Source organism: Haliotis asinina, chromosome 12 (genome assembly GCF_037392515.1).
Source record: "Haliotis asinina isolate JCU_RB_2024 chromosome 12, JCU_Hal_asi_v2, whole genome shotgun sequence".
Lineage (NCBI taxonomy): Eukaryota > Metazoa > Mollusca > Gastropoda > Lepetellida > Haliotidae > Haliotis > Haliotis asinina.
In genome coordinates this window covers 11,042,097-11,149,842 of record NC_090291.1, presented here as the reverse complement: position 1 = coordinate 11,149,842, position 107,746 = coordinate 11,042,097, and the positions used below count along the sequence as shown (strand labels likewise).

At 39.7% G+C, this 107,746-nt stretch overlaps 3 protein-coding genes across 4 annotated transcripts; 1 reads left to right on the top strand and 2 right to left on the bottom strand.

Annotated features, from left to right (window-relative positions):
• Positions 1-12,477: 12,477 nt before the first annotated feature.
• On the bottom strand, positions 12,478-52,121 carry LOC137258375 (ranBP-type and C3HC4-type zinc finger-containing protein 1-like). Of its 2 annotated transcripts, none has more exons than XM_067796034.1 (13): positions 51,967-52,121; positions 37,358-37,583; positions 34,062-34,326; positions 30,159-30,252; positions 29,365-29,539; positions 28,523-28,564; positions 27,637-28,124; positions 27,293-27,469; positions 16,762-16,943; positions 15,751-15,862; positions 14,497-14,775; positions 13,524-13,667; positions 12,478-13,173 (listed from the first exon to the last, which is right to left on the bottom strand). In XM_067796034.1, the coding sequence occupies exons 3-13, from the start codon at positions 34,280-34,282 to the stop codon at positions 13,093-13,095; spliced, it is 1,995 nt and encodes a 664-aa protein (XP_067652135.1). In that variant the 5' UTR covers positions 34,283-34,326; positions 37,358-37,583; positions 51,967-52,121; the 3' UTR covers positions 12,478-13,092. The 2 variants fall into 2 exon arrangements, with proteins under 2 accessions (XP_067652135.1, XP_067652134.1); XM_067796033.1 differs by lacking the exon at positions 51,967-52,121 and adding an exon at positions 41,675-42,022.
• A 1,242-nt stretch (positions 52,122-53,363) lies between these two features.
• Positions 53,364-71,775, top strand: LOC137257766 (repressor of RNA polymerase III transcription MAF1 homolog). Its single transcript, XM_067795189.1, has 7 exons — positions 53,364-54,025; positions 62,146-62,292; positions 64,120-64,279; positions 65,806-65,930; positions 66,453-66,572; positions 67,609-67,686; positions 68,888-71,775. The coding sequence occupies exons 1-7, from the start codon at positions 53,943-53,945 to the stop codon at positions 68,904-68,906; spliced, it is 732 nt and encodes a 243-aa protein (XP_067651290.1). The 5' UTR covers positions 53,364-53,942; the 3' UTR covers positions 68,907-71,775.
• A 6,903-nt stretch (positions 71,776-78,678) lies between these two features.
• Positions 78,679-91,511, bottom strand: LOC137257726 (aquaporin AQPAe.a-like). Its single transcript, XM_067795134.1, has 3 exons — positions 90,614-91,511; positions 85,173-85,253; positions 78,679-80,423 (listed from the first exon to the last, which is right to left on the bottom strand). Exons 1-3 carry the CDS (start codon positions 91,166-91,168, stop codon positions 80,136-80,138), a joined length of 924 nt encoding a protein of 307 aa, XP_067651235.1. The 5' UTR covers positions 91,169-91,511; the 3' UTR covers positions 78,679-80,135.
• Between the last annotated feature and the right edge of the window lie 16,235 nt (positions 91,512-107,746).

Genomic DNA, 107,746 nt, shown 5'->3' with positions numbered 1-107,746 from the left:
AGGGGTTTGAAGACCTCATCGTTTAGAGAGCACACGCTGTAGTAGCCGTCAGTTATCTGACTGCGAGCCCCACTGACAAACAGCTTATTGTTGCTGGCGTTGATGTTAAGTCCATTGCGGTAGGTAGGTGATATCGCAGAGTGCGACTTCGAGTTGGCCTGACGTGTTATCGATCGCGTGCGTCAGCTGAACGGCCTCACCACTCGTTATTCCTGGAAGTGTTATGTACATATTATAATATATAATTTATATATTATAATATGGACTTAGCACACTTGAAAATCGTGGTGAATGCAGATGGTACGGGGTTTAAAACAACCTTTATTAATATCTTTGAAAACTATATCGTGACCGTTAATAACGCGCAGGCGGTGGTAAACTGGAATCAAAACCCAATGCAGTTTTGGCAGAACCAACTCAACTTTGCTGTGTGGTGTGCGACGACAGGGTCGGGTGTGACACTAGACTACGGTATAGACGAACTGAGTAAGGCAGTCATTTTGTTTCATATTTATTATCAAACGAGACGAATATTGAAGGAAATAAGTGCTCCTCTTCCCCAAGATAAAGCGTGGAGTATGACGAATAACCCCTATGATAAACGCGCTTATGAACGTGTTTGTGGGGAGTTTGAGATTCCAACGAATAAAGACTTTCGCCTTCCTGGTGTTAACCATGGTCTCGGTATAGTTTACGTGTACTTCTACAGGTCCGGAACATATAGGGCCGGTTCTGCAGATGGTACATACAAACCAAGCCATCATACATTTACAGGTCCCACAACGAATGAAAAGGTCCATGTCAGCTACATAAAGCAAACCAATCCTGATGCAGCCACAGCCTGGACTAAAATGATCTCAAAAACATCGAAAGAATTCACTCGTGCTGGTACAATACGCTTGAACGACTCGATTCGAACGTACGTGTGGGCGCTGTTGGGTGCGCAGTCGATGACGCGTTCCAACATCCTCGGTAAGGGAACTGCTTACGACGCTCAGAAACAGTTCGTTGTCAACGTTGATGATGCTATCAATGCTCCAGCTGATCTCCCGCGGGCCATCGACCGTTACCAAAACGTGTTAGAATACGCCAGATCGAAAGTCAATTACGTGTTCGGCGTGGGGCTGTACATGGCTCCGAGTGATATGCAACTGAGAGTAAAAAAAGTGGTGGGTTATAACAACAAAATAGTCATAGCCACGGCGGATCAAAAGTTGGGTATCAACCCCGATATTAACACCCCCTATATCCCACACATCCCACCACGTGAAACGGGTATAGTGGCGCCACCCCCGGAGTCTAAAGTTCATGTGGAGGTACCCCCCACACACCCCCATATTCAGGCCTCCAATCACATCGATAATAAAACGGCCCTGGTGGTTGGTGGGGTAGCTTTGGGACTTATTTGGTTAAAAATTTCTTAGCCGCTACGTACACCAGACCCGCCACGGCGACGATGGCTGCCCACAGGTTTTGACTGAGCCACGTGGCAGTTTTAGCCAGAGCGCCCAACAACCACGAGACGATGCTACCCAGGATGCCGGGAAGGGCTTCGGCGGCTTTACCAGCCAGTTTAGCTAGGCGTTCCCCGAGTTTTTTTATCCAGTCTTTAACCCCACCGGCAGGTGTGGGAGTTCCCCCGCCGCCGGCAGGCCCCACAGGGGTACCCCCTGTCAGTGACACCACCAAGGTTGATATGATGAAACCCAATGCAGTCAGAATGCTGGCGATGGTGATCCCTTGCTCCCGGAACAATATCCGAATCCTGTCTGCTAACGTGGTGTCTCGGTGGAGGACTTGATTGATGGTTTCCCGCACACGGCTGACCTGGGATCTAAGCTTTTCTTTGTAACCGGACGCTGTCTCCAACCAGGTCTGCCTTTCATCTTCCAAATTACGTATTCGTTCCTCGATGGTGGCTTTCATAGACTCGTCCTCAGTTTCACCGAGTTTTTTCTTTTCATAGGCGATGTGGTCGTCTATCTCACTCATTTTGGCCGTGCTTTTCCAGAGCTGACCACGAATGGTTTGCATCAACAGGTCCAACCCCTTCAGTTCCCGAAAGGTAATTTCGAGACCCGGGAAGGGCTTGTTCTCGTAGTCGGTCAACACTTTTTTAATATCATAAGTCATGTTTTGATCCGATGGGGCGTCCCTGATGCCTTCCAGACTTTGAACTAACTTCGGAGGAAGCTTAGGTCGCGCGCCACCGTAATCTATGAAGCCTAGTTCATCGCGGATAAAGTCCCTCCCATGTTTGCCGTCCAATGTTGATAAGGCAAGCGGTTTTCTCTTGCGTTTTGTCACGAGATCGATCTCCAGGTGAGCCTTCAAACGCAGCGTGCCATTGCTGAGGGTAAACTTGGAATATTCCCTTCCCAACGGCTTGATGTTGTCTCTATTTTCAACTGCTTTGTAATAACCGTCGACGGCGCCCTTAATGAGTTCGGCCCTTTGCTGCGAGAATGAGGTCTCCTGCTTGATGTTGTTTATATCTTCAACTTCGTCGACAGCCGGCTGTAGGCCAGTACTGAATGAGGTCTCCTGGTCATCATTGAATGCCTGGGCACTATCGTCCCACATATCATCCATAGGTATGTCTTCAGCCATTAGTATTAAAAATATATTTCATTTATATAACAATGTACGGCAGAAAATTAGATCCTTTCAGAAGATTGAGAGAGCCATTAGGCGCCAGAGCCGTGCGCCAGTCGGTGACCATCACCAACAATCCCAGCAAGATAGACCAGAATCAAACTCTGCTGGTTAGATTTCCAAACCTTGGTGAGAATGACCTCATTGTACCAGGCACTGTTCGACTGGCGTTCAATATCACGTTGACCTCCGACAACGACAAACGCGAGCTAGTGCGGAACGTGGGTCGAGCTATCATCAAGAAAACGACCGTCAAGATCAGCGGTAACGAGGTGCTGAGCATCGACGACAGCGACGTGTTTCACTGCTACGGGGATCTCTGGAAAAGCGAGGGAGAACGAGTCAATGATGTGTACCAGGGTATCAGCAAATCAACCCGGTCGCGCATAGGGTATGCCTTCACGCCAGACCAGCTAGACAAGCTATCGGACGGTGAAAAGGCCATCGCTCGAGCATACGGGAATCGATTCTGCGTGCCGCTCGACTTCAAGTTGCTCACGGGACACGCGCCGTTTTACCAGGCCGCGCTGGGTGATAGGCTCGAATACGAGCTCACGTTTAACGACTATAGCAAAGTAGTGCGTACGCCGAACGGTGATGAGGCCAGTTATGCCATAGACAACATCTCTCTGGAGTTCGACATGGTCACTAGCCCGGAGCTGGCCAGGCAGGTTCGAAGCCAGTACTCTGGGAAGATGGCTATCCTGTACGATCGCGTACTGAGGCATAGATCAGTCGTGCGAGATAAGAGCGACACTGTGTGGAATATCAACCTGAACGTGCCGGCGCAATCGATGAAAGGTATCCTGGTCGTCCCCGTGGAGGATTACGAGCCATTCCGGAGGGACAGCGAGAAGTTTTTCAACCCCGAGATTGAAAAGGTGGAAGTGACCATCGAGGGCGTGCCCAACCAGCTGTTCAGTCATGGTATGAGACCACACCAGCAGTGGGATGAGATAAAAAAGCTACCAGGGACAGTGGGGGGAGCCCCACATTATATAACAAAGGACCTGGACCTCGGCTCCGTGCAGATCGGTGAATACCTGACCACCAAGTACGCCCTATGGTTGGACATGCGATCCACGGATGATGATAAACTGCACGGTAGCGGGCGCCGTATAGATAACGGCAGCGAAGGGATAACCATCCAGATTACTAAGAAGGCTCAACCCGCTGGTAAGTTGAAATTATATCTGTACGTTATTATGGACGCGCAACTTAATATAGACAATGGGAGATTCGTGCAAGCCATCTACTGATGGGGGGTACCCCCCACTCCCCACTGACCCACACTGCGCCATAGTGTGCGGGCAGACTGGCTGTGGGAAGACCGTTTTCGTGTTGGATATGTTGGAGGGTTACTACAAGGATGTGTTCGATAACATCGTTATCATGTGCCCTACTCTGAGCATGAATAAAACGTACGCGCGACCTTGGGTGATGACGGACCCGGACGTACACAAAATCGACCCTGGAACACGCCTGCAGGACTGGTTGAAAGCTCTTCACGAGAAATTTAAAGGGGAACCGACGCTGTTCATACTGGACGACTGCAGCGCTAATCGTGAGATAACAAAAAAGAGAGACATGCTATCGTACCTGGCCTTCTCCGGCCGGCATGCAAATCACAGCGTCTGGGTGCTAACACAGAAGTTCAACTCGGTGTTGAAAGACCTCAGGGAGCAGACGCGATGGGTGGCCTTATTTCACTGTAAGGACAGGGATTCGTTCGAGGAGTGTTTGAGAGAGAACGATGTGATGAGCAAATTAGAACGGGAACGGGTGAAGAAACAGCTCGCTGAAACTAAACACGCTAAGCTCGTGCTCAAGACCGACCAACCAGTAGCATATAGGGTGTGCTAAAGCTAAGCTAAGCAAAGCTAAGCTAAAGCTAAGCAAATGCTAAGTATAGCTATGATATTTGAAGTGTTTGTCGTGTGCAACTTAACCTTCATTTCTCTGTGTTTTGTCTGCATCGGGTATTATATAGTTAAAACTAAATCTTACTTGTTATATTATAAGATGGAGTGTGAGGAATTGCTCGAACAATTGTTGGTACCTGGGGTAGTGGATGATGACAAGCGAGAGAAACTGGTGGCGTTGGCTGTTGGCGGCAAAGCCAAACATTACTTTGGAGACTACACTCCGGATAAAATTCACAAAATGTCAGTCAAAGAAATCGATAAGCTGTACGCTAGATACGAGTCCCGGCTCGGAGCAGAAATGACAAAGACAATAGGATCGGCTATGACCCAGATATACACCGGTATTGTATCATACTTCCTTCCCATTCCACCAGAGCGCCGACTTTACCTGTGGGAGGACCTCGAGAAAGACCCTTTTATCGAACACGCCGTGAGTTCTATCAGCTGCGGGCTGTACCACAAATATGGTATGTTGTTGGCTCCAGTGACGGCGGCGATTATCACGGCAAAGCATTGTCAATTTGAGAGAAAAAATAATAATAATAGTATAGATGGATGCTGCTCCCGAGGTGACGGTGAGGGAAACCCCAGTGGGGGTACCCCCCACACCCCCAACAGTGAGGGAAACTCCACTGGAGGAAACCCCCACAGTGAGGGAAGTGACCCCAACAGTAACCAGACAGAAGAATCCTAAGAGAGTAGCTGCCGGTAAAAAACGGTGGTGTAACCAACATAAAATTATTACAGTGACCAACCCCCGACTGTTGTTGGTTGTAGGCGTAACTGCTGCCTTGGCTATCTCGTGGTTATATACACGTGAGGGAAACCCTCACCGTGAGGTGGTACCTGAGGTGGTAACCCCCACTGTCGACCCGCATATCATGCTATAATTTAAAATATTTTTATATATACATAATGTCTGAGGGGAAAACGTTCGTCAACGACGCATACCACGCCACAGTGGTCGCCAGTCTAGCAGTAGGGTACGCTCGGTTGACTAAAATGGTGCTTAAACAACCAACTATCAAGCTAGATTTCAACCTGCAGGATATGGGTATGCTCATAATGAACCTTGGTATGGCGATGGCCACAAAAGACATCCTAATAAAACAAGGGATAATACCTGATAATATAATGAAATAAATATAGGATGGCCACGATAGCTATGATGGTCGGTGGGGCGTTAGTGAATGCCCTGGCATTTTCCGGGAGTAATTTCCTCTTCTCGAAACTACGAGATGATCATGCGGCTGAAATACAGGAAGAAAGGAAGCGGCACGATCTCGCTACTGAGAACTTACAAAAGGCACAGGCCGAGTACGCTAAAAAACGCCTCCAGAGGATCGATTTTATTGACGAACAACTCCAGCGTGAAAACCATGCCGTTCAAACATTCAACGATGTCGATGAAGCAATGAAAGAATACTACCTACTAACTGGTAAACGATTGGAACCGCTCAATAAACCCACACTCACTCAGTACTACACACCATCCAAGGGACAAATGAATCGTGAACTGGGCTTCATAGTGTTGGGTATAGCAGCTACTGCGTTGGTTGCGAAGCAATTAAATTAAATACCTATATAAGTAAACATGAGACCCGCTCCATACCAATGCGAATACATACTTATGGGGAAGACCGAGGCCTGTGGTAGGAAATGCAGGAATCAGGGGTTCTGTTGTTTCCATATGGGAAGTCCTAACTACACGTGTTCTGTGTGTGGTATCGGGGTTAAAGGGCACTACTGTCTATGTAAAGCTCACGGAGCGAACGTAGTCAGACATCAACTCATCTACGAGAATAATAAGGGCTACATAAAAGAACGTAGGCGACTGCTCAAGATAGACTCCAATTAGACATTGGTTATGTTAGGTGTAAACACTATGTCTACTGTACGCGAGCTTAAGCGGGTCGCAAAACAGAGAGGTGTGATCGGGTATTCTCGAATGCGGAAGTCAGCATTGTTGAGATTACTAGGTTTAGAAGCCCCTCCTACGGTAAAACAATTAAAAGCTCAAGCAAAACAGCTTGGATACACGGGTTATTCAAACCTGGGGAGAGCCGGGTTAGTCGAATTGTTATCACATACCCCCGTAGCACGTCCCACTGTAAAACAACTGAAAGCCGAGGCACACGATTTGGGTTTAGGCGGGTATTCCCGTATGAGGAAACCACAGCTTGTAGAATTATTACGACAGAATAGAGCTATTGACCTACAGTTCGTGCGCACTGAGCGCGCTGTAGGCAACTATTTGAGAGGTTGGCGCATGCACGTTAATAGAAACATAGACATTACAGATATCAAGCCTCTGATAGCTGATAAGGTCAACCAGGAACTAAATAACCTAGGAAGTATCAAGTTTCAGATCACAGTGAAAATGTCGCTCGATAAGCAGGTTGGGGGCCCCACAGGGGCCACTGAATATGTTCAGCCTTACTTCCGAGGTAAACAAGAGGTTGTCACACATACAGAGACCATTGACGCATCAATCGATACCAGTTTTCAGCAGATACGAGAATACCTAGAACGCTACACACACTTGGGGTCCGGGTGGGCTGTAGATAAAATCGATAATGTCTATCTAGACATAGCTAACTACGTGCCGTTCAGAGGCGGGTCATACCTAGCCTTGCCCCCCTACTATAGGAACAAACATGCCATAGTAAACGTTAAGAATAGAGGAAACGATTGCCTGAGGTTAGCTATCAGGTCAGCCTTATTTCCAGCTGACACTAATCCGAACAGGCCTTCTAATTATCCTCAGGAAGATGGGCTCAACTGGGATGGTATAGATGAACCCACCCCCATATCCCAGATCACTAAAGTAGAAAAACAGAATAATCTGGCTATAAATGTCTTTGGACACGAAGGTAACACAACAATAGTACACAGGGTCAGCCCGGTGAAGGATCGCCAAGTTATCAATATATTCATGATCCAGAAAGGTGACAAGTATCACTACACATGGATAAAACACTTTAGCAGGCTGTTGTATGACCAATCGGCACACAGAGAAAAGACCCACTTCTGTGAACGATGCCTACATGGCTTCACACGAGCTGATTTATTAGAATCCCACCGGGAGGATTGCCAAGGTGTGGGGCAGACGGCCATACGAGTCGACATGCCTAAGGAAGGTGATAATATCCTAAAATTCGGTAACCACAAGAACCAAATGTCTGTGCCTTATATCATATACGCCGACTTCGAAGCCTTGGTGGTGGGGGATACCCCCAGTGGTGCCGCCGGTAGCTTTACCCACAAAACACAAGAGCATAAAGCCTGTGGGTTTGGATACATTGTCGTCCGTTGTGATGGGGAAACGAAAGCTCCGGTAGTGTATAGGGGCCCTGACGAGGCTGAAAGGTTTCTAAAGTGTTTGCAGGAGGAAGAAAAAATTATTAGGAATACATTGTATAGAATCGCTCCCATGCGTATGACCCGAGTCGACAGGCTAGCTCACGTTAGTAGCACTAACTGTCACGTGTGTGACTCACCACTTAACGGTGATTCGGTGAGAGATCACTGCCACATAACTGGTAAGTATAGAGGCGCCGCTCACAGCGCGTGCAACCTCAAGCTTAAAATCAACCCTAAGACAATAAACATCCCCGTTGTCTTTCACAACTTGAGAGGGTACGACTCACACTTGATCATGCAGGCCATCGCGAAAATCGATGGTAATATAACGTGCATCCCCAACAACATGGAGAGATACATCTCCTTCAGCTTAAACGGACTTAGGTTCATTGACTCGTTTCAGTTCCTCCTGTCGTCACTCGACAGTCTGGTCAAGGCCAACAATACCTTCCCTATCACCGATCGATACACAGACGCCGAGACTAGACCCCTGCTTATGAGGAAGGGTGTGTACCCCTATGAGTACATGGATAGTTGGGTCAAGTTCACCGAGACCAGACTACCCCCTATTGACTGCTTTTATAGCAAGCTGAATGAGGCGTCCGTCTCACGAGATGATTACTCGCACGCGACTAACGTATGGAATAAACTGGGTTGTAAGAACCTGGGTGATTATCACGACCTGTACTTGAGGACAGATGTACTGCTGTTAGCCGACGTGTTTGAGACGTTTAGGCGAACGTGTTTCAAGCAGTATAAACTCGACCCCGCATGGTATTACACCAGCCCAGGTCTGTCGTGGGATGCCTTGCTTAAAAAGACCGGACTTAATTTGGAATTGCTCACAGATTACGACATGCACCTATTCATTGAGAAAGGCTTGCGAGGTGGGATTTCCATGGCATCCAAACGATACGCGAAAGCAAATAATCAATACGTGAAAGGTTACGATCCTAACAAGCCAACCAATCACATTCTCTACCTCGACGCAAACAACCTGTACGGCTGGGCCATGAGCCAGTATCTACCTACAGGGGGATTCGAATGGGTACCCCACGTTGATGTTATGGGGGTTGCACCAGATTCGAACAAAGGTTATATCCTCGAGGTTGACTTAGAGTATACCAAGGAATTACACACATCACACAACAGCTACCCCCTGGCCCCCGAACGTATGAGGGTTAACCCAGACTGGATGTCTGAGTACCAACATAACTTGTTAGGTGGGCGTGTGACAGACGTTGAAAAACTCGTTCCTAACTTAATGAATAAGACCAAGTACATCGTTCACTATCGCAACCTACAGCTGTACCTGTCGTTGGGTATGAGGCTGACCAAAATACACAGGGTGCTCATGTTCGACCAGAGCCCATGGATGGAGCCCTACATCAGAATGAACACAGACCTACGAAAAAAAGCCACCAGTGATTTTGAGAAAAATCTCTACAAGCTCATGAACAACTCGGTGTTTGGTAAGACTATGGAGAACCTGAGGAAACGCGTGACCGTGAAGCTGGTTCGGTCGAGTGAGGAAGACAAGCTCAGGAGATTGATAGCCAGTCCGGCATTCAACCGTAGTAAGATATTCACAGACAACCTGGTTGCCCTACACATGAAGAAAAGCCACATAAAATTCAACCGGCCTGTTTACGTGGGGATGAGCATCCTCGATTTATCCAAACACCTGATGTACGACTTTTACTACAACGAGCTCAAGAAACAGTACGGTGACAGGTGTGAAGTGCTGTACACTGACACGGATTCCCTGCTGATGGAGATTCGAACCGAGGACGTGTACGAGGACATGAAAAAACACCTCGATTTATACAACACCAGCGACTACCCTAAGACCCATGCCATACACAGTACGGCAAATAAAAAGGTCCTAGGTAAGATGAAGGACGAGTGTGCTGGCACGCCCATAGCCGAGTACATAGGTTTGAGACCTAAGATGTACTCCATACTGAAAGCCGACAATAGTGAGATCCGGAAGGCTAAGGGGGTTAAGAAGTATGTGGTGAAACAACACATCAAACACGCCAGATTCAAGGAAGCCCTGTTCAAGACCCGTACCTTTAGGCATAAAATGAACACACTTAGAAGTGATGGGCATAAGATATACGGACTGACTATAAACAAGACATCCCTGTCGCCTATGGACACGAAACGTTGGATAGCTATTGATGGGATAAACACATACGCGTATGGACATGAAAAAATTTGAGGCTATTTACTACAGCCCGCGTGGGTACTGGAAAGGAGCTAGCGCAGTAGATAAGCTAGCTAAAATAGCGCGAGTACCCCCGGAGGAAGCCAAAGCGTGGCTTGAAAAACAAGCCCTGTGGCAGATCTATTTGCCGGCACCACGCTACGTGCCTAGAAGGAGGTTCGGTATTAACATACCTAATAGCGTTCACCAGGCAGACCTACTGTTCCTACCCCACGACAAGAGGTACAAGTATGCCTTAACCGTAGTGGACGTAGCCAGTCGTTACAAGGAAGCCGAACCCTTGACCACGAAAGATTTGGCCCAGGTAGCCAGAGGATTCGAACGCATATACAAACGCAGTCCGCTGACGTGGCCAACAGAGCTGCAAGTTGACCCCGGACGGGAGTTCATGGGTGCCGTGTCACAACTGCTAGCCAAACACGATACAAAGGTCAGGCGTGGCACGGCCGGAGCCCATCGCAGCCAAGCCATAGTTGAGAGATTTAATAGGACTTTGGCTGAGCGCTTGTTCGGCCATCAGTATGCTAGGGAGATGGTCACCCCTGGAAAACGATCGACTGAATGGGTCACGAGGTTACCCAAGGTGGTGTCGGCAATCAACCATGAAGTCACCCGTCTCACCGGTAAGAAACCGGCAGACGCTATCAAACTAAAATCAATAGTTGCAGAGTCGGCCGCTCCATTGCGTGGGAAGGAGAAACAGATACCAGATAGGGCCCTAGTGAGGTATCTATACCAGCCGGCGGAACACGAGGGTGATAGCCGTAAGCGGGCCACCGATCCTATATGGTCAGTCAAAACTTACAACATAGATAAAGTGGATATGAAAGCCGACGAACCTAACTTGTACTACTTGAGGGATGGGCCGGGTAGGGGGTTTGTAAGAGAAGAATTATTGATCGTACCGTACGGCACAGTGTTACCTCCAACACACGTTAAGTAGTAGGGGTAATAGTAGCAAGAGCTAAGGGCCCAACCAAAGCCTTATTTAGTAAATAAGGCTTTGTAGAGACTTTTCTTGAAAGTGTTTTAAAACCCCCATTGTATATACTACTTTATGTCTAGAGCTTTCCTATTACAGGCAGGTAGCCCTGGACAAACATCTAGTCTCTGAAATATACATACTTTGCAGAAGAAACAGTTCCTGAATTATATTCATAAACTATGATTATACTTTCTTCTGAACTTGCCACAGATTTAAGACTTGCATGGGCTGCATTCGGTATGTTTGTTTCAGGGTATGTGTGATAGACCTAGTATTTGCAAATGTTGTCATAGTTCATTCAAGTACATGTAATAGAAGCAAGAATTGCTTTCCCTGAAATGATATCAAAAACAGATTCCAACTGTGTGCCTAAAGTGGTAAGCCTCACTATATTTTCGATGTCCAATATTAGAAAAGCTTCTAATTCATTTTGAAGCAATCAGTAGCAAAGGCATATCCAGAAGGTCACATGTGGTTAACGAGATATTTGTCATCACAACACATTTGGGGTGTAATATTTCTTTAAACACTGCAAAAAGTGAAAAACAGTCTGTCACTTGGTACCTCTTGGTTGATGTCATGTGCTCAGATAATATGATATAAAATATGTTCAGTATAGTATGGATGACATCACGTCATAATCACCATGCAAAGATTTGGATTGCTTGATTTATATTTAGATGAGGCTGTTCTGAAAGGGGACACACCCATTTTAATCTTTCAGAAACGTTTTGTTCAGACATTCACGTTGGCACTGTTTACAATACATTGAGAGCGGACACTTGTGTGACCATTCAGTACTTCGACTGAATCCCTGGAATCATGCATGAACAAGTGAAAACATTAAAATAAGTTATGACCTATGGATTACGTCATCTGAAAGTGGGGGTGGGTAGTGTCCCCAAAACAAGCTCTGTCAGTAAACATCATAAGGGGAGCCACTTTAACATGCGACTGTAGTTTCAAATTGCATTTTTATGCACTTTAATATCGATGTTTGATTCTAGAGGACTTCTGCTTATCTCAAACACACAAAATGTTTCTTTCATATTTTGTTTCCTGAAGTGATTGAAGTTAATGCACTTATTACCGATTTTGCGCTTTTTTTAGGGTACCAAGATAAAAAATCAAATAAAACAGGGATCATGAGGCAGCAACATGGCAAAAATAGTTTGCTTGAGCTTGACAGGAAAATAAAAAATGAAAACAGCTGCATTGTTATAACTGTCCAGGTGAGGCCGACCACTTTTCGGACAACCCTCATATTGCCGTGTTTGCCCAGAATACACTTCAACACTCACATATATATGGTCCATACAAACACTGCAACATGTAATGTTTATTATCTCAGTACACCACTCCACTGTTTTCTTGTGTCTCCAATTTTCTTTAATGCTGTTACACAGTCGAGTCACACGACTTGGTACTTGCTGGCTTTATGGAATGGTTGAAGTACTGTTCAAGGTCAAGAGAACAAGAACTCAGGTCAAGGACATGGGGGCAATGACCTTTATTTCAAGCCCTCTGTCAGTTGTGACACTGTGGATCACAAACAGGTCAAGGTCAAGACAAGCAATGGCTGTTATCTCATGGCCCCTGAGTGGCAGTTGATACACATTACGGTCAAGGTCAAGACGAGCCATGGCCATTGTTTGAGGTTCACTTATTGACAGTTGTAGCATTGTGGATCACACTAGGGTGAAGGTCAAGGTGGGTAAATGCTATTGTCTGACGTCTCCTCAGTTTTTGCGCTGGGAATCTCACCTGGGCCACAGTGAACAAAGGACATGTAGACACAGTTGCACCAATGTGGATTACACCAGATCAAGGTGATCAATATTAGTTATTTCACATCCAGTCAGTGACATTTGTTGAAACATGGATCACAGGAGGGTCAAGGTCAAGATGAACAATGACCATTGTCTGACACCCCCTCAATGACAGTTGTTACATTGTGGATCACACTTTGCACCATTGACACGACAACCACATCCACCAGAAATATCCCCTTCACCCTGAAATCATATAAAAACTGAGAGTTGATATGTGACATTCATGTTGCCTGAGCAGTATTAAATCAGTATCTCCAAAGCATATCTATCACTCATACGAGGGATTACCTCTTGCATAAAACCCATCAAAGGACTTATAAGTCGACAGGTCTTTCATACTGTCATAAAAAACACCAACCTTTGACAAAATAAGAGGGCCCAAAATGGTCAGAAAGACCTACAATGGGATCTTTTGTGACCCTACAGACGTCTGGCCTGTTTACGCTTAGAATAACACCCATCTTTAGTTCCCATGGAGATCTTTTGGTGACCCAACAAATCTTTGCCCTACTTATGCTTAGAATTTCACCCACCTTTGGCCCCCACCGAGGTCCTTTGGTGACCCAACAAATCTCTGTTTTGCAGATGGAGCACTTGATCCAGTCACATCCGTCCTTTTTCTGGACAATCACTTTACACTGTGGACAAGGCATAGCCTCTCCTTCCATCACAAGTCTCTGTAAGTAAGTCAGTCAATTTAGTTTCCTTCTAGCAATGCTCCAGCAAGATTACGGCAGGAGATACCACGCTTCACATATTGTACTCAAATCGAACCCAGGTCCTCAGCATGACAAACCACTTGGCTACCCCACTGCCTACTGTAAGGAAGATTATGTGTAAATTGCTTGTAAAACATATATATGGGTCTTACTTTCCTTTCAAGATCAGCCAAAGTCCCAAGTTAGCCATGACAGTTATACATGGTTCTGGGGACTTACGAAGCCTCATTGCCAGTCCAGGCTAGCTATTCTCAAAACATTTGTAGCCTTGCGAACATCTTAAGCCCATTCTCAACACATTGGCCACGATCAAAGTTACGAATTCTTAGGGCTACGAACATTTTGAGAATAAGAGCCCAGATTCTGGTGCAGCTACACAGTTGTGTCAATACAGGCCATTACATTTACTTTCCCTGCTGAATAATTTCCTTTGTTTTTCAAAGTGAATGTCTATTTCATTTCCACTGTAATATAATTGGTTGGTAAGATTTCAAAATAAAAAAAATTGTCAATTCACTTTTAGAAAGAGCCATAAGCCGTTTCAAAATGCCCAATGATGATGCTTCCCAAGGACATACAATAAAAAGAGAAAAAGATAAATTTGGGGCAGTTTGATATTTCAAGATTTTTGCATTGTCTTTTTCACACTGTGATGGTACCAAGAGAGTCGCACATTGGGAAGTAACCTGGCGCTACACTGACACATGATGGCGGCCAGTTTTTCTAACACTGGCATAAAACAAATCCCTCAGACTCTTAAAAAGTAGCATCTGTTATTGACTCTTACCTCAAGCATCTTCTGCGTCTGCTGTGCCGCCTTGTCATTGGACGACCTTCGCTTGAGGTCTTCCTGGTACTCACGACAGTTCATGTTCTCGTGGATGGCCTTGCAGGTTAGACAGTTCTCCTTCCTGCACACAGGACATAAGAAGAAGTTGACGAGGTCCTCGTAGATGCACCATCCATGGCAGTCTGGTGTCTTGCAGTGATAACTGTTGCTAGCCTGGCTCTCCGCCGTGTCCAGACTCCGCTGAAGGTAGCGGGCATAGATCTCGTCACTCACCAGCTGAAAGTCATTGCAGCACATGGTAGAGAGTAGAGTAGAATTGCAATCATATTATCGCTTTTATTCCGAAATGGACCTTTATATCCTTTCAATTTTCTTTGCTGGTATGTTAGCCTGTCTCTTCAAAACAAAAACAAATTGCTAAAGATTCTTCATACTTCATAAAAAATATTTGGTCTACCTTTGGAAAGTATCAGCTATTTTTAAGAGCATCAAATTATCAAAGAGATAAACAAAATTCTAAGAGACCCAACTCATGTTCTATTTTCAGAATATTCCATTCTCCCTTCAGGCCGCAGACTGCATGTGCCGACATTACAAACAAACAGGGCTTGCCGTTCTTTTATACCTTCAAGTATACGTGAAATAAATAGGGAAAGGGATTGCAGGTAATTTTCAAATTTGTTGTTCTTTGATGCTGTTGTTGTGAATAGATACTTTTTATGTTTACTTTAATGTGACTGAGACCTGGAACTGTACAATGAAAATTTCGACTATATGGACAATAAAGTATTCACTTATCTTATCTTATCTGGAAAGATTGATCATTGCTTACTGCAGAGAATGAGTAAGGTCTTACTCTACTTTTAGCAATATTCCAGCAACATTACGGGGAGGACACCAGATATGAGCTTCGCACATTCTACCCAAGTGGGCAATCAAACTTGAGTCTTTGGTGTGACAAGCAAACGCTTTAACCACTAGGCTACCATAATTGCCCTGGTTAATTGTAAAAAGCGTGCTATATTGCAGACCTAAATCATGAGCCAGAAACAAGGGTGTTTGAAGGGTAAAAGACATGCCAACACATGTATTATACATACCAGAAATGTGTCATTTCAAATTAAATTACAACAATTCTCGAAAAGGCTGTGTATTGGGAAGTAATGATTTTTTCCTGGAATGTTTTGTAAATTAACTTTACAGCTGTAGTGAACTGTTCTGACATTTTGACGATATTGATGTACAACTGACCGCTCGGACTTCCCTGTCTTGCAACATGGCCTCACAGGTGTACTGGTCATCCTGGAATGGACACTTCAAGCTCGCCTCCTCCGTCGTCCGTACAGCATTCATCAGGCAGTCTCTGTTTACACAGGAACAACACTAACTCGCTGAATATATACACCCATTTACATGGCAGTATCTAACATATTACAGACAGAACGGTTAAGTAAAGACAGAATCTCCTTGTAGTTTCTGTAAGGGAGAATAAGATGAACTAAAACTTTATTTTCCTGAAGGAAATAGTTTTTGCCCCAAAATAGTCTCAAAATGAATATCTATATATAAACAAAATTCAAAGAACTATACACAATAGACACATGCACAAAATGGATCCATGTAGAGGGATCAAACTTAGTTTACTGTACACTTACTGGCAGATCATTTGCTGTTAGCATTTTGACACAAGTTTCATACTGTTACAGAGGGTTTAATGTTTACTACTACATATATAGTTTACTGTGCAGATATTGACAGATTGTGTACTGTCTACATACTGACTTATGAAGTTTACTGTAAACTTACTGACCGATAATTCACTGTCGACTGACGGATAACTTGCTGTTTACTTACAGACATACATTGTTCACATACAGACACACATTGTTTACATACTGACACACATTTACTATGTACTGACACAGATTGTTTACTGTTTATATGTTGTCAAACATCGTTTACCCTTTGCATGTTGACACACATTGTTCACTGTTTGCATGTTGACACACACTGTTTACTGTTTACATACTTCCACTGCAAGTTTATTGTTAACCAACACAGGATATCTGCTTTTACAATCTTTGCAAGTATACTGTTTAGTTACCAAAAGAGAAAGTTTGCTAGTACCAACAGAAAAAAGTGATGTTAATGTTCACTGACGGAGAAAGTAAACTGTCTACATGCCGACACAACGAGTTCACTACTTACTGACAGAGGAAGTCAAGCATTTACATGTTTACACAGCTAGTTATGACTACTTACTGACAAAACAGGTGTAGGCATTCCCGCAAGACCACACCCTCTCCTGGTGCAATTGTATCAAAGCATATAGGACAGTCAAACACTTCTGTATTAGGGATGAGGTCCCTGTTCTCAAGTTCCAATAACTGGTTAAAGTTTTCAACACTTCTCTGTCTCTCTTGTTGCCTGGTTAATTCTTCAGCCTGAAAAAGAAATAATGGCAACTGTAGTTAGAAGCAGCCCTGCGGAGGAGATGTGAGGACAGCACATCATGATACATCGTGCTGACATTATGCTGATTTCAGACCCTTTGTTTGCCGGATAACAGGGCATGGACCACTGGCATTTCATGGTCCAGAACTCCACTACACAAACCTCTCTTACTTTTAAGACTATTACAAGTCTCATATTTGATACACTGACATTCATCTTAGCAATAAGATTGTGTTATGGAACATGGCACTTGGTGCCTTTGTACAAGACAACCTAAAACTGTTGTAAGTCTTGTAAAGTTCTGGAAGTTACAATTGCCTTTGCGCTGAGATCACTGTGTACAATGGTAACCTAGTCTTGTTAAGGTAATATTTATATCTTAATGCTAAGATCACTGTGTGTAATGTTAATCTGATCAAGTTAAAGTAATGTTTATATCTTAGTGCTAAGGTCACTGTCTACAATGGTTATGTTAAGGTAATGTTTATATCTTAGTGCTAAGATCACTGTGTACAATGGTTATGTTAAGGTAATGTTTATATCTTAGTGCTAAGATCACTGCATACAATGGCATCCTGGACATTTTATGGTAATGTTTATATCTTGGTACTAAGATCACTTTGAACAATGGCATGCCCCACATTTAAATATAAGCTAGTTTTAAAAAAAAAGCGATATAACAATAAGTTTGTCCTTGACTTGTTTATGTAGTATAGTATATATTATTACATGGCCAATATGATCCGAAACATCCAGACTTCGAATTCCACACACGATTTAAAAAATGCTTTTTCTTCAACACAGAGACATTAATAAGCTAATTCAGTGCACTCAATCTGTATATTTTGAAATAATGAATTATGATGTATTCATTCCTTGACATTCTGATGAAATATCAATCATAAAAATACCAGTATCCCTTACTTATCTTGTCCAGTATAAATATCCTTTAATAATAATAAAAAAAAATAGAGGGGTTCACACAAGGCAGTGAACGGAGTTCAAACTCATTTGGCTTCCTTCAGTAGTGTCTCTATTACACCCAGCTGAATACACTTAGGTAGGTGAGTGAGTGAGTGAGTGAGTGAGTGAGTGAGTGAGTGAGTGTTGAGTGAGTGAGTGAGTGAGTGAGTGAGTGTAGTTTTATGCTGCATTCAGCAATATTCTAGCTATATGGCAGTAAAGGAAGAGTGTAGTGAAGCATCACTAATGTGTAAAGTAAAATCCTGTCCTGTCTTTAGCAACTGTGAACTGATTCATCAACAGCTGAAGCTAAATGAGTGAGTTAGACCAACATGTACTTTTTCAAAATGAATTTAAGCAATGTTTTTCATCATATAACAAATACAAGCTGAAATCTGGTAGCAGAGAAAGAAAATATTTTTCAAGTTTCAATATGGTTGAACTTCAATCCAATATAGTAGTCAAATAATTTGGCTTAGTAAAAGCCAGAAATGAGCTTTGCACATTGTATCCATGTGGGGAATCGAACCCGGTCAGCAACATGACCAGCAAACGTTTCAGCCATGAGACAAAGTCACAGATACCGCATGTGTATGTGTCTTATGGAAAAAGCATGTAAATCAGGAGAAACAGGGTCATGTCAATCAATCGGCAGACAAGACAATGAAGATGTGCACAGAGAATTTTTATGCCTTAAACCACATAGCCAGAGCTCCTTAAGTGAGGGAGTACCTCAGTACCTGCCTTTTACAACAAGAAATGTGTGTTGGCAACCATCTTATCATTCTGGAAAAATGGCACTTCATTTAACATGAAATCAAAATTACAATGAAGTAAAAACATTATGTTCCACTTGAGAAAGATTCAAAGAACAACAAAATGAATACGCAAAAGCATTTTATTATGTACACAATCAATTCATGTTAAATATATAAACACAATTACATCTTGTTCAGGGTGTATGAGAAGTCGAATGAATATTAACAGTATGACTATTTCGAAGGTTCATTCTAAAGTTGTTTGGCTTGATGTTGGGCATTAAGGTTACACAAATCATATAAGGTGACCCCTTGTCTTTGTTGTATTTGGATCAAACATCATGAGAGTGTAGGAGACAGTTAAGAGTGAGTGAGTTTAGATTTACGCCTCACTCAGCAATATTCCAGCTATATGGCAGCGGTCTGTAAATAATCAAGTCTGGACCAGACAATCCAGTGACCAACAACATGAGCATCGATCTGAACAATTGGGAACCGATGACATGTGTCAACCAAGTCAGCGAGTCTGACCACCCGATCCCATTAGTTGCCTCTTACAATAAGCATAGTCGCCTTTTATGGCAAGCATGGGTTGCTGAAGGCCTATTCTACCCCGGGACCTTCATGGGTTGAGACAGTAAAGAATCCTTATGGATTTGGAATACTGAACTTATCATGTATTTCATCCCAAATAAAGTGTCTCCATTGACATACCATCCTCGATATCTCCTGGGTATATATTCCGACAAATCTCCACAATACCCTTAATGCATCTACAGCTTTATTACCTCCCTTGGCTGGCTTTATATCCATTCAGCTGGGAGGTTGAGTGTACCAAACGCATTTTAGCTTCTCAAATTATCTAAACAGTTAAAATAGGCATCACAAACCATGAGAGAGAATGTGAAGGCAGCAAAGGGAGGTAATAAAATTATCAGGCCCAGCCATAGGTGCTTCCACGTTACAGTAAATATTTATTGGAAAGTATACCCTGAAGATAACAAGGATGCTGACATGCCTATACTTTGTATAACTATGTAATGACATCTTAGCAACGTCAAAATACTGTATTTAAAGGCAATACAAAAATACTTAACACTTGCTTACTAGTGAGACATACAACAAAATGAAACCTTGAAAAATTCGTGGTTTGGAGTGATATTCCATCATCAGACAGACTGATGAGAAGAACCCATCCCCAAAACAAATATGTAAACACTTTGAGCCAATACAAGTTTTGATACGTCCTGCATATACTGGAAAAAATTTCTTTTCCTGCAGATAATTATCATGCAATAACACAAATGACTTCAAATGATTCCTCCTTCTGGTTAATTTAGTTATTCCCATTAGGGCTGGCTAAAAATATTGATAATCGGAAATATTGTTGAGAGGAATCATTATCAATGACTATCAATATGAAAATTGTGTAATCAATATCGTACATGAACTATTGTGATGAAACAAATTTTAAATTTATTCAGGAAACACACGTTAGGTCATTATTCATGGGTTCCTAAAGTATGTTCAGAACAGCAGGTTGTTAGTAATCCAAACCTACATGTCACTGATCACCACTGATGTGAAACATCTGTCTGTTGATCTATTTCAGATTTATTTTGTCATTTTTGCTAAATGTTACTTCTCCAATATTAATCAATAATCAGTCGATATTCATTTTACAATGATCGATCTCTATGATCTACATCAATAAGCAGCCAATGTTCCCATTGTGGAAGAAAGACTCAGCATCAGGATCAATCAATGAGACGTCTGTAAACAATCACAAAGTAATGTGTTTCCATCACCACATACAAACATCAGGAATTGCCAGAGCATAATATGACCTCCTCGATATCTCCAGGGTATGTTTCAATAAATCTGCACAGTACCATGGCCACATCTACTGCTAATTTTATTACCTCCCTTGGCTGGCTTTTTATCCAATTAGGTGTCTACCCTGGGAAGTTGAGTGCACCAATCACTACACACTTTCGCTTTTTAAATTATCTAACCAATTAAACATGGCAACACAAATCATGCAGAGGAACTCTGAAAGTGAGAAGAGGAGTTCTTGCATATATTTTTTTAAAGTTTCAGACCTCACTTAGTTGGTATAATTTCCCCAAAATCTGAGTCGCATTGCAAACAAACCTTCACAGCTGCGACTGTTGTCTTTGTTGACATTGGCAAAACCGGTTGTAATGGCTGATTGGCTTCTGTGACATTCGTCCACTCGCCCCTTTCTGTAACCTCCAAGAAGACTCATCCCCCACTTGATTCTTGTTATGTGACAAACCAAACAGCTCACACGGAATGGATGCATTGCTTTGATAAAAATAATCCAGACCACTTAATCCCTTATGGCATTATGTTTCGGTTAAAATAACCTGAGAACTATGTATCGTCATATTGAAAGTACAAAGAACGTATCTAACACAATTGTGCTGTATGATGTGAAGTTTTTGATAAAGATCATGCGACTGACAGTGAGAAATTCAAATACACTCGTGACATAACAGCCTTCACTGGTCAAACTGTGTGACGATCTTGCAGGCTTGTTGTGGTGATTGTACATGCGCTTCCAACAGTTTTAGGAAACGTAATTAAGAATTGTTAGGGGTTTTAAAACAACAATATTATATCTGTTTAACAAACCACCATTAATCTTCAACACTGGGCATACATTTCACATTACTGGGAATATGTAAGTCTGATTTTTTTTGGTCATTCATATATTTTTCGGTGACTTCAGTTAAAATTTCCCTTGGGATATGACAGCAAGGTTACACGAATTTTCAGTCTTAGAAATATTTTAATGTCATTTTTGAGTTTCTACTTTGAGTTTTATGTAGCTTTTTTTTAAAAATAAATTTTATTTGCATATTCAATAAAAACAAATTTCATTTGTAAACCCTTTCCGGAAATATAAATGGCAACATAAGGTGAACATGTGGTAATAATAACGTCAGAATATGTCTTTATCAAATATGTTTTTCTCCTTCTTTTAAGTGTATCAAGGTGGTTTAATTAATTAAAATAAATAAGCAAAAACAAAAACAGCAATACAATGTGTAAGTATTTCGGTGATATTAAGTACCACAGGAATCAAACAGGAATAGAGTTATCATTCCTGTTTTAAGTTGTTCTGGTGTTCCTACACCAATATGAAATCCTTCAAGATGGGCACAAGTCACTATTCAGATTGTCTCGGAATAACATGAGTGGGTCACAAATGGCTTCTGTGAGAATGCGGAGCCAGCAAAGGGAGGTAATAAAATTATCGAGCTGAGCCATTGATGCATCCAGATTTATCGGAACATATACCCTGGAGATATCGATATCAAGGATGAATATGACAATGTAGTGAAAACGTAATAAAAGCTGGGGATCTTCTCCAAAATGCATTCAATCAGTGATTAGAAGCAAGGAAAATTGGACTCATCTGCATGTTTTAAAGCCCAAATCAGGTTTGTTTCTACATCACTCTAAGGTCTTTGATTGTCAGATCTCTAAAATCACAACCAAGTCATCAAACTGATCACATGATCCACTGAACTGCAGAACTCGCTGCAGATGCCAACAAGTACAACCAAACCATCACACCTGATCACGTGATCCATCAAGTTGCCTCATTTATTGGCATAACTAACTGCAGAAGAACTAAACTATCAACCTGCTCATGTGATCAATTTACATCTTTCGGTTGGCACAGCTTGCTGCATATGTTCCAATTTACAGCTAAGCCACCATACCTGATCACATGATCTGTTAAGTTAAGGTGTGTCAATGGGGCCCTTACTGGAATGTTGGGGCATAGTAGTCTCAGTAGGCTAGTAATCCAACGAGCTTTGAGGTGCCGTGAACAACCCCACCTTCTTACCAGGGGTAAAAAATCTTGAAGTCAGTTTTGTGTGTCGACTCTTTCAGTGTTGTCACAACCCTTAATGTGCAGTAAACAACACTGTGCATTTGAAAGAACCCACGAATCTGTTGGTAGATGACCAGATTGTGACCCCACAAATACATGCCAACACCTAGTTGCGGGTACAGCAACGAGCAGTGAACATGGACAAAGTACTGTGACTATGTGTCCCAGTCCCCGAGCTGTGAATGGGCACCTCGTAAGGATGGGAAACCTAGTAGGCTGCTGTATGATCCCCAGGGAGTTGAGATTGAAATTATGATGTGCCATATGATGGACATTCTATCATTTGGGGAAAAACATAGTGCCCTTGCTATACAAATGTCTAGTATGATGTGACAATACCCATGGGCACTAATGCTGAAGTGAAGGAGTGAGTGAGTTTAGATTTACGCCTCACTCAGCAATATTCCGGCTATATGGCGGCGGTCTGTAAATAATCAAGTCTGAACCAGACAATCCAGTGACCAACAACATGAGTATCGATCTGAACAATTGGGAACCGATGACGTGTCAACCAAGTCAGCGAGTCTGACCACCCAATCCCATTAGTTGCCTCTTACGATAAGCATAGTCGCCTTTTATGGCAAGCATGAGTTGCTGAAGGCCTATTCAACCCCGGACCTTCACAGGTGACTAATGCTGAAATAAGATGTATGTATGTTACAGATGTAGAGCATGGCCACACATTAAGAGACAATTCCTTTCATAGACATGCCTTATACATGATCAATTATACAGATGTTTATACATCAATTTCCATATCAATCTGAGACACATCAGTTGAACAACGGAGAATTGAGATTATACTCCGAAACTCCACTTTCCTCAAATCACAGAAGTCAATAGCCATCAATCCGGACCTAATTGAGCAAGATTGTCTTTTGTTTAAAAATGCTTTGAAAAGTATGCTTATCATATCATGATGCATATGCTTCATGAGCAAGTATGTTTTTTACGCCATTAGCAATATTCCAGCAATATCACAGCAGGGAGACCATAACTGGTTATCAAACACTTCAGCAAGACTAACAAACACAAGGCTACCCACTGCCAGCTTGATGTGGAAGAAAAGTGAAAAATGAAGTAGATATTGATAACATTGGTATGATGAGACCCAGAAACCATTTTGATTCAAACCTACAGTCACACGTTCTGGCATGTCTAGGGGAGACAACTCCAGGCAGTGAAGTAGACTCTCAAAATCAGAGTTATCTCCAATACAGAGTGAGTGACATTAGTTTTAACTTTGCTTTTAACAATATTCGCACAATATCACAGCGGGATATGTGCCCAGGTGGGGGATCTAATCTTGTGTCTTTAGCGTGATGAATGAACACTTTACCCATTACACTACCCCAATGCCCCTCCAATTCAAAAGTTAAGTACTACTACCTGGCATAAATAATTACAATCTGACAGTAAGAAAGAGCATGTCTCTTTTGCAACATTATACTCTATAAATATGCTACAAGATGCTACATTTGTATTTACACAATTTCAAACTGTAAAGCAAAGGACAGTTTTAAACAAACACAGTGTTTCAAGTGTTTGGGGGTTTCAAAGTAAATTGTAAACCAAAAGTTACTGTGTTCTGCAATCTGATTGGTTGAAAAACATGATTAAATGGTATTAGAGTCCCGGAAACTGCAAGACTATTCACCGCGTATTGACACGTAAACAATTGTTTTGTTGTGTCATCAACAGTGATGACGTCGTTCAAATCATACTGTGACGTAAAGTTAGAATGACGTCACAAATGAGCAGCTCCAGATGCTACCATGAGAACCAGCTGAAACAGCCAGCTGATGACACTTCACTGCTGTATCCGTATTCGATGTAAATGAGTGCAGACACTAAAACCCTTTGGTGTACTTTTGTGTTTACAATGTCGATAAACATCATGTGTTGGCCAATTTCCGGGTGTTATTGAGTATTTGAAGCACGGGAATATTTCATTTGAAACCTCCGGCTGACGCATCCTAAATAAGTCGTCAGGCACAATATTTCAGAAACTTTAACCATTTCCACAGATAACTGTTAATTTGATCCACCAATCCATAAGCACTCAAATCAGTCAAAATTAGTGCCATAAACACTATCATCCATTCCAGTATTGATTACAACATTCCTTCTGTCATGCCCATGAACTGTTGTCTTCATCAGAAGGAGCATGTAAATCTAGATCTGGAACACCTTCCCCTCGAGGAAGTGGTTGAACACTGCCAGCCAGTCTCTGGAGAGGGTTTTGTAAACTGGCTCTGTTGTCCTGGCCGACACCCTGTTGCTGTGGCGCCTGTCTGTGCTGGAGGTCAACTATTGCATCATTGAATCGTAAAATGAGATCGAGCTGTTCCTCGGTGAGTTCCTCGTCATTGCCCATCTCTGTGTTGCCTACCGGGCCACCTCTCTGTCTGTCAGCCTGGAAGAAAAGACAGAGAGGTGGCTCAGCATACACCAATGATCAAAAAGCAAACCATGGAAATAATTTGTTGAAAATATTTATAACCCTCATATATATTATTATATTTATATAATAAATATTTATTATATAATGCCCTAAACCTCGTCCCGTACCGGCCCGTGTGAGGGGGTCCCCCTGCGTTAAGAGCTATGCTAGAACACGAACGTAGAAAAAAGGTTGACGGTTGGTGACCTGTGACCTCTGACCTTTGACCTGGGACACGTGACCCGGTTACCATGGCAACACCATAGCAACCAGTGACGTCATCACATGACGTCATGGAAAATCCGACGTCAACACTCGGCCATTTTGAACGCCATCGCCGTAGTGAAGTAATTACTCATATGGCGTCTCCAAATTGTGACAATCCCTCTATAAAAAGATATCCATGCTGCAGGCATTTTCAGAGAATGACCTTGACATTTGGCAGTTGAATAGAATCAAGGTGAAGGCATTTCTCATCTTGCTGAAGGCCTGAGATGGACACAATGCATGAAGCCCATCTCTGATGTCTCTTGTCTTGATATTGCTGGAATATTGCTAGAATATTGCTGAAAGTGACGTAAACCATACCATCGTACCCTTTGAAATTTAAACCTAACTGAAGACAGTTGTATCAACAAATATCCTTCTAATATGCATTGATCTTGATTCATGACAGGCTAAAATTCCCATTGTTTCTACATGATATGACATGACCCTGAAACCTCACAATTAGAGTTAAATATTGCAACCACAGTTTTTCCACTGAGCCAACACAGTCGTTGTTCTCATACATGTCATGATTTTCCAGTTGTCTGTAAGCTGCAAGTAGTATTTCTCTCTCTGTCATCAAATTCATTACTGTATTGTTTCACTGTAAGGTACTCTGACAGTTCTTACATAAGGCTCCTAAGCTAGCCAAAGTGAGTGAGTGAGTGACCACATTTAGTTGTATGCCGCACACATCAATATTCCAGCTACATGGTCGCGGTCTGTAAATAATCGAGTCTGAACCAGACAATCCAGTGGTCAACAGCATGAGCATCAATATGCACAACTGGGAACCGATAACATGTGTCAACCAAGCCTAAGCTAATGTTTGAATGAACTTCATAAACAAAAATCCACAAGCAGAATTTGGTTGGAAGGGTGTATTCCCCATTTTAGCATGTTTGTGTCAATCTGTCTACACCTCCATCATGTGTTATAGTTTTTGTCCAAATCTCCAAGTCCCTTCTGTTTTAACAAATATGCTCTTAACCTTTAGTCTGCTGAATGCCAAGTAACATGCCATACACTTTAAGAAGTGTTCTTTTGTTTCCTTCACTTGAAGAGTTCTGTCATCATTCTTTAGGTACTCTCCCTTGTGCACTGACTTGTCTATATCTTCTTTCATTCCATTTACCTTATTCTTTCATCAGGATAAGGCCTTCTTCTTTCATTCATGCAACAAATGTCTTTCTTTGGTCACATGATTAGATAAATTACACAGCATAACTAAATTCTCATAGAAACAAGGAAAGAAGTGATTAACACTGTCAATGTCTGTAGGCAGTTTGTTGCAGTGAGTTAATGTAAGACATGATAATATCATCACGAGAACCTTTAGTTCAAGTGATCATGTAAACAGAAAAAGCCTGCAGACATATGTTCAGCATTCATTCAACACCAAACTACCCACTCTCATAACCCTCATACACTCTCCACTTAAACTGTTCAATTCCAACTCTCATTCAATACTCTCCTACTATCTTCTCATGCACCCCTCGCTCCTGTAAGTACTGATCCTTCACTCCTGTAAATACTGATCCCTCACTGCTGTAAATACTGATCCTTCACTCCTGTAAATACTGATCCCTCACTCCTGTAAGTACTGATCCCCCATTCCTGTAAGTACTGACACCTCACTCATGTAAACACTGATCCTTCACTCATGTAAATACTGATCCCCCACTCCTGTAAGTGCTGACACCTCACTCCTGTAAATTCTGATCCCCTACTCCTGTAAATACTGATCCCCTCACTCCTGTAAGTACTGATCCCTCACACATGTAAGTACTGACACCTCACTCCTGGAAATACTGATCTCCCCCTCCTGTAAATACTGACACCTCACTCCTGTAAGTACTGATCCTTCACTCCTGTAAATACTGATCCAACAGTCCTGTAAGTACTGACACCTCACTCCTGTAAGTACTGATCCCCTACTAGTGTAAATACTGATCCCTCACCCCTGCAAGTACTGACCTCCTGCACCAGTCTCTCCTGATCCTCCCTGTCGGCTAACCAGCACAACTCTTCCTTGGTCATGATGTATCCAATAGGAACCTCATAGTCCGGGGGTCGATCCCCTCCGCACACCTCACACCCTGGCCGTGTCGGCTTGTTTATAAATGTACATGCTGGACACTGCCAACCCACCGTCTGAAAACAATCAAGATGCCTTAAGAATATGCATACTGCCAGCTTGATTCAAAATCAATATAGAGTGCCAAAGACCATGGAAGATTAGAAGAGGGACCATATCATACAGTTTGTCTTTTCATATTTATTTAACATAATAATCTGTGTGTGACAGTTTGACATCTTACCTCTGCTGATAATTCTGGGGAACTGGCTGACTGAACCCCTCCACCAGTAGCTCCTGGAGGGCTGGAGCTAGTCAAAATATTATATTCTTCCAAAAATTCTGGTGGGCTATGAACTGTACCATGACCTCTACCCATTCCTGGAAACTGACTTTGACCTCTGCCTCCACCTTGTGCTTGACCTCTGCTACCACCCTGTGCTTGACCTCTGCCAACATTTTGACCTTGACCTCTTCCAGAACTCTGAAACTGAGCTTGACCTCTGCCTACATTTACATTTAGTCCTTTATTTGGTTTTAAAGTGGGCACTGATCCTGATGCTCGTAAGGGGTCAACAAAAGACTCTTGGCTAGCTTCTGACAAATGTGATGGTGTGCTACCAGAGCCAGTGGACGCATTTGACTGTTGTCTGCTCGGAGGCCTACTTGACTTTTGAACTGCACCTCCTTGACCCCTTTGGGACTGTCGGAAATTAGCCATTGTCATGTAATCTGTAACATAATGTAAATACATTAGCAAAATCCTTAGGGACATATTTACATGCCAATAAACAATTTACAAAGATAATCAAATGTCAACAAATAATGTCTCATTTTTTTTCAGGTCTATGCCTCCAAGTGTGAATTCTAAAGAATTCTAGTGTGTTCTTTCTAATCAGTTTGAAAGCATAAATCAATTTAGCTGCATTTGTTATCTATATCACTGAATTGTGTGGTTTTGATTAGTGATTTTATTGCATCAGAAGCTAAGCAGTATTTGTTTTCTTTATACGTATTTTCACTTTACACTGTGTCATACAGACAGATATTCTGCGTCAAGGGAACCCCGTAGAAGCTATCAGTTCCAATACAAAATCAATGTTAATCAATGGATGACACTGAAAACTCACCCCCACTCGTCTCTGGAGGAAGTCTTCCTCCTGATGTGTTCACTGAAATATAAAACATTTCATACAGATGTGTAACTAAGGAAACATAAGGTATCAAACAGACCTCATAGAACATATCCAACAGATCTGTAATACAGAATGTAGATCTGTAACATTAACTTCTCCTGGGAATGTAGCCTACATAAAGTTTCAATAACACACAGAGGTGTAGTCATATCTTCCTTAACGCACACTGACAGAGGTCATGTTCTATCCTTATCAGAAGTCATAGAGACAGAGGCCATATTCTTTTCTTACACAGGGACAGAGATCAGTGTAGTCATATTTTACTTCACGCTCACTAACAAGGTCATATCCTACTTAAACACACTGACAAAGAGGTCAGTTTAGTTGTATTATCTTCTTTTAACACACAGAGAAAGAAGTGATGTCATCACATCTTAGCTTCACATGCAGAGAGAGATCACGCCATACTCTAACCTGACCACTCAAACCTACAGACAGACGTCAGAGTTGTCACATCTTACTCTAACACCCAGAGACAGAGGTCAGAGTAGCCATATCTTACTCTAACATCCAGAGAATGAGGTCAGAGTTCTCAAATCTTACTCTAACATCCAGAGACAGACGTAAAAGTTCTCACATCTTACTCTTAACACTCAGAGACAAAGGTCAGAGTTGTCACATCTTACTCTAACACCCAAAGACTGAGGTCAGAGTTGTCACATCTTACTCTACCACCCAGAGACAGAGTTGTCACATCTTACTCTACCACCCAGAGACAGAGTTGCCACATCTTACTCTACCACCCAGAGACAGATGTCAAAGTAGCCACATCTTACTGATATCCATCTGGTTTTGCTCCAGGTTAACGGATCTGGCAGTGGCCAGGTACAGATACAGGGTGTGGCCCGAGGTGCGGATGTTGCATCGGTGGAGGGTATCTCGGTCTTGGGCAATCTTCTTCCCAATTATCCACCTCTGTACCTCCACCGGGAACTCATACTCCAGACACATCTATAACAGACAGACACAATTAAAGATGAATATATTTTGATTCTGCATACAGTACATCTCATTCCATACAACTCAACTCAGTCTGAGTTTGAATCATCTTGTTGGCTGCTTGTGATAATTTCATGAACAGACACTACAGAACAGCTGAGCAATGAGACACCATTGCTGTGATCAACTACACACTTGTGATTCACACATCAGGGAAGTCTTGAGCGATATCTACTATAAAGTAAAACATCAATGGACGGATGCTTGTGAAAGTGATATGCTCTATTACGGTAAAAAGACCAACATAAACATTAGATTATTCTTTTCTAAAGAAGTACAATATTGAAAATGTCTCATTCAATGGTACGGCTGAAGAATGGGTACATTTACAACATGGTTCTTGATGTCTTGAAATCCCCACTGAATACCTTTTAATGAGGTCTCCTATGGTATGTAAATACCTTTTTCATTAGGTCCCCTACAGTTTGTGAATACCTTTCTCTTGAGGTCCCCTACCACAGGTTAATACCTTTCTCCTGGGGTACCCTTGAGTATGTGAATACCTTTCTCTTAAGGTCCCCTAAAGTATGTCAGCACCTTTCTCTTGAGCTCCCTTACACTATGTGAATACCTTTCTCTTGAGGTCCCCTATTGTATCTGAAGGCTTCACTTTCAGGATGACTGGGCAGCCAGATGTCTCTCGATCCTCCACATGGACCTTGACACTGGAATGAACACAACACCATCAAGACAACACCATTCCAGACAGTGACACAACACCATCAAGACAACACCATTCCAGACAGTGACACAACACCATCAAGACAACACCATCCCAGACAGTGACACAACACCATCAAGACAACACCATTCCAGACAGTGACACAACACCATCAAGACAACACCATTCCAGACAGTGACACAACACCATCAAGACAACACCATTCCAGACAGTGACACAACACCATCAAGACAACACCATTCCAGACAGTGACACAACACCATCAAGACAACACCATTCCAGACAGTGACAGACAACAACTGGCCCACTGTTCAGAGCTGCACATAGGTTCCACTACACTATATCAGAATCACATGCTTCAAGAGTGAGGACCATATGGACACAACTCAAACAGACAGAGGCCTGTGACAGCTGTGATTGGATGAAATAGTGTAAGATGTTTATGAGTCTTAAAAGCACATCCATCCAGTAATTAAACTGACCACAATTTTAAATACAGTCAGGCCACGTTAGTCCGGACCCCGACAATCCAATTCCCGCGATATCCGAACGATAGCTAACTGTAACCAATCTTGTTTACTATGTAAACTCATTACCTGTTGATTCAGTAATCCGGTGCTTCACTCTCCGTATCCGAACGTTAATCAGCGGTAACAGATTAGCTATTTACACATAGTTTTGCTTCATTAATCCGGCGGTACATCAAAAAGGTTGGGATAATCCCTTCACATCATGAGCCCCATTCAGTGGTAATTGTTAAGTGACACTTGCGAGTTGAAGATGTCGTTAGTTTGTGATTTTGATCAATTAGTAGGTCTCACTTTTGGTTAGTTGGAGTAATACCTGTCATGCTTACTTCCTGTATAAAACACTGATCGTGTCAAAATGAGATCACCTGACGCTTGTCAGTCATAATGGAAAAGTCCCTCCCCTAGGCGTAAAAGATGTGAAATTACTGCCGCACAAAGAAAAAAGAGAAAACCCTAAAGCCAACTTTGATCTTATGTGTAAACATTTTGGTCAAGAATTCGGACAGTCTATCGGCAAGAGCACAATTTCGGACATCGGATATGTTTTGTGATTGGTATGATCGTTTGACAGACAGATGCAATCACGTGGTTGACACGTGATCTCACTTCGTAACAATGCTGCTAGTCACAAGTATGCCAATGTCAAACTGACCAACGTGAAAGTTGATTTCTTGCCCCCAAACACCACATCGCACATTCAGCCAACTTGTATACGTTCGTATGTTTTTGTATTGCCATGTCAAAGGGAAGAAACCCTACTGTAGTTGTGTTCATAAAAGTTCGTTTCAGTAGTCCGTACGTTTCACTATCCGAACGTTTTTGATGAAAAACGGACGTGTTCGGATTAACGCAGTCTGACTGTATTTAGTGCTGTCATATTTATCACGATGACTACGGTTACCCCCAGGGACATTTAGGAGGGCGCAGCGCCCTGCCCTTTGATTTTTGTGCCCTGCCCTTTTCACTTCAATCGCAGTCATTTACTACCATGTGTGTGTATTTTCTGGATTTTATCAAGGTCAGAGTTCTTTCCCTTGTGGAGTCGCGATATTGTTTTTACAATGATTAGGAAATTGGACATAACCCATGGCAAAGTCAAAGGAGTTTAATTCACCCTATGAATCACAATGCCTACCAAGGAAAGAATCAAGAGGAAAAGAGAAAGGAAGAGTCGTCGACTGATAGATTTCTTCCCTTTGAACCGGTATGTGCCTCTAAGTTCGTAATTTTCAAGCTGTTGATTTCCAATTCCTTTTCACATGCTTTTCATATAATACCCTTATTTGCTACAGAAAACAATCTGTGGACTACATGGGGTGTATTTTTGTGCGTTTGGGAACCGATATTCATAGGACTGTGCCGTTTAGGTAATAATCTGTAACTCGAAAATGGTGCCCATTTTGAATCCATCAGCAATTTGAAACTCAACTTGTATTTTTTCCTTGTTTGTCCTGGTACATGAAATAGTTGAAACAGCTTACATACTGTTAAAACAATTCTTTCAGTTTTGTATTTAGTGGCGATTTCATTAAGAAGTATGTCTTGAAGGAATAAAACTTATTCGATTTCAAACAACAGGAAGCCATATGCCATGTTGAAGCAGATACAGTAGATACTTACATCCATTACGATAATTAGCCTGAATGCATCCTCAGCTTCAAACACTGACTTGAAGAAAGTTGCGAACAAATAATTGGCAAGGAAGAAAAGAAAATAATTGTTGTTTGTGTGTTTTGTGAAATTGTAAACAAATGTGATAACAGATTAATGTCTTCAAATGTTTTTTTTTCAAGTTCTAATCTTAAAATACAATCTGAGAAGAGTAAAAATGAACTTAAGAATTGAAATTATAAGATGATTTGAACTCATATACATTTTGTTATACTTCCAATAATCATCACCAACATGCCATTTTGGTTTTTTATGAAGTGCCCGATTCCATGAGTTTAGCCTGCCCTTTCTGAACCCTAGGGGGAACACTAATGACTTATGCTTATGTGTGCACACATATTTTCAAGTATGTGACATTTGGTGTGGAATGGCGGGTTGATGAGTTCCGCTTCCTGTTTCGGAGAAATTGCTGGACATGTTGGACAGAATTTGTGTTTCTTTGTAGTTCAAAGGCTAGACTGCACCCTATGTACATGGAATGAATGTTGATAGCCTGGATATGTTTATTTCCAGACAATAATAGATAACAATTGGCCAACTGTTCAGAGCTGTATACAGCACTGTTATTCAATGTGTAGAGTTGCCTCCCTTTGATATGCCAGGAGCCCAAACCAGTGTTATGGGGTTTATGTTTGTGTTTGTCAGCATCATACCCTTGCTCATAATTGTCAGTAAAGTTGCTATCATCTATGACCCTCCACACTTCTGTCTTTCTTCTCATGTCAAGCTGACCTGCTGTGACATTACAGCAACACTGTTCACTTGAGGACAAAGTATCACCCACTAATAGGGCTTCACAATGTAACCAGTTTAACAGTACTTACTGGTTCAGACGTGAAAGTGATACACATTGAGATTCGCTGATCGAAAACCAGTGTTTTGACATGCATTCGGAAAGAACAGTTAAGTGTGGTTTGAAGTTGTGTTCCAGTGTTTTGCAAAGTTTTGGATCTCTGATATGTCCTGACCTGGTCAAGCTGCTATCCAAAGCTTCAGCACCCATGATGGTGGAGGGGATAATAGGCCTTCAGCAACCCATGATTGCCATAGGAGGCGAACCTTGTAAGAAGCGACTGACAGGATTGGGTGGTCAGGCTCGCTGACTTGGTCACAAGTTTTTTTGAGAGGAGAGAAATTAGTTCAAACTGGTAACCACTGTGAACAAACTTGCTTGCTGTTGTTTAATGACCATTTAAGCTTGGGTGAAAATAGAGTGTGCACCACTCCCACCATCCCCACCACCCCTTCCCTCCCTTCCTCAATAGTGTCACACCCCCTTTCTCAAAAAGCTGTATCCAACCCTGCCTAAGGTGAGACCACATGTGTCACATGTACTTTGTTGTAGGGCAGGGCTAAAGTATAGAAACTCTCAAGGTGCAAAACAGACACCCATCCAAGGACTCTACATGACCAACTGATTTGTGAACTGGACTCTATACATATGACCACACACCACCACAGATATGTTTCATAAAGTGGCTTCTGTATCAACGTCTGCATCATATCATGTGACACCTGTATCAAATCAGTTTGACCTAAGAACAATCATCAAACACCAAGAAGTTATGTTCACACAGCAAAGGTTCCTCACCTGATACTTGGTTCATTCCTCCTTCTCTCTATCTCAGTTTCATCCACCTTGATATCCAGTTTCACTTTCTCCACTGCCAGCCGATAGGCAATCTGTTTGGCCCGTTCACCATCACCAGTTAAGATGGCCGCCTGTAGAAGGTCAAGGATCCTCCTCAGGTGTTCAGGTGGGGTCGGCTGCATCCCCCGCGGCAACCCGCTTTGCATCGACGGATCATCCATTCTTTCATGAAAGAACGTACCTGGGATCCTTTCTTTGGCTATCTCTGGAAAAATTTACATAAAATATCAAGTCATTAGGTTTTTTTTCGCTGCGATACTGTCAAATAGTGTGTTCAAATCTACGAATACAAAAACATTTAGAAATGTCAAAATCAATGCTACTTTGCACACAAGGATTTTATGTGATACACAAATGCAGAATAAAATTAACCATGTCCAGAGGAACACACAATATTATTCATCATGCCCACAACACATCTGTGACCTTTGTTCCTTTCAAAGCAATTACTTGCATTTTACCAATCAGTCCCATGATCAATGACTCTCTCAAGAATTTTCAAAACATACAGCTCTCTGTACCATTACTACACAGGACCCTCAAATTGTCTGCATTGACCCTTAAAACGAATAATTATGCGACTCCTAGATCCCCATGTTTGTGAGGCAAGGTAAAACCTTGGCACATCCTTGTGGAAAATGAGATGTTGACTGAAACATGTCACCCAAGCATACTGTCTACGGATGTCACAATACATAACTTTCATGAATCGATACACATCTACCTATGTAATGATTTGATACATATCAAGTTACCCATTTTCGCAGCATTATTACATAAATTCAGTTACATTTTGAACATTAACTTCTCATGCTTTATAATTGTCCATTAAAAGATCAACATTTTTGATTTTCAGAGATTAAAAGTTCTAATTTCCCATCTTTGTGCATGAAAAATAATCATTTATAACTCTCATAACATCAAAAGACCTGATACAACTGCAAGATGTAAACTAAACATTAACACACTTAAACCGATACTTACAATACAAAATATCAATACAGTTTAAATGCACCGATAATTGTATCATCTTAGTAAAAGTGTCGATGCATCAATGTATAGTGGCATCCCACAATTTTTTTTCGTTTGCCCATAAATTAAATTTCTTGTACAAGTGACACAATAAGAATTCTGAAACAACATTCTATGGAACAAATGGGCCTTAAACCTGAGGAGTCAAACCCATTTCAAATGATGAAGGGTGCCTGTATATATAATCGGTTTCATAAATAAAGATTTATTTTGACACTGAATTTAACTTTGTAAGGTAAAAATAAGCACTATAGACTATTCCTCTGTAACGTCCCTGTTTTAAGTGACATGCCAGATTTCAACACTGAATTTTACATGAAAAGGTAAAAATAAGCACTAAAGACTATTCCTCTGTAACGTCCCTGTTTTAAGTGACATGCCAGATTTCGACACTGAATTTTACATGATAAGGTAAAAATAAGCACTAAAGACTATTCCTCTGTAACGTCCCTGTTATAAGTGACATGCCAGCCATGTATATGAAGACCCTAGTCCTTACAACTAAATACAAATTTACTCAATTGGAAAAGAAACACAAATTGCAGGAATAAACATGGGAAGTTTTATTGGTAGGCCAATGCCACACCTGGTTAAACTGGATGGGCCCCCGTGCTTGATAGGAGGGTCCAAATGCCCCACAAGCTTAATTTTAGGAGCCCCTCTTAGATTTGTGTATTTGAAGTTTTCAACTAAATGTATTTACTTAATTGGTATGTTTTAAGAAGCTTGTAATGTTATTCGGAGACGTGATCTTTCATGATTATGAACAAAATCTGAATCTGAAAGTTACCAAATGAAGGATTTGCTTTCTTTGGCTGATTACAACATCTTCGATATCTCCAGGGTATATGTTCCAATAAATCTCCACTACAACCTGGATGCATCTTCGGCTCAGCCCGAAAATGTTTTACCTACCTTTGCTGGCTCGGCAATCTCACAGTAGCCAATCAGCCACTAAAACCATGCTTGCCACTGACAAGATAGACAGTGGTTGCACCTGCGAAGGTTTGTTTGCAGTGCAACTCAGATTATGGGAAATCAAACACACAAACTGACAGGTCTGAGACTTTAAAAAGATACACATGCAAGAATTCCTTCTACCTCTTTCAGGCAACCTCTGCATAATCTGTGTTGCCAGTTTTAATTGTTTATAGAATTTAAGAGGTGAAAGTGAGCTGTGATTGGTACACTCAACTTCCCAGTGTAGACACCTGACTGGATAAAAAGCCAGCCAAGTGAGGTAATAAATTCATTGGGCTGAGCCCTAGATACATCAGGACATAGTGAAAATTTATCAGAACTTACACCATGGAGATATCAAAGATGCTATTATAACAAAAATCAGGGATATTCATTCTCATGGATTAAAACTGGTTCAATCAATAGTCTTTTCCGCAAGTGCAGAGAAGGTTTACAATATTTACAACAATATATTTACTCCGGCTGCACTTAGTATTTTGGGGATGTGAACTTTTCAAATATTTTGTGTCCACAAGGCACAACCCTAATTTCTGTCAGCAACAATCCATATTTTTACACAGAAGTGCTGTAGATGCCAATCCTAGTTTTATTCCAACACAATTCATATAAAACTGTGCTTTTATACAGTGGTAACTAAAGAGATTGATTTTATAAACAACCTCACTCCTTAAAATAAACAAACAAATAATCTATATTCATAGAAAGAAATACTGTGTAACGAAGTTAAGACGTTGTTAAACTTCCCGAGTACAAGGCACTTGCTTTGATTTATGTTAAATTCTTAAAAAAATTCAATCTTATAGTTTCTTTTGGAATTCAGTATACAACAGCATGACCTGAAATTTTTTTACTTTAGCAGGCCTGAGTAAATATGCTTGGTGGTCATGTCAGGATTTGTTGTCACTTCAAATGGTGAAAAGGAATCTACATTTTGTGAAGGTCAACTTGCTGCAAAAGTATCGTAATAGTCTTGTCATATATGAAAATGCAAGAGCATGAAAATAAGATATCAACTCTACAAAGCAATAGGAACCCTACTGAATCCATACTGTCTCAAGAAGATGTGAAATTATTTGAAATCGAAACTAGTGACAAAAAACAAGGTGTATGTACTCCTGATGTTGCAAAATTATCTGGAGAACAGATAGTCAGCAAGAATCCTGCTGTATCACAAAGGTCCGTTAATAAGTTACGAATAAGGGTTCACTCACTCACTCACTCACCTGCTCCTCTATCATGCTGGCGTGTCACATGACCTTGTTCCAATTTATAGAGCACATCCTTGACCTGCTGTGTAAAGATATCTCCTCGTTGACTTTTCTCAAGTTTAAACACAAATTCACGCTCCTTATTGTTTTCAGAGATGCACACGTGATGCCAGTATGGACCCTTAATGTTGTACTTCAAACCACCACTGGCGAATGCCTCAAGGGAAAAGGTCAAAAATATCTGAAACAGGTAGAAAGTAAACATGAATTATGATGGCATGTACATGTTCAGTAAATACATCATACCAGTTTTATCTTGACAAGGAAACTAAAAAGCTATTCATCTGCATTTAATCATGTCAGGATCTGACAGTCCAGTGACTAAATGACAGGCTTGCTGACTTGGTTGACACACGTCATCGTATCCCAATTGTGTAGATAGATGCTCATGCAGTTGATCGCTGGATTGTCTAGCGTGATGAGTGTGGCGTTAACCAACAAAACCAAATAATCTTGATGTAATGTGAAATGGCAGTCACATGCACTTGTTCTGGGTGTTGAGGTAACCCTAACCCTACCCTTACATTGAATTAGCCTTTTTGTTTTGTACAATGGCACCCAGGTTTACAGTGTTAACACATCCTGGAAAATTCCTGCTAAATTCTTCACACTCCCAACGTTGAGACCCATGAAGGTCCACGATAGAATACACCTTAAGCAACCCGTGCTTGCCATAAAAGGCGAATCTGCTTGTCGTAAGAGGCAACTAATGGGATCGGGTGGTCAGGCTCACTGACTTGGTTGACACGTTATCGGTTCCAAATTGTGCAGATCAATGCTCATGCTGTTGATCACTGGACTGTCTGGTCCAAACACGATTATTTACAGACCATCGATATATAGCTGGTATATTGCTGAGTGCGTCATAAAACTAAATCACTCACTCAAAATGTTGAAAAATTGACAATGGACGCAACGAAACAGACTAGTGAGCACAGAGGGTGCAGACAAAGTCCAAATATTTTTTCTAAAATGTTGATCAAATAACAATATGCTATCACTGAGTCTGCTACTAGCTGGGCTATGATATCAGTGCGTGAGTGATTGAGTGAGTCTACCCCGGGATCTTCACGGGTCTGTTATGACATCATTTGCTGTTTAATTAAGGTGATGATCATGATACACAATACAATAACAGTAACTGAATTGCGACAATAGTAAAACATATAGTGTTAATAATAATATTTAATTGTCTCGGACACCCATTTTGTAGTCAGGACAACTGAAAATTTACAATATGAGTCCCAGGGACCCACAAATAGAGGCAAATTACTGATATTATAAGTTATTTATTATCCACAGTTGTGTTTCATATTGATCCCAATCTTGCAACCATATCAGTATGACACTTTATTATTACTCACCTAAGATGGGTGCAAGAAGCATGCACAAGCAACATAAATATAGTTGCCCATGAGATCTGGGCTTAATACAACCTTGAGGACATACATTTATATGAACTCTTGTTTAAAGGACATATCTATAATTGGAAGAAGGTTAAATAATTGTGACAAACCTGACAGAACACAGAACATAAGCATATTGACTTTTCACTTGTTCAAATGTTTCAATCTTTTGGTTTGCCATCATAATAATAATTTGGCCACTCTAATACTGACCAGTGGAAACGAATTACTATGTCCTAAATCAATTGTAATTTATCATTTCGTAAATTCATCCAGACAATTTTCTAGACAAGATTCATCCTTCTACTCTACAAAAGTTTCAGATTCCATGCACACTGTGTTTTTCAGATATCAAGACTGTTATTTCCCTTCTCTTACAAACTGCACTAATCCTTACATTGAATATTTCAATATATTTCAGACAATATCAATGGAATGTAAAGAACAAAGCTATATTTGATATGCATGGATAAGTACAGAGATCAGGTACAAAGACAGAACAATGCTGGGGTAAAAATCATAAAACTAAAAATAGAAGGTGTTGTTCAGACAGTTTGTAATAGATCATGTTGATATGTCACAAGTGGTGCAGAAACTACCAGTTGCATGCCATAAATATGTAAAAGGGTTAGGGTTAGACATTTTTTAGATTGCTTTTGACACACCACCCATTATTTGGAGGCAAATAGGTTACCCAACCTAGGATTTGGACCTAAACATGACAAGGAATATTATGAACAACATAAACATACTCAGGACTACATCTGCCTCTTTCATTACATGGAAAACATAGCAGCAGCAACATTTACTAGAAAGCAGCACATTTAATATAGTCAGCAATATGCACTATAAGTCAGTAATATCTACTGGTAGTCAGCAACATTCACAATATGTCAGCAACATATACTGGTAGTTATCTATATTTACTAGAAATCAGCAACATTAACTTTTAGTCAGCAATATCTGCTGGTGGTCAGCAACATTCACAATATGTCAGCAACATATACTGGTAGTCATCTATATTTACTAGAAATCAGCAACATTAACTCTTAGTCAGCAATATCTGCTGGCAGTCAGCAACATTTACTGGTAGTCAGCAGAATCTACTGGTAGTCAGCAACAGTTACTAGAAGTCAGCAACATTTACTGGTAGTTAGCTACATTTACTACAAGTCAGCAACTTAAACTAGAAAGCAGCAAGATGACTGGTTGCCATTTACTTTAAGTATATACAAGTAATTACCACCCTGTCCCATGGAAACAAAGCATTTGCAGTTTAAGTTTTCACCTGTGCAAGTTCTAAATGCCTATCCAGGCCATGCTAAGCACATACTGAGTAGTATAACAACACTTTCTCATTACAAAACAGCCCTTTCAGCTTGCGTTCCCACATATATCTACATGTTTTCTAACAAAATGCTGACATCAACTGTACATGAATAATTCATGTAGGTACTACGATTCACAAGTTGTGTTAGCTTATCATGATTATCCAGCAAATGACACACCTGGCAAAGCCCATAAACAGGTGCAAATTAAGTGTTACTTGAAGCAAATTTTCAGCAAAACTAACATCAAATAGGTCTAACTTTATAAAAATTATTCAACAATCTGGACCCAAAGGAAAAGCAAATATCTTGATTACGAATCAATAATTAACTGTTCCTATTTGAAAACCTCATGTTAACAGGTTCAGTTTCAAATGAGAGTTACCAGTACCAAGCCTTTGCTGGACCACGATCTTGCAGAGAATCCATTACAACCGAAAAAATGTGTATTTAAACGGACATCTTTTGTCTTTTGCAAACCTTTATCACCTGTAATTAGTTTAATATTTCAAGTGACAGTTGGGAAGCCTAAAGGTTAATTGTTCACTCATCGCGCTGAAGACCTGGGTTTGGTTCTCAACATGGGTAGAACGTGTGAAGCCCATTTCTGGTGTCCCCCTCATATTGTTGGAATCTTGCTAAACGTGTTATAAAACCATGCTCTTTCAAAATTTCGATCTCTTCCTATCACATATAGCTTGTAATCAGTTCTACAGATATCTACATTTGTCAACACACGTTAACTATTCAGAGGTACTTTCGGATCAGAGGATTTGATTCAATACCTGTTAATTTTTCAAATTCAAAACCTCATGCTATGACATATAGTTTCACATGGCATTAACATGTGGAGATGGTCATCAACAAAGTTCACAGAAATTGATAATCAATAACTAAATATCAATTGATTATTGACAAATAGCACAGAAGTAGCTCTCAGCAGAAAAGCCAAAAAAACGTTTGACAGAATGAATATATTTCACACCACTGGCAAGTGGCAATATGTTTATGCACAGATAACTAACAAAACATCATCCTGAACATAACGTAAAAGCAGCCATTGAATTGAATCTAAACTTTGGGTATAACTGATTAAAATTAACACATCATTCATAATTGATATACAATATTACTGATAACACTATATTCATATCAATAATCATTAATAATTGTTCCTCTCGAAAGATAACAAAATATAGAGGAAAAAATTCATTACATTGAAAGCGTGACATTTCAGTGTAGTTTCTAAACCAGGAACTGATGATGGTGTAAGATTGAGCTGGAACCTACATTGAAATGTCGTTCTCGGTGTAATCATGGTAATAGAGACGTTGTTCATCATTCCTTAATTCACGTTATCATTCCTTAATGCTCAAACTTCCATATGCTTTTCAAACAGGTGTGTTTTCCTATTAAAGATATTTCTGATTATCAATCCTTTTAGCTATCTCTATCAACAGTTATCAAATTTTGTTGCAAACTATCCACTGAAAATTCAGCATCTTCAAGCTAGAAATCAACAGAAGTCCAAATTATACCTCCACGTCTGCTCCAGGTCGGTTCTTCAATACAGTGATGTGATAATAACCATCTTCGTCACTGAGATATAGATACACCACGTTATCCTCAGAACAGACCATAGGTCGTGCATCATCGTCCTGATTCGACTTGGTGTTCTCCCACTTAGCATCTACAGGAACGGTGATTGGTTGGTTCACAGTACAATCACAGGACGCGATGCAGTTGGCTTGAGCTTCCAGTATGGTTGAAGCATTATACTGAGTCAGACGTCTGCCCCTTGGCCGTTGTTTTTCTGGTTTACTTACAGAAGCTTCTCTTAAAAGTACTGGTGGCAACGGAGGCTCGTATTTCCGTGAAAATGCCATATTTACAACTTCCTTATTGACAAAAGTAAAGAAAGATGACTTCAATAGATATGTTCAGTTTGGTTTTGCATAATCCTATTATCTACTTTTCAATTTGAAAACAAAGCAGCACATACATAGCTTCCATTTAATAGAAATTCGAAATCAGGGCGTTGAAAAAACTTCTTTGATTGGCATTCTAGAAATTGGGTAGATTAAAAAAAAACATAGTACATCTAATGAAATTCCTCTAAAATCTCCCCATCACATATTTTGTTTGTTCAATTATATGAACTTTTTTTCAACTTGATTATTAACTGGAGAACACCAGTTCAACTTTCCTTACAACTCACTTGCACTGAGACATTGTTAGATCTGTTTGTGAGATTCAGTCACTTAAATGTCCTGTGACTTTTCCTTAGTGCTAATACTTTCCTAACAACTCACTTGCACTGAGACATTGGTAGATCTGTTTGTGAGATTCAGTTACAATGTACTTAAATGTCCTGTACTTTCCTTACAACTCACTGGCACTGAGCCAACATATCCAAGTGAGAAATCCTTGACACAGTCACAAACAATGTAGCTTTCCTTCGGAGATATTCTTGATAATACTTTCATTACAACTCACTGAACTTGACATAATATCAGGTCAGTTTGAGAACTCCTTCACAAACACAATTCATGTAGATTTCCTTTAGATATGTTCTTGATTATACTTTCCTTACAACTCACTGGTCTTGAGACAATATCAGATCATTTTGAGAAGTCCTTCACACACATAATTCATGTAGATTTCCTTTAAACAGATTCTGTTATCAACAACTTCAATAAGAAGCCATTCAATTATCGATTCCGAACACCCAGCTTCAAAATGCCTCCTCCAACAACAATACTATCCTTCCTATAGGTAAGTCCTTCCTGTTAGGGCAACATAGACAACACCACCTCCATGGAAATAATCCTACAAATCACATATGTGAGACATAAAACACAAGTCATACATGACGCGTTGTCAATGAGATCCATCCAGGAAGTGACAACTCTACCCCAGTCAGAAATACTACGCACAAAATGGAATTTCCACAACGTCATAAACCAACAGTAAAATTCCCTGTGACAGCTGTGACCCACTTTGACTTCATTGCATGGGTATGAATGGCCTCACACACAGAAACGTCCTAACAATAAGACAGCAATAAATGCTTGAGGTGATACGTCTACGGCGCTACCTGGGTATTACTATTATTATTAATATCGACAGTGCTGTTTCATAAACAGGGTTAGCTTATTTTGTCACACGATATATATATGATATACCTGTCCACAAACAACATAACGATAACAACCACAACAGCAAACATGATAGATAGCAAAGAGTTCTCAATATCAGCGACTGCCTGGGTAATCTGATCTTTCAAACATTTCCCAAACGACTCAGGTAAATATCCCTTCATTTGTACTCTGAGTTAACTGCTAGTCCTGTTTGACCAAGAAAATATGTTCACTATATTTACATTTTCTGTTAGGTTTAATCAGGTTTAATTCATAACAAAATAGAATCACAGTGACAGAGCTGTGCTTTCAGGGTTGTTCCCTATTCGCCGACATTTCTACTTGCCTACATTCATGAAACAACACTTTATGGTCTGTTGACCATAGATTAACGAGCAATGATAAACGTGCATCACCCCTATGATCTGAAACTGGACTCTTCTATTTGAAAGAAGAATAAGGTCTACATAGGCATAAACTAACTTTATTTAATGATATTAAAGGATATTTAATGTCTTAATGGGAAGAAATATTATGAAGACAATATCCCCAGAATGACTTTGAAATGTACATTTAATGCCCTGTACACAGAGTGTATATTTGAAATATTTCCAATACAACATTACTCAAAGTATTTTAACAACTAATACTTATTAACATGAGATTGGAATTAGAGAATCACCACTATGCATATTTTGTAAACAGGCGGGAGAGTTTGTAGGGCATCTACTGATTGAGTGTAGTTTTGTAAAGGGTGTGTGGACCGAACTGTCCTCATGGCTTGGGATATTGGGCGAGGGCCAACTGAAAAATTAGAAAATATATTACATTGTACTTGGTTTAAAGGGGAAAATAACAACCCTCTAAACATTATCTGCTGAAAAGTAAAGATGAATATTTGCACTGTTAAACTTTCACTAGATCAAAAGTGACCTAAAAAAATACAAATCATTTCAATTTATTGCCTTTGTGCACAGCGACCAAGCTAACATGTATCTCTGTGAAATAAAAACTTAACAAAAAGTTGCTTACATAACGACATTTTAGGCCATTAACGAAAATAATCACTAGTAAAAGAAAAACATTCATTCACCAATGCCTTACATCTCAATAAATAAACAACAGTCAATCAAAATCACCATAGCCCTCGTCAGTCAGTGTCATTATAAGAGTAGGGGTGCATTTTATCATCCTAATTAGTCAGCTTTGTTCTTGTTGGCGACTGGAGATGTAGGCGAACAGAAATGTAGGCAATAAGATACTAAACCGTGATTTCAACCTGGAATTACATTGAATCAATGAGGGCAAATTTTTTGGACTTCCTCAGGTTTGTAGTCTGGGGCTAGTGAATTTGAAAGATCCATAAGCATAGCAAGTCCTCTCAGTTTATTTATTCACAAGTCCCCAAATGAGTTCCACATTGAGGAAACAGAATGCAAACACCAATGGTAGAATGTTTTATGGTTTGCTTTTATTCAAATTAATTTAGAACAAACTGGTCTAAATTATGTTTAGTTGGAGCTTAAGTTCATATTACTGGTTAAAGGTAACATTTTCACACAAACTACAGTCCGTTTGATTCAGAAATGGATCAATGAATTGCAAATTTTATCATTGTACAAAACTGCCACATAAACATAAATAGTACATGTTTATCATTTACCAATACCCAACAGCTTTCTTATATTTGAACATTTTCTGGACTCCACCAAAAAAGGTTGTTTAAGAAACTACCATTATTAAAAATGCAAAAGTTATCTGTTGCAGCGGGGGGAAACCGCCAAAACGGAACAGCCAGTCATGGCAGGGGACATCTCAAAATCTATTCCGGGAGACCTGTCGGTTCCTCGTCTGTCGTAGTTTCATAGTCACGAGTCATAAGTATGACAAGTGGTGCCACAGTTGCCTGTTGTAAGCCATCCCGAAACCAGTAACCTTGTTCAATGACATTAGCTTCCTTGTTAACACAGTTTTGCCAAGTTTGAGTCATGATTTTGTTAAGGGATTCCTTAACAAAGCCTCTACTTCACGTACTCACGTTGTGTTTGATCTGACAACATCTCCTTTGACAATACACCACATCATTTTAATGGGTTTAAAGGTCAGTGTCATAGGGTAGAAGTCACAGAATATCATGACCCATACTTGTATGTAACTGTCAACTTGGTAGAAAGGTTCACCTTTGTTGGTTTTTATGATCTCATGTAGCTGAGGCTTTGTTGCCTTTGATGGCTATGCGATCTGAAATTTGTTGTGCCATAATATCATATCAACTTTTTGACTGTTTGACGTCGGGGCTTTACTGTCGAGGTCCTGCACTCTGCGGGTATGGGGGCATTGTCCATTACGATAAAAGACTTCTCTGGTTGGGCTGGTACCAACTTGTTTTTAATCCAATCAAGGAAAACCGCACCATTCATCTCGGAATGGTAGTCTCGGTTATCTGTGTACTTTGCCCTGAATACCAAGTCTCAGCCTGGGAGAAAGCTTTTGCTGGAGCAACCACCATGGAGAATGATCAGTCTCTCCTTTCCCTAGAGGCAGCTTTCTACGTGACCCCCTTATCACCCCCATCGGGTACCCACAATATGCTGGCAGTGTGCAAGGCACTGACCCAGGTCTCATCCAAGTACACTGGCTCGAACCCTTCCTTGCACTTCTTCTTTATTACCCAGAGAAAATTATTTCTGCCTATTCTGCCCCGAAATTTTCTTACAACGATACCCGAAAGAGTGTAAGAGTCGCCAGAGGGTGTACTTTCATCCTCCAAGGTTGTCTTCTTGATTCAAATGCTTTTTTAAAATTTTCAGCAACATGTATTTGTTTTCAGAAAAAAAGATTGTTTAAAGATGGCCTTACAAGATTCTTTTGAAAGTTGTCCAAATGTTTTAATTTGTGTGATTTTGACACAACCCCTACCTGCTTCGCATCACCCTTATAATGTTTGTGTTGTACCCTTGTTGTACATTTGTCAGTACCCTTGCTGATATTCCTGAAGCTTTGATGCCCACTTATGGACTATATTAATGGCATAAAATGGTTTGCCCCTTTCACCTTCAGCACGGAAAAAATCATGCACTTTAATCATCAACTGTGTATCCCATGCACATGGAGATAGTGGCTGTTCTGTTTCTAAGGTTTTCACCCCGCAGCGACAGAAAACAACTTTTGCATTTTCTATGATGATAGTTTCTTAAACAATCTTTTTTGGTGGAGTCCGGAAAATGTTCAAATATCAGAAAGCTGTTGGGTATTAGTAAATGACAAATGTGTACTATTTATATTTATGTGGCAATTTTGTACAATGATAAAATTTGCAATTCATCAGTTTGTTTCTGACTCAAACTGACTGTACATACTACTTAACAAGTATTCGATGAGCCATGACCTGACAAAAGATCCCAATCTGCATATATGGGTACGCCCCCCAGAACATTCCATTTGAAACAAACGGAAACAGGTTGTCGTCTAAATATTGAAAAGTTCATTTTCCTCGTGCGAATCGTGTCGTGATGGTGTCTTGCTGACCTAAATCATTCTAAGAGACATGTGTTAAACAGTAGCGGTACTGATTTCATGCCACGGTCAGCATGTATTACACCTGCTTAATCGCCAATCTACCTGTAGCCAAGTGTATTCATCCAGATTACTTGCCCCGCCTGCTTGTCACAAACACATTCACTGCGCTCATCTAATATTTGTCAAACAGTAATATAAACTGGAAAACAAAACTCCTGAAAATTCACCTATATGTTCAACATATTGGATCTTAAAATTTGACAAGTAGACATATTTATTCTTATTAATTTCCCTTTCACTTCTAAAGTACTCTTCTTTCACACATTGTATCACCACATGACAAATACAAATAGGAAGATGGAATAACACTCAAGTACACGAAAAAATATGTAAAATGAACAATGTTGGTGATGAATATTACTGTATGTTTAAATATCGATTACATGTGTTAACGATGCTTATAAATTGCATATCCCATGTAGGTGTCAAAAACTGAGAGCCCTAGCTAGATTCATATCACTGAAATACAGCTATGTTTATCTTCTAATTTTAATTTTGATAATGAGTAAGTCTAACTTTTAAGATGGTAAAGAATTGCATCACAGTGCTCAGCTAAGTAGAATTATTTCAGAAAAAGCACCATGATATTATTATGAAGTACTGAAATCTTGAAACTGGTAGCTAATTTTCATATCTGTGCATGAGATTATGTCCATTTTCATATCTGTTCATGAGATTGTGTCAAGACTGTAAACATCAATCCATTGTGTACACAATGCCCCTGGCTATCATCCTTCACACAGCAACTGACTAATGCTTATTGTCTATATCATCTACACTTGCTCTTTGTCCACACAACTCATGTATTAATACCTCCCTGTGTTAATACTTATTTTAACCAATCACAGTTAAGATCTATATTTTGTCCCCACTACAAAAGTGTAGTGAGTCACTGCCATAGCATCGCTATGGCGATACAGAAAGTCATCAATAGGAGGTCAAACACAGAGCAGTTCAAATTGCTAACCCTTTTGTCATCCATCAAATATTTACCAGTATCTTGGATTTAAAACTATGTGGTTTTCACAGGAATACTAAGTAAAATCTGTCTTTCAATTTTTATTTCTGTGTTAACTTTCCTAACTTTCTCTTGCTTGTCGTAAGAGGCAATTAACGGGATCAGGTGGTCACTCACTGACATGGCTGACACGTCATTGATTCCCAGTTGTTTTGATTGATGCTCATGCTGTTGATAACCGACTGTCCGTACATGTTGATTATTTACAGACTACTGCCATATATCTGGAGTATTGCTGAATGCGGCTTTAAAATAACCATCCAACCAATTTCTGAAGCTTGACCACCTGATGATGCTAGTAACCTCTTTCAACAATCATGATCTTCAAAGGTACTGCCAGTCTGAAAATACCATTGAAAACAACAAACGTACAAGTCTTACCTTGATTTTGAAAAATACCTTTCAAGGTGAAAATAACAGGTTTCATTTGACTAGAATCAAAGTGTTGACACTCTGCTAGAGTGAAAGATGCTACAGTGAAAACTTGCTGATCAATCATTAAACTTAAACTCAGTCACTCGTGGATGTTATGCAACGTGAACCTGAACTTGCCCATCACAATTGATCACAAGGTATTGTTCATGTCGCCCAAGCACAAAACAGCCAAGACAGAGTTATGTACTTCGGTATGTAGATAAAACAAACAAGCAACTTCATTGTGACCTACGACCTATGACCTAATACATGACAACATGAACAGGGGCAGATCCAGTGTCAATCCAATCATTTTCTTATCTATCCAACATTTAAATATTTCATATATTATTCCTTGATTTTATTTATTTATTATTAATGATTTCATTTATTTAATTTACATATCAACAAGTTGACAAGAAATAAGGAATTACCTAGACTTTGTCAGAGATCAATGCTCAATCCAAAGTCGGTAGTAAATGGTCATTAAAATTCCAAGTCATGTTAACAAGCTCTGCTCCTTGGCACAGATGACAATGACATACATTTAAGTGATGACTGGACCAATATAGCAGAAAGGGTTTTAATGTTGAGTTTCATAATAGTAAAAACATCAAGATACCCCAGATTTTAAGAAATATGCATTTTTAAGAAAATTCCAGTTTAAACAAAACATATAGTTTCTTACTGTATGTGAAGACTGTGATATGTGCATTCATGCAGTTGCCTCACTTTCTGTGTAAAATGTACACTTGACAACGAGAAACCGGGAAAGAAAATTATGTAATATGATCACTCACAATATACAGTAAATTTATGCCTGACAATGTAATCAGTAAATGTCAACTCTTGTATCTAATCACATCATAATTCTGTATCAAATTTCACAAAAACACCAAGCTATTTCTTGTTGCAAACATCTACTAGAGGAACGTTAAAGAAAAACTGTGAGTTAATATATTAAGTTAACATTATTATCACTTAATATCATCCGGTCCAAATCAGTTACATCAGTACAATAAAATTAATATCATCAAACTTTGTCTGATCATTCATAGCTCTGGCAAGTTGAAGTCACTACATTACTAAGACAGGATCAGTTAACAAGAGCATGTTGAGGTCATTCTACATTACCCAGACAGGATCACAATGAGTTAACATCAGCAAGTTAAAGTCATCCTGCATTACTAAGTCAGGATCACTATGGACTTGTATGGGTTAACATACGCAAGTTGAAGTCATTCTACATTAGTAGGACAGGATCACAATGAGTTAACATATGCAAGTTGAAGTCATACTACATTACTAAGTCAGGATCACTATGGACTTGTATGGGTTAACATATGCAAGTTGAAGTCATCCTACATTACTAAGACAGGATCACTAGAAGGTAACATCAGCAAGTTGAAGTCATTCTACATTACTAAGACAGGATCACTATGAGTTAACATCAGCAGGTTGAAGTCATTCCACAATACTCAAGTTGAAGTCATCCTACATTACTATGACAGGATCACTAGAAGGTAACTTCAGCAAGTTGAAGTCATTCTACATTGCTCAGACAGGATCATCACATGAGTCTTCATTAACAGTTAACCGCTAAGACAGTATCACCATGAGTTAACATCCCCAGTGGAAATGATGAGTTTACATGAAACGTAAACAGCACATAATTATTTGCTAAAATTACTGATGCAACATCATTATCAATCAACATCAAAAAGTTAACACTATACAACTGACTTCAGTTTCAATGCATCCATAGTCGATAAATCAGTCAGTTAAAACTAAAGTCAATAACTGTTTTATTATTATATGAGAGTAGGATGTGACTTAATGATCAACTTAAGATTGCATCCATCATCTGCCATTCCCAAGGGAAGCAACTCTGAATCAGTTTCATTAGAAGAATGCAGCAATCCCTGAATTCAACAGTTGTAACAGACACACAAGATTTGGACCTTACCTCACAGGCTAACATCTATTTTTGCCAAGTGGATGTCTGCAGATTGATATATTTACCCAAGGTCAACACAGTGCATCCAAGTGATAAAACATCAAAGTCACAAACTCTGCCAAAAAGGAAGATTTATGGATGTCAACTTCTTGACAAAAGTTTCATTTTGAAGTATTGCCTTCTGTATTCTACTCCCAATAAAATCAGATCTCTTACTGAAGTAAATCTCTTGGTGATGAAATGAGGGAGTGATATTTATTGGGCATGCTGTTACTCGAGTCTGGGTGTTATTAATCAAAACAAGATTTATGCAAAACGGAATAGTAGGTAGTGGTGTTCCAATGATCGAAAACAATCCAAAATGAATTGAAAGTAGGCTTTAGAAATTATTATCGACTGAAAAAAGATATATTTTCCATTAATCAGAATTTGTTGTTTTAGTATAACACACCAGAATGAAGTAAACAAACCATTAAATTTAAGCAATATTCACACAAGAAATATGCTCAACCCCCTAAAGCTATGCAAACTGTAAAATGATCCCACTTTTATTGATTAATTACAACTCCAGTGTTGTTTTTGCATGCAAGATATGCATGCCAGAATTTCAATGCATGCCAGTTTAAGTACTAAAATACATTAATTAGAAAAAAACTGGATAGAAATAGGTGAATACCAAAAAAATGCATGTATTTCAGTTATGATCGATAATCATTCACCACAAGTCTCCAATAATCAATAGTGGACTTGTTTTCCGATTCCTAACACTAATAGTAGCCAGTGGTCATATATATGTATGCTATGGATCACTGGTGATTGTCATGATTAATTAACATTGTCTGTAAGGTGCAAACTTCTCAAATTGATATAATGTTATTGGTTCACTAAATGTTATGAGTAACAGATCTTCTTCTGCCTTGCTACTGCAGTCATTTCACAATCTTCATGATGAGCATCATATCTGACACACAGTGGATTTGACCCATGAAGATCTGGGTTAGAACTGATCTTCAGTAACCCATACCTGTCATTAGAGGAGACTGAGCTTTGTCATCCAGAGCTGCGGATAGCTTCTTATGACAAGCATGAGCTGCAGAACTACTATTCTAATCCTGATCTGCACAGAATGCCTGCTAAAACAGCTGAAAGAAGTCTGGGCTAATAATAATATCACTGACACAAAATAAGATCTAGAGCACTGACTGATTGACATTCCAAAGGAAGACTGCTTTCGTATTAGGTAATAACAATAATGCTATCACCAAATCAAAATAACAAGTCTTTCCAGCAATGTAAAAAATGATTACTACAATAATTGTAAGTGTAACTACAATCCCAAAGGCGGTTTCCTTGAATGGCATATACGGGTCTATATTGTATATTACACTAAATAAAATAAACATAAAACACTAATGGTTCACAAGTCGAAAGAAATTCTACTACGTTTCTTTCACACATGCCGTGACATGGCTGCCTAACGTGGCAAGTCACCTGTGTCAACAATTTTTTCACCAACATATAGACTTACAGGTTACTGGGAAAACCCGAAACTTACACAGGTTGGAAGTCATTTGGGTATGACTCACTTCCACGGCCATACAAATGGGTGCAGGACTTTAAAGTTTACGGAAACGTTTAGTTACTTATGAAATCCGAATGACCTCTCTATTCTTTACTATTGCCTTCTGACATGCAAGAAATAGGTAGAAATATAACCCATACTAGTATGAGGCGTTACGTTTCGGCTGACTCTTCCTGGAAACTTCGTTAGAAATTGGGAACTGAAAATAGAACGCTTGCAATGTCTCGTTGACATGCAGCGTTGTACAACTTCCGGGTATGTTAGGCGATGGAGTTTATTAGGCGATCAGAGTTATCTGCCCTTGGGGGTTCTTGGCAAGTCGTTCTTGATTTGTAGCAGGGAGCCTATATAGTTGTAGATTATCCCTGTTTGTAGTGATAAGTTAGCGTTGTCCATCACACTAACTTTTATTCTAGTGGATCAAATGGTTTTTAAAAACATAGGGAGCAAAACTCATTATTTGATCCGTGTTTCCGTTTATTAAACGGGAACACTCTCGAAGAAAAAGCAAATAACACACATAATGACATTATATGGATATCAAAATATTTTTATACCGCGCTCTACTGTCATAAGATTTTATGCGCTCTAAACAAGTCTTATTGATTACAGGTTCATTGATTGCAACATTAAATATAAACCATCAAATAAAATATATTATATAATATATCAAATATATACCATCAATGCAGTTTTGTATGTTATGTTCTTCATATAAAGCTTATTACGTGGTAATATTTCTTATAAATGTTCCATTAATAAACTCATAACTATATACATAACTTTTATATGACGAACATGATTTCAAAGCTGACAAAAATATGCATTCATGACATATGACATATTTACATTATTCTTAATATGAAATATATGGTCGAACAATGAGTATTATCGTGGATACCTGCTCTTTTATCATCATCAGTTATTAAATTCGCTTAAAGAATTTAGCCTTGGATTTTCAGGGTTGATTTATACAGGTTCCGTGCAATCATCATTATTCTCATTGCTTTATGACGGAAGAATGGAAAGTAACCTCAACATTTTAGCAGTTCCTGTCCAAACACAAGCCAGGTGCACAAAGTCTATGTCACGCTTGAATGATTTTAATTACTTTTCTGTAAATGTTGGTGACACGCCTTTTCACGGGTAGCTCATTAGGTAATCCATGTTGATAGCTGTTACAACTCTGGTTAATTAGCACATATTATAGAGCCTTTGTCATTAAAACACACGTCAAAACAAGTGGACAAAAGCAGCTGTTTGAAAATTGTGCTTGTTTTTTCATAACAGCGAAACTATTGTGCTAATTTGGAAAAATGGTAACAGTTTATATCTTTATCTCAATGGGTTTTTTTAGAAATGTGTTAATATGTCAGGGAAATGCGAAAATGCGGTTTTAGGCGTCAGCACTTTGCTCATTATTTCAAAATATGTAGCATGTGTAATTCAATACAAAATAGCTTCTTGCAATGGATGGGTTAAGGTACACTTTTGAATCACCGTTCGCTTTATCCTCGTTTGCAAAATCAAACTCAAAGAGATTTGGGCGGTATGCGCATGCGCAAATATTTTATCGCTTTGCATTGTGGGATATGTTCTAAATCCAAAACGACTGAGAAGAAGTATATTTAGCAACTAGGTTGTTTATTTTGCAGAACGAGACGAATTCTGTGTTGATTGGCGGATTACCTGTGTTAATTGTTCAGTCTATAGGACTGTCAGTGTAGACAACCTTCTCGGAGTCCTTTAAAATTGTCGACATAGGTAATTTGTAGAGCGAAACGGAGGTCTTCACATCTGTGGTTTGACAGCTGATTTTTCCATGGCTGTTCTCTACACTCTTGAGGAAAAGGACATGAAATTCGTCGAAGATTCAACAACAGAACAAGTTGTCCTTGACAGAAGCAAGCACAAACTTTCTCCACTACCGCCGTGTTTTAGTATAACGAACTTATTACTTCCTACACCCTGTCAGTTGTGTTGTTAAACAGGAAGAGATTTGTGTTTGTAATCATCCTTTGGGATTTCACAATACGAAATTGAAAGAACTGGTCTTTGTTGGTAAATTTGAAAACAGTTTCCTTTAGAGATTGGATTTGCTGTTAACTTGTCAACCATGAAGTTGTTGGAAAATTCAAGATTTGAAGCGGTCAATTCTGCTCTTGCAATTGAGCTTGAGAATTGCAGAATTGATGGCAGGTAAGGTGAAGGTCATCGTTATAAATAAACATGGCTCATCACTTCACACATGATAGATTTCAACAATAATACACATAGATGTGGCAGTTTGAAAACTGATTGAAATCTCGTTCCAAATTACCAGTTTTGTGTTGATCATGTTATGATGATTTTAGTTTGTTTAACTTCAACTATCAACAATATTTCAATGTTTATACATAATGCTTTATAATTTTATTTATTTGGTACAGTTACAGAATACTGGATACCCAGTGTCACATCACTCTAACCCTAACGCAAACCCTAAAACTTACCCTTACCCTATGGGGCGGTGGGGAAGCCTAGTGGTTAAAGCGTTCACTCGTCACGCCGAAGACCCTTGTTCGGTTCCCCACATGGGCACAATGTGTGAAGACCCCATTTTCTGGTGTCCCCTGTCATGATATTGCTGGAATATTGCTAAAAGCGGTGTAAAACTAAACTCACTCACTCACACTACCCCTACCCCTACCCCTACCCCAAACCCAAACCCAAACCCCAGCCCTAACCCTAACCCTAACCCTAACCCTAACCCTAACCCTAACCCTAACCCTAACGTAAACTTGCTTGCTTTCAAAGAATGCTGAAGGTGTCTGGTAATCTGTAATCTTGGCCTTATTTGTATTTATCATTTATAATTAAGAGTGGAAAGAGTTCCTTCCGTTCCCCCATAATATTTCTGACGCAGATTAACAGAGGTAACACTATGTGAATAGAATTTTTATATTGTACTTGTAGTTAATTGTGTGGGGAGGGGCTTTTGCTTGTTTTTGTGAGCGTTCTAGTTGCCTGCGAACTCGTATCGCTGTACTAGACCTATCTGTAATCGGAAATGAAATTCTGAACTTATGAGGGCTATTTTATTCTAAAATCTGATTAACATGACATTAAGTCAACACATCTGTGAAAAAATTGTTATTTTAACTTTGATAGTGTTTCAGCTAAAGCCATTAGATGAACAGAACTGATTATCTTTTACCAAAGGAGACAACTCCATCGTATCACAGTAAACAGTAAAATTCATTCCCCAGGAGATAAATATAGCTTATCACATCACTTCCGCTATATTTTTGGCAACAAGGATATGCAGACGATGTCGTTCAGATCTAGTGGGAATGATCAAATATGAAAATGTAAATATTATAGCAAGTATTTCATGGATGGGGGTCAGACAGATTCCAGAGTTTAATGTTAAAGGTCACATGCAACCAAAAAATCAAACATAATTAAAACACATTTATCACTTATTCATGACATATATTATTATGTACATTGCTGCTTTTAAAAAAAACAAGTGAACAAAATAATAGGCGTACAATGGCGATTCAAAAGTGCAATATTTTGTACTTGGGCTTCCTTCCCTCGAAACGATAAATCAATTTATTTTGTTTATGGCGTATGGCCTGATAGGTGTTAAGTTCAAATTGCATGTGGTCAATGATTGAAGCTGTGTATTGCATATTGTCATTAGCAGACAGGCAAGCAGACATATGGGTGTCAATAAACCAGACACTGAGCTGTCTCTGTGACAGAGACTGCTTACTACAATCAACATTCATTTTTTATGTAACAAGTAGATTATTTACTTGTTTGTGTACACAACCATGATTAGACTACTGCTCACGACCTCATACTCCGGGCATGCATGCTGTTTCAAGCCCCACGAACCTTTTCACTGAGCATGCGTTTTGGGTGCAGCGCAGCAGAGGTGTTGAAACATTTTCATACAGCGCTGGGGAAAGTATAATGAATCGCTTGAACTCCGATTTTTAGGGGCTTTTTTCAACTTCATAGGTTAAATTGGCATTTTTGATGATTTGTTTCGGCAATTCCATACCGAATCTGCAAAGTTGTGTTTTACGTTGCATGTGACCTTTAATAATTCTGCTGGATAAAACTTCCGGGGATTCGATACATCCTGACGGTTTCCAAAAAGTAAACAAGCCATTGATGTTTGGCTGTCGATTTCCATAAATAATCACCTCTAAAACAGTAAAAGGCGTGTCTATCACGTAAAACCGGAAATGCCGATTTGCCACAATACCATGAATGCCACGACACAGGGAGGTCTGAGTATGATTGTGGTGTTAGGCTTTGCTATTTGGGATGGGGAAACGGGAGGAACTCTTTCCCAGCATTGGCAGTGGATTATAATTTTGTAAACTGCATGATCTACAGTGATGGTAGATGGTATGCTTGATCATCATGATGATCTGTAAGTGCTTTAGGTTTGGCATGGAGCAGGATAATTTTTATAGCTGTCAATGTGATTATTAAGCTGAAAAAGATCTATTGACACACATGGCATGTCCATTTTGGCATGCATTCAGTCTTTCCAATATCATGTTCATCTACATATGATCTTTCAGAAGGCAAACTCAGGTTATATGTATTCATGGATTGGAATAGGTTATTAGGTACCCATCTTCCTATACAAGACAAATCTTGGATAAGAATGGGCAAGGCACTAGCCCAGAAACCTTGTGAAAAATAAATCAAGAAGTTGTTATCCATAAGATTGCCTAGTATTACTACACCAATTTCTAAATGCCCTTGAAGGATCTCACCATCTTCCCATGCTGATCATGAGGTTTGATCAAATTATCTAGATGGACCTTGTTTCCACTGATTGCTGAGCTGTTTGGTGGATAAATCAATACAATAACAAGTCAAATCATGCACATGGTGACAGTTGTAATGATAGTAGAATGGTTGGTCTTGTGAGTCTGTCTTGTGATGTATGTAGGTTTTTAAGTATAGCAATGTTTGGTGGTTATATAGCCGATTCTTAATATTTATGCATGTGACCTTTGACCGATTCCAAAACGAGGTTATACCCGCAACGATGGCTGCTGACCATTTTTGTGTACCTCTGTGTACATCCGTTGCACGAAACGACGGTTCACTGTCATTTCACACGTTTCCAAAGCCCGAAGCTCTTCGAAAGAGGTGGAAAGCTGCTATTCGACGAGACGAAGGACCCTTCTTTACGGTAGGCTATAATTTTCATTCAGAATTTTCTGAATTAAATCTCGAGTTATTTGAGGCGCCAAATTCAAACTGCAATCAATCTATCGGAGGTGCAGCTGTCAAGCAGCGCATACAACAGAAAAATAATATTTATTCCTTAACAACATGTCATGGTGCCTAAACGATAAATTAAGTTAATTAACAACACATGGTAACGATTGCTCAGTGTGGTGCTGTAATTGAAAAAGTTCAAAAAGTAGCAGATGGACCGCAAGAACAATGATTATATACTCAAAGAAGCAAGTGTGTTGCGTGCGCGAGGTTACAACTATTTATTGTAATCATTCGAAAAAAGACTTGCTTCTTTTTAAAGCTTTGATTTAAATATTTATAATGGCAATGGGCTCATTTTAACTTCACTTGTATTTAGATAACAAGGAAGAGTGTTGTATGTCCGGCCCGAGGACTACAAGTACACACCAGTAAGGAGGACCCTCAAGCAAGGATCTGTGCCATCCATATTTCCTTGGACCTTGGAAAATATGAAGTCGAGGAAAGCACCAGTCATCCGTCATCCACTTATGCCGAAAAATTCAAATTCATCAGAAAGGTCGGTTTTAAAGTTAGAAACATGTTTGTAGATGAGAAAACATTCTTATTTTAAGCTCTACTTCAGTTCAAATGCTCTTCAAACCAAAGTCTGTTTTTTTAGTAGCATTGTTTAATTTTAAAGCATTAAACCTGATTAGTATCTGCAACACCTCATTGATAATCATAATCATTGATTCCTTTGAAAGAAACATTAATCCGACGTCTGTGTTTCATGATATTCAGAAATGAGCAAACACATAAACATGCACACACACATTTCTTGATTTCCACTGTAAGTAAAATTCTTTATTTTTCCAGTCCTACAAGCTCCCTGTTAGACTGTGACCCCCATGAAGAAGAGGAGGACAGTTTGTCAGCTCAGACCCAGACAGATGTCAGCCTGCCAGATACACAGCATCTTCTAAAAAGAATTCTGGAGCTGGAGAAGGAGAAAGATTTGTTAAAACAACAGCTCACCATTGAGAGATTTGGATTAGAAAGATTCGCTGGAAATGATGATCTCATCCAGTACTACACATCATTTCGTTCTTATAAATTGTTCAGACAGTTTTTTGAATTTGTAAAGCCAAGTGCCTCCAATATGTGCAGTATGTATTACGCATGTGCAAATGCCATTTCTCTTGCAGGTAGGCCAAGAAACATGGCCCTTATTGATGAAATGTTCATGTTTTTTGTACGTCTGAGGCTTGGCTTACCAGAGCAGGATCTTGCTGTTCGTTTTAATTGCCACATTTCGACTGCTAGTTGAAAAATTATCACCTGGGCAAATTTTCTGTATTTTGTTCTAGGATCAATTCCTATCTGGCCCTCCAGAGTGCCAGTAGACAGATACATGCCTCCTGAGTTTCAGATAACATACCCATCTACTAGAGTCATTTTAGACTGTACGGAGCTCAGGATCCAAATTCCCTCAGCTTTGGTGTTAAATTCCATGTTTTATTCCCATTACAAAAGCTCCTGCACTCTGAAAGGCTTGATTGGCATTGCTCCAAATGGTGCTATTACCTTTGTATCTAATCTATACACAAGTGTCATGTCAGATGTTGAAATAACAAAATTGTCTGGCATTCTAGATTTGCTGGAGCCAGGGGACAGTGTTATGACTGACAAAGGTTTTACTATTGCCAGTATACTGAGTGAGAGAGGTGTTGGTCTTAACATTCCTCCATTTCTGTATTCCTCTGGGCAGTTCACACCTAGTGAAGTAGAGGAGACCCATTGCATCACTTAGGATTCATGTGGAAAGACTGATCAGAAGAGTTAAAGAGAATCACCTGTTTGATTCTACAGTATCTCTTGCAGAGCTGGGCAGCATCAATCAGCTGTGGACTGTAGCTTGCATTACTTCAAGTTTTCAAGGACCATTGATAAAAAAGAAATGAATGAAAACTGATTGAGTGTTCATGTTCATTAATAGAAATGTGCAATTTATTTTTATGAGATCATAAAATATACATCATATTTACATTAATGCTATAAGAGAGTATTTATGTACAGTGTTAGTTTTCATCAGTCTGTAATAGATTCAGTGCACATAATGAAACTGTAGTGACAGTGGAAATTCTAAACAGAAATTTGTACTTACAGATGATATGCTGTGGTTTTTCATATCTTTTTTCAAACCTTAAAATATGTCATAATTACATTTCATTGAATCAGTGCTGCAGCAATAAAAGAAATTTTTTTTGACAAATGGTGAAATATGTAATATTCATGAAATGTAAAATTTCTGAATATACAGATCTATTAAATTTTATAGGCTTATAGGTGTCGGTATTTTGTACTGGAAACAGAAGATGGTAAAAGTAAGGATTGCAACGGATACTCTAAGTGCTGAATATGACATGTATCACAACTATTTGGTAACAAATTATTATTCATGAATGCAATAATTTAGTTAAGCAGGGCTCTAGAAAACTTTTCGGTGTGTGTGTGTAATTACCCCTCATGCTGCAAGTGGAAGTGTACTGAGAGGTTTGAAAGAGTATTGGTATATTTTTGAGTCAGCAAACCGGAGAAATAGTTTGTTATTTATAATATTAAACAACTTTTCATCTTAAACTTTATTAAACTTCATTTATGTTTGATGTAGAAAGGTATTTATGTGCATACATGATACACTTGAAATCTTATATTATGTCGTATGTCATTGAGTTTTAGGCGTACGTACATTACGCATGTACGCTCCTTATCTGTAGCCCTGATTAAGTGATTAATGAATAATACGGAACCCCAATAGTAATAACCAGTGATCTGACATAGTCCACAGTACTAAGTGCAACAACTGCAAACCAACATAACTTGCACTTCTGCAAGGCTAGTACATATTACATTTTTGCATATTTCACTTTGAAAATAGACATAAGGGCTCAAGTAACACATGCTCCATTAAAACAAATGTAAATCATTCATATTTGGTACTGGGGACTATATAATGAACTGAATTCATGAAAGGCTATGGTTCAATTCACCGGATATGCGAATGCATCATAACAGCTCCAGTAAAAATTCACAAAATTATTTCCTGGAACTGTGATTATCTCCCCTTAGCCCATACCATACTATTGTAAGGTTTTGTTTCAAAAAGGATAAATTACAATATAAATATGAAAAGGTAATATGTCTTATGTATATGTGACATGCTTACCTCAATTAAACAATGAAAGAGGTTTACCTTTGTTGTATTTTTCTGAATGCATTAAACATGATCTAATTTCATCTGTCTTGATGTTGAGAATAATGCTGATTATATAGGTAATTAATAGACAGAGAAATGACTGGTAACAGAGTGATACAGACCCTAAGAGAGAATGTAATCAAAGTAGAATTTATCTGCCTTGTCTTTCACACTTTGCCAACTCTCAGGACAAAAGTCAATTCTCTCAAGATGGTGTTGCCTTTCAGACCATACAAACAAATCACACCACTTCAAACCAGTCACTGCCAGCTGCATCTGGATCTGATGATAGTAGTTTGATGTTATCTTAAGAGCAAGCTGGCCATTGTCTTTCCGGCTGAGGTAGGGCAGATCATGGAGGTCCTTGTTCCGCAGGTCTGGACACTTCACCTCCAGTAGGCCAAAAGGAGGGTTGGACCTGGGGTCTAGCACCTTTCGGTCTGGAGAAGCAGCCATCCATGCTGCTCTGGGATAATTTAACTTGCGAGATGACAAAAACGGTTACAACGGTGCAAGGGCAGACCTAATGGGGTTGTAGAGGGTTGATTTCACAGGCCGGTCCTCTCCATCATTCTTGTAACCAGACACCTTTATCTCTGGTACTGACATACCGGCTATTTTATCCAGCCTAGGGATGTGCCATGTCTGTGGCATGGAGGTCTTGGCAACATCCCGTGGGATGGACTTCAATCCTCGCTGCTTATAGTGGGCCATCAGGTATAAAACACCTGTGGAAGAAAAAACATATTTTCAAACAATAGGAATGACAGAATCAGATCCTGAGTTAAAAATACCCAGACATATATTAATATTATACATAGAACACGAAAGGAAACAGGAGGACCTGATTTCCGTGGAAAATTGCCATCCCTGATAGAAATAGGCGGCTCATGACATATCTGTCACATGACCACAGCACTGGCTCTGACCTGTAGCACAGTTCCAGCTGGTACTGACCACTCTGACCACTGGACTGATCTCTAAGGTGACCTGCATTTAATAGTACATGTACTTGTATGAAATGAATCAACTAGGCTCTAGGCTATCACAATTAATAAACACAAGTGAGACATTTAACAAAATATGCATTCCTAACAATATACATATATAAATATATGTTTTGTTTCCAGACAATATCATGTACCCAACTTACAGTTACTTTATGTGGCGATTCATTTTTCTTCATGGAACGGTGACAGCCAGCTGTTATTACACAAGATGTGTCATCACATGATGCTGCAAGAAAACGATTACAAGTGAAAAAAGATACAAGACAAGAAAATAGAAATTACTTGGAATAATTTTATATGAATTTAACATAATATGATCTGACAATTACTACCTTGATTATTGACATGCTTGAATGTAGGTCACAGTGACATGTGAACATTGTAAATGTCTGTCATTAATCTAACTAAAAGAAGTCACAAAAGAGCTTCTGCGTTGCACATCATAATAATTAGCGTGTCCCGTATTTATATGATAACATGTTATGTGAAAATAAAAACATCTTCAGTCATAAATCGGCAATGACATAATGACATTGACAGCCAGTGCGATAGTTACCATTTACAGATGGAAATAGATGAATGAAACTTACTTCGCAAATTGAAAATGAAACCTTCACTGTAATATTTGAAGCCTTTGTTCAGTTGGGAAGTACCGGCACTTCTGCTGTTCATCTGAATATAAGTCTCCACGAAGGAAAACGTGAGAGACGGTACAGCTGTCAGATCGCTTCCAGATTTCGTCGCCATCACGATTCGCAGATTTCGCGGGTATAACCTCGTTTTGATATCGGTCAAAGGTCACATGCATAAAAATTAAGAATGGTCTATTACAGGATCGAGAGTTATTCCTGTAAGATGGCAGGGAATGACAAACGTTTGTTCAAGCTCTTGTCAAGTGAAGCTAATGAAGGAGGAAATGCAACAGGTGGACTCCAGGCCTTGTCTCCACCTCAGAGCACTCTGTCACACAGCCCGGTCAGGTAGGAATTCATGTACTCAGATCATGGCATGTCTTTATGAAAAATACCTGTAAAGATCCAGGTTAGAATTGTTTTTCAGCAACTCATGTCTCTCGTGAGAGGCTGACAGGGTCAGGTGGTAATGCTGACTTGATTGACCATTTCATCATATCCTAGTTGTGTAGATCAATGCTCATGATGTCAGTCACTGGATTGTCTGATCCTGGGTCAGATATTTACAGACTGGCTTCATATAGCTGGAATATTCCTGAGTGCAAAGTTACATAATAAACAAAGTCTTTATGATAAAGTTGTCTTCAGTAATCAAATGTGATGTTTCAACTTTCACAGATGTTTATGTCAGGTCTGTAAAATGTCAGGCAGTTACAGCACTGTCCTCTATTAAAATTAAACTACAGTTATTACAGACTGAAAAGGAGAACTTATTCCAGTCCATCATAACCATGGTAACCATAGTTAACGATGTGTATTTAAGCTAAAATGTACAAGTGGCCAGTTTGTTAAAGCCATCCATTCATTATATGCATGTTTGTTAAAAACAGTTTACTGTGTTTAAATGTTTCATGTAACTGAATCCTGACCATGTCTGAGGCTTTTGGCTGTAGATATAATAATTTTAAACATAATTTTATGCTGAACATCAAGGAGATAAGATCGAAATGACCCACTTTGAACACTTTCATGTGTTCCCTTATTTGTTTCCATGAGTATATTAGCTATTGAAGTGATCTCAAATTTATGAGTTTTGAAAAATGTGAGGGGTTAACAAGGACATATTGAATGTTTTTGTCTTTCCTTGCAAACACTGATAATAAGTACTGTACTCATAAAACCTTGCTATTACAAATGTTTGTTCTTTACTTCAAATGGTTTTGAATTTACCAGACAGTGATAAAATTACTTACAGCTTTGGTCAATAGGTCATGTGTTTCCATTAATGTTGTTTGCTTGAGGCAAAGGATTTTGTCATTTACCTGAGGCAGAGCCAGGTGTTGCTAAACAATCTCCACATACTGTGTGGCTACTTAATACTCATGTTTGATCAGCCATGTCCGATTCACATTTTGATCTGTAAAATAGTGTAGTAGAATTTATTATAGAAGTTTATGAAACAAATAACTATTCTGCTATTCATGCATAAAACTTGACATCATTATCATGCATGCAAATGAAGTTTATTAACTAAAAAGAGTTATATTGATATCACTGTTTGGATGATTGTTTTTGTGATTTGTTAATTTGTATGACATATATTACTATTTTTAGACCCAAACAACACCACTGCACACATTAATCATGTTAATAGAGTTACAAACTTACTAAAAGTGTTCAGGATTGTTGTTTTCTGTCTTCCTGTGATTTTCAGTAAAATTTGAATCCAGATAGCCCTATATCATAAAATTATAAAGTAGTGTTATGACAAGGACATTTGATTTATATGTTAAGGCAAGACCAGTTTTTTTCTTGTTTTATGGGTCCTCTGGTAATATGTTTTCAAGAATATGAAAATATGTACATATATTATTTTTCCTTGCTAGAAAAATAAAATCCTAATGTTTTTATTGGCCACAAATGTGAACTCAAGAAAATAAAAATTTCATTGTTTTTGTCTCCTATGCTTTGAGTGGTGATTTTTTAATTCTTGTCCCCTCCTGCTTTTAAGTTGGGAGAGGACAGAAAATCTTAAAACAAGAAATAATATTGGTCTGGTCTAATTTGAAAACAGTTGATAACATGGTTAATGTCCTAATATTGAAAACTCAAAGTTCTCTAGCACCAGTGCCACTCAAGTGTCCACTGTGCTAACAGTACATACCCTTATTTCAGACAATTCAGCCACAGCTATGAGAGTGAGAGCTATCTCTGTGACACAATATCTACCAAGACACTGTTTTACCTCATCTCCACACTGAATGCTTCCTTCAACCCAGACTATGACTTCAGCAATGCCAAGAGTGATGAGTTTAGTCGGGAGCCAAGTCCACAGGTACAGTCCATGTTGTCAGATATCATCCTCGTTGAGCCAGGGTACTTTATCTCCATTGTAATAAACACCATCGAATTTATTTGCAACGTTTATGGCATATTTCCTGATTCCCTGATAGTCATATTCCCAAGACAGTGATTGTTTGTCATTGTTGATTGGTCAGGGAAAGAAATCATTGAAACTGTCCCACTAGCCCACATGACCAGTGAGTGGACAATAATTAGTGGTCCTGGCTGTTCTTCACTGGTCCAGAATAACATTCACATAACTCTCAATACAAAATTCACTGGCCCCTGGACCACTGCAAACTTGTAGCTGTCTTCACACAGCAAACTAAATTTTAACAACATTATGTTTAAAAGTTATCAAACTCTCGCTTTCACAGATCAAACATTTTGTCAAACTTTCATGTCATTTGAACACCATGTTTCTATCAGAGTGGTCACATGACAATTTCGTTGACAAGATTTGTCGTTGCTGAACAACAGTTTGACAACACTTCACACTTCAAACTTAAGTTTGACAACACCAAAGTTTGATGAAAAAGTTGGTGAGAATAGAGACCGATCCAGTATCTCAACAACAGTTTGACAACTCTGAAGTTCATGGCAAATTGTTGCAATGTTCACATTCTCAAACTCGAGTCAGACAATGTATTGTCAAACTTTAGTTTGTTATGTGAATACCACTAATCATTCAGTGGTCCTGGTGAATTGTTACTGGTGCCACAGCACCATCGTAAATTTCACACAATGTAGATGCTGGGATATTGAAGAGTTCAGTGTTGAGTTATATTAACTCACGACTCGATTATATATTCAGTCAACTCTAGAGAGGGTTCGAAATTTCTTGCATGTTGTGCTGATGACAAGGTCATGAAGTAAATCTGGTAATTTTATCATTAAGTCAAGGCCCAGATGTCTAGAGGGTGCAGTCATTAATCATTATCTTTACCACAGTTGCTATATCTGGGACATATTCAGGTTTTCATTCAGTGCCTTTGACAGACCATTTCATTAAATATATACTTAGTCAAAGTTGGTATTTTCATTAACATCCGTATTTTCATTATTCAAGGTTATTTTCACTCTCCACTCAATACTAAATTCAGTGCTGCTGAGAATAACAGCATCTTGTTGATTGTTTCTCTTATCAATAAAAATGCTAAAATTGTAGTCAGTGCAAATCAATAGCATCACTACTGTCATATTAACATGTATAGGTAATCTTTTAATTTCATTTTGGGGAATTTTTACAGCTTCTAACATATTTGAATTTCAACCTCAGAGCTCGTCTATTTAAAACAGTGTTACTTTACATGAAGACACTTCAATAAATGATGTACATATGGAAATTATTGAACATTTGGAGATGGTTATTATGAAAAATAAGATTCTTAAAATACATCTGGGTGTTTCAAAATTAGAAGTATTTTTGTCAATTTTATTGCATAAAAGCTGGGTGGAACATGCGTAAAATTTCAGCTCCTTATTGTCTAGAAATGATGAAATAATTTGTTGTTACAGTTTGTCGTGAACAGTATCGATGGTCAGCTGTTTGCCTCAGCGGGAGACACATTTGGTGCTCTAAAACCTCATTTATGGGCAGCTATCGAGGAGGAAATAAACTTGCAGGACTGTGATGTCTACAGGTAACTTATGCCAGAAAGTGCCATATAAATAATTATTCACAATCATAACTTGAAGGTCTTATACAAGGCAGGGGGCAGTGTGTTAGCCTAGTGGTTAAACTTTAAAGACCCAGGTGTGATTCACCTCATGGGTACAGTGTGTGAAGCCCATTTGTGGTGTCCACCGTGATACTGCTGAAATATACCTAAAAGCAGTTCTTAGAAAACCATACTCACTTGCTCGCTTTTAGAAGGCATGAGATAATGAAATGTTGCTAGAAATTTTTTCAATCCCTGCCTGATTAAAGTCATGTTTTGCCCTTTATTGATCGTACACTATGTAATGTAGTCACTATTTTTTTAATTGTGGGAAAAGCAAGAGGCACTTTCTAGTGAGAGGAAAGTGAGTACAATGTTCTTGCATGTCAAAACAGGTTGTAGGTATTCATGCTTGATGTAGGAGAGTAGTATATTGAAATGTGTGAAGTGCTGATGATGGTGTTACACTTATCATGACTATATGTCACTTCTATGTCTGTGCAGCTACAACCCAGACCTAGCATCCGATCCCTATGGAGAAGAGGGTTGTATATGGTCTTTCAATTATTTCTTCTACAACAGAAAGATGAAGAGGATTGTGTTTTTCACATGTAGAGCTACCAGGTGAAATTCATTCTTGACATGAAGAGTAAATAGTAAAAAGACTTTGATAGTACAATATTTAACATGTAGTTGGGGAATACTGAAAGCAAACTCCATATGTTGACTGTCATGAGATGTAGTGATGACATTTAGGAGGAAGGGAGATAATCCATTTTAGTTGTCTCCCTTGGATCTGGCAGCCAATGAACACACAATTTAGGCCAGACCAATTTTGTTTCTTGTTTTATGGATCTGCCTGCTGTATTTTTTCAATAAGAAAAAGAAATAAAAGTGAATTTTCCCCACTCAAAAAAATAATCCTAATGTTTTTAGTGGTAAAAATGTAAACTTACAAGAAAATCTTGTTTGATTGTTTTTTGGCCCATGTACACTTCATGATTTAGAAATACTTGGAGTATTTAGAAGGAATGTTATTTTGATTGGTGATTATATTTTTGTTTTTATTCTACCCTCCTGCCTTTGAGCTCCTGAGGACAAAAATCAGTTAAAGAAGAAATAAAATTGGTCTGCCCATACAGAAAAAAAGATCGTTTTGCTCATATGATGTAACATGATTTACAGATGATAGGATTCTTTATTACCCCTAGATATAAATTACATACCAGTGCACTTATTTGACTTATTTACCCTAGAGGTGTGACGGGTAAATTGAAAACCTTTTAAAGCCTAAGAGAAAAGATGAGGTGGTTAGGCTGAGTGATTTGGCTGATGAAGATTAGCATGAATTGTTTGTCATGAGGTACATAACTGGACTTTCAGGCCCAGACGTAATTGTATATTGTGCTGTCTTTCAGCTCATTGGTTCCCACTTGTGCAGATCATTGCTCATGTTCTTGATCACTGGATTGTCTGGTCCAGATTCGATTGTTTGCAGACCGCCACCATATAGCTGGAATATTGCTGAGTGAAGCGTAAAACTAAACTCACTCACTCTTTCAGCCTGAATGTTGATGATGTATATCAGTGAAGTTTTAAACAACATTTAATAATGAATCAGTTTATGTTTTGTTGAAATGCATGTGTGTTACTGTTTCAGTGCCTCTGTGCCCTACGGAGACTCTGGTATTGGCACCGATGTCAGCATGGACTTGACAGATGACACCATGATGACAGAGTAGGTTACCATGGTTACTTGGTAGTCTCTAGTTCACAAAACTAAGCATGACGATCTGAGTTTAAATTAATTTTCTGGAAGAAATGCTCAAAGACTTTAACAGGGGAAGGTGGTCATCCTCAGTGACTTGGATTGTATCATAGTATCTCAGTAGTGTAGAATGATCACTAGCCTCAGTGATTAGATTGTCAGGTCCAGCCTCCATGTAGCTGAAATAAGGGAAAATTACATGTAACAACAAAAAGAAAACAATCTTAGAAGCATACTAAAGCAGCTTTGATGAATTGCAGTCTAAGTAAACTTAGTCTGAGTACTTTTCGTACTTTCGAAAGGGGTCTCATGCAGTGTATCCATGTGAGGAATCTAACCTGGGCCTTCGATGTGAACACTTTGACATATTTCTTAAACTGCAACTGCCAATTTCATTCAGATAAGGCAATAAAATGCCAAGTACCCAGGGATAGTAGAGATTGTTTAATATTAAAACCATTTCATCACAGTCTAAGTAAACTTAGTGTCAGTACTTTTCATTACACTCCACTGCTGAATCTACCAAACCTATGAGATTGACCAATTCCGACACAGCTTACCAAATCGCATAAGTGGACACTTGCACATACCTATTGAACTTTTACCTCAGAAAGGTTTGTACCAGAACGATTCCAAATGCTATTTTCCATGTGACCACTACGGGGTAATGCACATGGAGCATGCTACAATACTGCAAGAAAACAGTCGCTGAAAATAGCATTTTTATCAATATTCAAGGATGTCAGCTTGCGGAAATATTAGCTAATGGTAACCATGTCATCTGAAAGCCCAAAGCATATAATACTGCAGGTCTAATACCTGTGTTTTCTGTGAATTTTCGTTTATTGAGGGATCATAGTCAGTGACTAGCAAATTTTTAAAGCCCCGCCAACCTTAAACAGTAGCCATTGTCGGATAGGTTAAATACATTCAGGATTCTCGTGTTTGATTGGACGTTCATATGTCACTCAAAGGTTATTTGACGCGACCTTCTACTAGGTTTTGTTAGGCTTTTGTCAGATGGGCATGAGGCCCATTTCAGCTGTTCACTGCTGTGATATTGGTGTATTGCTAAAAGTGGTGTAAGGCCACTTACTCACCAACCACTCATTCTTGATAAATCAGTATGATATAATTTCATGTATACTTTCACTATGTTTCTTTGTTTCAGAGATGATGTTGGGATGTAAACACAACCGTTGCAGATTGTCTGTTTCAAATTCTTTTGTGTCTTCAAGAACTTTTGCTTGAGCTTTGGAGTACTGTCGCTAGTTTTCTGACAGTGTTATTTGATGCTTTGGGTATAGACGGTTGCCACTGTTCTCTCTCCTTGAGTGCATGTAATACTCAACATAAAAACTGGATTGAAGATGATTCGTCCATATGAGCCAATTGCTAACCTATTGTTTCATTTTCTTTTGTCTCACAAACATTACAATACATATTGAACATGTTGAACCCAGAATATATGTTTGAGAATGGTTCACAACTAAAATTATATTTTGTAGCAGTTGCTATTAAGAAATAATGGTTCTTAGTGTCATGACAACAATTGATCATTATTAATTAATTTGTTCCTTTTCATTTTACTTTCATTTCCCCTCACAACTGATATATGCTTCCTTTTCTATAATTCTTTTAATTTTATTTAGTGTTTTTGCCTTTTACTGCTTTATGTTGTCCATGTTGATCTTCATTTCAACAATTCAACCTTGTTTGGAAAGTAAGTTTTATGTTGGATTGTTGCGAAAGGTCATTCCATCATGAGTGCAGTGAAATATTTAACCATCATATTGTCTACTGAAATATAGAAAGGAAGTAAATGGTTTAAACTTGTTAAAGGTTAAGCCAGAATTTTGCCAAATTCAGGATTAATCTTTACCAATAAAATCAGTGAAAACGACTTTTTAAATTATGATACATGTTTTCTGTTATTGGTTAGTTTTTTTGTGTTAGTATTACTTCATGAAAAGGCTGTAGAGGGTCTTTTTAGTTTGCTAAGTTCTATATACACAGTATTTGTTCCCACTTAATGTTGATCAAAGACATCAGGAAGAGTATTTGTACACAGGTCCATGTTTTGAGGAAAGTTTGTGGGACAGAATTGTGCTTTATCGTTACAGTGGTTATTGGCTGACAAGTAGCTAACTAAGGCAGGAACTGATGTCCTGTTTTGATGGGAACTCGAGTTTAAATAAGCAACATGCTTTTGATATGCACATTCATAAATGGGGAAAGGATATATGCAGCTGAGTTTGATTCGTGGCAACAAAGGATTTTCTTGCTGCTTATCAAGTTTATTGTTTGCAAAGCAAATGTTGTGAGGTAGATATGCATGTGTAACAGTTGCCAACTTGATTTTGCACCATTGAAGAAAACATTCATTAACCCACCTTTGCAATGGTAGCTAAACAAAAAGGCAGCATATCTGTCTCAGAATGGAGGACAGGTGCAGACTGATTTAACCAAGGGAGGTAACTGCAGTTGTGTTAATGCAGAACATGAAACCAGCAAAAAAGAACATTTTGTTCTAGAAATCGCTCAGGATCTTTGCTTTAGCAAATAAGACATACGTGGGATTTCTCGGGAGAGAACGGATAAAGTGATCTCAATGACGACGGTGGAAAGTTCATGCAAGCAGTTGGTCATCATAAGTTTGTGATTATTACTTTGTGTATGAAACCAATATTCACACTAGAAGTGGGAGTTATGGATGGCCTGAAATGAAGTTTGTGAACTTTAATCTGAAACTGAAGTGTCAATTTCCTGAAGAAACAGTATTACAATGAAATGGAGATTGTCGCTAATGACCGACCGGAGAGAAGCATGATTAGTTGGTTGTCACGACTGGATTCGTGTTATCAGATGATGATGATGATGATGATGATGATGATGGACATGTTTCATACATGATGTACATTGCTGTAGTCCGCTGGTATTTGTACCTAATGTAGGGCATGCCTGTGTAGCGATGGTAAAGGAGGAAATTCCGAGAAACTGTGATGTTGATCTTTATCACATGATGTTAATCTTTATCACATGATGTTATTCATTATAGCCCTCATCAAAACTGCATCTTGTATCAGCCCTTCTCATATGCATATCGACTAACATCATCAGTTTTTATATCACACAGCCTGATAATTGCATCCCATATTCATTTGTTTTGTTTTATTTGTAACACAAAAGAAGTATTCAGTTGAGTTAAATATACTTGACAATCTTTTATGGGGCACATATTTATATATATTGACTCGATGTGGTGTTAACATGAGGGGAGATATATTTGTATGTAAAGAAATGACCATGTTTCAAATACCCAAACCACAACTTTATGACAGTGTTTTTGAAAATGTCTCCAGTTTGAAAAAAATAGCTCATTTGAAGTTTTGCATTGTGTTTGGTATGTAACCATGGTAACAGTTGTTGATTACCACTTTTCCATTCTTTAGCATTGAGAGAGCATCCATTGATTAAGTCACTACTTCATCAAATCATTGACTATGGGGTAATGGGTTATAGTTGGCTGACACAGGTTTGCTGTTTAGGTACCTAGGGTTATGGGTTCAAACCCCAGTTAGTTCCTAGGTCCCAGTGTTTATCAACGCTACAACCCTGCTTATAGGCTTTAGTAGTTAACATCCTAGACTCTGTTATTTACTGACCACTGCCATATAGCAGGTATATTGCTGAGTGTGCCATAAAACTAAACTCACTCAGTCACTTACTGGGATGTAACTGGAATACAGACATTAAAAGCCAGCTTCTCAGTCACCTAAAGATAGTGTAGATGCTGTCATGTACTATGTGGTTCTGGTATTTGATAACATGGTCTATGACATGAAGAGTGTCTGTTCTACAAGGACAGACCTGTAGATTGGTACTGAACACTGTTCTGTCTGTATATACGTGTATATTCATTTTTAATCATGTATTGCTTGTCACCTTGTTATGTTTTTATCAATAGTAGCTGTACAAATGCTTTTTTGTACTCTTATCTATCATTTCTTTTACTGACATGTTGTAAGTATTTTTGCCTTATTAAATTTGGTGAAAACACACTACCATCTTCATTATTTTTGTCGTGAATAATCCATACTGTTCTCTGCAGTTATGACCGGTGAAGATCCCGGGGTAGAATAGACCTTCAGCAACCCATGCTTGCCATAAAAGGCAACTATGCTTGTCGTAAGAGGCGACTAACGGGATCAGGCTCGCTGACTTGGTTGACAGATGTCATCGGTTCCCATTTGCGCAGATCGATGCTCATGCTGTTGATCACTGGATTTTCTGGTCCAGACTCTATTATTTACAAACCACCACCATGTAGCTGGAATATAGCTGAGTGCAGTGTAAAACTGAACTCACTCTTAGTATGATAAAGTCCAGTTTTGCCTTGAACTGTTAAACCAAGAGACTTGCAGCCGAGTTCTTTAACCTTATATCATTCAAACCCCCTTACTTAAAAAATGATAAGCAAAACTACATTATTACACTATACATGTGGGTAGATCAAACTGTAAACATTCTGCATGATGAAGTTTGTCTTCTATGTAAAACCCTGATTTATGTCATGGATGAGAATGGATTTTCCTGATCCAGGGCCTAGATTTTCGAAGCTCTCTTAGCGCTAAGATAGTCGTAAATTGATGTTAATGCATGGCACTTACGACTATGATAGCACTAAGAGAGCTTCGAAAATCTAGACCCAGACTTTGTGTAGCCTGTTGGCATCATTTTCAAGAGATAATGAGGTGAGGGGAGGCATAGTGGTTCTTGTGTTCTCCCTCCTTTGATTCCCAACTTTGGTAAACACTCTTAGCAAGTGTGAAGCCCATTTTTGCAGATCAACACCATATTGTGTATTATGTACTCCTGAGCAGTGACCTTGAAGCTTACTCACACAGATGATTTGAAGGTTGTATCAAAGGAAACTAATATTTGTACAAAAGATCATCATTATTGATTGTCTGATGGCATTTGGAAATACAGATATGTAATTATAGCTATGTAATTGTTGATAGGTACCTTTGAGTTGGCAAGGCTATGTTTTGGATGTAAACAAAAATATCACACACACACACACAGAGAGAGAGAGAGAGACTCACACACACACTGCGTATACCTGCACCTAGTCTGTCTCAAGTCCCTGAACCACACTATTTTCAGCTTTTGACCAGCCCCCTCTGTTATGCTTTAGATGAAGCAAGTTTACCTTTCCTCAGGCTCTGCATCTCTGGTCTCCCTGGGGATCATTTTCAATTTATGTAGGTTAGTTTGTTTGTTCAGGGACTATGCTTTAGTCTAATCTGCACCAGAGACTTTATATATGGTCCCTGCCTGCACCCACTGTCCTGTTACTCAAGTGGTCTACATACCTCATGAAGCGTCGTACAATCTTTAGCAATACCTGTTTTCTGCCCGTAGCAGATGACTCTGTATTTCATCCACGGAACTACAATGCCCGTGGTGAGCGAAGTAGGTGTACTTAAATTGTAAGCCGAGCATTCGACTGAGACATCCGTGCAGTCCATTAAATGGAGATCTTTTTCGTGTTAATTTATCAGAGAGTAAAGCTTGCAGTTGTGGTGCTCCAGTAACATGACTTTGAACTATCAAATGTTCACTTAGACATTGATACCATTCTTTACGGCAGCCCTGGTCTGCCAAACACTATTGTAACAAAAATTCATGTCTATTTTTGGCTTCAATTACCGAGATAATCAATTTCTCAGCCATCACAGTGATTCCAGTCAAGATACCAGCCTTATGCTGCATTTAATTAAGATGGCCTACCTTTTGTGCAGTCATCTTCCAAGCTACAGTATCAGGTATAACAGTAAATTATGGCACAAGTAACGTCAGTCATGGTTACAGTCGCCATCTTGAATTCCCTGACGTCACGTTTGCGTGTCATGTGACCTTATGTCACCTATAAATAGAGCTGTCAAGGTTTAAGTCGGGGCGGCAAATTTGACTTTATTTGAAGGTAAGGTTCCAGGGTTACGACACAGCTTAATTCTCATTTTCGTATTATGGGATATCTTTATTGTATAACTTTTAATTAACTAGGATATTGTTAACACTTGGTCTGCTCTCTAAGTATCTAGTTGTAGTTAGGTGATTATTGTGGTTTTATTTTCAACCTTGTTGAGATCCGGATTCATTCCGGCAGATCCATTCCGGCAGATCCATTCCGACGGATTCATTCCGACGGATTATCCTTGGCTTATGGGAATCAAGTGTACAGATTACAGATACAGATACACTCACAGTCACAGTTGTCTATTGCAAGTCAAGCATGGTTTATCGCCTGTAGGAAATATTACAGTTTAATTTAATGTTTGACAGTCGCTGATTGTCTTCGCGATGCGGGGGGGTCCAAGGTCATTCCGACATGCTATGTTGACCTTATCAAGTTACAGTCTCTGATAAGGGTTTCTTACACAAGGGATTATTGGAATCGCCTACAGCCGACACATACGTTTTTTTAATGCAAGTTATAAGTGGGATTTAGCCTTATTCATACTCGTATCACATTGTGACAGCTGTTGGAGGTGTGGCCTCCTTGTCATTCATTCCGGATCACGTGTCTTCCGGAATACGTTGTTTACATTATCTAGATCCAGTTCCGGTTGCTGCAAGTTCATTCACTTTCCAGTTTCAAAGTTTATTATACAGTCTAATTCATTTAACAGCCAGGAGTCTCAGTCAAGACTGCCATACAGCAAGGCAAGACTTCTACAACCACGAAGACACGAGTTGACAAGCAAGATATCCAGTCCTGATGACAGACAAGGTGACAGTTTCGAGATCGTGTATTTTCAGTTTAGTGCTCATTAAATAAAATCGTTATTGGAACTTTATCTACTTGTTGTGTGATCCTTCTGCATATCGCCAGTTTCTTCATTCTTTGTATCTTAGGTCCTTGTGATATATTTTCACTGAACTTCGTCTCCGAACTCTGGTATTTATTTTGTTTCATTTTGTGACTGGGGGCAGCATCCATTACATTTGTGTAGTTTGTCTACTAGTATTTTGACTAGTCTTTGGCCGTGCCGTTACACTATTAATGAAAATATATTTAGTCATGTGCATAAATATAATTATCATTTATCTATTGGCACCATATTGGAAGGGGCATAATAATGTGTTTATTTCTCGCCGGTGAAGATACTGCTATGCAGTATCGCACTACACTAGCTTAATACTGCTAGACATGTCACGTCATAACTGTAAACCATTATGATAGTGTCACAATGTTGCAGAGTAATTAACAGAAATTTAATTTGCTTCGGTGAAAGATCAAAGCCGCCGGCAGTACGAAGTAACACGATAAATGCTCTATTTGCATTCCGTCACTCCGCCATTCTAGTCTGTCGTAATCCAACATATTGCCCCATATGATTACATTAATCACAGGTGTAACAAAAATAATTCAGAGAATATATTTTACTCGAACGTAAACCGTTATCAACAGTTGATCATCTTTTTGGTCTAGTTACGTTCGTCTTACCGTAGGGCGACAGACACATCAAAGGAACAGCGCCTTTGTTAGCCCTGTGCGAGGATTCTTAATTTAGGTCACCTACGCCGTCGTTTGTTTTCTGCCTTAGACTAATCGAAATTATCCTTAGAAAGTCATGAATTTCGCATCTTCGAAGAGATGTACAGTTTGCCCCTGCTACCGCCCTCGTGCTTTAGTTATATTAATTCCGGGCAAAACTATACTTTATTACAAAACACAATGGGCAACAGCGAACGTTATTTCCTAAACAAAACGCACTTCGATGCAATACCGTTTTTGTTAAACTCGTGAAAGATTTAGTGTCAAACTCGCTTTCACTCGTTTGATACCAAATCAATAACTCATTTAACAAAAAGGATATTACACGGAAGATCGTTTAATATCATATTTACATGGATATAGAACTTACGGTTGTGCGGCTTTAAGGGCTCAACATACGGTAAATGTGAAAACTAATACTTTATATAGCTCAAAAAGACATTAGCTTCCAGTGACGTTAGTCTTGTTTTGGCTATGAAACTACAGATAAATACGTCATATTTTGTGAAAGTACAAGACGAAAAGCATTATTTTTGTGTAAACCTGCCGCATGTCATTCGATGTTCGAACTATCAGTCTCTGGTGTATCTCTAGTTTTGTCACCCGAACTCTCAAAATTAACAAAAAATGGTCACAAAAGCAAGTTAAACACTTCTCTGGTCTTCATTTGGGGATATTTGTATATTTTGTAGAAGCATGCTGTAAAAGAAGCATTAATAACTTTTTTGTCTGTGACTAACCTAAAGTTCATCTGATGTACAGTTGATTATCTACAGGCCTCCATGAAGCTGGGATATCGCTGACTGCGGAGTTAATCCAGGGAAACCAATTATTGTATCACGTTTACTATTTGACATTTGCGTATAAACGAAAAGTACTGAGGATAAGTTTGCGTATGTAACGAAAAGTACTGAGGATAAGTTTACCTAGACTGCACTATGTTGTGCTCTCAGATTTCCAATGGTTGATGTAACAGGTGGGCAGAAATTGGGTCTGTGCCGGACAGATGTATTACACTTAGAAAGCGTTGTGTGTGCGTGCGTGTATATAAATTATACTCTCTCTTTTTGTATTTTTGATTTTCGCTTGTACTCGTCCGAACTGATGAGTGCTAGAGTAGTGAGTTTGCATATCGCAGTCAAATATGGCTACCCAACTAAGTTTACAACACCGGCTCAGTCTATATTTTATCCCGAGCAGCAGTTAGGGTAATAGTAGTTTGTCACACCGATCTTTAAGCAAATGTATCCAAGAAAGCCCGCGCAAGTCTAGAAAATGTAGCAAGTCTAGATTTTGACCGCTTAATCAGGAAATGGAGAAAGTCTCAGAGCTCCTTTTAATTACATTTTATTTTATTTTTTTACCCATTTTTTGTTTAAAATATGTTCATTTCAGAGATTGTTAGTACATAGTTGTTAGTATATAGTAACAGCAAATACCTTTCGTATAATGCCTTGTGGTATGACACGGCAGAGGATCGAACCTCCGAACTTCGACACATCCGGGTGGAAGCACTTTATACCAGTCCACTTTATACACTCACCTTGTTTTGAATATATTTCCAGTGGGCATCTCTATTTCAAGGTAAATACGGCTACATATGTTTCAGGTTGAGCTCGACATTACACACAGCCCATACTCATACACGAGAGAGAAGTTCTTTGAAAATGGAAACTTTGGTGCCTGACGCTACTTCCGAAGCATATCATGGTGGCGATGGGGTCGAGGATGTATGAAATATAACACCAATCTATGAAATAAGACCCATCCGGCTGCCCGAGACGGGCTAGATTTATGACGGACGGTCTTAATTTATAGCTGTCCAGACCCGATGGTCTGGTAATAATTTTAGATGACATGCTCCATACATCTGAGTGAATTCACCACTCTCAATATATATTTATCAAATTGGGCATTACATTTAGACTTGGCAATTATTGTCTTAACTTTGTCCAAACGAGGGTTCAAATCACTGTGTCGACATACATCATTACTAAAACAGCGACATCTATCGATGAGCGGACTTCTGTAAAAGTACAGCTAATTCGTCTTATTCAATGTAATATTATTTGCTTTGGATTTCCTGCGCTGATTAATTCCAGTTTGAGGATGTCTCTCTGGTTTGTGACTTATTTCATAGACTGATAAAATCGAAGGCAATACCCTTATGTTGTATTATACGCTTTCTTCCATAAATCTTGAGATTACGAACTGGTCCTCAGATACTAAACTTGTCCATCGATTTGTATCCTCGATATCCCCAGGGTATACGTTCCGATAAGTCTCCACTATACCCTGGACGCATCTACGGTTCTGCCCGATAAATTTATTACCTCCCTTTGCTGGCTCCGCCTTCTCACAGTAGCCAATCAGCTAGGCCGCCGTTATAACTGAGCTTGCCAGTGTCAACAAAGGTAACGGTCGCAACTGCGAAGGTTTGCTCGCAGTGCGTCCCAGATTTTAGGGAAATCATACAAACAAACTGACAGGTCCGAAACTTTGAAACAACATATGCAAGAACGCCTTCTAACTCTTCCAGAGAACCTCTACATGGTTTCTGTTGCCAAGTATAATCGGTTAGATAATTCATAAAACGAAAGTGAGTTGTGATTAGTTCGCTCAGCTTCCCAGCGTAGACACCTGACTGGATCAAAAGACAGTCAAGGGAGGTAATAAAATTATCGGGCAGAGCTGTAGATGCGTCCAGGGTATAGTGGAGACTTATCGGAACGTATACCCTGGAGATATCGAGGATGATAGATTTGATGCTATGGACATTGCCGAGTGTCACCACAACGATTCAAATGCCAGTGTTTAGCATGATGATCATTGGGTTTTTTTCTGGTTCAGACCCCACTCAGTACTTAGAACAGTAAAAAGAACTTGAATATTGCTAATAAGCGGCGATAAACAAAGACCAAAACTTGCTCTCATGTAGGCAGTGGCAGAGTAGGTCTAAATACCCCATACTCTCTGCCACAACCACCGGGGATCGGGTGAAAAAAATCATCCTGCCTATTTGATTGTAGTGAGTGAGCATAGTTTTAGGCCGCACTCAGCAGTATTCCGGCCATATGGCGATTGTCTGTCATTAGTCGAGTCTGGACCAGATAATCCAGTGATCAACAGCATGAGCATCGACCTACGCAACTGGGACATGTGTCAACCAAGTCAGAGAGCCTGAACACCAGATCCCGGGTTGATTGTATGTCACCGGTCCCCTGATACGGAACAGTAGCCACAAGCCGAACACCCAGACTTCATGATTTAATTATTATTCAGTCAGTTATTAATTGACTGCTGGGACCGACAACATTCATTCACACACGCACGCACGCACGCACGCAAACACACACGCACATACACCCACACAAACCAAAACAACTGAACACAGATTACAAATTACCTGTTTATTACAAGACAAAAGAGTACATAAACTAACTAAAATAAACTAGGTACATGTGATCTCGTACTTGGGGTACTTAGATTCGAAAAAAAGCTACAATGACGCCATGAAGATTCGATTTATGAGATGGATCTACGACAAACGTATAGATAACGCTTTCTAATGATAACATGTGTATGGTACAAAGACAGTGACTATTAATGCTGTAGAATTTCAACGGTCCCTTCCCAAGAAACTCAAACGCCTCTCGGTTGCACATATCGCACACGGGGCCATGATATATATAAGGTTGAGCACTAAAAATACTGGCCGGTATCCCCCATGGGGTCTAAAGCACCATCCTGATACATTACATCGTCAGTTCTTCACAGGCTAGTATACGATCTTCCATATCCCGTCAATACAAACGACCGGTGTGTAATAGTGATGTGCAAAGGCAGAAGAGCCAAGTTGCAATCCTTGGTAATGAGCACTTCTCCATGCAGGTGCTTTTAGCGAACCCTGTCGTTGTCTAATACTAACGCAATGCATTGAGCAGATGGCTAGTGCTAAGGTTCGTGTGAAATAATGCGTAAACTGAGCGCGCATTGGTCAGAATACTGGCTGGGTTCTCAAACTCGTGTTATTCCGGAACAAGTTACGGAAAGGACGGGTGGTGACGAATGGTTGCTTTTATAATTTTATGAAACAAGCTTTAGACTGATCACACCGATAATCGGTCGTTTGGGGGAAGGGAGAAATCTTTCAGTCGGTAAAGTAATGACGATGTGTACTACAAATCTACAGGGACCTAAAGTCGTCTATCTTTTGAGCAAACTGCAAAAACGAAAAAGATAAAAGACTAGAAAACAGACAGGTGGTGATGTATAAAACAATAGGAAAATACTTCTGAATCGCAGTGTTTGCACGTTAAATGCAAAAATGACAAATATATGCTGCCATGTTTTTGTCAGCAGTTCGAGTATGTAAATATGACAGGGGTGATAGTATCTTCATAGATACAGCGCCTGATTAATGAATCGTCCGTAGGTACAAAACCCGAAGCAATGGCATTTGGTATATACATGGTACAACAGCTTCACCTGGGTATATATTCTAATCGACAATATCAAAGAGGTAGATTCAAATGTCTTATAAAAATACAACATTTAAATTTGATTTTTTTAAAAACTTAGAAATGTTGTATTTTGTTTTGTTTTTTCTGTGAAAATTACGTTCGTACTTCGGAAAAAACATCCTCCTTCGACTAGCATATTTCGATATTTTGCTAAATGAACGTTTATTCCAATGTGGCTATTCGCACATGCGCAGTTGGACCTGGTCCAAGTCAACACGAACTTGAACTCCCCACACCACCGCAGACATAGACACAGTATACAAAACAATACAGAACGCCAGTGTGAGGAGTCCGAAAATTTGAAAATGTTCTATTCATGACTTGATTGTTTATTCTTTTTCGTTCTCTTCCGTCAATTTGACTTTCTCTTCAATTTTCTCGTCCTTTTCTTCGATAGAGTTTTGAGTGTTCTGTGTGTCGTTCATTTCAACCAGCTCGGTCTTGGCGCCCTCTTCCGCCTCGATGATGGGGTCCACCTCCGTCTGGGCTGGGGTGTAGGACTGTTTGTGGCGGAGGAGGCACTTCTTGGCCTGGGCCACGGTGGCGCCGGCAGAAAAAACGTACTCGTACAGAAGACCAGCGATCACGCCCCCGACGATTGGCCCAACCCAGTAGATCTGGAACAAAATACACAAGGAATCAGTTTTTTAGTTGCAGCAGTCGTAAAAGTTTAGGCAACAATTGAGAGTGTCATAATAATATGGGTTCAATTTCCCACATGGTGGTATGTGTGATTCCCACTTCCGGTGTGCCCCGCCGTGATATTGCTGGAATGTTTTTGAACTAGGTCGATTAAGGTTGGAATTTGCGTGTGCATGTGCAGCGTGTAATTCTACCGTGTTTATTTTTATCAAGAGGATGTCTGAATTAACTCAAAACATAAGGTGGTACGTTTTGAATTGAAACTGTATTTTCTGAAGTAACACATTTCGAATTCTTTTGAAACATGACACCTTTCATATTTGTGCAAATATGGTGTCAGTTAAATTCGCGCGTGTAGAGTATTTGTGTATTCATTTCCTTATTCTTGCCTTTCTTGTGCGTTGTTTACGTAAATTTAAATCGGAAATAGGAAATTAATAAAACACTCTAAGTGTGTTCAACAATGGAGAGCAAGACGCAGGAAAAGAAATAGGGATTTTAGTGAATGAAATGTTTTAAAATCAAATGTTTAATTTGGTCTGCAGATGTTATAAAATATTTAGATATTGACAAAATAAACATACATGGGCGTGTTGCTTTTGAAAACAGAAAAACAGCACCGTCGATCAACTTGTCATCACGAATTTACAAGCATAGCCATAACCCCTAACACATGTCGAGAATTTATACGGTAAGGCGCGGCTTTATCACAGGCTCAAAGAGCTGCATTAAATTCCTCACTTGTCCTTGCGTTCGCTTTCAACATCAACACAAATCTTAACCTTGGCTTAAAGTTTACTCGACAAAAGGAAAATCTAAACACGTGTACAATCTTGTAAACACGAGACTCCGATGCTTTCTGACAAAAACATGCTTAAGTACATGCTACTCTCAGTCAGCGCCCCCTAGCGGAAACCTATGTTTACCGGGGTCAGAGGACGCCTATCTCAGCGAGATAAGACCACCCCATATGGCCTTGGATGGTAATTCGCGCTCATATAATGGCTCTGGCTTCCAGAGCTAGTGTAACTCGTGATTATCTTTAATGCGACAGTTCTAGAGTTGTGTAGTTGCCTGCGAATGGGTCTGAAATTCATCATGACGTGTACCGGAGATTACCCATATGTCTGTCTATTTAGATAACTCTAGATACTTCATTCTATCGAGAACACGTGGTTTTCGGCCAGTTTGTTTATGGGTTTTTCGATCTTAGTAAAGAGTACCCGAGAACAAACGCATTCGTCTTGAATCAATATATTCTTACTCATTGCTCCTTCCGGAAATTACTTCTGCGGTTGAATTTGTATGATAGATGATGTATTCTTGAGGGTTTTTTATCAAATAACTTATGTACCTTTTTGGGGACCGAGCAAAGATATTTTTATTGTGCAGCTCTGACTGAGCAGTCAACAATTTGTGAAGATTTTACTTGACAGGAAAACAAATTGTTTACTGCTTGACAAGTATTTGATGAACCACGACCTGACAAATGGCCCTAATTTGCATATATGGGAACGCCCTCCAGAACATTCCATTTGAAACAAGAGGGAAACAGGTTGTCGTCTAAATATTGAAAAGTGTGAATCGTGTCGTGATGGTGTTTTACTGAACTAATTCGTTCTATAAGACACGTGTTAAAGAGTAGCGATATTGATTTCACGCACGGTCACCATGTATTGCACGTGTTAAATCGGCAACGTACCTGTAGCAACCAAGTGTTTCAGTCCAGAAAACCCCGCCTGCTTGTCCCAAACGCGTTCATTGCGATGGCTCATCTAATACTTGTCAAGCAGTAGTTATAAGACTGACTTACTCAGGGGAAGTAACTTTTCCCTAACGTAATGTAGGTCGGAGTATGATGTTATTGTGTTATAAATGATATTGCAATGTATTGAACAAATGTCCGTCAAAATATATTCGTAAAGGTCATATAAGGAAACATCCGTATCTTTGTCGAATTTAAAATATCTGTTTTCATTTTATCGCTATTGAAACAGTTGATTGTTTACCTGAAACAGAAGCTGTTTTCACCACACATGGAATATTATATTTAACTCATGTTTTAAGTACAAACATTTTTTTTTCAAAATCCGCTTGATGGCTACGCGCAATGTGCTTGGAAAACAACCCTTCAAGGTGTCTAAACATCTTTGCATTGTTTCATTTTGCGTCTGTTGACATTGCACTTAGTTCAAATATGTGCGACAATTTCCTAGGTCGTTGGACTCAGGGTAGTTGAGCGGGAACGCTTTTTGAACATGATTAGTGAGTAGTTTTTCTTGCAAAGACGCAGAACGGTTTATGAAACTGATACAGCTAATTACATTCCTGACGACTTGTTTTCTTGGTGTTGCAAGGCAAAAAGAATTCCATATGAGACGCGCCCTGGGAGGGTGGGGTAGGGTGAGGGGAATGAGATGCTTTCTGGGGACCGGCAGGGAAATGACACATTTCCCAGGGATATAAAGTAGTACAAATACTTTCGGGGTAAGGGGAGGTACAGCGCTGAGGAGAGTATTAACAGGGAGGACAGAGTCTGAAAGTCATTATTTTGATATCGCATATTTTCGCCACCGTTTTTTCAGATAATGAACCGGGTAAGATTGAAATTATCACTAACATACATACAAACAATTCTTAAAACCATTATGAATTTATAATCTTAGATCAAATATATTAAAATTGGTACGTTGTATTGTTACCCTGCCTTACCGTATACGTTTTAAAGAGACCTGTGATCCATTTGGTTTTGTTTGTATGTAAATATATATTTGTATGTTTTTTTTTAATAAGATAACTTTCCAGGACTTGTAACAATGTTAAAATTCACAATAAAACTCTCGCGACTTGCAAGATATGCACACATTCTAAGTTCAGAAAGAGGAACGACGATAAGTTGGGGAAGATGTTAGTGGTTCCAGATGCCACAAAGGGGGATAATTATGTTTATCTGGGCGTACAGTTTGTACGGTGTACAGACACATAAGCAATGTCTCTAGATGAGGGTGTAGATGTAAATTCTAAGGGGCATTGTCCATGACGAACACTGGCGGTGATAGATTGCAGACCTGATGGACATAATTGACCTGGTGTCTGTTTATACAGACACTGATGATGGATGCGTATCTTCAACTGGGATACTGGCGTGCAGGAACAAGGAACCGATTGTACCAGCAGGCAGTTAGGGTTCATCTGACGTTCTGAGATTTGACGACTTCCGACTAAGTTACACTTTTCACTAATTTACCATGTATTACATTTTCATCCTAGTGATGTTTCTGTATGTATATAGTTGAACATTGTCATTGTTTTACCATGGAACAATTCTGAATCTTGTATCTGTAGTGTCTCGAGTGAGTGAGTGACCTGGATTGAAAGCACAATATGATATCTTGTATCTTTGGTGTCTTTTGTCACTAATCTTTCTTTCTGTCTTTTTATTTCATTGTTGTTAAACGCTACACTCAGTACTAATAATCGAGTCGGACCTGACAATCCAGTGATCAACAGCATGAGCATCAATCATCTAAACAATAGGGATACGACGACTTATGTCAGCCACGTCATTGACCACCCGATCCCTCTTGCTACAACCATGGTTTGCTGAAGACCGGTTCTAACCCGGATCTTGTTTGATAGTTTGAGAGTGAGTGAGTGAGTTGGGTTTAAGGCTGATTTTAACAGTTTTCCAGTTATATCACGGCGTGTCGTGTTGCAAGATGAACGTTCGAAGTGGGTGAAGGCCACTAACGTTTACCTCCATGACGAAACACACGGACACGAAATCATTTAGCAGATATGAAATAACAAACTTATTAAAGTATGAACGGTACAGCTCGGCGTCGTAACGTGGACGTGTGTGTCTTAAATGGCCCACGCTGGTTTGGTCGCCTTAGGGGCCGCAATTCGCTGTTCAGTGTCGCGTCGTTGTTTAACTGAAATATATAAAATTGCCCGGATTTCCGAACACCAGGAGGCGGTGGTGTACCCTAGTCGTCAGAACGTTCGCTCGCGACGCCGTAGTCCGGGTTTAATTCCCGGGTTTAAGCCATTTTCTAGTATCCCTCGCCGTGATATTGCTGGCATATTGCTAAAAGTGGCGTAAAACCATACTCACTCACTGACCGAGCACCAGCAATCAGGGCTCCCTTGCCCAAAGCGATCGTTGCGCTAACTCCCATACTTTAACATAGACTTACGACAGTCGTAGTGCTTCGTGAAACTGATCCCTGAGTTGGTCGGTGACCAAGTTGATGACGTGGATAGACTAGGAAGAAAGGGTTTCATGGCACTCCGAGGGTGTGATCTTTGGTTATAATGTGGGATAATGAGGTCATTGCCTGGTCATTGTTCAGTTATATATTAGCCGACATGCTGACAATGCTGAGTTGCTGACAACGCTGAGTGAGTGAGTTTAGCTTGACGCCGCACTCAGCAATATTCCAGCTATATGGCAGCGGTCTGTAAATAATCAAGCCTGGACCAGACAATCTGGTGATCAACAACATGAGCATCGATCTGCGCAGTTGGGAACCGATGACATGTGTCAACCAAGTCAGCGAACCTGACCACCCGATCCCGTTGGTCGCCTCTTACGACAGGCATAGTCGCCTTCTATGGCAAGTATGGGTTGCTGAAGGCCTATTGTACCCAGGGACCTTCACGGTCAAGGGTGGCGTTAAACAACCAACGAACGGATTTCGAACTAAAAGTGTGCAACCTACCCAGTGATCACTCCATCCGCCAACGATGACTGCTGGGCCAAAACTCCTGGCAGGGTTCAGACCAGAGCTTGTGAAGGGAATCTGAAAACAATAAAATAGGCCCAGTGAGTTCAAAGGTCATAAAATAATTACATACAAATAACAAATAAAACCAAGCATTTAAAGTGTTAAACGTTAAATACTGTTTGTTAATACTTATAGCGTTCGGAGAATCTAACTGATTCGTTCTAGTCGTGAATAACAAACCCGGCGACATAAAGATGTTAATAAGTGAGTGAGTGAGTTTAGTTTTACGTCGCACTCAGCAATATTCCAGCTATATGGCGGCGGTCTGTAAATAATCGTGTCTGGACTAGACAATCCAGTGATCAACAACGTGAGCATCGACCTGCGCAATAGGGAACCGATGACAACCAAGTCAACGAGCCTGAGCACCCGATCCCATTAGTCGCCTCTTACGACAAGCATGGGTTGCTGAAGGCCTATTCTACCAAGGGACCTTCACGGGTCAAAGGTGTTAATAAGGTTCCGGGAATAATTATTCATTAATTTAAATTATTCAGTAATTCATATGGTCAACGTAGAACACTTTCTCTATAATTCAGATTCTAGTACTTTTGGTGGGATTGTGGCCCATCCGAGATTCAAACCCGAGCCGCCTGAGATATAGTTCCCTGGCTCATCGAGGATGACGTCAGCTAGTGCCGATGCACTGTTGACCTTGTATGTTGATAACTGGTGATTTATGATAGAAATTCTTTTAATTTCAGTGGAATGCTATGTTCCTATCGAAGTTCTTAATTCAGTCCCTCCCCACCGCGCACCAATCTGATACAACACTTGCTACACCACGTTCAATCTAGAATATAATATATGGTTCAAGAGCATGCCGTTTTACATCAACACCACCAAGATTGGTTTTCATAGGCCTTCATGTTTATTTCGTTTATCAATACCGCCCAGAGCTATGTTTATTGCTGGGAAATATTACTGGAATTGAAAAATAACTTGATGCTTAATGACACACAAATATTCCTGTGTCAGCTTTAACAAACTATCAGCACATTCCGAATGTCTATAGTCAGCGGTACTTCTTAACTCGTGTCTTCGATAATGAACCATGGTTCAACGTTTCGCCTGTTTATGGTCCTAGCTTGCTCTGGTGCTGCAATAAAGGATTCTAAGTTCAGAGTAATTGGTTTTTCATACAGGTCGTCATCTTTGACACATTAGTTCATAGCTATCATGTACATGTTATTTCTACGCGATGGGCGTAAGTGATAATCGGTAGTACACGTGTTGGAACAGGTGTTTCGTGTAAGTCCGGTTTATTGGGCGTGTAATTCAATCCTGTCATAACAAACCTGCTGAGACACAGCATGGACTCAAATATTGCCGTTGAAGTGGTATTTCAGTTTCAGTTCATTCCATGTTGGAAGGAATTAAATTAAAGGAATTTATTCCCGAAAATTTTGTTTTTAAATCATTTGTTCTGGTTTTCAAAAATATATGATTGGGTGCTGAAAGAGCAATAAGTGTGACGAGTAATTTTTCGGATGCTAGGGTAACACGTGAAAAGCTCCAAAAATGCATAGATTTAATAGGGTATATGTATGAAATATGTAATCTTATATTTGTTATTACATTGAATATTTACAACAGATTATGCATTAAACAATGTCATTGTACAGATCAAATACTTATGACCTCTTCAGACCAGAAGCAGACTCACTGGGTCTCATTACTGATCACAGCAGACCTTCCCAACACTATCCCAATAGCTCGTGGTAATCAAAACATTAACCATGATTATATTTCTATATTTGCTTGGATATCGTTACTGTAGCAAGGTCAGTGACAGGGTAACTTGGAACAGGAAATGGTAATAAGCAATTATTTACAACGCTGTAGTCGTGTAGACTGGCCCCATATAGTTATGCCTTGTACCATGGAAACAGTTGCGTGTGGGAGCATATGTTTAAATACAAAATGCCCAGTTTTGCTTCACAGTGAACAAAGAGTGCCTCTGTGGCCTTGAATCCGAAGGGGTCTAATCCGACAAAGTGCAATTGAAAACGCCAGTCGCCAGAAGCTAAACCTAATTTAGATAGGAAGCTGGGAATCTCGTTTCACGCCCACATTTTGAAATTTACGCCGCTCCAGTCTGGGGGTCATGGTTGAGAGGTCAAGGGGGCGTGGCACTGTAAACATGGTTGTGTTGGGGGACGTGACTCAGTGAATGGGAAACAATGATGCGAGTAATGATGGACAAAGGACATAGGGGTCTTTGTAAGGGGCTTTATTGTTTACTGTTTGTAGATGAATTGATTCTTCTTAGGGGATTTTACAAATCTGAAACCTCGCAAAATAATTCAATTTATTAGTGTTTTAATAAAATGTATTCATGAATTTACAAATTTGTGTGAAAACGCTGCAGTACAGTAGTGACTGTAGTAGTAGTAGTAGTAGTAGTAGTAGTAGTAGTAGTAGTAGTAGTAGTAGTAGTAGTAGTAGTAGTAGTAGTAGTAGTCTAACGTTTACTGTATACTTCTAAATGAAAACTACCCCCTGTTTAAACTGAAAAGGGAGGCCCCATGAGAACGTTTGGACGAACTACGTTTTGCTGTAGCACTTAACAGAGGAGAGGAACGTCGGTGATGCTAGCATTAGCAGTTACAACGTTCATGCGATAAAAGCCATTAGCGGCACCATTACATCATCATCATCATCATCATTATCAACATCATCGGAATAAATCGCATAATCTTATTTATTGAATAAATTGCTACTTCTACACACAGCGATGACGGGACATCCTTATTTATTTTCTAATAAAACAACCCATAAAATAAAAAAAACCACATTCCTTAGTTCCCAAGAGTTTGAAAAATATCTTTGTAAATAGATACCCTGTAATTATACCACGGTCTCTGAGTGATTTTCAAAGTGTGACCTAGAAAACCCGTCGGTATCATTAGCATAGTGAGATCAATACAAGGGGCTTTTACGCTTTCATGAATAGCTGATTGAGAGACAAAGGTATTTGATTTATGGGTGCCAGCTTTGTTAGTTCACCCCCAAGATTGTTCCGATCCCCGAAGGCCTAGCAGCCGCATGTGAAAGAGGCATTCATGGCAGGTGTTGGTGGGGAGGGGAGGGGGAAGGGGGTAAATAATCGCGTGCTCAGTGCAACCACCTAACCCTCTTCGAGCGTCCCTACCCTCCCGCGGTGACTCTTGAAACACAACACCCCCCACACCCACCCCACCCCCACCCTTCCTCTCTCGACGCGTCAGTCACTGAATTCCCCCTCCCCCACGTCAGTGTTTCGCCCGTTCAGACAGAAGCAAGAGATGTGATCAAAGCCTCCCGGGACTGTCGGCGACACTACGAGAGAAAGAGAGAGATGTCGCCAAGGAGATTTGAAACTGACCAATGAGAGTTCGCCATTATGGTACTGGCATATCACTGCGTTTTATCGTGATTCATTGTGTAATTAGTCTTTGAAACAGTCAAATGGTTAGGAAAACGAACCCTGACCATGATTTATCATCCACCAACTCAATAAATATTCAAATCGAGATGGCTCTGAAGTAGTAGTTTATATGAACAAAAATCGCTTTGAAAGAAACTACTCTGAATCAATTTGCATAATCCGATGACTGAGTGCCCTAATTCAAAGGCTCTTCATTTCTACACGTCAAATTAGCTTTGAAAACAGCACTGTTCTCATTAACATTTTGAAAGCGGAAACATCCACTTTACAACTAAAAGTACCATTAGTGATCAAATAAGCGCGGGAAATCGTACCATACTGGAACAAAACATGCGTTGAAGCCATCAGCATATAGTGACGTAACATTCAGACGTCACTCTGGTCCACATCCGGGTCCTAGTCTGGCGTTTGTCAAACGCCACATGTTTACAGTCACCGACAACTCAGACGCCACTTTGTTTATTTTCCCTATAGTTTGCACTTCCACCGACGCGAACGTTTACAAATTTACCCCAGGAAGCCAAGGTAGCAAAATCTTGACATTGCGCGTCCAGTAACATGACGCCTTCGGGGTTTTTTTTTGTCTCGCATTGTTTTTTGTCTCCTAATTCCACTGACAAACGAAAACCTATCTTTTATCAGTGACAGACCCGTTCAAACCGACTCCCTATCGCATAAATAGAAATTCGACCCGACGAACTGATACGATCGAATGAAAGGACTGCTGTTTTTCAGCACATCTATCTTGACATTGAAGGCACTGTGTAAAACATGGCTGAAGTTTTTCGATAAGCTGCGAGATCTTGAACGAGTTGACGAGGAGACAGCTGCACCCAATGGCTGACTGGGCGTGAGGAAGTTTATCTTCCCGATATTTGATAGTTATTCATTTATACAGAAGTCGACACCCATTTCTAATGAAGAGTAGGATATAATATGAGCAGCTCTTAAACCAATCAAATTTCAATCCGGACTAACAAAAATAGCCTCCATTATGCCATTGTTTTTGCAAGGGGCGTACATTTTTACTCTATTAACATCATGAGAAACATTATTTACATTTGAACCCCTGTCATAAAGATATCAAATCGTGTTTTAATCTATGTGACCAAACACAGAAACAGTATGTGGAGACAATAGTTTATTTACACCATGAACACCGTGTTAATCTAAAAGACTGATTATCTGCATTAAGATACATGTTCTTTGCGTCAATAATCTGATTAAAGAATGAGTCAGTTCTTCATACGATATAAGGATTTGCCTTTCAAAGACGCCTTTTCTGTGAGTAAACTAAAACTTCTCCCGCCATGAGTAACTAAGAGATCGTTACTTTGTTACTTCCGCGTTAAATCCCACGTGCACTCCGTATTTGTTAGTTCCCATTTATCAATGAAACCCTAGCTCCATGGCAAATAATCGATACCACAGGTTACGGACGCCTCAACATATCTGGAGATAAAATACACCCTCTCTCTAGGTGTAAGTGATGGTACAGGAGACAGTTTGTATTATATCAAAGGATGTGGTAGTAATTGGTACTCGAAATGATACAATTGATCATTTAGAAATTATAATTCAATAAGATTTATGATAAAATATAATTGATTTATTATGTACCTTCAGCCATAAAGTGAAAACGTAATTCAGTCAAATGAAAAATGACAGTACGTTTCCAATAGCGTTCATTTTTTGCTATAAAACATAAATACAACGTAGCTTTTTCCATAGTTTTGTGTGTATGTATTTATTTCACGACAGTGTTTTGTTTCTTTAAAGTTGTGAAAATATAGCCAGTCTGGATGATGCATTTGAGCGTCAAGGGTTTGACATATAAATTAACATTCAGAAAGACACACTTTTAAACTTATTTTGGCAAAAGCAAAGTTTCTGTTGTTTTGGCAAGAGCTTTCAGTAGAAGTGACTTAAGAAAAAGTTTACTTACGGCGAACAAGTGGCATACTGCGACAGCCAAGCCGATGGTGAGAGGGGCTGATCCGCGGAGATCTTTCCTCACCCCGTCATTTGAGGCAAACACGGCGATCACCAGTACAAAGGTAATTATCAACTCTACCCCGAATCCTTGGGGTGCTGTGACGCCGTTCTTCACCACGGTGGAACCAAGGGTTCCTCTCATGCCACTTGGTGTGAGCCCATACAGAATCCCTGCCCCCAGGATTCCACCCAGGCACTGAGCGATCATGTACAGTACCCCTCTGACGATGCTGACCCGTCGGGTGACGAGGGTGGCGGCGGTGACGGCAGGGTTAAAGTGACCGCCACTTATGTGGAAGAACGCCCACACCATCGTTCCGACGGCAAAACCGAAAGTTAGGGAGATCTGAACAACGGTAGGATTATGCGGGTCGGACCAGTTTAGCCATGATCCACACCCTAAAAGGACGATGAATAGGGTGCCGAAAGTCTCGGCAGCTAACGCCCTCCACAAGTTAGGGCTCACCAAATCCTCGAAATTTTCCTGCATGATTCCGTTCTTCATGACCGAGCGTGCCAGTGCAGCGTCTTGTGCGTAACGTCAAGTTTTATACCCCCAGCTTCCCGTCTCCTCATTGGCTGAAACGTCAAGGCTTCATAACAAACTCTCCCAGCCGCGCGTTCCCTCCCTCTCCCTCCCTCCCGCCTGGATGTCAGCCCAGCGTCCCAGCGCGGGGGATGAGCTGCATTCTGTATCCCCGGACATGTGTCCTGCAATGCCAGGTGTCAACGCGGCATCATCCTGATATAATCGCCATTGTTAGAGCTGATTTCTATTACGCTATAGTCGCTAATTGTAGCAGCTTACCATTAGAGGAAATTACACGTATAGCATTTCCTGGGGAAATCTGTATTGTGAATGTGATAATTGGACCGACGTCTTTGTATGTGACATGGGAAGGGTGGTTGTGTTCCCCTACTTATAAACTCTCCTGCCAGTTCACTAACAAGGCCGGGAGTGTATGTAGCGTTTATCGCCGTCTCTTTGTGCTGGTACGGTTCTTCATAACTTAACAGCCGAGCGATTCACCATCGCTATCGACAAATGGGGAAATACAAACACGAAATATTACACAGGAAAGTAGCTGTTTACGGATGCTGTCTGACAAATATTAAACACAAATATGAGACACCAGAAAAGGGTTGAAGTATCCCTTAACCGCATATAATAATCCCTTGCCGCCCTCAAACAAACAGGTCTCTTTGGCAGGTGGCCACTTGCTCAGACAGGGCACTACAGGGGCTGCTTCAGTGAAGGGAGGGCATTAGACAATGTGGATGTACGATTTGAACAGTGTCCAGATTTAAATTATTATGCACGTTCAAATGAAAAAGGTTATTTTGCCGAAATCGGAACGGTGGTTATTGCTTAATCAGACACGTGATGACTTTCGAATTATTAATTAGACATCATATGACATTACACAAATGATGTCTTCTAACGACATTTAGGTGTTCAAACATCTGATGAAGGGGTTTGAAACGACCCCGAAACGTTGTGTGTCAAAGAATTAAAAGAAGATTTATCCATAAAAGATCTTGGCCATTCATTATACAAATGGTTAAGTATAAATGAGACGATTCTGAAGATATCAGAAACATGATTATTGCTTAATCAGACCATTACTTGTGTGTGAAATATTAACAAGACATCGCATAAATTATACATATGGCTAAGTATTAATTGTACGATTCTGCAGAATCAGAAACGTGATTATTGTTTGATCAGGAACAAAATTACTCATCCATTTATAGTCAAACACCGTTTCTTAATATACATAAGGTTACGTATAAATGGAAGAATTCTGCAGAAATCTAAAATGTGCTAATAATACTAAAGAGAGACAGGATTTCTGGCTTATTTTGAATCCGGAACCTTTTAAAATTATACACATGTTCAAGTAAAGATACAAATCTTATTCCGCTTAAATCCGAAATGTGATTATTCCTAAGTAAGACGCGATTACTCGAGAATACTTAATGAGACACTACTTTAAATATACACATGTTCACATATTGATGAAATCAGGATCAATAATTCATGAATCAGAAATAAATCATGGAATCGTATGTTTTTAATCAAACGTGTTTCTAAATTACACCAAAAGCCATTTTAACACGCAGAATGATTTATACAAGGAATTTATATCAGACACATGATTATTTTCTAACACAGATAAAACATGATGAATATTTAGACAAAATTTGTTAACAATTTTTAAACCATAAATTATACATTGCTGCTGACTGCGAGCACAGATAATAATTATAGAGGTTAGTTTGCGTTACTTAATTCTTAACTTTGTTAAGATGTCTTGAGACAATCTTACGAGCATGCCAATATATTTATAACCCATAAACGTTTGTAAGTCTATTTAATATTTAACTCTAACACATCTCTTAACACCTACATGAACACATGAAAATTAAAGTCAGCAGAAAAAAGTCGTTTATTCACGAAAAGAAAACAAATAACAGTTAAAAAGTTAGGCCAAGTACTTACACTGCAAATAATTATGTAATGCAACGCAGTTGACGTCTCAAACGAAACTACCGTCGCCGCTGACGCCGGATCAACAATGCTGTGCACTTGTCCACGGGGGTAAATATAAAGACAGGTCACAAACATTGCTGCAACGTTGTCCGGCAGTGATGGAAGAGTTAGTTCAACACTGAGCAGCTCAACGATAGGCGCTGACACGGCACTAATCAATTATTTATTTGACTGTTGCAAACAAACGGGCAAATGACATCCTTAGTGTCAGTTGATCTCGAGAGTACACACGCTCTCCAGACTGTATTCATGTCCGGCATGTCGTAAATTCACACATGGAACTCAGTGAAGGATTGTGTACGGGCGTATGTGCGTGTGTGCGTATGTGCTTAAAAGGCTGAATGCAATTTTTGGTCAGGATGGCAAAAGGGTATTTTTAAGTTGTTGCTTGCTGCCGCACTCAGACATATGACGTGAATAATCGAGTCTGGACCTCACAATCCAATGATCAGCAACAGGAATGGGATACGATGACGTGTCAACCAAGTCAGCGAGCCTGACCACCCGATCCCGTCAGTCGTCTTTTACGAGAAGCACAAGCTACTCAATACCAATTTTAACCCGGTTTTCCACGGATCATTGAAAAAGGTTAAGAAAATCCCTTCAGAAAAGAGTCAAAATTCGGTAAAACGCAAGTATAACAAACTTAAGAAATACAAAGTTCAAGCAAAACACCGCATATATCCAAACCCACCTTTGGGGTATGGAATGGTAAATACCTTCTCATTTTGTTATGTTATTCAAGATATAATTTCATCACATGTAAAACCTACAGTATCAATGAAGACAAGACTGATTTCTTGATATTGTCTCAGATGCCATTTTTTGACCACGTGATTACATAATTATTAGTTGTTAGCATCACATGTGCTATGGTGTTGGGTGGTACATACTTCTGTGAATACGCAAGGAGAAGAAGAGGCCACTGCACTCTACTGCATTTGGGTAAGGAGGAATTAACAGTTCGAAAGCACTCGTTTTCAAACTCAGTGGTTTAATTGATTGTCATTGTACCGACAGCGTTCTTGATATCAACCAAGGGTTTGTGAGATCCAAATTAATAATTAATGCCCTCGTCATGTAGCTTGAATAGCGACAAATATTAGCGCTGGTTTGTCCAGCCTAGATGTAATGATTCATATTTTTCATATACCCGGGGTATCTCTAATGGTTTATTAAACAACAGATGAAAGAGACAAGATGTACCCGTGATAAGGCTTGAGACTCAAAATACTTCAGTATGCCTTCTGCTGATCCTCTGACACAGTTTCGCTATTATCGGTCACACGTCCCACGGGTCAAGCATTGCAGTCTTACCTTCACCCTGCTACCCTCATATCTGAGGTGTTGCCAAATGACGCAAAACTATATCGGAACAAAACTGGGTCAATGAGAAAAGCTAGAATGTCCATGAAACAAAACAATGCTGGAATGCTTCTTAAATGGCCGCTCGTTAACGGAACCATTGTTTGTCCCACTGCAGGACAGGGAAGAATTCGTTGATGTCAAAGGTCGCATGTTGGCATGTTGAAGGACATGGTCAGTAGAAATGTATCAGCTCTGAGGAGGGGTACATGTATGTGTTGTCACAGGACAATGAGGGGTGTCAAAATTATATCTGTACCTTTTCCTTGGAATGCAACAGAAGAAGATTGGTGTTGGGTATGGTGATGGTGATGGTGATAGTGAAGGACAAAAGTGATATGACCTGTTACTTAACATGGCATGTATTGATGGCGATGACGATGAAAATGAATTGGAAGATGACGCTTGTGTTGTTGCAGATGTACGTAATGGGGATAATGATGCTGCTGCGATGATGATGTTGACGAGGAAGATTAAGAAGACGAAGAAGATGCTGATGGTGATGCCGCCGCTGCCGACACCGTCAGTTACGTTGATGATGATGATGATGATGATGATGATGATGATGATGATCCTGATGATGATGATCCTGATGGTCATGATATTGATAATGATGAAAAATTCCACTGGCTAACTATAGATGAAGTATTAATAGCCAGCACGTCGCTTTCTTCAAGTAAGCTACGCACTTTAAATCTATAATTAAGGCATAAAGATCCATATTTTAAAGTTGTATCAAAAGTATCGGCGAATAGCTTATTCATCACTTATTCATGGCGGTTCATAAACACATGCACATGATATAGCTGTCATTGTAGAATGCATTCTTCCTTTAGCCGACTTTCTTATGATTATGAAAGTTGTGGGGATTTTTACTTTCGTTTTTGTCTCAAACTTGTGATAATAGACGGATGAACGTTTTCTTAATCTTGGACGCAGAACTCCTCTGTGACATCACTACACTTTCTGAATCATCAATTGTATATTGTTTACTACACACACGTTTTGTCCAAAAATAAGGTTATCTCACAAAAGAAAATATTTTTATATATACAATTTTAAGTGAACTGAGAACACAACAACATTTTGTTTCAGATAGATTTGAGGTAACCTGTCCTTGCCAATAATTCTTGACTTGATTCCAGTATATAATTTTATATACACATTTTATAAACACATTTCTCTTCAGGTTCTACAAATCATGTTATAACTTACTACTATTATTTAGTGATCTAGATCACGTGTCATCCTCGATTATCCACACCATCTTATCTCCATTCGGTTTATCATGACAAAGGTACAATGTGCTGGATAACCGACATGGTGTCTCCTGTATCCGTGTCTGACTGGTTGCTACCGCAGCTCCTCCCAGCAATACGATATCCATACTACGACTGACCCCGTTACCAACGTGCAGCCCTTCCCCTCCTATTTCTGTCGTCACCAACACACTCTCCAATTAACGTTCAACTGTGACCTTGTGTGAAGACTCTCTTGCACTTCCGCCCTGGCCATGTGAACATGCCTTTGAGGCATTTGAAGAAATTGTGATTTATTATTCACTGATTCATTCATTCTTTATGTTTGGACCTCCCCTTAGTGTAGTGGATCGTGTGCCTTCTTGGGGAACGACAGATCGAGGTTTGATACCCGCCTACGTCATAACTAAAAACGTTAAATGTTGATACTTGTTGTTTCCGTGACTGGTGCTCGGCATTTAGGGGACAAATCGTGTTATGTGTGAGTACGGTAGCCATGTTAATTTTGCAGTATCTCATCCTAATTTCCCAGCACTCAGCACGTGCATTGGTTCGGACTAGTGCAAGCGACATGCACGCACGCACGCACACACGCTCGCACACATTCACTCACGCATGCACATACAAATACAAACATGCAGAACACATGTACACATGCGCATAGCCTAACACCTAGTCTCTGAATGAACATTAATTACAAAAACAATTGTTTATAAAATATTTAAGAAATATATTGAAAAAGAACCCCGAGACTTTCTCATTTTTCAGAAACAGTGGAAATCTAGACTTGCATGGTCTGTCATGGATATGTTTGTTTCAGTGTTTACGTGACAGACTAACCTGCGCATGCTCGTCGCGATCCAAATAGATTAATCCCGCACGCGACACCGCAATGTCACTTCCTCTCACCACCTACACTTTAATGATACAGACCACAAACAAATTAAACATCATCCTTGAAATACGTCACTGATCCGTGGGGAATTGATGCCATACAATTCATTTGGGGTAATGTTTCCATTGATTTTCTGGTCATTACAGAATTGTCCCTCATTAACGTGCTTTCAGAGAAGCGACGGGTTATCTCAGATTCTGTATTCATATTTAACGCAAGGCTTGCTACGTTCTTTCCCTATCGAGGTATTTGTATCGCACGCTTTCCTACAAACATCTAATCTCCTTATCCAAAACCAGGAGGTACACACTTCCGATTCAAGTTAGACATTGTTCCTGGACGTCTTCCATTATCAGCAGATAATACCTCTAACATCAAGGACAAAAGAACTTATCTTTGGAATTGATGGTAAGTTTTACAATCATAAGGCGCCCCGCGATATATTTCAGTCATACGTACTAAAGCAGCTTGCCTAGTACATGTACCTTCAGGCTGGGCAGACTGGCACTGAGTTCTAGAACATAATATCAAGTTGTGTATAAAACTGATTTAGATTTTTCTTAGTTAACCCAGTTTAGGTTTAGATGTAGAATATAGTAATTTAAATACTGATACTATTTTAACACCCATCAAAACACGCACAGAAAGAACAGTGAAGATTTTACTCACTTTACACTTGTAAAAGGATTTGTTTGTATCTAGCAAAAACTATATATATTAAGAGACTAAACGTTAGTCTAATATTCTAATAAAACGTCTCATCTCTCGAACCTTAGAATAATGCCTGTAATAAATGTAATTTTGATAGTAACAAACAAACCCTTTTTAATTGAAAAGGAGCCGCAAGGAGACCAGAGAGTCAGACCCTGAAATCTATGACTAGCTTCAGATAAGGCTTTAGCACCACAGAGAAGGCTTGGCAGTAGGCAAAATAACGTGGTTCGGGAACTGTGAGACAGATTACTAGAACCCTTACTGGCCACCTAGCCAAACAGACCCCTCATTCTCCCCATACCATCAGGTCCAATCTCAGAGCTTCAGAGCACGTTCCGAAGTCCAATGATTCTGTAATCTATACTGACCACTATCCTTTACCAGTGTATGCCAAAGTCTTGAGAAGGTGATCGGTGGACGCGGATTCGGTTCCAGGGCGAATTTTGGAGTGTTTTATCGCTATTAGTAATCAAACGAGCGCAATATGTGGCTATTTATCTTGTCGGTGAACCCTGAACAGATAAGAACAGTCGGTCTGCTAGACCTGTGTCTGGTCGTGTACGTCAGCCAAAGTAGACCCTTTTGAGCTGTGATGCGCAGAATGACCCTTGAACTTGCCTAACATTAGTCAGTGAATCGAAAATACTTCAAAGGAAATTTTGGGTAAATTGGGTAAAACGTTTAGCCATGAGGTGAAAATGTTTTAATGTTTTTAAAACGTTCAGCGTACGTTTCCTCATGATATATACGATAAACAAGCAAATAAAATCTTCTCACTTTCACAGACTGAAGAAATAGTGACTACGAATTGTAGATCACTTTTTCGTATACATGTACATACTTAGTTTCAGCATGTGTGGTCTAACATTTAGTCTCTGAATAATCATATTTTACAGAAAATAAAAGTTTTTGAATTAAGCAAAAATACAATAAAAAGGAGCCCAGAGACGTTCTTCATTTTCCAGAAATTGTAGTAATTCAAAGTTTGCCACATATTCTAGACTTGGATGGGTTGGGGTGGATATATTTGATTCAGGGTCTGTATGACAGACAATAGGTGTCCGAACGAGAGACTAACTCTGTCCAGACTACAACTGGTTTTGTCTGTGTAGACGACTGGAAGAAGGAGAGAAAGACACTCAAAGAAAGAAAGATATAAAGACAGAACGAATTTTATTGCACGGAGGCCAGCTGGGGAAATAGCACAAATATAACCGACAAAATGAGACAACATCATTCTGACGTATAACACGAAAAGCAATTTTTATTCTTGGCAATATCTTATCTAGTCAAAGCGGGAAGAGTGTCTACGTCTGAGAGTAGGAGAATAAACATGTACATTTAAGGGAGACAAATCACAATATGGCTGCAACTGCTGAGGAAAGTGAAACATTTCGTACAGAGCTGTACTACATGGGTATCCGGATTTGGGTGTTCCCTACCGGAACACAGCAACATTGCGGGTAAGTCATTGCTGCTGAACATGCGCTTTCCGTTTATGTCCGTATATCCGTTTTCTACGCCGCTTTCGGCGGTTTTGCCATATCACATTGTCTTCGTTGTACCGGGAACAAATATAACAGGTGATTCCAGAGACCATATAATAGACTATCATATGGTCTCCGGCGATACCGGTCTTTATAGCCTCAATGAACATATCTAAAAGTGAAAATAGTTCCTAAATTGCATTCAATATAATGAAAAGGAACCGAGCGATTTTTTTCCTTTCCTGAAACTGTGGAAATCTGGACTTGTCACATATTCTAGACTTGCATGGGCTTTCTTTGATAAATTTGTGTCAGGGTCTGTATGACAGAGTAAGGTCTTTACCACTGTGATGGACACGACGAACTCAGTCTCGGTGCTGTGAAGTCTGAAAACATAGCTTAGGCCAACCGGGATTCGAACACACGATCGCGGGTTTCTTTCGTGCACACCTGAAATTGCTACGTCTCATGCATATTCATGGAAAGTATTCTACGGCACCCCAAATTCGTCCTGCGGTACACTTGTAAAACGTTGTTTTTACAAATTAACTGGGGGGTTACATTACATATACTAAAAATATATGTTCATTACACAAAGCTGTATTCGAAAATTATATATAATATCTCATAATTCAGTTATTTGATCTATTTAGGTTTGCCTGGGAAAAGGGTAACTGACATTTATCGAAAACAGTAATAATGTTTTAATGATCTGCTCAAATTCAACTATACTAAACAGCAAAAGAAACGCTGGTTACCAAAAAATGAAGTCTCATAAAAGTAAGCCTTCGTGTTCTTTTTAAAAACGCGACAAAAACAGAGTTGCATGTCTTTTGCTTTTCGGTATATAGGTCTCATGCAAACGAAATGCGAGAATTCTTTACATTACATTGACAATTATATTATCCTGTATGTAACAGATTATTTGTACGCGCTAATTCGCAGACTGTCGCATCCATTGACGGTGTGTTAATTGGAAATAGGGATGTAATATTATTACTTACATAATATTGCTTACCTAGCACCTTATCATGACACACCGTTAACGCTATTATCGTATCCTGACCATCTGTTTACAAGGTCTTACACTGATGATTACATCATCCTATAATTGCATCACAGCATTAAACACATAATCGAGGTAACAGGTATGTGCCACATGTGTCCACAACAGGAAAACCTGACATATCCAACTTTGCAGGTGAATTTCCAAAATGGCGGCCACACCAGATGGCGCTGCAAGATGGCACAGCCCGTCAAGCATGTATCTCCAAACGCACACGGAAGTCATTTCAAAGACAATCAAACACCCATTAACTTTCAACAGTTGTAAACAAGGCCGAGTGTGCTACACGTTTTATTACTTCTTGGATTAGCTTCTGATGTGGCCAACTTCCGAGGTCCAAAGGTTCGAATATGCATGTGGTAATTGGGTCATTAAATCCACCGACCCAAGGGTGTCCGATTGCACGCCGAGCGTCTGCCGGTTCTGAAGATGATAGGCAGACTTTATTTATCGCCCTGTTTGTTTATTTTTCCACTGAACCGAAATTTTGTTTCTGTTCCGGTTATTTTGGCCGCAATTGTAAATCGGACAGTATATTTGAAGGTCAGTTTTATAAATTCTTTCGTCGTATTAGACAGGTATGTCAGCTGGAATCCCGGGAAGGTGTTTGTTTTCTTACCAAGCAAACAGTGGTGTAGCTTACGAGTAGGTCTAACTGCAATCCTTTGACTCGTTAATAAATGTTTATTTGCTCAACTTGCTGTGTGAATATTCCCTTATATACATACAATCAATGGCACATAATGGAACACAGACATAAACAGCTCTTCTGAGTCTGTCTGAACCACATTATTTTGCCTACCGCCAAGCTTTCTCTCTAGTGCTAATGCCTTAAATGAATCAAGTCTAGATTCAGGTTCACAATCTCTGGTCTCCCTTTTTTTCATATCAAAATTATATATATTCAGAGACTAAGCCTTAGTCTAGACTCTACGTAGCATCTGACCTATATACGTCACTTCATTAACAAACCTGAATCACCAGCCAACTACTACCATAGTCTGTCGTACAGACCCTGAAGTATATATATCCAAGAAAGCCCACGCAAGTCTAGAAAATGTGGCAAGTCTAGATTTCCATAGCATCAGAAAATGAGGAAAGTCTCAGGGCTCCATTTCATTATATTATTTTTTTCACTGTGAACGTTTTTTTCAGTAAAATACGATCATTTCAGAGACTAGCTGTTACTACCATTGCTACTGCCACTGTCACTGCCACTGCTGCTGCTGCTGCTGCTGCTACTGCTACTGCTACTGCTACTGCTACTGCTACTGCTACTGCTACTGCTACTGCTACTATTATTACTCCTTCAACTACTGTTTCTATTACTACTACTACTACTACTACTACTACTACTACCGCTGATGCTACTACTACCACCAATATTCCTACTACTCTTACTAATGATGATGATGATGATGATGATGATGATGATGATGATGACGGTGACGGTGACGACGATGATGATGATGGCGGTGGTTTTAGTTATATAATTATGTTCTATTTAAATACACCGTTTCCATCATCATGAGAAATGTGTTTAACCGACAAAAAAGGATGATAAAGCGTTGAACCTACTTAACGTTCAATGGAGGAAAAACAAGACATGTTTAATGAACTTGTTTCTTCGAGACAATTTATCGTTGGTGGTAAACATGCTGCCGAGCGACATCGGATACGGGCGCAGCGACCACAACTGCCACCCATAACAGCGGCTGCGGATGCAGATAACAAAGTATCAACATCATGTAAACCAACTATTTATTTAGTTTAGAGGTACACTTTTTCCAGCAATAAGGTGTCTGTTTCAGCCACCCACTGTCCAACCCTTAACCATAACAAATCGAGTGAAGTTGTCTCCAAGCGATCTGCAACACTCTCTGCTGTGTAGGCCAACTCTTGCTATGGTTACCGAGACGGGGCATAACTTTCTCTCCTTCGATGAAGTCTTGTGCTGTCGCTTTCTCTTTGTGTGACATCGCTTTCTCGTCTCGTATTATTGCTTTCTCGTCACGGGTTAATGTTTTCTCGTCTCGTGTTATCATTTTTTGTTCGCACGTTATTGCTTGCCCTTCTCAACTCATTGCTTTCTTGTGTTGTGGCTTTTTGTCGCTTTCTCCTCTCGTGTTATCGCTTCCTCGTCTCGTGTTGTCGCCTTTTGTTCTCACATTATCGCTTTCCCTTCTCAGTTTATTGCTTTCTTTTCTTGCGTTGTGGCTTTCTCTGTTCACGTTATCGCTTTTTCTTCTCTTGTTATGACTTTCTCATCTTGTGTTATCGCTGCCCTGTCGCTTCTCGCTTTTTCTTGTGTTATCGCTTTCTCCTTGTGTGCTATCGTTTTCTCGCGACCCTAATGAAAGCGAGAAAGCGATGTCTCCTCTCAGCCACCATATATTGCACCAACACCCATGTTTCTTTATGCACTGCAACGTTTAAACGATATGTCATTATACATGCTACACAGCCTCTTTACCTAATTGTTTAGATTATAATACCGAGTTATGAAGCAGGTAATATCTGCTCCATGCCTGGGTTTATTTTTGTAGTTGGATTGTTAAACGCAGCAGTCGGCAATATTCAATTTACATCATGGCGGTCAGTAAATAATCATGTATGGACGAGACAACCCAGTGATTGATACAATGAGTGTCGATTTTGGCAACGAGGATAACAATACGATGCAGATATGTTTCAATAGAACTATGGTTATGGTGAAGTCCAGATTTTTGTCAGCCGTGTTTCAGTAGAGGATTCAGTAGAGGATATATATATATATAAAAACATGGGTGAGCGTTAATGATTTCTGCAGTAATCATGTGCACGAGACACTGTCGACTTAATACCACCGTCGCTAGGTGGTAAGAAAAACAGTTAACCTGAATCTAAAACTGTCTAATATTTTCTCTTCACATTACGGAAATATTAATATTGATTGCCTTTCCTCATTGCATTGGGTTGAGCTGAGCTACGCCATGATTAGGGTGTTTTGAACTGAGCTCAACTCATAACAAAATAAGTTAGGGATGTTGGTATTTGTATGGTATATATTTTATTAGTGTGTCAGTGAATGGGTAGATCATTATTCATAATTTCAAACTTTACATATATCCCTATATTTGCCCAGTATATGTTGACGGTTAACCACGGTGAAACACAGAACTGTATACCATCTGTATACATGTATGCCGAAGTTTGTAAAAACAAATTCGAGTAATGAAAAACGTGTGCAGCAGTGAAACCTCTTTAACGCAAAGGCTGGAAGTCATAAATATTTAACAAGTTGCCCCTAATTAGAGACAAGTGCAGTGTCTATATTGATTCACTATGTCAAAGGCGTGTTTTAAGAATAATCATCCAGTAATGATGGCACCGGGTGTCAAAGGGTACGTCGTATCAAATGAAATGTCGAGTAAAGGGAATTCAAGCTCCGGTCGTTCCACCTAATCAGCAATGTGACGAAGATTTCATAAAATTAAAGAACTTTATAAAACTGGGACGGTACGAGTGTGTATATATGTTTACGCCGCTTTTAGCAATATTCCAGGACTATCACGGCGTGAACTCACGTGAGGAATCGAACCCGTGTCTTCGGCGTGACGTTGCAAACGCTTTAAGCAGGAGGCTAAATACGCACCGCACCTTTCAGATTAACGAAGAAACTGTACGAATTGAGTAGACTGCTGATGGCCAAGGGGCATTCGTAAGTCAGTAGTATTGTGTATACTGCATTCTGGATCGGATGAGTCTTTTACCTGTAATTTAGATTATTTTAATTGATTAAAAGATTAATGTAATTTAATTTAGATCTCTGATGATAATCAGAAAAAATTCAGGGTGAAAAGACGATTACATGTATACCGACAACGTTTAAATATAAAATATCTAAAGTAAAGAATAACCTTTTACCAATTATCAAATGAAACATTCCGTTTTGTGTAAAGAACACATTAGTGGCGAAAGGTTTATGACCGAATCGCTGAAAATCAAAGGTGACGCCGGGTGTTACCGATAACAGTAAAAATGACCCGCCTTACCGGTAGCACCAACAACTTACATGATGTGTTTTAAAATATATGTGTCTGACAAACGCCCTCTAGAAATGGCGTCAAGAACAAAGAAGACATTTATTTTGATTGCATGCTTGCTACAAAATACGGTCACCGATAAGACGCTTTGACAAGACCTGACGACTAACGCGAGATTTCGCGAGATTTCGCGAGATTCGCAAACGCAGCGAGCATTAAGATAACCTCAATTCGGAAACAGCGATATTTCAAATTTAAAGAATGTTTTTGCACTGGGAAGACACTGGGCCTTCCAGATTGCAAACGGTGATAATGTGTCGATCTTTGTTTGAAAAAGAAGCCTATGTACAAAAAATTCTTTTTGGCGATGGATGATAGCTTGTGACGACGGTTCGACACGGCGCTGATCCGGGTTACAGTGAAGGCTATTGTATTGGGGAAAGAGTTGAGTCTTTGTCAAACAAATCCTATCTAAATGTTTGTCACAAAAGGGCATTTTTTACATACTTGTGAAAATAATTACAGATAAGTCTAAGATGTTGTCAAAACGATTCTACTATATTTTCATTCATAAAAAGATCTATAACGATTTAACTCAATAGATTAGGCACAGTAGGTAATGCCAAATGCGTTCTTTATTATGCCTCTGTTCATGTCTCAGTGTCGTACATGATGAATGATAAGCGTGTCAAATTCCACGTTTCCAGTGCATAGGTCGAGTGAGGTATCGCAATTCGTCGTCACATTGCCTCCCTTTGTTGAACCAGGATCCTTAGACGTTCAGCTGGAGAATAGAGTGATCGTTTGGTTATCCATAACTACATCCTTGTTTGAAAGATGCATCATACTGGTAAATCTCAAAGTCCCGCCATGTTTAAAGCAATATACGAGAGCAGAGTTATCGCCTTTAAAGAAAGCAGGATCCTGTGATCACTGGTCCCATTCCAAGATTCGCGCAGAATATTTCCGCCTATCTCTAGCGACATTCAATTAAATCATTGCTAACTGAAATACTCGCTAAACGGTGTAAAACAACACTCACTCAAGACGACAAAGACAACGCTATGTCGGCAATGCACCTTGACACATAAAATAGTAGACCAGCCCTCCAAAACAAACGTTGAGTAGGGCACTTAGCTGATTAGACACGCTTTGTTTGTTCTGTCTCGTTAGTCCATTTTCTCACCATTAACCCACTTTTCCGTTCCCACGAAAACGAGAGCTGAAATTAGAGTTACTTGTTCCTAGACACAGGTATGCAGGCCTATCCACCTACGTACAACCAACTGATGTCGGATGACCGTTTTGATTGACAGCAAGAACCATTCTAATTAGAACCAAACGTCGTCAGAATTTATATCATTAACTCTGACTGAGTTAGATCATGACAGTTCCTGCAGCCAAAATGCCAATACCTTGGAGTGAGTTTAGTTTTACGCCGCACTCAGCAATATTCCAGCTATATGGAGGTGGTCTGTAAATAATCGAGTCTGGATTAGACAAACCAGTGATCAACAGCATGAGCATCGATCTGCGCAACTGGGAACCAATGACACGTGTCAAAAGAAGTCAGAGAGCCTGACCACCCGATCCCGTTAGTCGCCTCTTACAACAAGTATAGTTGCCATTTATGGCAAGCATGGGTTGCTGAAGGCCTATTCTACCCCGGGACCTTCACGAGTCCAAGGCCATGGACATTCTGTCAGTGAAATCATGCCAATGTATCATCACTTCACACCTGTTAGGTTCTACGGCTATGGCGAACTAAAGGAGATCACGAATATTAGTTTGTTATGAACAGATTTAATACAATACTATGCTAGCCGCCGAGGCCCAAACTTTCGACAGTCAACTGTTTGTATGTGACATGATGTCACTGTAACATCATTTTATCCCAGTTCTTTACAGTAAGCTACGGTTCGAACAATCTCAAAGGGGCCACGAATTTTAGTTCGTAAAATTGGTTGTCTGGTTGCTTTGTTGTTTTACGCCGCATTCAGCAAAATTCCAGCAACTAACATATGGCGGCAGTCAGTAAGTATGGTAGACTGGTTTGTCTGTCTTAGAGCGCTTGCGCTTCTCGCCGCACTTGATGTATTATCATCCCAAGTCTAGATTTCCACGCGTTCTTTGATAATATAGCCCGCGAACAAGTATGTCTAATTTTCCACGAATCTCCCATCTCACCGGGGCTCCTTTATAATTTAATGAGGAATTATCAAAATTATATAATATGTATTCATAGACCCAGCGTTGGTCTACAGTGGAGATAGGAGGTGAAGGGAAGTGTAACAGTGCAAGAGCTCTGCTCCTCTGAAATCTTGAAGTACGCGAGACTTGAAGCACGCGAGACTTGAAACAGATATGATAATAGAACCTGCCTACACACAATTTCGCCGTAATGGACGACGCCGAGATGCTGTAGCAGGTGTATTGAAATGAGCGAGCTGAGATACCAATGCTAGAGTGTTTGTTATAACTGTCAGCGTTGTGAGATGAACTTGTATAGGTAGGCCGCATTAACAGGCCAGCTGGCTATGCGACCAGGGCTAATGTCGAGATTATGTTAATACGGGGAGCAATTTTTCATCTAAGGAGGCGGTGGGGAAGAGAGGACTGCTAGTGTATATCAGCAGGGCCGCTATAAGATGCATCTGTTGTTTTTTGTGATCCAATTACACTTTATGGACAGGTAGTCTTTTATACAGTTAGAAAGTGGCTATTTATTCACAAGACCACACGTATGTTCATAGTTTAATTATTTAGAGTGAGTGAGAGAGTTTAGTTTTACGCTGCACTCAGTAATATTCCAGCTATATGGCGGCGGTCTGTAAATAATCGAGTCGGGACCAGACAATTCAGTGATCAACAACATGAGCATCGATCTGCGCATTTGGGAACCGATGACATGTGCAAAACAAGTCAGCAAGCCTGACCACCCGATCCCGTTAGTCGCCTCTTACGACAAGCATAGTCGCCTTTTATGGCAAGCATGGGTTGGTGAAGGCCTATTCTACCCCGTGAAATCACGGGTAAATTATTTAGAGGTGCCATAGAATAAATAAAACAGGTATCCCATTTATCTGTGACCCCCAAACGGTTTTGTTTTCTTGGTGTGTTGTTTTACGCCGCACTCAGCAATATTCCAGATATAAGGCGGTGGTCTGTAAATTATCGAATCTGGATCTAAGCTACTGGAATATGATGACATGACTGAACCAGGTCAGCGAGCCAGACCAACCGACCCTGTTAGTCGTCTCTTACTACAAGCAAGGGTGCGTTTTTGCTTTTCGTTGAAGGTCAGTCTAAGTAAACTTATCCTCAGTACTTTTCGTTACACTCCACTACTGAGCCTAACAAAATCTTATGGGAGGTCGCGTCAGGTAACCTTTGAGATTGAGCAATCACACCACAGCTTACCAAATCGCGAAAGTGCACATTCGCGCATACCTTTTGAACTTTTTATCTCGAAAAGGTTCGTACCCGAACGATTCCGAATGCTATATAGCGTAACTTCTCGGATCATTCCAGGGGATTGCAGGTTACGGAAAGAGGCAAGTAGTTACGAATGATAGTGTACGCTCGCTTCCTGGTGATGCACACAGCGTACGTACAACCATGACAACGGTGAGTAAACAGTCGCCGAAAATGGTGTTTTTGGCAATATTCAAAGATGTCACCTTGCGGAAATATTAGCCAATGGTAACCATGTCAACAG

Bases quoted from the DNA above. Each gene is read 5' to 3' on its own strand.
- LOC137258375 (XM_067796033.1), bottom strand. From the start codon at position 42,022: ATGGCATTTTCACGGAAATACGAGCCTCCGTTGCCACCAGTACTTTTA. The intron at 37,584-41,674 runs GTATAATTTGGA...TACCTGTTTCAG, and splicing joins GACCTGGAGCAGACGTGGAG to ATATTTTTGACCTTTTCCCT. The intron at 13,668-14,496 runs GTAAGAGTCAAT...ACTTACTTACAG, and splicing joins AGACGCAGAAGATGCTTGAG to AGACTTGTGATGGAAGGAGA.
- LOC137257766 (XM_067795189.1), top strand. From the start codon at position 53,943: ATGAAGTTGTTGGAAAATTCAAGATTTGAAGCGGTCAATTCTGCTCTT. The intron at 54,026-62,145 runs GTAAGGTGAAGG...GGTCTATTACAG, and splicing joins AATTGCAGAATTGATGGCAG to GATCGAGAGTTATTCCTGTA. The intron at 62,293-64,119 runs GTAGGAATTCAT...CCCTTATTTCAG, and splicing joins CTGTCACACAGCCCGGTCAG to ACAATTCAGCCACAGCTATG.
- LOC137257726 (XM_067795134.1), bottom strand. From the start codon at position 91,168: ATGAAGAACGGAATCATGCAGGAAAATTTCGAGGATTTGGTGAGCCCT. The intron at 85,254-90,613 runs GTAAGTAAACTT...TATTGTTTTCAG, and splicing joins CAGTATGCCACTTGTTCGCC to ATTCCCTTCACAAGCTCTGG. The intron at 80,424-85,172 runs GTAGGTTGCACA...ATTTTGTTCCAG, and splicing joins GCGGATGGAGTGATCACTGG to ATCTACTGGGTTGGGCCAAT.